Source organism: Chelon labrosus, assembly GCF_963514085.1.
Source record: "Chelon labrosus genome assembly, chromosome: 15".
Classification (NCBI taxonomy): domain Eukaryota; kingdom Metazoa; phylum Chordata; class Actinopteri; order Mugiliformes; family Mugilidae; genus Chelon; species Chelon labrosus.
Genome location: NC_140348.1, coordinates 5954068 through 6098246, shown reverse-complemented (window position 1 = coordinate 6098246; position 144179 = coordinate 5954068). Strand labels below are relative to the sequence as shown.

The window sequence follows — 144179 nt, the reverse complement described above, 5'->3', positions numbered from 1 at the left end:
AATAAAATCCACAACGGAGCGAATGGCTTCGAGTATATCCGTCTCCATTCGTGTAAACATTTCAAACTCGGCGCGCAACTGAAACGTAATCGCTCTCAGACCCGCCCTCTGTTCGCTGATTGGTTCGCCAACCAGTTGGCCGGAGTAAACGTTAGCGGATCAAGCTATTCCAGACGGAGTACTGTAGGGAATGCAAATGAGCGGAAGTACGTGGGCAGGCGGAGCCAGGCTAGTTGGGAAGTAGCGTTCGAACTCTTCTGAAAGCAAAGACAGGTGATCGTGCACCAGTTGGGAGAATGAAGGCTCGGGCTCAGTCTCTTCCAAAATCCCCGCCAATGTTTGAAACATGTCAAATCCACCTCTGTTCACGCGCCGTCCCCACAAATCCAGTTTGGCTTTAAATGCAGCTACTTTATCTGCCAACTTGAAGACAGTTGTCATTTTCCCCTGAAGTGACAAGTTCAGTTCATTGAGCAGGTTGAATATGTCGCACATGTAAGCCAGTTTTGCGATCCATTGCTCGTCACTGAAGTGTGCTGCCAGCGGTGATTTTTTTCCCGAGAGAAATCTCTGCAGCGGCTCTCGTAATTCAAACACTCTGGCCAGCGATCTCCCTCGGGATAACCATCTTATCTCCGTGTATAAGAGAAGGTGTTTGTGGTCCGCATCCATCTCCTCACAAAGCTGCTCGAACAGGCGCGAGTTAAGGGCATGTGCTTTGATGTGGTTGATAACTTTAACCACATCATTCAGTACGCCGCTCAGTTCCTATGGCATTTTTCGGCTAGCCAGCATTTCCCTGTGAATGACACAATGCGTAGACTCACATTCAGGTGCAACCTCCTTGATCCAAGCAGTTAAACCAGACAGCCGTCCGGTCATGGCAGCAGCTCCGTCTGTGCATATGCCGACACAAAAGGACCATTTCAGTTTCCCTGACATATAATCATCCAGCGACTTGAATAGTTCTACGGCTGTGGTTTTGGTTGGCAACGATAGTACACATAACAAATCCTCGTGCATATCCTCCTGATAAAGATATCGCACATAAACAAGTAATAGTGCCTTGTTGTCAATGTCTGTCGACTCGTCAACCTGGAGTGCGTACCATGGTGAATTATTAAATCTCTCCAACAGCTGTGTCTCAATGTCCTCTGCTATTTCCTCAATGCGCCGAGTGACAGTGCTCGCCGATAGAGGCACCTGTGCAATCTTTTTAACAGCAGCCTCTCCTAGAAGTTCACGGCAAATGTCTTTGGTGGCGGGCAGGATAAGTTCACCAATAGTGAATGGCTTCTTAGCCTTAGCAATACGGTAAGCCACCAAATATGATGCTCTCACTGCACTCGCATTTGTTGATGTGGTGGCCCTCAGTAACTGCTTCTGTCCTTCATGTTCACGCTTTTTCCTTTCAAAATACTCCAAAGGCTTGTCTCTTAATGCGGGGTGCTTGGTCTCCAAGTGGCGAACCAGTTTTGAAGGCTTCATCGCCTCATTAGAGAGCAGGTCTCCACATATTATGCACAGCGGGCTTGGTGCGTGGGAATCGCCCGTTGCGATAAATCCATATTTTACGTAGGATTCCTGATATTGTCTGTTAAATGCAGCTTTCTTTCTTTTGGCAGTCGCAGGCTCCTCTTCTGTCCCTTCACTGGACCGTTTCCCCTTCACAAAGAAACTTTCTAAAGACGTTTGTTTTTTATTCATTTTGCTAGCTTGGGGATTTAAATTTAGCGGGACGTATCACGTGATCTATGGTCTCGCGGCCTTGACATGCGTCAAGAGCGAGTCATAGACGGATGTAATGGAAAGATTCCGGTCATTTTTCAAAATAAAACATCATTCAAACTCAGATAATAAATCAAACGGAAATAAAGGAAGTTATTTATTCTTTCTCTGCGGCCCGGTACCAAATGACCCACGGACCGGTACCGGTCCGTGGCCCGGGGGTTGGGGATCACTGAGTTAATGTACAGGCAAGTTTAACCAAAACTACAAACAAACATAACCTTAGATAAAACTCCCATTCGATTTCAATAAAATATTTTCTGTAGAATCACCTGTAGGCAGGAATCAGTTCCACAGAAATGTGATCTGACCAAAGTGAGGAGCTGCTGCAGCCTTTAATGCTCCTGGGATGTTACAGTTAACCTGGTCCAGTATATTGTAGTCTCTGGTTCGACATGGTTGAAGTCCCCAGCCACGATCACAGCCGCTTCTGGATTAGTGTTCATTTGGCTGCTAATCGGGCAGTACAGCTCTTCCAGCGCTAACTTAGCATTAGCTTGCGGTGGTATGTAGCCCGCTATGATCATGACAGAGCGTTCTCTAACCAGCTTAAACAATGTGCACTTCACTGACAGATATTCCAAATCGGGGGAGTTACGATTATGTTCGTAGGTGTACACCACGAGTTGTGCATGTACAGTGCCAGACCTCGGCCTTTGGTCTTGCCTGAAGCTGCAGTCCTGTCGGCCCAGAACAGAGAGCACCCCGCTAGCTCCACCGCTGCCTTGGGGATGTTGTTATCCAGCCAGGTCTCGGTGAAGATCGCCACACGGTGAAGATGTCCGTCTTACGTGAGACGACCCTCAGTCGAATCTCGTCCAGTTTATTGGCCAGTGACCTGCCGTTAGCGAGGAGGAGACTGGGCAGAGCCGGCCTGTGTGCTTTAGCATGTAGCCTAGCATGCAGCCTGCTCCACTAGCCCCGCTATTATCAACACCACTGTTAAGACACAGAGTATCTAATGAAAAGCACTCGACTTATAAAGTAATATCAGATTGCAGTATTGCAAGTACCATCTACCTTTACTTTGATAAAGTAGAGCATATTGATTTTTCTATCTTTTTGCTTTTGAAATACTTTTTACACCAGAAATGTTTTATTTTAGACGGGATGTAACTAAGACTTCTAAAATGCCTTTGCTTGGAAAACTAGACCAGCTGTACAAAATGAGAGACAAATTAAGCTCATATGTTCACAACATGAAAACACAGTTGAATCAACATATTATTTTAAACAAATGTGAATACCAGGACCTTCATCAAGACAAGATTTAGAGCAGGACTGTGGCATTAGAATGCATTCATTTTCAATAGAGTACCCAATGAACTTGACAGGTGAGTGTAACTATTTTTTGATATGTCAAATACCTGGTTCAGGGTCATCGCTGTCCGTCTCAACCATTCCCTTTCTTCTTTGAGGTGGTAAGTATACTGTTGGAATATAGAATAATAATTAGTCTGTATTTCAGTGGTTGTGAAATCGGATATTTAGTGATATTTAGTCAAGTGTGGGATACCAATGGATGTATATTCATCACCAGACTCATCAGGGATTGACTGTCTGCTTTTCGATCTTGAAGGATCCTTGGAGAAAACAAAGACAATAAAGTTAATAACTTGGCATACGCTCGGAAGGTGAAAACTGAAAATGGTATTACCCACCAGGTGAGGGGGAGCACAATGATGAATCCATCTCAGCCTCTGTCTCTGAAAGATCACTGACCAAAAATTCAGGTACTTCCTCTGAACACCAAGAAGATTAACAAAACTCTGCTTCACACAGAAATTACATTTATTCATAAAATAAAACTAAATGCGTAGTGTGTGTCCTTTACCTTTGGGATCTCGTTGGATTTGGTCCATGTTCATGCCTTTAAAATCTGACAGCCGGCCTTGTTCAGGGGCAGTCAGCAGTGTTCCTTCGGGTAATCTGTAGTATTGCCGATGGACCCGGATGTCGTGATCGAGAAAATTTGCCAGTGTGTCCATCTCATTATCCTTGTGAACAGTGTGGATACCTGCTTTCTCAACTTGGTTGAGGACAAAGTTTCAGAATGGTTTATACCACATTACTTTCCAATCTGTCTGATGGCATCTGATCCCCTTAAGTGAGTATCTGCTTCAGATCAGGGATTGTCATCTGGCACACCACAGGCCTGCCGATGTGCAACCAGTAATTCCATGGAAGAGAGCTTGTCTGGCGTTAAGAGAACAGGAACTTTCCTGTTTCTTTTTCCTCTTATTTCAGTCCGCTGGAAGTGCTGGCATAGCTTTTGCTCAAGTTGTGAAAGTCCTTCTGCCAAGTCAGAATGTACTCCAGTACTGTCTCTCAGGGTGAATGCACTTAGAGGCATCTTTGACACCTCACCCTCTCTTCTGCAATTAAACAGGATCACTTCACAGAGAGTCGCATTAGCTAGCTTGGACCAGTTCTTGCCTATAACTCGATGTATTGGACTTTATAAACCCAGCAGCATGATGGCTCCTCCCAACAGGGATTTTTCTTACTTGTAGCCCATATATGTGTTTATTGTTCACTATACATGAATAGTACTGAGAAATTAACTTGTGTGATATGCTTCCACATAAATCTTGCTATAAACTCCGGTTTGTCCTTCAAAGACAGAATGTATGATGATGTGTCATCAGCAGGTTGTATCCTTGTCTGCCTTTCGAGCACTATGGTTCTATGAGAATAATTCATTAAGTCATTACACAGGGATATAACATATGACAACAACCTCCCCAATAATCTCCCCTATTACTGATTAATTTAATTCAATGGATAATTTTTATATTTGCAGGTTTTGATTTCATTGAGTAGCCATCAGAGCAACAGACATGACCACGACAGTGTCGGTAATCTTTTTACTTTGATACTGGAACCTGTATCGAACACAATACCCATGAATGAAGAACCCATTTTAAACTTTAAGTTTCACCAAATCAACAAAAGTTAAAATTTATTGAGTGTAATTAATTAAGATGTTTTACTATATTCTGGCGTTAATTAGCAAACATATAGTATAGTTTAACTTAAGTGTTTTGTGCTGATTGTAATTGGAATGCATCTGTATTAACATGTAGTAGAGGGTCACCATTCAAAGACATTAACCTGCAATTAACGATTATTAATTGAACTTTTAACTCTTTCTTTTATGATCATAAGTTTGAACTGAAAAACAAGAAAAATACAAATAAGAGAAAAATAAATTGAATTAAATAATATGTAAAAATTTCAGTTCTGCTGAAATGGTGACGTGATGGTAACACATACCGCTTGTCCAATGTGTTGATCAGTTTATTGAACCCCCGGTTGCTAACGGTGTTGATAGGGCTGTGGCAATCATGTATGTGACGACATCCGTTGTTTCTTTATGACTGCGGGAGCTGGGTGACTATGTGGCACTGTAAAGTGTGTCCTTAATTGAGGACTGTGTGGCGGTGGCAGGAGTCGAGGAGCTTTTCATTTTTGAGTTTTTTTTTTTTTGTTCCTTCACTGCCTGGTCATGTATTACTCCGTGTGTGGACTTTAAATGGTTAAATAAATTGGTAGTGTTCCCTTGAGGTTCAGACACGGTCGTGTGACATATCTTGCGCAATATCTTAGTTTGCTCCTCAAAGCCGAAATATTTCCATTGTTTTACCTTTTTCCCGACCAAAGGCTGCCGTTCTGCCATTTTCTATTGTCTTCTTCTACACGTTTCCCCCCCCCCAAACACCCACTGGCAATACGCACCGGCGTGGCCGAAAGTGAATTTTTTCAGGCGGGGGCGGGGCGGGGCGGAGCGAAGCGGAGTCCACAGGTGGAGATGGAAGGGTTCGCTGCATTTACCACACAAGACACGGCGTGCGACTGTATCCACATGCAAAACCGCACCTCCTCTGCTAATAGACAGGCGCTCACAATTTGTAGCTAAGATTCGCCGCTAGCAATAAAATGAAGAGCTTATCCCCACGGGAAAACTGTCACACTACAATCGTAATAAAAACAGACTACAGATAAAATTAAATTAAGAAAGTAAAACTAAAGGATAAATAACTTATATTATTATTTAGATAAGTGAAGTAAACTTACCTTTTGCTCACAGCAAGAAGTTGTCAGGTTTGCACATGACACCGAGTTGAATTTGACCGTGAGAAACGGTGCTCACGCGAAATTTCGAGGCGATCGCTGATTGGCTAAAATCTTACACACTTCTTCTAGCCTGTAGCAGTTGCAGTACCACACTTTCAACACTAGTAGCTGATAGAGAGCAATCATTTCTTATACAGTTTTCCATATTTTGTCACTCTGTGGACCAAGTGAGATAAAAGCATTAGGCATATCAGGGGAGCCTTCCCACCTAGTTTAAATGAAAACTGGTGTGCGGCTCACGATTTTGGGCCCCACACAGTAGTTGGGCTCCACCGTGGCTGTGCTCCCGGTCACAGAACCCCACTAAATAGTGAATACACATACACACACACACAAAAGCCATTCCTGCACACATGAACACACAAACCTAAGCCCTCAGCTGTGCCCGTGTATAAACACAAGCATACACTCACAATGTGCACAACCTCTCCTCCTGGTAATCTCTCCTTTTAGAGTTTCCTCTGTCCTATTGTGTGAGGATTTTCCCTCTGATGGGAATTCTAGCAGCAGCCGCAATGAGAGGCCATCTAATTAGCCACAGATGGATGACTTCCAATACAAGAAAACGAGAAAAGACCTGCCAGTGGACAAATCATTTTAACCCTGACACAAGAAAGAAGCCATCTAGCAGCATTAATGACGATCACAGGGAGACACACCCTGGAATGAAGGAAACACATCTGCTGTAAAGCTGCGTTTCAGGGAGAAAAACTTGTTTTTGTTCCACTCGTTTTGTGTTTTTTGTGATTTTCATGGCCGTCAGACAGGTTTTGAAGACATGGGGAAATAATTTTTTTCACTTGCCACCACAGTCCATCATGATCAACTCAATTCAAAAACGAGCAGATGACGTGAGAAGTAATGTAGAAAATCAGTTTCTTATAGTATTGTACGATAGTCCCGCTAAATAAACAATAATTTCGAAAAACTGATTGTGGTTTTGAGATGAACGTAACCAAACTTAACGAAACAACTGATTTTCTCATGACACCAGCACAGCTACATATATACAGCTACATAAGTGCAAGACATGGCTTCAGTTTGAGTGAGTGGAAGCACCCCAGACAGGCTGTCATTAGGAGTGGTCCAACTGTTCCACAGCCCTACAGGGTATTACACTGTATGGATTCTGTTTGAATTAATTGGAATCTTCAGCATGAATTTGTTAAAATCTCTAGTTGTTGTAGTGGTTATTAATACATTCAACATCATATTTTTTGTGCTTGTTTATTTTTGTGATGGTTAATTTAAATTATAGTATATAATATATAGTATAGTAGGCCATATTGGCTCACAGGTTTTTAAAAAGAGAGTACCAGTGACACTCGTGTGAGACTTCATGGAACAGATGCTAAAAACTAGTATGGCAATGTTACTTTCTGGCATATTTGCAAGTTGTAACCAGTTTGCGAGCCCCTAGAAAACTCTACTTATACTGTATATTGTTGATGCTATAAAACATGACATAATGCCTCGGTGATCACTTTACATGTTACAGAATAAAAGCAGAAGATTCTGGGTTCTGTTCTCAGCATTGCAGTATGGTTACCCATGCTTTCTGGGGTGATGAAAATCCTTCTAGAAATTTTGAATTAAAGCAGAATTAGCAGGCTGTGAGCCATCAGAGTGATCCTCTAAGCGAACCCAAAGCTGTTAGTGGGCCTTTGGCCCCTATCCACTTCTCTAAAGCACTATTTAATGCCACCTCTCTCTACCTATATCCATCCATCTTTCACTTTATTCACTTTCTCTCCGCCTGCCTTTACACTCGTCTGTCTTTATGACTCCCTTTTCACTTTCCTCATCTATTACTTTATCCTCCATTCATTTGTCCTTTGACCTCTGTCCATCCTCCTGCCCATGCATCCATGATAGACTGTACAAAGCCTTGCCTTAGGGATTATCTCTACAGATTCCCTCTCTCGTCTTTTTCGCTGTTTTCCTCCCTTCATGCCTCCTTTATACTCTATAGCTTTTTTATTTTCCCTTTACCATTTGCACTCGATTTCTCCTACTACCAACATCGCATTTTCTCCTGCCCCACTGACTGTCGCTCGGTCACTAATCCCCCGGTTCTAGGTAGCATTGCTGGGCTGATAGAGATGACACAGAGCTTTTTGTTGACTCTTAGTGAGCTAATCTATGTTATGATGTGAAAAGTTTGTCTGTGGCTAAAACGATTGGACAGAAAACTTAGTGACTAAAATTAATTCAGATGGCATGGGAGGCCAAAAGAAGCAAAAGACAGGTTTTATTTATTTAGTATTCAATACACTTTAAAAGAAGACAATAATAAGAAGTAATACTATTTTTTTTTTTTCAGCTGTAAATTTTTAGTCTAAGGGACTGTCCCTTTAAAAAAACGCTCTAATATAATTTCTTGTAGACTTGGATATTTGAATGAATTATGGTAGCCCTCCCCAAATGAGTTTAAATTTTGTGAGCAAAAGACTTCCTCAAGCCAGAACAAAAACGCCAAAGAGCCCAAAAATGCATCAAATGTTGCACTTCTCTAGTGTTAAATATCAAAATAAGTAGAATGGCAGACTGAAATGCCTCTTTGGGTATTGTCTCCGTTATACCAATAAACAAAGATGCAAATTAGCAAAAGTCAGTGAACTGTATTAATAAGATTAAGCTTTCGATCTGCTCTGTGCTAAAATCTGGGGTTAAATTGATTAAAAATCCCTCTCAGTTCAAAATATGAACAAAGAAAAACAGATCCACATGACACAGTCGGATATTGCTAGCAATATTATAGAAAGTATTATAAGAACAGAAAGGAGTCTGAATCTGTTTGTATCATTAATTAGGTTTTTGAAAGAAAACAAATATGACTGGAAGGAGATTTTTTGTTTCTGCTTGCCTTCAGCTTGCTAGCGCATTGAGAATTACAGTCTAGGTTGTCTAGGCTGGGTGTTTGTTCATTTACACCTTAAAGCCAAAGTAGACAGACTCATACCCCATGCCTTGTCAGCCCTAGGCTTTGGACATTAAAAAAGTCTGTTTCAGAGATCTGCTCATTTGAAATTTTCCCTTAACTTTCACAGCTTAGCTGATAACGTGCGGGACTGCTTTGCAGCTGCACATCTTATTTCTCATCTCAAATTTATTCAGAAACAGATTTTGATGGATAGTTGATTGTTGAAAATGAATATTTTAATAGTGAATACAGAGTAATTCTTAAGATCAAAGGCAGACCACAGTATTATTTTCACCAATCTGATGGTGCTGAAGTAAAGAACTACAAAGGCTACAGGCAAGGGCTATCTGGCACATACGATACGATTTGCGTCAATGCGAAATGAAATAGCTCTTCATACCAACAGGGACAGTAGTTTGTATTCAGCACTTAAAAGGGGAAACAGGAGGGGCTGCTTTTAGCAGTGAGGCTAAGAAACTAGGAAGAGCTACAAATCGTTATACATGCTGATCAGTTGATTTACACTCATGACCATGTTGCTATCATGTCCTTTGTCAAAATATTCATTTATTTGAATGTTGAGAAAACAAAAGCAAAACAAGAAGAGCCACCTGTGTGTGCCATTTGAATTCTTGTGTAACCCTCTGCCGCCAACTAAGGGATCTTAAAATTTAGCAGGTTACTATTTATTCGTATTACTGAACAGTATCCTGAGTTTAGCTGTTGATGGTGAACTAGCTAAATTCCCACATCACATAGTTTATCAGGTTTAAAAAAATATATCAGTAAACCATAATCTCAAATCAGCAAGTAAACTTCAAGTGAATATTATAATTAAAACAAAAATAATTTATTCACAGGTGGTTTCTATTTGGAATTTCTTCAACTCAAAATATTCCGTTATGGCAAACAACAAATAAGTAACCCCAGGGAAAAATGTCCAAAACTATATAAGGTAAGGACATAAAAAAATGTTCAAAAAATAAATAAAACAAGCAGAATGATGATGATGCTGATAATTGTCCATGTAATCTCACTGGTCCAGCGCGCTGAGTCGAGTTCGTCCTAATCCAGATTCGCATCGAACAACAGTGGCTCCTCTTATCCTCCTTCGTCCTTAGTGACGGCAAATGCTTGGCGTTTTAGCTGTTTCTTACAAATGCCCTAGCCGAGAGTTAGCGTCTGAAAGTCCATTGAACACTTTTCTACTTTTTGAATAAAAAAAAACAAACATGCGTCACCTGACTGCAGGATAAGAGAGGACGACACGGTAACTTGTACAGAAATAAAAAAGAAATCAGCAAAATAGCACTTGCGCCAATATGTTAGCAAAATGCTTCCACACCATTCATCCCACACACGGGTGAGTTCACAGGTGAGTCTCCTCGAGGCGACTCTGCTCTCACTCACTTTAACTTGAGAGCCACCCACATAGTCACTTCTGATTGGCTCAGAGTCCACACTTAAAATACATTGGCTCCTTTAATGGGTAACGGAAACACATCAATAACACAAAGGGGACGTGTAGTCTTGATTTACTCAAACAAAAACTCAAACAAGTCCCTACACTTGTTTTTTTTTGTTTTTTTGTCATTTCCATTTCTCTTCTAGTGCGCTGGTTCACCAAGCTGAACAGACAATCAGAATGATCTCTCTTACTGACTTGTCCCACCATCAATTCAACACAGCCATAAAGCTGCCGACAGACTAGTGCACGGCCACAGACGGACACAGACACTTACCAAACCTTTGTCTTGCCGTGCGCAGCCTTTAAGCAAATGCTTCTGCAGCCTTGTCATTTTCACACTGAGTGAACAAACTAACCATGTTTCACTGAGCTGCCTGTGATAAGCCTCAGAAGGACACTATTATATCTAACACAAAATCTGACCAGCAGTGCAAGCAATCTTCAAACAAACCACTGGATTAGAAAACGTGTGTGGATGTCGTTGGATAAATGCTGCTTCTCTGTTCTTTCTATGAACTGTAATTAAAGATGCCAGACTTGTGCACATTCGTGCAGTTAATTTTTTTTTGTGGGGCTGTGATCGATGAATGTGCGGGCTAATGGTTATAAATGCATTAGCACCAAGACCTAATCAGCCAGACACACATGCCCAGACACATACATTTGTGCACAGAGCTGAGAACATGTGCATACACCACTCTCTCCCGGCCCCCTCCAATCGTAATCTAGTTCAGAGCGGGGTGAGCGTCGCTTTCCTTCCGATTCAATTTCCTGTCGAGTTTTATTTCATTACTAAGTCATGAACCGCCATGTTTACGGAGCCACGTGCCAGAACACTATCACATATGAAAAAGGAGTGGAGTAATTTGTCAAAGAAACATTAACAGATCCTGCAGTCATTAAAATTAGGTTTAAGTTGTAATTAATCAACAACAACACAAATGAATACCCAAGTATTCAAGTATAAGCAAGCAAATATAAAATCCATCCACAGTCAACTCAGATTGCTACAGAGTTTAAAAGGTCATTTTAGTAGTAGGTAAAAATAGGTGATGGTACATAGCGAAGGAAATGTTCCTCGATGTTAACTGTATCCTTACATTGATGTATGAGCAACTTAAATTCTGATATTTTTGCTGTCAGGTCTTCATGGTCGGCTTTTGTGCCTGAAAGTCATGATAGACAGAAGCATGATGTGTCAATGCTTAGTGCTTACTAAGTACAATAGACACAAGTTATTTCTTTTAAAAGTTAAGTGCTGTGCTTGCCTTCAGAGCGCTGTATTGTGATTACGTAGCTCAGAAATTTCATCGCATTTATTGATCAGGAATCAGGATTATAGCTAACCTTATCCCATGCTGTGCAAGTATTCCATTTTCCGTGTCTACATTCAGTACATTTATCTGCCAGTCATTATCTAACAACAAAAACATGTCTTTTTGAGCCTTTATATTCAATTCAGTGTTCTTAAAAAATATAATTCTCTGGAATTTAGTTTTTAAGCTGCTATCTGAATCTGCTATTTCTGTAACATAAACCATCAAGTGCTGCTATTGTGGAGACCAAACAAACCAAAAAAATGCACGAAAGCTGAATGGATGATTACCGGCACCAAGGCATCTGCTTGTAGATCGTAAGCCATAAAACATAACATATTTCATTTTCTCCAAATCCTGTCATTTCAAATATGAATCTACAGAGCATTGCTTAAAATAAAAACAATGTTTTCTTGCCTAGCCCTTCAGCGGCAAAGCTGGATTTTTAATATCAGACTTTTGTTTGCATATGTAATGCCATCTAAGCTCATTGTGGGAACTTCAGATTAATTTCTGAGGCTAAGATGAGGCTTGAATTATAACAGAGAGCAGAGGGGAGCAGAGAGGGGTAGAGATAAAGAGGGAGAGAAACAAAGCTGACACAAACGAATAAAAAGACAGACAGGCCAGAGGACAGACGGGCATTATCAGAAGAGTATTACTGTACCTCATGGGCTTACAGGCATGCAGCTCTGACAGCTCTGGTTATTGATGAAGCAACAAACTCAGATATGTGCCTAAAGGAAAAGGTCACATTATACAACTTATGGTTTAGGAGGTGAAATATGTCACCTCCAAAAGTACACTGGAAATGTCAGGATATCATTCCCACTTCAGACTCTGTGTTTTTATAGAGCCACTGTATCCACAGCAGTGTCGCGCAGGAGCATTGAGGGAACTCAGAAAAACTTTTTTTTTTTTTTTCATTGTAAATTTGAAAATAATAATAGATAAATAATGATTATGACTTATTTGTTTAAAAGTGAACAAGTCAGCTTGCTCATGTATATATGTATGTCACTCGAGTTCTCCTTTCTAAAGATTAGCTTAATTAACCACGTGTCTGCTGATGTACTGCAGCAACAGAACTGCACAGACAGCAGTCTTCCTGCCCGAAAGTAAAAAGAGAAGGGTGGAGAAAAAGAGGGAAAGGGAAGAATGATGGATGAAGGGGGAAAATGAAAGGGGTTATTTTAACTCTTGACACTTTGAACATTAAAGCACAAAAAGTCCAGTTCTTGGCATAACATGAAAAGTATTAACTGATGCAGAAGTAAATTGATGTGAATGCAAAAACTCTTACGCAAAGATTGATTGTATGCAGTATGCATATAAATGAATGCTTTTTTTGTGTGTGTGTGTGTGTACGTGTAGACAGAGATGTGTCTGTGCAAAACATGTTTTTTTGTGTGTTTGTATTGTGTATCTGTAATAATATGTTACTGGTAAAGAGATTGAATCCTTAGCCTGAGGCATTAATCATGTTTATTATGAAGCATTAAACATTAATCATGTTAAAAATTACTCAAACATGGAATCAGGTTCCCAGGATGCTATTAGTAAAGTTAATTACAATCCCTGGAGTCATAAACAAACAAATAGAAAGTCACAATGCAAGGTTGCACTGTAGGGCATGAAGGTGAAACTGTGATCTTTGTTTAGACTGCTCAGATTTACTTTTTCCTTTAGTCGCCTCAGATAAATATCAGCTAAATTCAAAAATGTAAAAGTTCTCTTGTAGATGAAGTACATTGATACACAGGCTGTCATCAAGGAGAAACGGCAATGCACAGAAATGCAAATGCAAAGAAAATCTCCGTGCCATAGCCTCTGCTGTTAGCTGACAAGTAGCTCTCCGAATAAAGTTTACTTTAGTCCTTTCCCTCTCCATGAACCGAAATAAGAAGGACGAAGGAAGATGGATTGCCCACTCAAAGCACGCACATATGGTTGTGTCGCTGAATGCTTCAGTTATATCAAGTAAAACATACAAAGACTTTGAGGTTAGTTAAATTGAGTCATTTGAGAAGTTCCAGTCTGGCTGCAGAGCTCTTCATCGCGCTGAGACAGCTCTCCTTAAAGTGATGAATGACCCTGCTGTTTTAGCTATAGATCTTAATACAGCTGTTGACAGTGTTGATCGTTCTGTCCCGCTCATCTCAAGCAAGCATCAAATGTCTCCAAATCTGACTAAGCATTTCTGATAATTCCCCTTGGACTGTATTTAAACCTCAATGTCTGACATTTACTCGTTATCTTTATCACCTGGTTGATTAAATAACATCCAGTAAAGGAAAATGATGTAGTATTCATTGGCCAAATGAACGAACAGTTTATTTGTGGTTAAAGCTTGTGAATATATATTAAAGCAAACACAGCAGGGTCATCACAGAGGAAGAGAATAGCAGCAATGCAATGACAAGACCATGGAAAGTTAATGAAAGGGTGGTAGCAATAATAGGTGAAGTGGGCAGATACCAAGTTGAAGTACTTTGAGCTTTGAGGTGACATGAGGTGACATTTAATGCGTGGCCGTTCCCCAAACATTAAGAACAAGGGAACACATATTAATTCAACAAGCCCTCCAACTTATACGACCACATAGGTCGTGTGTACGTGCTCTCGAATACAACCCATGGGAGCGTTTCTTGTAATAGCACTCCTACCAGTAACAGGAGAGTATTGCGGATTGCGGGGATTAATCCGCGACATCGATAAATCATATTTGGACGAATTAAGGTAAGTACAGGAAATGTGTTTAATTAACATTTGAGAACAATATAACATGTTGTCAGTGCGTTTTAATGTTGTTTCGCTCTCTAGTATACTACAGTATGTCATGTACTTGTTAATTCTATAACAAGAATTTATTCTTGATTTCAGACCTCTTCTATAGCCCTCTTCCTCTATGAGACTATCATGACTATAGTTTTCATGTATTGAGTTGATAAAACTAATTTGATCTCGATTAGTATAGCAAAAAAAAAACTCAAACTCAAAAATCAAAAATCAAAAAAAAACTGTAGCATCAACAAAGTGCATGATGCAACAAATTTATTGGTAAGATTTTTTTTCTTTTAGATTGTTGTCATAGAATACTAAGTAAGGAATCTCTGATCTTGACATACACATTGCTATAGTGCTGTTACTTCACTGACCTTTTCAGCATTTTAACATTTATTCTTGTTTGTCCTTCATTGTGCATGAAATCCACAATGAAGAGCACAAAATGAACATAACAAAAAAAGATTTGCACACCCTGTATTAATAAAACATTAATTTTCAACCAAATTAGGATATTTTCAGTTATGCATTCCTCGGTGTGCACACATAACGCTATGTTTTTGTATTTCAACTGAATCAACATAAAAAGTACCAAGCACAAGGCCCTTTTTCACAGCTTGTTCAAAGCGGGACTATTGCACCGTTATTCTGTATAAACGGTACAATTGATAAATGGGCCAAAAAAGTTTCCCATATGTTTCAGAACTTTTAAGGATGCTTTCACACCTACATGATGGCTCAACAAGGGACAAAATGATGCACTGTTTCATCACCTGTTTTGATTGCACTACCATCAAAAATCACTTACTGAAGTGGCATTCTGCCAATCTTACCTAGTTCAGTGTAAATAAATAAAGGTGGCGTAAAGAGTTGGCTTAGTTGCAGTGTTTTTACGTGATCTCTGAGTAAAAAGGACTCCCCCCCCCAAAAAAAAATATGTACTGAAAACAGTGCGAGAGAGCAGAGAGGGGACAGATTAAACTAGTGTCTTAATAACACTACACTACACTTAATGATATGAGATGAATCTTTATCAGATCATTTTCAGACAAAGAATATCACAAATAGTCTTTGTATGTGTAAAGTAACACACTGCACAGATTTGACCACAGTTGACTTTGCAAGCATAAAGAAAAAATCAAAACAGTAAATAGTTGGGAAAGAATAAAAAATACTATTGTATCCACAATAACAGGAAAGCAATGTAGTTGACCAAAAATACAGACCATAAAAAGAACATTTTCATTTTAGAAATGTAACTGTGAGGTTGTTCCATGTCCACATCCGACAGTTTCTGATTCTGATATAGTTTGTATTAGTAGCAGTGCTTCCACATGTATGGATACACAGAAGCATCTTTCTTTTGTCCCTCACTGAATTTAAATAGCATTTAAGTGTGTGTTTTGTTTTTTGCTTAAGACATTATTGACACTGCTACTCAGAAATTGTTACTTCACTCTGACTCTTAATGTACAGCTTTCTACCAAAGCATAAAACATACATTTTCAGTATTAGTCTGACTTCACATGTTTCTAGTTTTCAGTCTTATGATTTTGTGTCAACTTTGTTCCAGCTTCACAAATGGGAGCTTTTAGAGCGACACCCAGTCCTCCTCCTTGCCAAGAGAACCACAGGCGGCTTTGTGGCGGAGTGCCTAACTATAACGAATTAATACAATGTAAAATACCAGTAAAAACTTCAGGTATGACTTGGCAAGAGTTAAGATTACCTGCAAGTGAGGTCCATACAAAAGAACTTTATGTTTGCAGCTTCAGCCAGCTCCTTCTGCAGGAACAATGGGTAAGCATATATTTCACCACGGTAGTGATTTAAGCCTTGTAGCAAGAGTCCGTGTCTGCAAACAGCAGTTATCAGGCCCTCCTCGTCCACCTTGGCCCTGGACTTCTGTGAGGTTTCTCGCCCTGCTGTAAATGTTGCTGACCCACAGACATCATGACCAGTCCTCTGAAAGGAGACACAATCTGTTACGTGTAACCCGGGGACAAGTAAAAAAAATAAATAAATAAAAAATGAAGAAGGGGTAGATGTTGGGATAAAACCTTACAATCGTCATTTGGCTTCTTATCTGATCAACAAAGGCAGACACTTTGGCATCTTGTGCAATGAACAGGCCATCAAAGAGAGATTGTTCATCTATCCTGTTAAATTAGAAAAATGTCCTTCTTTTATTACAGCCTTTATGTCACCTGTGGAATTTAATGCTGGTAGTTCACATTAAATGAGTTAAGTATTGCTTTACTGTAGAGGTAAAAAATAAATCACATTACTGAAGTTGTTGGGCATGGATTAGGGCTATGGAACTGAGACAAAAGGTTTTAATTTAATTTCATTTAATGGATTGTTGTCATGGAACTGTGATATCACAAGCTGGTTTTGAACAGAGCTATAACACATCTAACCAAGTGTAAAAAAACACTATTTCAAATGTGGGCTTACAGCATTAACTAATGTTTGGTAATGTTGAACATTTAAGGCTTTTATACACTGTTACTTCGAATGTGTTATAAATTAGGATTATAATTATGAATTACAATAATGCAATTATGTAATTACAAACCACATTGTTTTCTGATTGTCCAGAAACATTTTGAAATTAGAATTTTTTTTTTAGATGCCATGAATGGAATGTGGAATATGAATTGTATATACATGGAAAGATACGTTTCTTAGCAATGAGGTTCATTATAGTTACTATATCAATTAATATAATTAGAAAATGAGTCCGCTGACCCTTTGGATTTCTTTGAAGCGGTAGTGCTTTCTGTTACCATCTGCAGATACAGCAAGCATGTCTGGTGTGCATGCAGGGCACTTGAAGGGCTCAACCAGGCACAGATGCTCTTTTTTCCAATTGCAGAAGGCAAATTCACGATACACCCTGTGGAATGTATCACCACATATACTGCCATTCTGAAAACAAGGATGGTATTATTTTGGTTAATTAAAAACTTTGCAGTTTGGAATTAAAAATTTCGAATGACAACAGTTCTTAACCGTCCTGTGCGGTGGGCCCGATGTTCAAGCATTCGGATAAATGCTTTTTGGGACGTAGCTGGGCTGGCCAACTTCATCTCTTGAAATGATGTAAAGACATCAAATTTGAACAGCATTTGGCAGCTTGCTGTTGCTGGCCAGTATCGGCTACTAATCAGGTCACTGATCCCTGGGGTCCACTTGCAGGAGCAACGTGGGCAACACACCGCAGGCAGACAAAGGTTGTATGGACCTGAAAACAAAATACATATACCGTTTCACAAGTATCCGTACAAAACAGGACAAAGTGATAATAGTGAGCCATTATCGCCTTGTGATGGGATACAAACAGTAGAATGAAGTGACAATATACCATTGATAGTCACCAAGACAGTCTGCTTTCCTGGCATGACGGTATAATCTTGGTCTTGGCCACAGGAGCAGATTTGTGTTGGTGGAGGTATCGGCAGAAGACATACTGTAGTAATGAAAAGTTCAGAAATGAATACCTGCAGTCAGATAATAAAACACTTTAACAGTTAAAGAAAACTTCAGACATAGCTCATATTATACCACTGTATATGTAGTGCATTTTATGGACACATAATGAAAACAGAAAGCTACATTTTTGGAACACACCTTGTTCAACCAGTTCATAATGACCTCTTTCATCCATCTTCACTGAGGATGTGGGAGGAATGTGTTTATAAAAATGATCAATCATGACTTCTCTGTCATGAAATATAAGTTTGTTGTGGACCACTGAGTCACATCCTGCGCAGAGAAACTGAACTCCTGAGGGAACACAGTCCAAGCACCTGACCACAGCATTGACCATTTTGCACTGTTGACAGCAATGCTGGGGAACGCTTTCTGCAGCCAGCATACAACTCAGGAGCTCTGGGACTGCAGCCTTCAATCTTCTCTCTGTGGTCAGCTGCCTCCTGGTCCACACAGACATGCTGGTTGTCTCCTCCACTTCCTCTGATGCAGGGACGGTGACGGAACACAGCAGGTCTCTCAGTGTTTGTCAATTTAGATCAACATCTTCAGAGTATACAAAAATGTCAAAGACAGTCGTAATAGTGTTTTTTAACAAAACAAAAAGGTCTGCATGACTTTGTCCCCTCAAATGCATCATATACATGGCTGCTACAGTACATACAATATTCAGATGCCTAAACGTACTTGACATTTTCCAAATTCAAAGATTAACGCTGACTTTATTTGAGCTGTCAGATTTCAATATGTATACCAAGATTTGGGACCTCTTGAGGAATTTCATCCATCTGTGAGGCCTCACCTTCTGGCACCTCCAGAGTGTGAGTGGGTTTAACTGCAAACAATGACGTAAGAAACATTACTGCTGACCAACAGCATCAACTTAGAATAATAACTATAATATTTTGCTGACCAGATCGATTCTTTGGGATGCATTTTGGTACAATGTACCCATTATGGTCCCTCGTCCTCCAGGAGACATTGGAGCCTCCAGTCCCCTTCTGTTTCCTTTTCTTTGATGGCTGAAAGTAAAAAAAAGAAAAAAAAAAGAAACAAAGATATATTTGCCTTTACTGGGGCACATACATCCTTTTCAGGTGTGTACAAAAGTGTTTTCAGAGAAATTTAGGTAAGTGCAATAACAGAGAAAAATATTTTAAAAATATAACTTTTTTTGCTTCCAACTCATCTGCCAACTGTTTTCCCGCATCCAGCCACTGTCTGAAGTTCTCAGATGCCATTTTGGAGAGACGAAAGGAAGAAGAAAGGAAAGAAGGATGGAAAGAGTCAAAGTAGAAAGATGACGAGGGAAAGACAGAAACACAATAAGACAAAGCAAAAGCTGCGAGGGAAAAAGAAACCAGTAAAAGAAGGAATAAGAAACTGGTTCTTATAAGAACCGTTGGATTATATTGTAACTGACGTTTGATGTTCACAACACCTGAAAAACAGTAACAACACCAACAAAGCGGATGAACTAGGATTTGTTGCCACTGAAATGAACATTTAGCTAAATGCAAAGTGAATGATCACAAAAAGGTCTAAGGGGAATAAGTTGTGTGTACAAAAGCTAAAAGAAAAGAACATTCATCAAACAAACTAGACAGGTTAGGAACTGTCAAAGACTGGTCCTTGACCACTGATAGGCATGGTGGCTATTAAATCAGCAATAACAACATGAACCTGAGTCTGTAAATCCAGCCAGTGCTGCACCTGCAATGTGCTTTCATATTCACCTTCACCTACAAGTTTGCGTGTTATTTGAGATTCAGGGTCATTCAGGGATTATTTAAGCTAGCTAGAACATTAGCATGTGAGCTAACGTTATCGTTTTATTGGTAAAATCATGTCTTTAATATCATTCACAACTGATCTGTAACTAAAACATCAAACTAAATAAACTCGGCTACATATGAATTGCAAGTAATCGATTACTTTGATATAAAACATCAGCAAATAAAATTAAATATACAAACTTGTCGGACTTACCGATGCTACGTTCAGTCGCGAAATGATAAAACTCCTCCCCCGTTTAGTACGTCGTTTTTGATTGGTGACGAAGGTTAAACTTCATGTGCTGACCGGAGTTGCGATATTTACTCGACCGCTAGAGGTCGCTCAATTTTGAAACGTAAAATGCGGTCGTAATACGCCGCTTGTACACACAACTTATGTGGTCGTTTTTTCGAGGAGGACAGTCTCTATTAATTTCATATCACCCAGTTTACCATATTGAGACTCAGTAGTGGCATCAGTGGTATTTTCGCTTAAAAAAAGGGAGGGGTTAAAGCAAGTAAAGCCAGCTCTGCCCATATACTAGCAATGTTGTACTTGTATGACTCAGAAACAGTTTTGGATGGGAAATATACTAGAAGGTTACCAAGGCAACCAGAGCCTTCCACAGAAGTGACAGTCTGCTGCAAAGCGATCAGTTTGAAATGTGGACGTGGCTTTGCTCTTTATATCAAAAAACGGGTGACCAGTCTCAAGCGTATTACTGTATGTTTATTCACAATATCCAATAATCTTGTCATCTGTAACAGCAACACTCTCCACCAAGTTGATTTCACACATAGCTGCCCCGTATACTGTTTCTTTTACATAATGTCTTTATCTTAGAAAATGTACCTGCAGCATTGGTCTATAGCATACATACAGCAGCCCAGCCACGACTGACTGTGTGGATGTGTGGAACTTCAAGAGTTCTGGCTGGATTGCATTTTCATTTTGAGATTTACGGTTCATTTCATGCTTTGTGAGAATATTTCATAAAGGCAAGTTATAGCCACATGCTTCTATGTAACACCTTTTTGATGTAGTTATGCAGTTTTCCAGGCTCTGCAATCTGTTTCTACAAAAACCTGGCCAGTAGCAGGCCAACAAAGTTTAGAGATTGGGTGGTTCTTTCATTGTAAGGCTGTGTGAGGAACCATCATTTTGGTTTGTCTATATAGTAGATTAAAGTGGACTGGCAGAAATGACATGGCATCTTCAAATGCCTGGCTCTGACCAGCTGTCCACAACTTTTGCCTTTTTATCTACATTGGTACATCAACAGCCAATCTCGTTTTCACTTTGCTTCTCAGTAGTTTATTACACAAGATCTTTTTGCAGCATATAAATGACACTGCAATTTTAGTTCTTCCTTAGTGAGACCTCATTGCAGCATTTAACACCACTGATCATGCAGCGTTAATTGACTGCCTTGAGCAGCAGGTTGGAATCTCCAGTTTAGAGTTGGCTCAGGTCCTATCTGTCAAACAGAATCTTTTCAGTGAAAGCTACAGCAGATGTGGGTTGGTGGTCCCTCAGGGCTTGTTTCTACACTGTAAATAAAAATGCTGTTGTTTTTGCAGAAAGAAAACTGGCAGCTGTGGTTTCCAGAAGAATTCTGTAAAAAAATACAGTAAAATTTTAAATAATTTTACAGGACAACCAGTAATTATCAAATTTTAAAAACTGTTATAACCTACATATATATAATGTTGAAATTCTTCATAATCAAGTACAATTTGCAAAAAAAAAGAAAACTTTTGAAATTCAGTATTTTTAAGTGAAATTGAATGAGGTTCAGTGTACAAAAAGCACCAATTGAATATACATCTTACTGAAATAATTGTTTTTATAGCAGCATGGTCATGTTAATTCAGCAGAAAACAGCCGTTGAATTTACAGGTTTAAGCTGTGTTTTTTAAATAATGACAATTTTAAACTGTAAAATTTACACACAGCAAAAATCACAGTGTATATTGTACTCTATAGGTGTACATTTAACACCCATTTCGGGGTACATGTAGGTCCAAGAGTTCGGCGTTCACTGTCAAAAGAACAAAATATATACTCCAAATTAAGAGTTACGTTTGAACACTTTGAGAGTGCAAATATACTCTATTACTGGTACTTTTAGACACTCTTTCAGTGCTTTCCAACACCTACAGCATAAACCTTGAACCCCCAGAGAGTAACAAGATGTACTCTAAATCAGTGCTTTGTAGCACTCCGGAGAGCTGATTATTTAACACTTGGAGAGTAAGAATGTACTCTATGACTGGTGTACACCCAACACTTTTAAGGTGAATTATAATCACTTAGAGTACCACATTAGATACTTGAAAACATTTTTATTTTTGTAGCTGCTGTTGTTACATATCTATTAATAGTTTTACACATTTAGACGATGTAACTAGTTGCAACTTGAACCAACCCAAAAATAGGTTCAGTGTAAAACAGTGCAAAATGAAATACAGCAATACAGCATTATGAAAAATAAAAGGTGTGCATGGCAACCAGTTAAGTAACAAGTTTCTTATACGAACACATGCACAGACACCACATACTGGTCATCTCTGTCAAAACCAAAAGTTGTCTGCAGATCAAATGGCTGACATTGTCACTGACACCGGAACAATAACTTACCCTCATTGAGAAATTCTGAATGTGAGGCTCCATTTAGTTTAATATACTTCTTCTTTTCTTGGTATTGCACTTTGAACAGCATTGTTGTGGTCCTTCCACTATTGCAACACAAACATTTTATTCGTTTAGTGTTTCTGCACACAGCTCAAATGCGGCCGGGAAAGTGTCAGTCAACAGTTGGACTCTCAGGGAGTACATCATCCCAAAATAAACACTTAAATAACTCTACACCAGCTTTATACTTAGAGACAACACCAAAGAGAGATTCTGGTGCACCCCTACAAGTGTAGTGAGTGCCCATTTAACACCAAACTGTATAAAATTTTTCTCTGGTCTTCAAAACTCTGGGATTTTAACATTTTGGCATTTGCTGTGCAGGATGTCCTGCAACATTGTGTACTGTACTGTGCAATTGACAAAGTGTAGTGTAGTGGCTCCACACTAATAATAACCATGTAGCAAGTGTCAGAAGCAAATAAAGTATTACTCTCTCGGTCAAAAAAGTAAATTGTAGTTACTGGAGATCTGAAAGTGTAACCCATAACCTCCTACCACAAACAAAGACAAGACAAATTGGATTCAGTGCTTCTTTGTAAACCAAAGTGCTGACACTATTTTTGAATTCAAAGCAACAGATACAAAATATTTTATTAAAGCAGTCAACAAAAGTTTCATTTTTAACAAAGGTATCCTATCAATACATGGTCTGTACACAACAGAAAGACTGGTAAATAAAAAAGTACGTACATAAGCTCTAAAACTGAAGCCTTACCAGGGGAAAGAAAAAAAGAAATTGGGCAGGCATATAGGGAAGTATAGGGATGTGATAGTACAGGGAAGGTAAGGACAGCTACATAAGTATGATATCAAGAGGAGAGTGGAAAGGAAAAAGTAAGCACTGATTTATGTTCTTACCACATATTCTTGCATAAGGTTTTGAGAACGTTCACCCATGTAACTACAGACTCCTTTGATGATGCCTCTCATCCAGCAGTTACATCACCACACTGAAAGGAACACTTTGAGATTAGTATCTTAATGCAGTGTTAGTCCGTGTGCGTTTGTGGTCTTTAAAGTCAAGTAGTGGTTTCAATTTTCACAACACCAAGATTCAACAGTATAAGCTATTGTTACAAGCTCCAAATCACATACCATATAGGAAGGAGATGATGGGCAAAGAGGTGGTAGGCACATAAACACAAGTAAACAAAGGAGGAAAACAAAAAATAGATGCATATTACAATTTTCCTCAATATTAAGAATAAGCAGCAGTAGTAGTAGTAGTAGTAGTGACCAAACTCAATTTCATTACATTTACATTTATAATTGAATCAATTCCCGTCAGTGCAAGATAAACTAGAACATTCCACATACTGCATAAACAACTAATGTCTAAATGATTAAATTATGTTCACATGACAAATATACTTAATGAATTGATCACTCCTTCACAAATTCACCTTTAATGCCTCTTAAAATAGTCCAACCATTTTATTTTGGTACTTCTGGTATTTTTAAATGATAGGTGAGATGTGACACCTATGTTGGTTCCTCCTTCCTGCCTTGCTTGAAAATTGCTTTCATACCTCCAACTGTGGTGCTCTCACTTTGTTATTCCTTTTGGGGAATTCATAAGTTCTTCTTTCCTCAAAGCAAACCATAAACTTTAGATGTGAGGTACACAATGTTCATACATATAGTTAATTTGTAAGGACAATCAGTACTTGACATATGACATATTATATTGCTTTTCCTTTTTATTTTGATTTGTATTACTGTGCAGTTAATCATAAGTACAGAGCTGACAGTGTACTTTTGTATTGTCCTGATAGTAGTTTAACCATAAATACTCGGCACAAGCAGCATCAGTTTATGCGATTATAGTGCCATGGTGGGGTAAACATGTAGGGGACCTATATCAGAAAATACATCCCACATCATTGTCATTATTGAAATCAGTGCAAATCACTGACTTCAGTGTGAAGGATTACTAAAACATGGATCCACACACTTCTGTTGTCAGCAGACTGACAAACTAAAAACTCTCCTTCCTGAGGAAACTGAGGAAACTCCAGCTGTGTCTCAGCATAGAGTTCACCCTCTGCTCTGAGCAACATGAATTCACTCAGCCCCAACATGTATGACACTTGTAACACACTTATCCTCTCCCAGCAAGCCTCCAGCAGATGACAGTTAGCAGGAGGCAGCAAAGTTCAAAATGAACTCCGTCAACAAGCAGAGGATTTTCATGCCGATATTATGACCAATATACCGTAAATTCCGGACTATAAGCCGCTACTTTTGTCACTTGCTTTGGACCCTGCGGCTTATACAATGGCGGATGGATTTTTACAGCTAACGGTCACCAGGGGCGCACTATCATGTGATAGATGATGACACGAGGATTAAGAACTGACTTTTCTGGTATAGTAGGCTGGTTATTTTGATACAGTAAACGGCCGTGTTACTGCACCTTTACTGCTGTGTTGGCTGTTTTCGAAAAAGATGCTGGTTATTTAGTTGAGCAGCCGGGTTACTGCACTTTTGCTGCCGTGTTACAGGCAAGCACTTTTACAAAAAAATTAAATTTAGCCATTTAACGTTATTGCCTCGTCAAGCGTTGTAAGCTTTGTTTTTTGTTATACTGCACTACTACGGTACTATGACTGCAGGAAGTGCGCTAGGAGCGCACCGTTGTATTATTTGTGCACTGCACGAATGCTGTTTGTAATGTCAAAGATGTGAAAGTTTGATCATTGATTGATTGATTGATTGATTGATTGAAAGATTTGTGTTTGTCAAATGTAAATAAATGGGACTTTGCGTTTCCAAACAGTCATTTCTGTCCCGACAATCCCCTCCGTGGTAGAAGAAACCATTACGGTAATTAAACATAAAACACCAGCGGTTTATAGTCGGGTGCGGCTTATATTCAGGTGCGCCTTATAGTCCGGAAAATACGGTAATAACATAAATTCACTCTTGTCAATCAGTCATCTCGAATCTGATGTTCAGTGAATTCACTCTGCTATCCTTAGTGAAGTCACGTTAATTTGTCTTCAACTATCTCCATTTTACCCTAACCTCCGTATTTTCATGTTAGGTCATATTTTTCAGACTTTCAGTAATGGCCTCCAATGGATGCCTAGTAGATTAATTCAGCTATTATATCAGGAGTTCCCAAACTTTTCCTGTCAAGCCTCCCTTTGATGATATAGGAACACTGTAAGAAATTAATTGCATTACATTCTTGAGTATAATTTCAAGAAAATTCACTCAAATGTTAAAATTGAAGTAAGGAACAGTTCAGCAATTCACATTTCTCCATCTAACAGTAGTTTTTTTTTTTTTAATTAATTAATGTGCAAGACATTATACATATAGAATAATGACTGATCAAAGACAAGATGTGCAAGTTACTCTGCTTTGTGCTTTGGGGAGAGGGAACGGTGAATAATAATAAAGTAGATGTATTTGATCTGCGTGGTTCTTACTGCACACTGGGCTCTCTCTTCTTGGCTGACCATAGTGCTTGTAAAGCCCAGGGACAGATATGCCTCGTTATATTTTCTTGCTTTTACCTTTATTTTTTGCCCACCCACCAGTTTGGGGGAACCACTGCATTATATAATGGGGGTTATATAAATAGCATAACATACTGAATTGTAAATGTATTTTAACAAACTCTTATTGGGAGAACACACATTGTTTGTTGCTCCACTGCTGAAATTCTAAGCCAAAAATTGTGTTTCCTGTCCACATATTCAAATATTTAATTTGTCAATTCTTGTTTAAACAGCTTCAGGGACAAAATATTTCAAAGGCTCTCCCCCTGCCAATAAATAGTGGCAGCCATTCAAAAAAGCAATTGTGTGTTTTTTTTCTGAATGAATAAGGTGAAAGTCTTACACATCGGACGTCATTTTTTGTGGCATTTGGTTGTTTACAACTCATCTCTGATCACCTGATGTTTTCCATGCATTGCAGCACATCTACTACTATGGATACTGGCCGTGCTGCCATTCCACATGTCCAGTATCCATAATACCTTTACTACATTTGTGTTACAATTGTAGCAAAAACTGTAGGACCCAAATGCAACTCAAAGTCAATTTAGTAATGACTTACAAAAAATAAAGAACAAAAACACTGCAGAGGTGAGCAGGTGTAGTCCAAAACACAAATCCAACAACGAGGTACACAGGATCTGGGCAAACAGGCAGGACCAACCGGACAACAAGCATGTAACTCCGCAGATGACTTTACAGGGATTAAGACACACAAGGCTGATGGGTTACTAAGACTGAGGTGAAACCAATGAGAGTGGAGCACACAGTCACAGTTGAGAAAATACAAAGGAAGTGAAACTAACGGACAGACAAAGTCCAAAATTCAGTACCATGACACTTTTAGTACTATAGGAAAAACTTTTGAATGTTGTTTTCCCCCATCAAATAGAACGGGTGAGAGATCTGGTGTTGTTTTAACTTCGCTTAATGTACTTTAGTTCTCAGCAAATATTAAACACGCTTTCTTTTTCTCCGTCATTCCAATACACACTACTACAGTGTGTGTATAATAACAATCCAATACTAACAGTGAGCATTAAAATAAGTCAACAAGAATGCAAAAACCAAGTCATCTTTACTTGGCTGCTTCACGAGTTCACCTTCATAAATGTTATTTTGTGTGAGGAATGCAGCAATAACAGGGCTGTTTGTTTTTTTTTACTGCTGGCAATAACTTTGAAAAGCCACAACAGGGAGCCTGACATGCTGGCTGAGGGAGAGAGCTTCAATTCACTGGATCCAGTGACAGAGAGATTCTATTTGCATGTATTTGTACTTAAGCTAAGAAAAGAAAGGTGAGGGAGCATGCAGTATAAAAGGCTGAGGAGGACGAGGGAGTAGAACGGAGTGTGCTCTTCTTTATTTTAGCAAACCCACCTTGTGTGTGAGACAAGAAGATTGAAATTGGATTGTTTCTAATTAAAGCAGCACTGTTACAAACTATTTGTACTGGACGAGAGAGACGAGGAAAGAGAACAAATAGAAAGTTTTCACAAGCTGACACACTTGTCATCTGGAATAGGCCTGTGTGGATTGTAAACTGCTTGTTTAATAAAATGTCTCTTTTCCTGTGCCAGTTTTGCTGCCTTAGTATCCATTCTTGGTAATTCAGTTAACGCAGACTGAAAAAGCTGAATAATTTGCATTTTTTATCTGAAGTCACTTTTATGTTGTCTTGATTATAGTGATACAGGCAGTTTGTCTGATTGCATACATTTCTTGTTCAAGCTCAAACACACAAACACAGAGATTGAATAGATTTGACGTCCTGATTACAACGGTCGCTGATTCAGTGATGTTTCCTTTGAATTTTTTCCCTGAAAACTAATAAGTGTTCAAACTTTTAAACCTACACTTTTGCCATTTTAGAGAAAACTGAACATGTTCTTAACATTTTTTTTAAAAATAAGTACAAAAACTGCCTTTAAAACCACAGAATCCATCTTGTTTGGGAACTTGCTATTCGTGTTTTCTTGCTAGATTTTGTTGGTGCACGTTTTGATTTATTTATTTATTTTTTTATTCTTTTTCAGTTCCCTATTAACATGTTCACATCATGTGTTTTGTGTGTGCCTGTGCCAAATGTGCGCCTTGACAGTGTGATAGATTCAATTCATGCAGCAATAAATCATTACTGTATCATCACTGACAGAACACACACACACTCGCATGCACACACTACAGATGTCAACATGACAAGGCCAGATGTATCTTTCTGTTTGATGTTTCATGGTTTGTCCAGATGGGACAACGCTGGAAATGATTAAGTAAATGATGAAGGGATGATACAAGATGACAAAGAGAGGAAGTCTGGAGGGGAGAAATTGTCAGCGTGTTTGTTTGTAGTTGTGAAAGGGAGCAATAAAGTGAGAAGGGGGAGAAAATAAAAAGCTGTCTAATGATCAGTCCATGATTTGTTGCACATCTGTGTGTGTACAAAGATGAGGCAGAAAGACGGGAGACGTATCTGACATGGGAGCATACAAAACATGGAAGACGAATGGTTGTGAAAAATCAACATGGCGGGAAGAGTGAAGGCACTGGATTTTCTTTGACTTTGTAGAGATTTTCTGTTCCTTAAACGACAAAGAGATTGGCACTAATGGCATACGTCTGGGGTTCTGTACTAATCTCCATTATACAAGGGCTTTTTACTTCAGCTCTTCTACAAAGCACATTCCAGGCTGCCATCAGAAGCCAGTTTGGGGTTCATTGTCTTGCTCAGTACAATGAGGGACCAACGATCAAGCGGTCAATCCTGCGTTTACTGGAAACCTTCTGCCACATGGCCCACAGCCGCCCCAAATGAACTGGAGTATGAAGAAACTCAACTTGAGCTGAACTTCTTTTCAAACAGAGTTCATTTCACCAGACTTTACTATTCCACATCGACAAGCCTACTTATCTTGCCCTTTGTTTCTTGCAAATCAACTTGGATATAAAATCAGTGCTATCTTCGTCCCATTTCAGTTCGACATGCTTCTGCAGAAAACGTTTTCCACATTGAAGATTCTAATTTTAAATTCTGGTTTTATGCTGATGTTTTGAACATCATTTAAATTTAATGTAGTGTGGACACAATTCAGGTTTAATTTATAAATATTTCAACTCATACTGAATTTTTAACTCTAAAAGTGATTTATAATTATTGTAGAGTTTTAACAATTAAACCACGTCTTGATAATCAACGTGTGAAACAGGCTTAGTACTTTTAAGGCTACTAACTGAATTATGTTGGTACTGAGTACAGTTTCTCTTTACATCAGTCTGTACCACCTTTTGGTGCCTGAAAGAGAGCATTTGGAGTATAAATTAGAGAAAAAAAGAAAGTCAGTTGCTCATTGACTTTTTTAAAGCTTGGCACAAACAGCGGCTGCTGCAGTATCGGCGATGTCAAATGCAAATCTGGTCAGGGCAACAAGTCTAACATGAGGAAACACTTGGCCAAACACACATATTTCTGAAAGATTATACTGTACATTTTAGTGATTAGTGTTGTACACTGTCTTCTCTGTTAATTAATGCTTATTTCAGTTTGTCGTATTATTTTCACTCAGTGGAAGTGGCTTAATAAGTAGCGGCGTTACATTGCACCATTTCCTTCATTTAATAATCATGGCATGTTGTGGTAGGATCAGATCATCTCGTGAAAAAGCCCAAGCTTGTAGCATTGTGATTCTTCTCAGGTTATTTCTTCTATCCCTACTCACCCATACAATATATACTGTAGGTGTATGCACTCTTTTGTTTTGACTGTGTGCACTATGTTGCTGTGAAGGATAAACAAGCTTCTGGTTCAGTGTGTTGCTGGCTTTGAAAACACAGGGGTGCTGTGTTTGTTGCAGTCTCCTCAGATACAACCATGTATGGAATGAGTCTGTTGTTGCATCTGTTCTTCTTTTTGTTTCCATCTGTCGTTGTGATGTTCTATATTTTTGCTGATGAAACTGGACCCCAGGTGGACTGTATATTATTGTAATGTTAATAATCTCAAATAACATTCCATGACATTTGCTGTTCCTCAAGCTTTAGTAAATTCTGATTGGACCTCAGACTTTTTACTAAATCATTTAGTTGTCCTTGACCTGCTGCTGTCTGTGACAATATGTCCAGGATTTTAATTAAACCTTTTACTAATGGTAGCTGTTAAACAGGACTTAAGATGTGCTTTTGAAGACACACCAGCTTATGTTAATTATCCTCATTAGCAAGGGTGACCTTTATAGAAGTATATTGTTGCCTCAAATGAAAACCACATTACTGCAGTTTTGACCTTTTTTGATTACCTTTATAATTGAATCCAAAGTTTAAGTGACTATTAATGTGCTGTGTCAGTTTCTAAGAAAATGTCCATGTCATCAATATTAAAATTAAGTCATTTTCAAAGAAATTGTTTGACATTTCTGTGAAGGCATACATTCCTTCGTACATAATGTGACTCTGGTGTGTTTAATTTAACCTAATTAAAGTCAATGTTTTTAAGACACAAAGCTCATTAAGAGTTCAGCTGCTACTGGGACCGTTCACTACACAGAGAGAGATTGTCTCCTTTAGAGGTGAATTCATCTGGCTTATTAAGAATAATGCAATAAGGCACAGGCCTCTAGTTCTGTTTTAATGAATATGGTTCCCTCAAGTATCTGTGGAGATATCTTGCGCTATGCATCATACATCTGGAATACTAAATTAGTCATCGGCTGCGTTTACATGGTCTTTAGTATCCCGATTTTGAGGCTTATCCCGGCTTTGAGCATATCCGGGATATGGTGTTTACATGGAACACAGAGAAACCCGGTTATTCATATCCCTGTATACATGATAAATACCAGTAACCCGTTTTCCGATCACTGCATCCTATCTGCGCATGCGTGTGTTACGTCTTTTTCAATGTTTTCCAACGCGACCTAACTTGTTCAACGGAGCGAGGTGGAAAACCAGCGTCACGTAGCTTTTCCGCAACAGATTTGAATACATCAGCATTTCTGTGTTTTCTGACATCTAAACACGTCGTTATGTTTAGTTCTTTCATTACTTTAAGGGAAAATTCTGTCTCTTCGTCGCTCCCAAAGTGAGAAGTTCTCGTTGCCGCCATGTTGTTTGTATATCTAGTGCGTCACTTGGCGTCACTCGCGCCTGTGCAGACAGTGGGCAGCCGTCAGAAATCGGGATAAAGTGTATACATGCTCCAGTATCCCGGCTTCTATCGGGGTACTCCAGGTGGCAAAACCGGGTTTCTTGAAAATTTCTGAATTCGGGATATGGTGTTTACATGGACAAACACAAAAACGGGATACTTCAAAAACCCGATCAAAACCGGGATACTAAAGACCATGTAAACATGGTCATTGATTTAACGAATTAGCCTTAGCTTACAATTTTTGGCCATGAGTTTACTGTGTTCATGCTGAAATCAATTGATTTAGTAATTTTTGTGTAATCTTCAGTGACCATGAGGATCAGATAGGCTATTTGGAAATGGCACAAGACTGCAATGAATACAACGCAATCATTGCTGGGTTTTGTAAGCAACCTCTTCAGTCCTGAAAGAAGAAAACTGAAAGATAGAGGTAGTGGTAGAATCAGACAGGGAAAAAGTGTGGCGGTGTATGACGATAAAACAGATTGGAGGGAAGGTTAATGAACACTATTCTTAGACAATGCCAGCTGGACTCCCACTGGGAAAATATAATATGTGATTTTAACCCTGCATTGTTAATATGAATAACTGAATTATACAGGGTTCAACATACTCCATTCAGGAGTATTCTAAAAATAGGCTTGACATATTCATTTGTGTTAACATAATAAATGTGAACTGAGATTCAGTTTGTTCCAAAGTATTTAAAATATTTATTTTAAAATGTTTTTGGAAAATGTACAAGTAAAGAAAAACTGCGAATGTTTAGACATTTTCTTCCCTGCAAGCTGAAGTAATTCTGTTATTATCCATTTCTCAGGAGTATGTAGTCAATGCAGTTAAGACTCCGGAGTAGCAGCACCACTTAAAGAAGCTTAAGAAAGTGGATTTATGTGCTTACTTTTTATTCATTTTTAGAGAGAGATAATAGAAATAATTGTGACTGGGAAAAAGCAAACTGCACTGGGGCCTTTCTGTGTGGAGTTTGCATGTTCTCCCTGTGTCTGCGTGGGTTCTCTCCAGGTACTCCAGCTTCCTCCCACTGTCCAAAGAAATGCTGGTTAGGTTAACTGGTGATTCTAAATTGGCCATAGGTGTGCATGTGAGTGTGAATGGTTGTCTGTCTTTGTGTTAGCCCTGTGATAGACTGGAGATTTGTCCAGGGTGGACCCCACCTCTCAAACATAAGAATTAAATGAAAAAGTGGTCTTAGCATATTTGCTACCTTGGGATGCAAAGTATAGACTTTTCTTTTGAGGAGTTTGCGATCTTGAGTTCTGCCATTCATGCACTCTCTCTCTCTCTGCCACTGTCTGCTCATGAGGTTGGATGTGTGTTTTATTTTTTATTTTTTTCTGCAAAAGGCATGTCTACTATCTTGGTGACTGTTATGTCCAACTCTGCTTAAATTTGCAAAAGTGGTTTCTAAACATAACCATGTCTCCCTATCTGACCCTCTGGTACTGATGTGATGAGCTGCCCCTCAGCTCCATCATTTTTTTTATCTACCATCTTTGTTATGTTTTACTGTCTGACTCTGATATTGAGATCAGGCACAATGAAGATTTCTTCTTGTCACTAAATAGACAGTATTTCTTTGTGTGTGTTTGGGCAGGTTTGCATTAATTTAGGACAAATCAGATGCGATGTGTAGTAAGAATCTAATATCTCAAATGTCTGGGATACTCTAAGTGCTAAAAATGATTAAATCTGGTGTTTTGTTCTTGTGCAAACCCTGGAATAATTTGAAAAATGCACCTTGGAAAACACATGACTTCCAAGGGCATTGGTGCCACTGGAGAAACGCAGTTTCTCTGCTTTTCATAGTGTTGATATTAGAATGAATGGCTGTGATTTACAGCCTGTGATTAGCTGATGAACAAGGAGCACAGTCGCAGAACTAAAAGCCCTCCAGCCAACTGGAAGAGTCAAGATAATCACATACGCTAAGCCATTTAATATCAATACAGTGGGTATGAATTTCCTCATCCCCCTGAAAAACAAACAGAAATAATGAATCAAGGACCGCATTACCATTAGAGGCATTAAATGCAAAAATAATTCACTGCGATTGTTCTTGGAGGAAACCACAGTATCTCTGTGATTGAAGCAGTCATACACAATTAGTCACATTTCCAGGGTGTTAGTGCGCACACATAGACTATGCTTCATTACATTTATACAATCAGAAAACTGTTTACTACATGTGTCACTGTAAACATGACTCTGTACGTTTCCATGACGTCAATCTTTTTGACAGCATCCTTATAATTAGCTGTTTTTCTCACTAAGAGTTAGCGGACGTTCTTTTTTGAGTCTGACAATGCATCTGTAAACATATTTGAATCATAAATAGTGTGGAGTGAGTTTACTTATCAACTGCATATATGTAAGGTTAAAGTGTTTAAAAGTTTGATTAAATTATGTCAGTGTTTACTTGTACAAAGTTACAAGTAACAATTGACACTGAAGGACACTGTTGTTAGAACAAACCAGCGTCTGACAGTTTCTAAGATTTTGTATAAACTTGTATGACGTACAAGATGTACAAGGCTACATTCAGCCTAATGATTTTTGAATGATTGAGCTAAATCTTTATTCAGTTTGTCAGCAGAATCCTGTCTCTTTAACAAAAGAGACTAAATTCATCTTTCTGAACACAAGTCTAGTTGCCCTTGTTTCAATTTGTGACCAAAAACCTTCACAGATGTGTTTTTCTGAACACATCAAAAGCTGTAGGCCTGTCCATAATAGGCCTTTTAACCCACCCACTGATAATTGCATAAATCATACGTATTTAGAATCTGTGTAGTAGTTTAAATTATTTTACCAAAGTTAAAGTTCAAGCCTGTTTGCGTAAAAAACTGTAGAGGCCAAGTTATGTGAGACTTTTAAGGTAAACTTTTAGACGAAACATACACTCGCTGAGCTTAAACGTGTGTTACGTGCACCACTAATGGCAGGCAGGAATGAAAGATTACAGTGTTGTTTAAACTGACAACACAGTCCGCAGCTTAGCATCAGTTCACTTGGGGATCCAAGCTCAATTTTGCACTTGGCAGCTATAACACTGTGTTTGTTACCCAAATTCAACAACAAAGCATTTTAAATTCTCTCTCTTCTTTGACATTTGACTTCTACTTCCTGCCAATGACAACCACTTAATCAAGTTTTAAATGGAGTGAAATCCCAAGCAGAGCTCCATACATATCTTAAAACATTTACCTCAACACGAAGTTACTGACTGCAGATTTTGCAATTTTCTTTCCTCCTGCACTTCATATGACATTCTGATCAGTTTGCAAATGAATTCTTTCCCCATATATACAGTATATGCATTGATCAGGCATAACATTATGACAGGAAATGTAAATAACATTGACCATCTTGTGACAAATCAATGTTCTGCTGGGAAATCTGTGGGTGTTACTTAGACATGTGGCACCCACCTAGACCAGACCAGGCACCCCCACCCCAAAGCAATGACACTCCTTGACACACAGCACAAGGTGTTGACCTGGCCTCCAAATTCCCTAGATCCTAAACTGATCAAGTATCTATGGGATGATCCACAGAGGCCCACACATTTTATTTTATTTATTTATAGATTTTTTTTTGTGACAAAGCAAAAAGAATCAGAACCTCTGGGTTACAAGAGCATCAGTATTCCACAAGAACACCCAAATATTAAGAAGAGAGCTATATGTTTTAATTAGCCAACAATGATGACTGAAGGTAACATGAACTAATTAGGCAGCAACCAATACAGAAAGTATTGTATGATTAAATTAGCTATTTCTGACTATTGAAGGTGCTATATGTTTTAATTAGCCAGCAATGAAAGGCTGAGGATATATGTTTTAATTAGCACCGTCTCCAGTGGCTTTAAGGCCTCGGGGCTTAAACATTAGGTATAATGTTAATCAAACCTGCAGAAATGAGACTAATTGTTTTCACACAGCAGTTCTCCTGTGGTAGGACAGAAATAATCCTTTCATATTTCACTTTTTTTTTTTTTTTCTTTGTTTCCGTTGTCAGTTAGGCACAACTAGTGTTGGTTGCCCCACTTTCATCTGCTCCCAAGTGAACACGCAGGTTTCAGCAGGTATACAGACACCTCCATTTCATACAACTGCAAAACTGTTGCATCCTGTTTTCATTTTCACAGGAACTGAAAATTAGCACTTTAATTCAGAGATCTCAAAATATCAAGATGGTTCCTGCAGCTCTCAACATGTTCTAATGCTCCTTGATCCCTGAATAAATGAAATTATTCACCTATGTGTTTAGTCTCTAACACAAAAAGTTGAATGACACAGTGTTACATTAAAGTACAATTCGACTCAGACCAGCCGCAAGCCTCAGCCAGACACTCAAATAGTGAGAAAATAGTTTCCGGATCTCTTTCATTAAATTTAGGAACCAGCTTCAAATCACCCAAATCAGACTTCACCGGGAGGGACACCTGGACCGGAGGGACCGTCAACAAGCAGATTATCTGCCGCAGCTTTCCCTTCTCTAATTAAGGCCATTTTCTGCCTTCCCAGATCCAACTTCACCTGCACCCTTTCCTGCCTCACCTTCTCAAGTGACAGCACTTCTGTCCGCAACAATAGCAACTCTTTATGTTGCTCAAAAGACAGCGCGGCACCAAGACTAACGGCGGAGGCGCACCCTCACTGCCAGCGGAGATGGACATAGCCTCTCCCGCACCAAACACGTTCATTTTTAACAATTTGAACTTCAAATTCGCCCTCACTGTCTCTTTCACACGTTTATCGCCAACATCAACTATTTTAACTAACTGATCCTTTGTGCATTCATCCAATAACGCTTCAGCTGGCGCCTGCACAAATGCCCCAACAACTTCATCCATCACAACTTAACACACACACAAGAATGTAACGTGCCGAGACTCACCCAGTGTGCAAACAGGCCGACACGGCCTTCAAGGGAGCTTCACCGCTAACTACCTAAACTGAAATCTAGTTAACTCTCCCTAGTTTTCACACACAAACATTCTATTTTTAAACATATAAGAACAGGCACAATTTTGTGCATGCGACTTTGTAAATGACAGAAAATCTAACTGGAGTAGGACTGCAACGTCTCGTTGATATCATCCATGGCATTGACTACATAAATATAGTGATTTGCATGGAAGACGCTGAAGACAATGTTTAATAAAACAACAACAACAACAAAACAACTAACCTAAACGTCAAAAGTTAAGAAATTAATTAAAAAACAACGCCTTGTCGGCCGGAGAAATAAAAATACTTAAAAGATTGGACTTGACCTTTAGTTTAGTTGACCCTGAAAAAAATATCCAAAAATACTATGCTATACTAATGCTATATCCCATGGTATATCCCATCACCTGGCATACGTTCCAGTATTTATCCTCACATGTGAACAATTGCATGCAGAAGTCCACACAAATAAACAACTCACTATCTCTGTCTGTTTCATTAAATTATATACGTCAGTCTCTGTGTGTGTATTTGAAACAACATAGAAGTTGGTATGACTTGTGTATGAATTGGCTTGGCTGTGTGTGTCAAGTCGTACTTGCTTATGCATGGCTCCTCCTTGTCAGAAGGTGTACTGAGCTCGATGGCTTTTAGATACCTGCTCATTTTCTCGTTCTCCTACATACACACTGTCGCCATCTCACTTTCCTTCCTGTCGAGCCACTTAAATTGATATCGCCTCCTCTCAGCCATATGGTGCAATGCGTAGTGTGCTGTGGCTGTGAGAGAGACGATGGAAAAAGAACAGCTCCTGAGCAAAGAACTGACGAGAAGAGAGGGAGAAAAAGGGTGGAGAGGAGATAAGGATGTAAAGAGAATTATTGTTGAAAAGAGAAAGTGACGAGTGAGAAGAATGGAGGTGGACTCTGCTCTGCCTCATTACGCAATGCAAAAATATATTTTCTAATTGGACTTTCTTCAGCACCATCGATATGGTGTGTTTTTTTTTCTTGGACATAATCTGAGAGGAGGTCCATGTTCATAACGAGAAGTCATATGCTGCCTCTGTCACGTCAAAGTTTTAAGAAGTTTTTGATTCAGCTGATTTTCCATGTCAGTTCATGTGTGTTTGTCCCACTTATCAAGTTGTTGGAAGGCTTTTTTGATACCTCTCATTGTAATTTCACAGACTTATCTTCTTGTTGTTTTTTCTCTTCTAGCCAACACCCACTCTCATATCCCTCTACCGTCATATTGCCTAAACCAAATTGTGGATGTTCCTCCTATCAAACCTACAGCATTTGAATTTGTATCTCATATATACACACCAAAAAATTCTGTTTTTTCTCTCCAAATGCCTGAAGCTAAAGATGCTCTACGTTTTACACTTTTTCTCCCTGAGCTATGATCTGGTGCCTGTTCCAAGTTTTATCACGTCCATTTGTTCCCTCTGCATAAAGCATGTTGTTTGCGTGGACTTCGTGCTCTTTTCACAAAGGTTAATGAGCACAAGCGAATGTGCTGTCACTGTATAATCCATATGGCCGATCCCTTGCTTCAGTCTTTCTTTTTATAGTTTAATTTGTTTGCAGCGTTATCAAAGCCTGTCGACAGCAGAAGCATCTACATGTGTTTGTGTGGGCAGAGATAATTAACATCAATTGTCCCTAAAGAAATGCCAACAGCAGTCGGACAAGAACTGCATTACCACATCTCTGGAGTATTCATGCTGATGAAAAAGGTTGTGACAAATAATTTATTGTCTCGTCCTTGATGAACGTTCCGCCGTAGAGTTTTGATTGTTTTGAGTTCAATTAAAAGTCAATGTGGGAACAAGAACTAAAATTTAATTTGGAAATCATCGCAGGTGGGCATCTTCTGTTTTGTTGCAGTGATGAAGAGAAAAACAACACTATTAGCGACAGGAATACCAGTGCTGCTAATAATAATAATTTGGATAAAAGTAAGAAAGCAGATGTCCTCTTATTCATTAGTGGCGGACACAAATGATGACAGATTACAGTGGTTGTGGTATTATCCGTGTCAGCCAACCCTGTTGCTCTGTTCAGAGTGTAATAGCAGGGGATAATAGCTTCTCAATTATTCATATTGCCCCTGCGCTCTATGGAGAATACTGTCACACAGCCACTATATGTCTTGATCTAATTAGCCAGAGGAGAGACTGAGCGAGAGGAAACAAAAGAGGGGATGGAGGGATGAAAAAATGGAAATTCAAGCAGTGGGACAGAGAGAGAGGTGAATAAAAGGAAGTTGGAAGAGGGAAGGGAAGAAGGAAGCTATTAAGAAAGGGAAGAAACAAGTGTTTTGCCTGGAAGCTTTGTAAACATTCTTCAAACAGTGTTTGCTGTAAAGTACTTCCTGAGTTCATGGAACTTTCTCTGCAAGACTTCCTTATTATGCATGTGTGTGTGTGTGTGTGTGTGTGTGTGTGTAGGTCTAATTCTCTTCTTGTGTCAAGAACTCAGTCAGTCTAATAATTACGCACATTTAAATAACATGACCTGAATAAAAACAACAATAGCGGAAAATATCATGCTGGTAACTTGTGTTGGGACCTGATCTCTCGTGCGTATCATATAATCTGATTCCCTTGGCATGACTGAAGAAAAACAGCAGCATTAGTAGAAACACAAATCATACAGAACAAATGCAGAATACGTAAGGAAACAAGGGCAAATTGTTCGCTAAGAAAGCAGCGCATACATTGTTGTCCTGTGTGGCCTGATTGGCAGTCACTGCTGGTAAAATAAAGAAAGGGATTAAATAAAATATAAGAAAATGCATCCATGAATCATTGGAGGAGCAGCAGCTTGACAGGAATCCACACTTCAGAAATGAAACTTCTGGTAAAAGGAAGTAAAGGAGCTACAAACGTCATGCACAGCACAGCCTCGCTCTTCAGTGCCGAGATGAAATGGAATCCAGAGATCTTAATTGTCAGTTGTATTGCAGTCCCCTTTGAACCGTATTCCTCTGCAGTTTTCTGTTTGTGGCGTAAATCCAGCTAAATGAATTGAAAATGTACACTTGACGTGCTATATTCTATTCTATTCTACTCTATTCTGTTCTATTTTATTCTATTCTATTCTATCCCAGGCCCTCAGTCCCTGCTGATAAATGAAGTGGCCAGTCAGGTTATGCTAATTGATGTCTCCTCCTTTGCTTCCTTCCTCTTTTCTCCAAAGTTCAATTACATTCATCCACTGCCATCCATCACCGGAATGAAGCTGGCTGTGGGGCAAAATTAAATGTGCCAATTTCAATTAGCCGGTGCGAGGCAGCGCAGGGGACAGAGGTGACTGTGGTGGAAATTGGTTGGTGGAGGGGGATTCAAAAATAGGGGTGGCGGTGATGGTGGGAGGGCGGCTGGCAGCATCTTGGCGTGTTTGGGAAGCAGAACTGGTCTGAAAAGTGTGCTGTTCACTTTTTTTTAATACTTTAATTATGCTGAAATTGCCTTTAATTGAGTCCCTCTAAAAAGTGTAATTTGTTTTTGCAAGCTGGTATTAGTGTTGCTTTGCATTGTGGGATGAAATATAAAAACAGTTCATTAAACAACTTATAATTTGATTCAGAATATTGGATGGTTAATGAGATATACCGACACTATAAGCATAATCTCGTGAGAGCAGCTTGAACAAGTGTGACACAAGAGTTTCCGAGGGAGACATCCTGTGCTGGAATCTCCAACACCACAAACTATGAAACGCTCACAAAGGCTTCATGTGAAGGAATGCGGTGTAGCTCTACAAGAAACATGCGGGGGGCAACACAAATTTTGGATGGCGAGAGGAAGCGTGAGAAACCCCAGACAACAAAAAGAGAACAAAACTGATGACAGACAGAAATGGTGGAATTTATTGCAGCGGTTGATCAGCTTCTTTCCATGAGGTTTCCTTGGAGCATTTGAGCATCTCAAGTCTCGCTTCCGACGCCAAACCGACATGAGCCCACATCTATGCGCGCTTGTGAATTCTTCCCAGAATGCAGTGGAAATGTTGCTGTGGTGTTTCTATAAGCTGGTACATGAAGTTCAATGATGTGTTGTGTCATCAAGTTCCACACAACTTAATAGAACCTAATTTTGTATTGACAAAAGAAGTTCTCGTCTCGCACACAGGAATGATTTGTGGCTGAAATTGGAGGAGGAGATAATTTAAAGAATGAAGTACATGCCAGATGACAATACTTGGAAAATGAAGTAGCATATCACCCACTCAAAAACATGGAATTTATCCTTGTAATGATTTTGTTCTTGTTGTATGCTTTAGATTGCCATTTGCCAAATGTTCTTTTAATATTTTTATAGATCATAGATCAAGACAAATCTAATTGTTAATGAATGTTTACATTAATCCCTAAAATCATATCTGGTAAAAAGCCCAGCACTGCCAAAAGCTCGCTGCTTCGAAGCCTGATAATATATTCCGATCACACGTTGAAAGGTGTGCCACATCACCACAGATGCTATCCCAAAATAAAATAAAACTGCCTTCACCTTGACTTCATGTGCGTTGTCAAAGCAGCTTGTTTAATAAGCAGTAAGGCAAAGACGTTCCTTTGTTACCAGCTTGTTATTAAAGCCGGAGCGGCATGACGACAGCAATCAGAGGAGTTTCTTTGTGCTGCTGTTCAAGCACCTCTCACATGATAACTAGAACTCTCTGGGCACCAGACAGGAACGGCTGATAAATAATCTCCTCTTTACTGAGGACTGGCAGACAGAAGGGCGGAGGAGAAATAATAATTTTCCCCCCCTTTCTCTCAGTATCCTCAGCAACGGACCTGGTTTAGCCAAAACCCCTACCCTCCCCCCCTCGGGCTGATACTTTACAGAGAAGTGATTTCAAACTTTTAAACGGTTTCTCTGTGACTTGTATATCCTCTAATTGTTATTCATAGCTCTGTCAGGAGTGGAGGAGGTGAGGGGGAGGAGAGAATGAGGAGAGGAGAGGGGAAAATGTCGAGGACGGGCGATGGAGAAGAGGGAAGGAGATGGGAAAGAGGGGAGAGGAAAGGAGGGCAGATGGATGGATAGAAGAGACGAAATGGGCGACAATAAGAAGAGGAGAAATGAATGACAATCTCAAAAAATGAGGAAGGAAAATATAGAAAAAAGATATGAAAACAATACGATTAGGTGACCAGATACCCTTTGCCCCTTCTGTTTCTTCATGTTTTATTATTATTAGTCTCTAAGCCATGAGACGCCACACACAGGAAAATCAGACACTTGCATTTGTGCTGATTCAAATGTACTACTATATTCAGATCCTGAATTCATTACCATCTCCAAGAACATCTCATAAAAGACACAACAGTGTGTTATGGAACCCAAACTTGATGTAACACATCCCTCTGCGTTTGTGTACAACTTGTCGTTTCAACCCTGCCCACGTTGTATCAGCTTCACAGCGTGGGTCTCAACATGGCACCAACTCTTGGGCTGCTTTCATTTGGTGAACTAATTGCAGAAACACATTTACCTCCTTTTTCTCCATGAGGAGCAGCCAAATCACGGCTTGCGTGTGTGCACCACTCTACACAATAGTCAGTATGCCATCGTCCTTGTGAAATCCAGTCATGCACACTATGCATGCACCAAAAAAAGCAAACTGTTTGTTTTGTGTACTCTGTGTAGCTGTGTCATGATGTACTGTACGCCACATCCTTGGCCCTGCTTTTGTTTAGTGTTCAGTCGTTTTCTTTCGGTGCTTTTTTCATATTATTCAGGAAAACGTAATAAATAAAGCAGCTCTTCTTTTTGCTGTGAGGAGGTACTGTGGATTATACAACGTAGAAACACATCCACTCTATAACATCCACTTAATCCTCACACTGCAGTGATTCCCCACTAATATTTTCACCGTGTGGGGAACCTTACTCAATATGCTGTTAATAACGTTGAGAGAGTGGATGTAATTTGATGCCGTTTCCTGCTTAAACAGATTTACGCCACATACCATGTTGTGAATGAATCAGAGAGCCCTCAGTGTGTAATGGAAAATCTATTATCAAACAGTGTAAGCTAAACAGTGCCTAATCTGGATCCCGAAGGCATTAGTAAACTGTTTTTCTGTATCTTAAGAGCCTTGGCTGAAATTATAACTGACCTCTAAACAGCAAAAGTAATTTTCATACATTTCAAAGTCACCATGAACGCTAGAGAGTCAAAGACACTGTCAAGTTACTCGTTACAGTCAAGGTAGCTGGGAATTTAAATAGGACTCCCTAACTTTTCTTTTTTTATTCATGACAGTGTAGTCTCAGTTAGCCATTTAAATAAACAGCTTCTCATCATTCTCGATCAACCTGCCCTTCATTCACATCTGCAGCTTCAAAGATCCAGTCCATTACTTGTTCTGCCCCCCAGTAACCAAACATATGCACTGGCAGAAGAGTCAGGCAAGGTAAGAAAGTGTAATTAGAGATAAAATAATAAATTATTTTGTGCAAGTGAGAATGGCGGCTGTCCCTAAAATGTCCGGTTTATTTTGAAATCAAACCTAATTAAGGGATTTAAACTGACTCACCTTATTGAACTTGTTTAATGTTGGGGTTCATCTCCTAAAGACTCTGCCACTATGCACATTTTTTATGTTTAGATAAGAATAAATCATTTGTGCAAAATTCTTTAATTTTTATAAATACCTACATCTCTTCCTCTGTCTCACTTAATTTTACCTGAAGGAGAAATTTAATATCTGGGACATATAACTTTGTTTGCATGAACTTAAACTTCTGCAAATCAAAAGTGAGAGTCACTTAAAGAAAATCAAAACTTATATATTAAGGCAGTCATGTCATGTTTCCCCATTCTGACTATAATTTATATTCACTGTGGAGTTTCTCTGACAAATCAATTAGCAATGTTTTAACTGCAGTTACTATGTGCCTGAAGGTTCAATTATACAGTCAGTATAACCTGTCACACTACGTCCTCTGGAGACATCACATATTTTCAATTAATCTCTCCCAGTGAAGCAGCATTTTTCTTTACGTTTATTGGGCATAAATGTGAAGAAAGAATGTTGAAGTTAAGGGCATTTTATACAGTATGTTTTCTTCTGGCTCCGCTTAGTGGAATTTGAGCCTTTGTTCATTTCCGCAGAGAGTGATCATATCCCTGTAACTGAACTCAAGTCCATTAAACAGGAGAACGAGGAGTTCTAACAGTAATACAACTCAAGTGTTTTGGAACTATAAAAAAACATTTGCATTTGAAGTAGTCAAAATTGCCTCAAAACACAGACCAGAGACCTCCAGAGCAAACATTAAAAGAATATTCCCTTAAAAACATTGTGCATTACCCAGTTTGCATGGGGGACCCATGTACTTGAAGTTGGCTGTGTATCTCATGCACTGAAAGCATTGGTGGAATCATTACTGCTTGAGACTTTGTAAATTAAAACAACTGTGAAAATCAAGTGTAATTTTAAAGAAACTGTCCTCCAGGCAAGTACGCCATTTGAAAGTAATGTTCTCTGACAGTGATGTCCAAACATAAAAGCACACACTTACTTTATGTGCAATATGGTACATCTCCTCGTAAGTAAATACATTTACTTGTTCACTTATTGATCTAAACAGCTGGCCATATCAAATTTTTATGTATCTTGAACTTTGTTTAAGTCTAGTAGAGTTTAAATGAGTCTGACATGCCCCTCCTGACAGTACTAGCAGTACTACTGAGGAGAGCATGGATGAAAGTACAGGGTTGTTCAGACACTTTCTATTTAATAAATCACTGCAACAACATAGATGAACGTATCTAACATAACCTCTCTACATGTTGTTTACTTGAAGTAACAATCATACAATTTACCCATTTAAGAGTTTTAGATAACTATAATTAGTTCAACAGCATGCACCAATCAGGCATAACATTATGACCACCTTCCTGATATTGTGTAAGTCTCCCTTGTGTCTCCAAAACAGTTGTGTCTCATCAGAGAATGGACATGGGCCTTCTGAGGGTGTCCTGTGGTGTCTGGCAACAGGATGTTGTTAGTGGGGGCCTTTGGGTCCTATGGGTTGAGGGGAGGGGCCTCTGTAGATCATCCCACAGATACTTGATCAGTTTAGGATCTAGTGAATTTGGAGGAAAGGTCAACACCTTGTGCTGTTTTTTGAGTTGTTCCTAAAGCGTTTTTGTGTGTGTGTCTGTGTCAGGCTGCATCCTGCTGGGGATGGCTGCTGTCATCAAGGAGTGTCATTGCTATGGGGTGGGGGTGCCTGGTCTGGCCTAGGTGGGTGCTACATGTCTAAGTAACATCCACATGAATACCAGGTCCAAAAGTTTCCCAGCAGATCATTGAATTGTCACCAAATGGTCAGTGTTATTTACTTCTCCTGTCAGTGGTCATAATGTTATGTCTGATTGGTGTATGAAGCTATTTTCATATATGTTTTGTATCCTTCATACAGTTAAGTTTTCCTAATGTTAATATTATATAAAAAATTAAAAACAAGTTATTACAAACAAATTATTGTATTCTTGATACAAGAGATAGAACAGAAATACCCTTTTCCCCCTAACGTGCTTGCCTCGAGTAGTTGGACTCAATTCTTATCTACTCGAGTCTGATAACACGTCATTCGGATTTTATTATGAGGAATGTTTCATCTGATAAAGAAAAAAGAAATACCTCTGCACCTCAGTCACTACGACCAATGGAAAGGCAAATATGCTGTCAAATTACTCATTACAGTCAAGGTAGCTGGAAATTTAAATGGGACTCCTTGACTTTTCCTTCTTTTATTCATGACAGCATACCAAGCAGAGCCATCTTGTTCAACTCCACAGTGCTCAGATGACATAGATGCCTATGTTGCTGTTACTCTTCCCTCCATTACCACATAAAGTCTGTCCAAACGATTTGATTGGCCTGGCAGATTTTTTGCCAGAGCACATTCGGTTCCTTACTTTGTGGGTGGAAATAGTGGGTCTGGTTTCCAGGCTGTAAGGTGAATTCTGTTAGTCATGTCTCCTTTATAAGATCAAAAAGTAATACCAGTAAACAGTGTAGAGCGGCAATAGTCATTCATTTGAGTTTTTTATTGTACTGTTGGTGTCGTGGCGTGCAGTGTCCCTGGTTTGCTGTAAACTTGCGGTAAATTATTTTACCATCTGGGTGACTGAAATTACCAGTGTGCGTGGGCAAAACCAAATTACTAGCCTCCCCTGATAATACTAATATCAGGATAGGGTTTCAGTCTGCATTTATGTGGAACCATTAGTAGTAAACTCCAAGCCTTAGAGGTGAAGTCAGGGTTATGAAGGAGGATCCAATGAAAATGACTTCAAGTATCATGATGAGAAAAAAAAAAAATGCTCATCACGGTGCTGGATTCTGATTGAAGGAGCAACACAAGACATGAACTAAAATGCTGAGAACATAACGATACCCTTTCTTTCTCTGTTTCTATGTGACTGCCCGGCTGGCTGGTTGTCACCCTATTCTTTAATCTGTTTAGGGTCTAATTGTGAGTAATGACGCTATTGGCTGATATGGCGTGTAGCTCTGCCAGCCCCTCTGTGCCCACTCTGCATATCCAACCCATCTGTGAGCCACACACAGACAGAGCAGAACCAATAGCAATACACACACAAAAACAACTGGCCTGTACACACATCACTGCAGCAATCCCCTTTTAACACACACACACACACACCCCACAACAACTGTCAGCTTTAGCATGCTGGCTAACAAGCAGTTTCATAGCAGACCATATCAGCTTTATCTTCTCAATGAAAGATCAGTTAATTAAAATTAATTTAATATGAGCGCGTGGTGTATGGATGTGTGTATACATGTGAAGGGGCTTTAATCTAGACCGTCTCTTTTTATTCTCTCCTCCTTAATTTGTATTCTCCTACTTCTTTGCCCTTTCTGGTGCCAGCAGGATCACAAATCCTGCAATTTCTTCTTTCATGTCAGAATCAGTGTTGCATGTAACCATAATCATGCAGACGTATCCTTTCACTCTGTCTATCCACTAGTGACATTCATTTAGCCAGCTGTGATCAAAAGGCTTTGGGTGCGAAACAGTCACGCATAAGCGTTGATCCAATCAGAGATTTTTAAATTTGGAGAACTGAGGTCCTACTATTCCGTTCGGAGGAAAAATGGCCTTGATATTTCTGAGGGATGAAAAACAGCCTGGCTCCATCCCCGCTGAATGTCCATTGTATTTTATGTGCTAGTTTAACAGGTGACGCTGGCTACAGACAGACTCTAAATTTCAGATGTCATTGCTGTATGCCCTCATTTGGCCAAAAATATTTTTGGCAAATGTGTTTCTCTGCTCTTTCTCCCATTATTGTGTTTGCTTTCAGTCAACATTAACAAGAGTTTCGTATCTCAGTACAAATCAGGCTCCTTGGATATATTGTTTTGGAAATCCAACACCAGTATGTGGGGGTAAAAACTATTTTTGTGGCTCCAGACTTGTCACCCAAGTCATGCTGGTATGATGGGATGATAGAAGTCACAGTGAAAAGAGAAGAGTAACTGCAGACTAGAAAACTGGCAGTTGTTTCCTGAGGAGACAGGAAGGCAATTTGTGTGCCGGGTTATGTGAGACAGAGGAGGGAGGAATGTGAGACAAGTTCTTTGCACACCTATTCTTATCTTTGTTCTGGTGCCAGTGGGAGACAACGAGGTCATAGCATTGCATAAAGGTTCAAGTAAACTCCTGCATGCTGAGCTACATTGGATTTGTGTACTATTGAACCTGCATGAGTCATTTAGTTGCAGGCTCTTTTGTAAATGCTTTCTTACAGAGTGTATTTAGGAACACTGTTATTTAGACATTTCATCAGCAATGTCTTATCTCACTTTGTCTGCTTTCCTACAGCTACAGCAGGTACCCAGGCAGCGCTGCAGAGATGCACTTATCGGCGCCCATGTTCTTATTAAAAATTGTTGATGAGACTAGCATTTCACATGTGTCAAGACACTTTGTCCAAACGCTGTCCGAAGGAATAAAACAGGAGCATGTGCAGGCTTTTCTTTTATAAACACAGCTTGAAGAAATCCATTGGATGACGTCTTACTTAAACCGGTCAGACAGCAAAAAGTGATACGCTGCATATAGAAACTCAATGTAAGCCTGCTTTCTATCAAAATAATCTGAAGGCATAAGGCTCGTGATTTAACTCGTTCACCACCAGAACCTTTTAATACTGGCAACTGGTGTCAGGAGACACAGTTGCAGGAGAACTGAATTTTCAGAGAAACACATCTTTTTATTTTATTTTAATTTTTTTAATTTTTTATTTTTTTTACCAAGAAGGACACTTTGCTTAATAGTTGACAGGTTACACTCAAACTGCACAAAGCAAATTATAAAACATTGCAGGGGTGGCTTTCTTCATGGTTGTGTAGTTTATGAATTAAATCATGAGCTCCGAAGTATACCGAGAAATTTTGGATACGAAGAACATGTGGAAAAGTGGATCTTCCAACACTGTTGTGATATAAAGCGTACCAGTCTGTTGAATTCATATTTTGCTCAGGAAAAGTGACCCTCCTGGAGCCCTGACCTAAATATTATGCAGCATCTATGGGATGCCATGGAGAAGAAAATCTCAGCTTTGAGTTGAACTGGGATCTCTTGTGAAGGAATACTTTTAAATTGTTGGTCTGTTGTTGTTATGTCAGCAGGCTGTGGCCTTTCTATGCGGAGTTTGCATGCTGTTGCTGTGCCTGTATGGGTTAGGGTTAGGGTTAGGCTCTCCGGGTTCTCCGACTTCCTGACACAGTCCAACTCACACTCTTAACAACATACTTTTTAGGTTAGCTGGTGATTATAAATTGACCCATAGGTGTGCATGTGAGTGGAGATAGTTGTTTTTCCTTTCTGTGTTAGCTGGGATCCACTCCATCCTTCCTGCCACCCTATAGAGGATAAGTGATAGATAATGCATGAATGGGATGGACGGATTTGCTTGGTGTGTGCTTGTGCCATCTTTCGATCATCTTGAACTTCTTTTAAGTTTTCCTTTATTCATTTGATTTGCCAGTGGTTTGGCCAACACAACAAATACCTTGCAGTGTAGAATGTCTGAGATTATCTCTACGAGCAGACTTTTCACGCCACCTCTGAGCGTGGCTGGCCAGTGAGACCAGAGAAGGATTACGAGGACAACTCGGGGGAAGAGGACCAGAGAAGAGGACACGGCGGTCTCCCTCAATCCCACACAGACTTTGTTTCACTGTCTAGGAGTGGTGGCTCTTTGGAAAAGAAGTGTGGGGGATCAGGGAAAGAGAGATGATGATTATGGAAATGAGCGAGCTCTCTTTCTGAAAGATTAAACAGGCCACTGATTGCTTTTACATAACCTTCATTCACAGACACACAGGCTTGCTGTGTCCTGCACCCATACACACACATTTTTCCTCTGGTCTCATTGTTTTGTCTGTTGTCTCTCCTGTGTAAAAGTGCCCTCTTCAGCATCTCTCCTTTGTTGTATTCAGCTTCAGACACACAGCAAAACGCCCGTGCACCATACACACAACACTAGAGAGCTGCTGTTTGATTCATCAGACCCCAGAGGTCAATACTACTTCATAAGAGAGAGCCTGCTGTCGATTCCTTTGTGTATGTGTATGATTTTGTTCTTCAGTTGTTTGTTATATACCGGTGTGTATATGCATGTGGCTGACAAAGTGACATATTGAACATCCCGGTGTGTGAAAACAGTGACCTTCAGACATGGCTCTATATTGGAGTCTGTAGCAAGAGACAGGCCCTTATAATTGCTTTCATTTTTCACAGATTGCAACTCTATGTATAAAAGTAAAGTAATACAATGCTTGGCAGCAAACATTCCAACACATTCCTGAATGCGGTGCCATTTAGAGAAACATTTTCAAAACAATTCACCAATTCGCTTTGAATACCAATTTGTCCTCAAATTGTTTGGGGACCTGTTTAATCTTCCCATGACACAGCTTTGAGTACCAACCCAGATTTTGACTCATAATAGTCCAGCTGGTGGCTTCAAACGGTGATAAGCGTTTAATTCAACTAATTGCCAACAAAACCTTCAATGTTTTGTTTTTTTAATTTCATGAAAAGAAATCTTTTTTTCCTCATGCTTCCCCTGTGCATGAAGCAGGTGCGTCTGACAGCAGAGATTTAGCTGCTGCTACTATGTTTATCAGTGTGAACAGAAAAAGTTTCCCACCTGAGGGCATGCCTGACAGTGTCAGCATCATTATCAACAAACATTGTTCTCTTTCAACATCAACAAACCTCTAAACCATTAGGAATAAACTACAGCTATCTGTTTTTCTTTTTATAATTATAAATAAAATCACGATGAGCATTTTTGGCCGAGACATTTGGAAGCTTCTTGTGATGAAGACAAAGGTTTCCTTGCTTTAACCCACTAAAAACTCACACACAAAGAATGTCCATGTCACTCTGCTCTGCAGTAATACAGCAGACTGGCTCAATAAATCCAGTTCTCATTATAAAGTCTGGTTGTTTAAATAGAACCTCTCACTTTGTCTGCTTTCCTACAGCTACCAGGTACCTGAGCAGAATCGTTAGAGATTCACTTATTGGCCCCCATGTTTTCCAAACTTGTCCTTGTGGTTTTGGTGCTGATTATAATACTGACATGCATCTAAGCATGATGCATGTTTGTGTGTTTTAGTATTCGGGGGATTCACTGCGTAATTCGCCAGATGCATGTTGGTTGTTTAAAAAGACGTTACAGACACCCAAACCAATATCAAATACCCACTGACAATGGAGGCTGGATGTGATGTCGCGTGTATCTGAAGCAAAAAGTTGCACTTGAACACACCACAAAAACTACAGCCAACAGCCAGCTGGTACATGCATTCTGCATGAGAGGATATGCTGTCATAACAAGGGCCAGATGCTCCCGGACAGACCATCACCGGCTAACGGTCGACCATCAGCTTGACGTGTCATGGCCTGGAGGCAGTATTTAGTTCATTCATCTGACACATGCTTAGTTTCTATTTGAAATATAGTTTTGGATTTGTATGTTTATTTTTTAATTTGGTTTTTGCCGGTTTGTTGTGAGAAATAAATCTTGAATAATTTTTTTTTTCCAAGTGAATACTATCTAACATTTTGCAAAAAGCAAACTTTTTTTATTTATTTATTTTTATTATATAATAGGTTTAGTGCCAGTAGTGTTTTTTTTTTTTTTTTCAGATTGCTTCTCCAAATTATTCAGCTACCAAATACTTGCAGTCTAACTGTCAAACTGACATGAATGGCTGTCGTGTGTAGAAGCTAGCTTACTTAACGATGAAATGTGGGACACCTTAAATAACTGACAGACTTTCCTTTTCACTAATTAACTTGCTGGCTGTCTGATGGGTTCATTTTCCATGTGAACGGTTGCTTACTGGGTTCGTGTTTGCAGTGCATTCAAGGACATCCAGTTGATAGAAAAACACATTCCCCATGCATCTAACTAACTTACAGACTCACTGGCAAACTGAAGGAATAACTACATTACTGACTGGCTGCCTGACTGGTTAATTAACTTAGTGTCTGTCTGTTTGTAGTGCACCCAAGGACATCCTTCCAGCTTGTACACAAACTCTTTCACACACACACACACATATCTCCCCTCTCTGGAGTGAGAGGAAGAATATTTCCCTGTTTACTCGAGTGCCACTTCATGATTAAAAACTAATCAGGCTTCAGCCAGACTGGGATCCCCCTACACACTGACACAGAATGAACTATAATTATCTTAACAGGGGAGTGAAGTGAGAGGCAGAGACACGTGGATGGGGATAGAGCAGGCTGATGGTAAAAAGACCACAGTGAGGGGAAGGTGAGTGGTCAGAGAGAAAATGGAAAAGAAACGGAGATAAAGCAGGAGTAATGTTTGATCCTAAAAGTGAGAAAAAGGGAGGTAAATAAAGGTGGAAATAAATGCAGCTGGTAAAAGCTGTTAATGAAGTTAGTGTGATATTGAATTTCTTCTCTACCTCAAGTTGGTGTCACATGAGATGGGGACTTTCTACTTGGTTAAGTTGCAAATTGTAACCCAACTAATATATTTTCACATCTGCTCATCTAGTTAAAGCTTAGCTAGAAGGTTGAAGACAAATGGAGAAAGAAAAAAAAATTATTTGTGAGGCTAAAAAGCGCCACTTCTAATGACTTGTGATTATTCCAGTCTCTCAGTCTGCTGAGTCATGCCTTTGTTTGTTTCTTCCCACAGTGCTCAAGTGCAAACAAGGTATTGTAGCACAAGAGCTGCTGTGTGGAAACAAACTGAGCACCACGGTGTTGCACTTCAACTCAAAATTGCAATTATTACTCCCAGGGGAAGTGATTTGTCACCTCGTCGTCATACTTTCTCATTACACTTGGAAGATAAAGTTCTTGTGGTTTATTTATCGGTAAAACTTTTTTTTTGTGTGTGAAAAATAATCAAATGTAATGACATTAGCGTTCTCAAAGTATTGTCTTGTCAAGATTATCTATACAGGGACCAGAGAATGAAAGAAAGAGCACCTCAGTCAGGGAGCCATTGGTGAATTTATTGTTGTTATCGACAATTTTTTTTTTTTTTTAAATACTAGCCAAGTAACGACTGTCAATATGTAGTCTGGCAGCAAAAGTCTTTAATCGGACTAATTAAATCACAAAAATCTAGAGATTTTCATACACCACCTTAGAAAAGGTGGGTCTCCAAGCGCTTATATGTTACATTTGAGAGAAAGAGCTTGTTTTGTTCTCCTCATTTTGTAATTTGCCTTTATGACTAAGCAAAATGTAATTTCCCCCATGATGGCCTCCCTTCCATGGCTCCCAGTACATTTTAGGATTGATTTGCTTCTATTTGCCCCAAGAACGAAGTGGAATCACAGGGGATATTGAGCTTTTGCTGCTGTATCTCCTAAATGCTTTTCGTCTGCATATTAGGCAGAGTAAAACACTGGCTGTTTTTAAACCTGACTTAAAACTCATTTTTATCCCTTGCCATTTAGTTTGGTTCGAGAGCTGCTTTTTCGTATTTTGTTTCAAAGTAATATTTTAGATTCCTTCCTCCTCCATGTCTCTGCATTTATATTTTTGCTTGCTTTTGTAACTTTGTTTGCACAGCGCTTCGGTTAACCTTGTTAGTCTGTGATGTAATGTCTTTGAATATGCTTTACAAATACAGTTGACAGTGACAAAGCAAAATTGCTAAGGATTGTAGGAGTGCTGTACTCATTGTGTCCACTGGAAATAATACTAGTTACTGCATCTCCCATAATAATCAGTGTTAAATATTAAAATTCATTAATATCTGTTTGACCTGCAGATTATCTGTAAGTTACCCCTGTAATATAATCATCAATCCTTAAACCAAGTCTGAGCTCTCAAAAACAAATTTGAAGAAAATATTGCAAAATATTCACGTCTTATGATTGTGGAGTGATAGTGACAACAATAGGAGCAAAAGAGGACACAAAAACACCCATGGCTTAAACACAAACCCACACTGGGGTTTCATGTAATGACAAAGCAGCTGCTGCGTGTTCTCCACGTTACACACCAGGAGCAGAGCATGGGCTGCAGATTACTCCACACTGCCACGTAGCACGTTTTAGACATGGATACTAATGATGTAATTTTAACACATATGTGTGATAAAAAAAAAAAAAAAAAAAAAGAAAAAACTGTGAGGCAAAAACATATGTGAGTCGTGACACAGACAGATGCACACAAAGTGACTCTGTTCCCTCACTCACACCCTCCGTCAGTGTCCATTGAGGAGATTTTATGGAGCAGAATGCAGCCTGGCTCCGAGGGGAATCACGGAGTTTAGGTATTTAAGGATTTAAATAATGAGGATAGGACACAGTCAGTTGCATACACAAACAGTAGGAGCAAAGAAGAAAGAGAGAAGAAGAGTAGAGTCATAACACTTAACATGAATCTTCTACCATGCTACGCTTTCAGTAATCATAACTAGTTTGTTTTACGCCAGCAACTACTCATGGCCTCTACACATAAGAATAATACAGTCTCAACAATAAGACTGCAACATAGCCTACGGTACTATTTTGCGCTAGTCATCTCATGCCTTGGCCCGATCTCACTCCCTGCCCACTCTGATCTACAGTATTTGAGCTTTTCTCCCTTGTCTGAGCACTGTCTCGCCCCTTCCACAGTAAATCACTTCTTTTTTCATCTAGAGCGCAGTCTGACCTTTCCCAGAGTTGCTCCCTTCTGAGTTAGTGAATGGAACCTGTGCATGTGCCTGTTTTGTGTATTTTGTGCGCATATGTTTGCACACGGCATTTCTTTTCAGTGGATGCACTGCCTTTCCAAAGCTGTTTGGTGAGTCTGCCAATGCCTAAATGGTCGCCGTTACAGAAAAAAAAATAAATTCCTGAATAATTTGTCCCAGTGTCTCTTGCACCCACACATATGCAGAAAATTAGCTTTGGAAATACTAAAACAAGCTGTGTTTATCTGTAAAGACAGACAGTTTGGAAAACACCATTCTTCAGCTTCAGCTGCACATTGTGGTGGAGGGAAATGTCAGCATGACAATACGCTAACATCAGAGTCAGAATCATAATACAGTATGATTTATTGTTCCATATGCTCACACATATAAGAAAAGGCATTTGTCTTGCTGTTTGGTATAAACACAGTAAGATAAAATAAAGTAAAAATGAAGCACTGCATGTTAGAGCAGGTGAGCATGTTGGGCTCAAATGCTTAACATGATGAACAGTTTATCTGGCAAACATAAAAATGTTGCGCTCCAGGCTCCTACATGCCTTCGTATGCTCTCACAGATGTGACGGGTAGGTACAGGTAGCCTTTGTCTAAACTCAAACTACTCCTCTGTGTTTTGATAGACAAAGAAAAACTCTCGGTCAGGAAAACTGGTTCAAGACAAGAACCAGGTACCACTTATGTCACGGGCTGGGAGTGGGAATTGTCTTGACCCGCAAGGCCAACAAAAACAAGCTATTGTATTGTCTAGTCTATATAATCCAAGGAAGAAAAAAACAGAGCTTCAGTAATGATGCAGAATTGAAGTAGCAGTTGTTTGTGGATGTTGCAGTCTGCTTTATTGATGCTTTTATTGCATCCACATTCTCATGTGCTTTTGGCTCATGCCGCCTGCCTGTGTTTGGGCAGCGGGGTGAAGGATGCCAGTAGACTCAATAAGCTCATCATGAGAGTGGTCTGAATCCCTGAGCAGGCTGTGTTCCTTTACACAGGACTTAAGTCTGTACAAACAGGTCTTTTTTTTTTTAAACTTATAAAGGAAACTGTTGTTTGCTTCTGTTTCAGAGTAAAACCTGTGAGTATTATGTGTTTGAACCACACGTCACATGGTTGCTTATTTACATTTTATGTATTATATGCATGGATCCCAGGAAAGATCACGTCACCGCCACTGTATCAGCTAATGGTTATTCTTTATGTAAACATGAAAGCAGTACAGTGCCCAACGCTAACACAAAGTTAACTCCCACACACTTTTCAGTATCATTTTATAAAAAGAGCATTTATTTCAAAGTTTTTTTTTCGCTTCGGAGATTGAAGCACATAATAAAGCAACAGTACAATGTTCCGAAAATATAAGTGTGATGCTGTAACATTTTTTTTTTATTCTTATCTTCTTAACATGTTTTTTGTTGTAATACTGGAATATTCTGCATGTATACTAAAATAAGAACTTTTAAAATTGTACAAATCGGTACCATAAAACTTGACAGAGAATAAAAACGAGGCGTTCTCTCACTGCAACAAACACGGATTGCTAGTTTTCCTCTTGAACAGGGAGAAAGAACGAAGAAACGCCAAATAATGGGAAAAAAACAAACAAAAAAAAAACAACAGAAGAAATGAGAGAGAATGTAATCACAGGCAAAAAAATAAAATGAAAAAACAAAAACAAATCCAAAGTGGATATTTAACTTTTAGCAGTATATTTCTTACAGCTGCCCAAAAATGAAAATCAAAAACTTTGTAGTCCCTCCATGTTTAGACAACCATAAGAGCATTGAATCTGTGCTGCAAAGAGTTAAACATTTATTTGTTCCTGTGTAGCTGTAGCCAATGAAAGAACAATTGTCAGAATAATGATAACAATAATATAGAAAACAACAATAATAATCATAATAATATAATAACATTAAAAAAGAGATTGAACAAGAACTTACACGCTTAAAAAGGATGTTCTGCTTTCAGCCTCTACGTATATGTGGCTCAAAAAACAAGCCTTGTGTTCTTTTCCAATGTGCACATTTTATGTTTCATTAGCAACATGTGTTGATACAACAGATGTCGCTGCCAACGTTCGTGATGTTAGGAAAAAACACAATGCATATTTCACCAGTCAACATTTACCTTTCCGGCAGGAGCAGAACACATCCTGTTTTAAGAGTGTATGAGGCGCAGGTTGGATCCTCAAAGTGATATATCGCATGTCTGCACATTGCTCTGTACACACCTAACAGGGAGAATAGTTTGCTTTCTGAATATACTTTTCAAGTTACAAAAAGAAACAAAAGAAGGAGAAAATAAAAAGAGAATGCACTGCGTTGCAAGAGTGTCCATTAAGTTTAAGGCGTTTTTTAGAGCTCACAGGTTTTTACTCATTTTGATTGATCATCGTTGGTGGACTCCGAATGAGGAAGTGATCATTCATTGGTGGATTTGGTATGGGAAGTGATTGTTGATCGGAGGAATGGGAACACATAGGACGGGGAGGTGGGGGTTGAGAAGGTCGGCTTTTCTTTTCACGTCTTCTCTGCAGTGAAGAATGAAAGCAAAGAATCATCTACAGTTTTAAAATTGAATCCATGTTGAGTCTGTCTCTTTTTGGGGATTACAAAAAAAATGGTATTTGTGTAGCATTTTCACAGATACTCAGTCCTTGTGTGTTTGTTTGTCTGTGTATAGCTACTGAAGCTAGTGGTCTCTATCTTTACTCGTGTTGTGTTTACCCCTGGAGTTGTTGTTTATTTATTATAAGGCCACCATACTGTGAAGATGCTGTGAGCGTCTTCAGAGTATCAACAACCCAGAGTCGGTCACGCCATCTAAACAACAGTACCTGCTGAATTCGGCACACACAACAACACATTTTAAAAATCGTTTTGTTTGAACTGACACATCTTTATATTCCTTTCTCTTTCATAACATCAGGCAGTCGCTGGATCCCATACAGACTTTTTCTTTTCATATACATCTTTTCCTCTCTTTCATTGAGACAGCGACTAAAGGAATTGTACCCCACTCAGAAACATGTTGAGAGAGCACGATCTCTCTCAGGAAACATCGAGGAAGTATGTGAATCCAGTCCACAAAAGTATGTAGAACCTCTAAGAAACTAAACAGTTTGCTATAAGCAAGTCATTTTGATCATACAGCAACAAAGTTTCCATCAAATTAATTTTCAAACAGACAATCTGGCGACATTACACCTCCCAGCCCTGCGATGCTGAAGTCTGTAGAAACAGAAGGAGAGGGAGAGAAAAAGGAAGAAGAAGACTTGGGAAAGCTGGGAGCGATTCAAGTCCAAGCGTTCATCACATGTCCACTAACAAATCGTCTTGGAGGACCAGAGAGGTGCCACGGGGGGGAGAGCTGTTATCGTCGGTTGACAAAATGGCATGAACTGATCGGTTGGTAGTTGGTAACAAACGGGAACTGGGGAATGTTAACCCTCAGTTAACAAATCCTCATGGGATCAATAAATCAGAAATCGGGCAGGCGTCCACGCTGTAAGACCACTGTTAAGAGTCTTCACCATCATCCCCATCATTGATGGAGCAGTCTTTGGTTCCGTACAAGTCTGCCAGCTTCCTAAACCTCGGCCCCCAGCTCTGCAGATAGTCATAATCCAAGTCAGACTCTGTTGTGACAGACTCGAGGGAACTCAGTGACCCAGCCAATGATCCTCTGCCTTCATAGCCATAGATCTGAATGGAGTCGTAAGGAGGTGCAGTCGGGTCGCTGTCTGCCTCTGCAATTCGAGTCTTGATGAAGTCATCGACATCAACACTGTTGGCTGCAGGGCGGCCAATGCCAATCCTGGGATATTGAAGCTCTGGTTTGATGTCTTTCCGTGGAAGAAAACCATTGGCACCGTCTGGGTTCTGAGCAGTTAGAAAAAGGAAAAACTTCACTTTAAAACAGTCAGCTAAAGACCTGGAAGAAGAATCATATTTATTTGCCTGCAGGTAGGTGACAGAAATGCTGGATACTGGCAAAATGTAAGGACTTCTATAGTCAAACACACCTCATTCCCTCAGAATCTCTATTGCCCTTTTTCCTTACCTGCAGTGTAGCAATGTCGAAAGCCTCTGTGTCCTCCTCACCGCCTCCCTCGTCATCGTAAGTAATAATGTTCTCCCTGATGTCCTCCTCCTCAAACACTATCAATGGCTCCTTCTTCTGACGCCTCAGTGCTACAAACAACACCACTATTGCTGCCAAAGAGAAGCACACACACACACGATTTAAAAATAGCATTGCATTTAGTGAATATGTAAAAATCCCAACACAATCTCTGTGAGAAAGTAGAAGGGTGAGCATTAGATAATTAGTATGCATTAGTATGGAGAAAGTGTAATTACATTTTGGACAGTTTAATTTCCATCATTATTGTATTGTTGTATAGACACTTCAGGTGTTTATTAACATGTTAGGCTTTTCAACAGCTCTAGATGGGTTGTACTATTCAGCTCATACGCTAAATAATTTTGCAAGTCCGGGATATGAGGGTGACACTTTAAATGCTCCGGGACATCTATTCCCAAGAAGTTCAAACAATGTAGTTCAACTCCAGTGACGACTTCTTTGCGTTCGCGTTTCACCTCTGTGTAAAGTAAATATCAGGCATGTCTGGTGTTCACTGGTAGATCAGTTTAATCAGGCAACCGACTGAAATTCCAATGTCGCAGTGAGGAAGTCTTATGTAAATCAGCGATCCCTTATGACAAACAAATCTGCAGTTGTAAGCAAAATTTTGGCTCCTTACCGAGCAGAATGACGATACAGGCCAGTATGGCGACCAGCGCCCCGGTGCTGAGACCAGCGGGTAGGACGTAGGGCTCCACGTTGCAGGAGAGGATGGTATCTTTGCTGTCACACGAACAGACTCTGATGGTTAGGGTGTTGGTGCTGCTCATGGCAGGGATTCCGTTGTCGTTTATCTCAATGGGAAGGTTGTAAACATCCTGGGTGAGACGACTGAATCCTTTACGGAGCACATAAATATTGGCTGTACTGTCTGTGGAGAGAGAGAGTGAGAGAAATGTTGATGAGTAGATAGAAAGATGAGTTGGTAAAATGATCAGAGCATAAAAAATGGAGTAATTGCATACTACAGAGACCGTAGGCTTTAATCATTGCTCCATTATACAGATACAGAAACACCCATAATGTACTTTTCTTCGTTCTTTTTTCTTCTTTATCATCATCCACACACAGAACCACACACATAACAGCCAATGAGGTGTGACTTCGGTGGTATTTAATTTTTGTTTAATAGTGACTCCATTCATCAGTTGAATAGGAAATGTAATCAAAAGCCATTGCTATTGCTGTTACTACACCGGCTTGCTAGTTCTGCCTCGTATCCTTGTCTGCCTCTCCTTCATGTCAGAACAGTTCCTTTCAAATGTAACAACACCTTTTTCCAACCAAAAATTATTATATATTCCATTTGATAACATCATCACCAAGAAAACGGTCATTACAAATACATTATAGAGCCATACAGTGAATCACATTGGTCTTTGTTTTGCATCAGTATCAAAGGTACTCTTGAATGGACTTTGCAGCATTGATTTTTAATATTAGCATTAATTCAACCCTGGAGCCTGTAATTGTTCAGACTTTTAGCTTGATAATTTCCAGCTTCCTCAATTTTGTCAACCCGTAATCCTCTCAGCCTTCTCTTCTTGTTTCTATTTTCCAAAAGAGGTGGACTTTCTGCTAATTCCACTAAACTCCTCATTTGTCTTCTCCCTTCAACCTCCCCAGTTCTTTCTGCATGAGCCAGATGTGAGAGTCTTTGTAGGCTGAACCCAACACATGATTACACTTTCCTTAAATCACTTGACTTTAATACACTTTGCAGAGAGTTCGACGTCACCAGCTTAGAAGTTTACTGTGGAATAGATCCATGAAAAGCAGCATAACACAAGTCACTTTAACTTTTAAGTTTTAGCTCATGTGAAAGGAATGAAAGGAAACTCATCACTGATACTCTTTGTTACTATGCACTGGTGCTGTTTAGTTTCTTTGCTTTGCATTTTGTGCCATGTTTCACTCAGCCTCCTTTACACCCTCTTCTTCTCCATCTATAGTCATCTTTTCTGGACTCCGTCTCATTTTCTTTCTTTTAGTGTCTCTCCCAGTACTCACAAAACTTAATTCAATCATTTGGCCCCCTAAGATAGATGTACATACGGACGGAGACCTCACTGCAATTAATACAGCCCGCAGGACATGCGTGCATTCGCGTGTGTGTGTGAGAGAGATTGGGAGCACCTGCTGATTTCTACAAGGTACTGTAAGCCTCCATCTGGTTATGCTTTGATCTAATTTGAGCGAAAGGAGGGGGGAGGGAGAGAGAGAAAGAGACCACAGAGGAAGATACGGTAAGACAGGCTGCAGAAAGAGGTCGAAATGGAAAGAAGGGAAAAAAACAAAACAAAAGAAGCGAGAGGGATCAAGAAGAGAACATTTTAAAGGTCGTCTACCTCTGTTGTCTTTGAGGGAGAAGTTGTGGTTGTGGGCGACTTCTGGAGCAAGGCGGAATGTGAAGTATTGTCTGTGAGCCATTTCATCTTTATCCACCGCACTTACTGTTTCAATAACCTAAACGTGCACAAATCAGAAGGCAACACATCAATATGAAATACTGTTACTGGCTAAATGTCCTTTTTACCATAATCTCAGCAAACACATGCATGTACAGGCATTTTTCATAAGCAGGCATGTGTTCACACACTCACGCCGACAGCCGTACCTTTCCTGGTGCGACGGTTTCACACATAAAGACTTCGTTGTTGGTCGCAAACTCTGGGGGATTGTCATTGACATCTTTCACTTTGATGTTAACACGCACTTTGGTGTCCTGGTGGTGACCTCCTGCAGGCACACAGTGTAGGGAGAAACCATCAATATTCTGCTGCGTAGAATAAATTCAACGCAGTGTCAAAGTCATTAAAGACAGAATGTCATTTGTGCTTGAATGTATTTGTGATTGTCTGCGTGCCCGTATTCTAATCCATGTTTGGCACTAACTGAACACAAAGCTAACTCTGAATATTTTCCAGCAAGATTGCCTGTCAATCAGTCAGCCACTCAACCAGCTATTTGTTATTTTGATTTGCAAAAATTATAGACATGAGTTTCCGAGACATCCAAAAAAAAAAAGAAAAAGAAAAATGCAGTCAGTCTGCCACGCAGTCAGTGGCAGCTCCCACACGTACCAAAACCATTTTGATATGCAAACGGAACAAATGTCAAGTTATCCCCGCTGGAGATTCAAATGAAGAAGAAATGTGCTGCAGACAGAATGATGTCTTAACAACTAAAATAGACATAGGAAACACAACATTCACATTCATCCAGAATACTAATTCAAATTCAGATCTTTTCATCTTTAATAAAGAAAGAATCCATTTCTGCGCCGTACTGACTTACATATTTGCAATTCTAGTCGGTGTGATTTTTCTGCTACCCTGTCATTACAAGGCATTTATTTAGCTTCCCAGGGTCTGTAAGTGGTTAGCGTAGCCTGCAATGGTCCTAGCTTTGTGGGCGGCAAGCCCGTTTCCATCTGTCCGTCTGGCGTCTAGCACGCCACAGGGAAACCACGCGGCTCTCTGCTAGTTTGAGCCCCAACCACCGAATGCTAGGGTGGGGCCACTGTGGCTTGCGGGATGGCGTGTGGGGCTGAAGCCAGGGAGAGAAGGCTCTGGAGGGCCTGTGTGTTGACTGGCATTCCCCCCCTTTTCTCCCTCAACCCTCTGTATAGTTAGTAAGAGTGTTTGGGGTGGAGGTGGGAGTTAAAAGTTTTAGTGTTGCTTCCGCTATTTTCACTTTTCTCTCACTCAAGCAGCGTTTAGGTGTGTGTTGTCTGTGTCACTGAGCATCTACCAACTTTGTGTTGTAAACAATTCACACATTCAGTAAATTAACAGTTAATTCATTTCCACAGTTTGCTTTAATTTAACAGTTACCATCTTGGTAGTGCCTCCGCAGCTGTTTGACTCCACGTTGTATTATAGTGAATCTGTTTTTTGTCTGCTTCTTCCTTGCCACACATTTTGTGAATACACTTAACAGAACTAACATCCATCGTATTAACAGCAAAGTCTACACAGCAGATGTGTTTGTTTCTATTTTTGTCAAAGAGTCACATGAAAACAACATAAGATGCCACATGAACAAACTGCACACGAATGCAACACCAGTTGCACTTAGCAAAAGCAATACCACAAAGTCAATCTCTTCTGGCTGAAAATGTATTAGTTTACCAAGATCTAAGCAGCTAGTCACGGCAAAAGTGTTAAATTCACCCTCACCCAGCGGGAGAAAAAATAAAAGACAGCAGCTTGAATCCTCTTAAAGTCTATACATAAGATGTCACTGACTGTGTCCTGGACTGCAGATTGACAGTTTGGGCTTGGGATTCCAGTAAATGTACAACCTAGTGGTTATCTGGTATTTTTCCATCTTTACGTCAACGTCTGACTTTTCCTGACCATCCAACATCAGTACATACTGTATATTATCTTAGTGGCACGCATTACACAACAACAAAAAAAGGCAGAATGTAGCTCCTTAGGTAATTGCACTCCTGGAACGGGTGAAAATAAGTAACTTGGCACTGGCAGCCTCACAGTCTTTGTGTCACTTCACATTCAAACGTGATAGGATTGAATGTACTGATGATAATTAGAAGTGTTTGTTAAAACAAAAAAATAAAACAGACAAAAAAAAAATCCTCATATTCAGCTCCAGTTCTCTTACGATCACTCTAGATTCACAAGTGTGTGTGAACTTGTGTACGTACCTATCTCTGTGGCTGATACAGATATATTATGCCAGGCCTGTGCTTCTCTGTCCAGTGGTCTTGTTGTGGTAATCATGCCGTCTTCTGCGTTTATGCTGAAGAACTGCTCTACGTCTGTGTACCGAGGAATCATGTACCTGGAAAGGAAATGGAGACGGTTACAATGGTTTTACACATTAGGATTAAGAGATTTATAGAGATTATCCTTCAGTCTCCATTAAAACACAACACCTAGACTTTGACATAAACTATGTTGAATCTTAAATCTGTTTGCTCATTCTGAGAGGAAAGCCAAGTTTCTGAGTCATACTGTTTGTTCAGTGTATCTGAAGAAACCAAAAAGTTATTGTGTGAAAAATAAAAGTCTTCCACCGCTACTGAATCTAACTGAATCTATTTGTGTTGGAGTACATATCATGGGTGCCTGTGTTACCTGACAGGGTTGTTGGCAACATCAGTGTCCTTGGCATGAACTCGTCCCACCGTGGTGCCTTGAGGCGCGTTCTCCTCTACCTCAAAAGTGTAACTGGGAGCTACAAAAACAGGAGGCTCATCTGCATCCTCCACTGATATCTACACACACACAAATACACAAAACCAAACTGCTCAAGGGTTTCTGTGATATTTGTCTTATGAAACACAGTGCAAGCTCTGCTCCTCGTGTCTTCATAAACACCCTGTGGACACAATCAAATGGTATGCCCGTTCTCCTCACATCACAGTAAACACTTAAATACACACATAATCTTCATACCTTTATTGTGGCTTCATCCTTGTAGGGCCCCCAAGCGAGGAACTGAGGGTCAATATGTGGGTTGGATCCCTCCACCTTTAAAGTGTACGACCTTTTCGTCTCAAAGTCCACCGGCTGAGATGGAGACAGAGATGAGACAGAGAAATCATTTAATTACTTTTTATGTAGAATATCAACAGCAAATAAACACATTCAAATGGTAATTTGACTATTCTCTGTGAAATGACATTTGCATTCTGAGGAAAATCCTCCATATGTCTCCTGCCGAGGCTCGTGTTGGCTCTGTGGACTACATTAAGGTGCTGTATAATTGATTTCTGGTAGGGGGAGCTGTTGCTACATGAATGAGAAGAAGCATATCACGAGTTATACGTCCACCACTACTATTAAAGCCCAGCAAAACAAAGACGAACCCAAATAGTGACTTTAGCTTAAAGGTAGTTTGTATTGCATAATATAACACAATAGGATTATTTTGGGGGACAGGAGGAATCATGTGGCTGTGCATTTTCTGGCTGTTTTCATCATCAGATGAGTCTCTAATGAGCCACGATGAGGTTTGGGAGTTTGGGACATCTCATGATAAGACGGAATAAAAAGTGATTTCAGTAACAAGGTGGGAGATGAAGCTCAGGTCTGAGACCAGAAGAAGAGAAGTCTGCAAAGAGACATGCAAATTAAGAATACATTATCATTTAAAATCCCTGGCATGGAATTTCAATATCACTAGTAGGTCAGTGTAAAACCCTGAGATTCAGTTCACTCATGTTGCACGGAGCTTCAGTCACTTACTTTATATTGGGAGAAACTCACTGACTTGTGATAGCCTTGATATTGAATTTATTTGAGCGTGTGCTTTGAGGTATCCCATTCGTTGCCAAACACATTTTCCACAGGCATCACATTTCCATTCAGTCACAGAAAGAAAAAAAAAAAACACAGCAGTTGTAAAGAGATGACCCCCAGCCAACAGTCTGCTTGATGGTATGCGTCTAATGAATCTTTCTACGGATTTTCCTTATGTACTGAGTATTATACAACTGTGGGGAAACTTTAAGTCAACAAATGTGTTGGCAGTCATAGTGTACAGTAAGTGCTGCCCTCTGCTCTGAGCTGCTTGCTGCTTGTGCATTGCCAACTTAAACTTGGCTGCAAATTCATCTGTAACCCCGTTGTAGCCATAATCATAGTAAGTAACTCTCTTGGGTATCGGTGCCGTTTTATAAACCAAGATAATAACCACTTTCTCCTGCCACCAGTTTTCTCCAGCTGGTATGGAGATGATGCACTGGCACAGTCCCAGGAGCAAGCTTGATCTTTTTATTTCAAGGCTGCCATCACTTAATGAAATCCCCGTGGGAGAAGAGAGCGCTCGTGAGCCCAGTGTGAAGTGTTAAAAGCAGAGTAAAGCTACTAGAGATTTGTGAGTTTGACAAACTGGATGCCGACCAAGCCTAGCGATACCAAATATTATGGTTGGAAGCTGCTGATTGACATGATTATCCTTAATTATGTATTGGAGGCGTGCGCTTCTGCGTATGATTGAGATGGAAGCACTGAATGGATGAAGCCTGCTGTGCTGCCTATGATCCAACATGGAGGCCAGCAGGTGAAACCTCCATGTTGGATCACAGACAGCGCAGCGGGCTTCGTCCATTCGGTGCTTCCAATGGATTGTTCCACATGCATGCATGCAGCCGCAGTAGCGCCCGACTGTGTGGCGGTGGCGTCAGTGAAGGTGTTTAACGCAGTGAGGACAGGTACTGTAGTAGTAGAATAGATGTGACCCAGTTCTTTCATTTCACCCTTTTCATCATACCCTTATTCTCTCTCTCTCTCTCTCTCTCTCTCTCTCTCTCTCTCTCTCTCTCTGTAATCACTGTGAGATAATAATAATATTCACAATAACGCCCCTCCTTCTCCTCATTGCTTTCGCTAACACACACAAACATACACGCAGCTCCTTAATATTCTGTGGACGGCTTTCGTCAGGACACAGTTGAAAGAGAATAGATGATTAAAGCTCATCCCTGTGTGTGTGTGTGCGTGTTTGTGAGGATGAGAGTGAGAGAATGGAGATTAGTGAAGGCTACTCCTCATGCTGATTTGAAATTGTGTTTAGGTGCGACACTGTCCGTGTGCTCTTGTGCGTGCGTGTTTGGCCTTTAATTGTGTGTGCCGCTGCCTTCAGGAGGCAAAAGGTTTTGATTTCCCCCGAGAGGCATCAAGACCCAATAATCTCACACACATAAACACAAAACTGGTGTGCACACTCACAAGTAGTGATGCCATCATCAGATTGAGAGTAGCAAAGAATCTCTCATTCTGTGCTCGCACACGTTAAAGTAGAGTCACGCTATTATTCCAAGAGACACGGGGATCACAGGCAAAAAGGTGGTGTGTGACAGGTCTTGTATGCTTTTATCTGTATTGAATTGGGCATAAAATGTCCACATATCCATTTAGCATTTCTGAAGCGGTATTCTGCCTTCAGCTGGTTTGAAGCCAAACGCATGCATACATTCATACATATTGCCCCATTTTAATGTAGTCAGTTGCTCTCATTAATTTGATTTGATGCCCTGTTTTGTTAATTAGCTCATTTACATTGTGCCGTCTGTCAACCTCTTTGTGAGATTCCGCATAAAAGGCTGTATATTCTATATGTTACACACAAGAAGAGACGGGAGGGAAAAAATATTGACAATCTGCATTTCAGTACCCCTTTAAATCTACCGAAAGTTGGCTTATTCCGGTTATTGGTTAGCCGCCTGGCTCTAGGGTGCACAAAATGTAGTTGTTGAGAGAGGCGAAGGGAGCATCACTCATTTTCACTCTCTCATTTCCCTGCTTAAATCTGGTGACATAAGTGGGAACTGAGTCTTTAACACCAGCACTCTTAATGCCATGCTGTAATACTGAGTTGCAAAGGAACTGCTCATGCAGGCAATTTGGAGGAAGAAAAAAAAAAAACAGAACATGAAACAGACTTGTATCGATTAATTCAGACTGAGATTTTCCCACAGCATCAGTAAAAACCAACCGTGGGTTAAGGCTGGCTGCTCTTTTGAGCTACGTCACTGCTGTCTGGGCAGGAAATTCAACTTACCACCACTGCCATCATACATCATTTAAGCACATAATTACATGCTTGAATGTCAAGTCTTTGACTGAATACGGCGTGGGTTTGGAAACTTTAAGAAGTTGTGGGCCCTTCTGTGCCATTATATGGGCTGAACATCTGACAGACCTAAAATACTTCTACAAAAGCTCTTCATTTCACTTCTTAAACAGCCATTCAAAAAAGAGACTTCGTTGCATATTTCATTCTTATTTTACCTCACACATTGGTAGCGCGACTATAAATGTTATTATTTTTTAACTGAGGGACTCGGAGGTTGGACGGCCCTGGAGGGTAAAGCTGGCTACCACAGCTCACTGAAAGATTCAGCTCATAATCCTGACCTGCAGCAACACACACAACAGAGCGCCTGTGTGTGTTTGTGTGCATGCGTGTCTGAGAAAAGAAGAAGAAGTGAATGAGTGTCTGAGCACTGTGTGTGTGTTTGAGATGGAGGGCCTGACCGTGTGTGTTTGGGAGAATGACGTGGTGGTTGTGTGCCCGCTTTAGAGGCACACAGATAGAGGAGAGAGGAGAAAGGGGGAGAAAAAGTAATTGTGTGTGCCGAGCTGGATCACTGCGAGCTACAGTCGTGGTGCGCGTGCTCACGTGTGGGTTACAGTCACTGTGGAGAAGATGAGCTCTGTGGCCCGGGGAAGCGTGAAAGTTAATGCACTCTCACACGCACGCACGCACAACAGCGGAACTTGGTGTTCATATCAAACGCAATGAGAGAGATGAGGGTCGTCAGGGAAGGAACAGAGCAAAATCTTCCTGCTGCTTCAAGTCGCCCTCCTTACTGCTTGATGTTTTTCTCTTGCTTGTCCCTTTTTTCTTTTCTTTTTTTGATGCATTACATCAACACAGAAATAAGGACACCACCTTAAATCAGGGCCAGCTGAGGCTAACTGTAAACTGCTTTGTCTATAGAAAAAAATGCTGTCTTGACTACATTTCTGTGCTGGCAAATTGAAAAAGCGGGCGATGACGCACGCATAGTTTCCATAAGAGATTGCCATATTTTGCCAGAAACCCCCTCATTTCATTGAACTTTTTGTATACTCAATAATTATGACCACAGGAGCAACAGCACCGCAAGCATCTTTACAGCTGCTTTCTCCATCTGTGAAGCTCGTTGTTATTGTGAAATGTCAGCTACATTGTAATGACTATTTCATGATCAATGCTCCTCTAATAACAGTCTATCAAGTCACAATACAGAAACAGTTTCCAGGCTCCTTTGCAGTGATGTGCTAAAAGAGAACCAACACCCACAGCTGCCGTTCCTCTCCACTAAACAGAGCTTTATTGTGAGTTTCATTTTGTTTAGCTGCCCAACCCACAACTTTACTATTTTTGGTTCACTTTCCCAGTATTGTTCTTGCATTATTTTTAGAAGAACTGCTCCAAAAAGAGTACACACTCCGCTCAGCACCAACATATGCGGTTAGTGAATAGCTGGGGGAACACAGAGCCACACTGACTAGCGTAGAAAAGAAATCAAGTAGTAGTAGATGGTAGAGATCAAAAGCTCTGCCACATGCCAGTGATGGTGGTCCAACTTCCCCCAAGTCTCTTTCCGTCATCCCTTACCTTCTTCAGTTTAATAACAGCCTCTCTGGTCCGGGAGTCAGTGGTCAGTTCAAACATGCTCATTCCATCTCCATCTATTAAGCGGTAGTTCACCAGTCCATTATCCTCGAGGTCGGGGTCCTTCGCCTTAAGACGGCCCACCTCCTCTCCTGGTACTTTATCCTCTAACACAGACATGGAGTACACACCTGGGACAGGAAAAATAAAGGCAGAAAATGTACTTAGATGGTGATGCTAGTGTCAACTTCTGGTCACAGGTTGCTTTAGTATTCAGCACTCTTCAGAGTCTTCAGAGAATTCCTGGCCGGCTGCCACTGTGTTTACTATCTGAGGCAGGGTCAGTTTTGGAGGGCAGCGAGAGATTAACATGAACCATACCATCTGTCTCATATGGCCCAAAGGATATTAATATCCCCTATAGTGTCAGGTGTGTGTGAGGGAGCAGACACCTGGTTTTTCAGAATGAGAGCAGTAGGACCATATGTCTGCACTCTCCCTTCTTTTATCCTTCTTCATGTGTTCTTTCAGACTCCTCCCCTCAGTCCTCCCCAAACCATTCCTCCCCATTTCATCTAATTCTATCATAAAATAATTCTCTCTCCTTTGAATTCTGCACATTTTCCTAAATATTTCTTCACTCTTGCTAGTCCTTTACCAGTCCCGCCTTCCGTCTTCCTTCCCTCTGATTTGGCTGCTGCTCATCGAGTGAACTCATCATTTTACGGCTTGTACGCCATTAGCATGTTTATCCTGCTCGTCCAGGTGTGACAGTCTTGCGAATCGTGAAATTCATGCGGTCGTGCGGTTCCAGAGCGAATGCAAGTGGAAGAGCAGGACGCTTCGCCGGACTCGATCCGTCCAGGCCCAATCCCTCCCGCCGCCCTCTTTACTTTCTCTAATCTATCGATCCTCACCAAATTCCTCCCCTCCAGCTTTCGTTTTCATTCCTTTCTCTGCCTTTTAAACGCCTCTTCATGCTGTTTGGCTTTCTTTTTCTAAAACCTTTCCCTCCCTTTTCTGAATCTCTTCATTCATCCTCACCTCTCCTCCCCCCTATCGCCCTATTTCTCTCAGGCCCGTCTCTCCTTTTTCTCCTCCTATTTTTCTTTCCCTTTCTGGCTAAAAGCCCATTTCATCCCTTTGCCCCTTTCCTCCGTCTCCTCTCTTGTCATTCTATTCTTGCTTTTCCTAAGTAGCTTAACTTCAATGGCTTCTGGCAGTTGATTTAAACATTGTATGACAGAACACACAGACAGCGTGGCGTACCTGACTGCAGGCGAAAATCAAGCACAGCACGTACAGGAAATGTACATTTCGATTCAAAGTCCACAGTGAAAGTAAATGTGAGTTTCACTGATGTTGTCATTGCAAAATGCCCGTTAATTCACCATACCAAAACAAGATTTATATTTGTGCAGTTGCTTTATATGAAGAAGTGAATATGTGACGGTGAGAGAATCATGAGTTGCTGTATTCCTCACACATAAATAATCGTTGTATTCACTCACTGGAAGTCTAATCCTGGAATGAGAAGCTCACATAAACAGCAACACAACAATAAAGAGTCCTGTCCTTAGATCCCGAAATTTAGAACAAAAAAAACTTATATTACTTTTTAATTCCCTTCTCTTACTTTGATGTGACTTCGATGCTTTATCATATAGACAAAGAGTGAATATGATTCTTCATGGCTTTGGTTAGAAGCAATAAACTAATTCTCAAAATCCTCTGAAGACACCTGGAGCTCATAAAGGCGAGTCTGCTGTTGTTATTCAAACGTCTCTTGCTAAACTTGAAATTAAAATTCTAAGAGAGATTTCATTTTCAAGATCCCCTCAGAGTATGCAGTTGATTGTTTCTGGTTTGCTATATGATAACAGACAGTAAAGGTAAACGCCATGTGCAAACTAAAGGCTGTAGACATCAAGCGAAAGACGTTGCGTAGCTTCATATGCCTTTCGTTATCTGCTTTGTTCTTCATGTTTGAACAAGAATGACAGAGCGGGCTGTGACACACTGCGCCTGATGTATTAGCAGTATTTAACAGAAACGTCTGTGTCATCTCAGCCCAATAAAGACTGAAGTCAAAGAGAGTTAAAGAACAATCACTTGTTATTTGACTTTTTTTTTCTGCTCCTGCTGCCGTCTGTGCTGCGATGGATTTTTGGGGTGGCAAACGAACGATGCTCGATAATGAGGTGAAAAGGGGGAGAATTACAGGGACAGAAAGTCTGTGAGGAAAACAGAGAAGTGGAGAGATCAAGCCTGGGAGTGAAAGAAAAAATACGGTGAACTGAAAGGGAGTCGAGCAGTGCCTGATACAGTATATGTATTATCATTTGGTCTGTTTCCACCTTTGTTTTTTTACATATGATCTACTTTGTTTTGTCTTTTCTCTGACTTACTTTCCTGACTCGCTAATCTAATTTCCCATTTCTTTTTTTTTTCTGCCCTCCCTCACTCTGTCGACTACTAAATAAGTAATCACTGTCCTCATTCACACCATCTGGGAGACATTTCTTGCAGGTGGTTGTGCTGCTTCTACTTTACTTTTTTCTTTTTTTTTAACAAAGATGCCCAATACCACAACATATTGCTGTTTGGTGTCTTATCTTGCATCACAGATGTAAACAGCCTGTGTTGCACGCGTTATTTAGAAGTAGAGCAAGAAGGTGCTTTGTAAACACGACTGATCATGTTTGGACCTACTTTCTGGCTTTTTCAAAATGTTTTATGTCCATTTTGGATATCGGAACCGAAATGGCGGCCTGTGGTTAGAGAGCACATCCTTATTGACTTCTTACAATGTCAGAGAAACAAACACCATTTTTATGGATGTGGTTATGTCTGTGATTGGAGTCTTCTTGTTTAACATTTTTCATGGCCTTATTATTTCCAGGAGGAGAAGGAGAATTCGGGTTTGATGAGGAAAATGTTCCAGTGATTTATGAAGCGCCTTGATGCGGCTGGTGAAGTCATTGGTTTGAAAAGTGAGAAGTTTATCAAAGGTTAGGATGTGCTGCTGAAGGACTGCAGTCAGTTACTAAGAAACCTGCGTTTATCCGTCAACCACTTAATGATCTGGGCTCTAATTGACCTGACTTTAACATGTGTTTCAACTTTATGCTGTCTGACATTGTTTGAGACTACATGGAACTATAAACAAATGTGGATGTGTGAGCACGGAAACTTCCTGAGGACAACCTACTTTAGAAAAACAAGTCTTGCCTTTTGAACAAAATGGCTAAATTCCCACAAAATGTCCATTTGAGTTTAGCTTTTCATTGGAAGTTAGTGAAACACTGTTGACTGGCGGACCAAACACAAACTTGAGTGGTGCTTTTGACATTCTCTCTCTAGCTCTTTCTGCATCTCCCTGTCTTTTACATCCTCTCCATCACTGCCTCTGCTCGTGTTTCTCTGTCCCTCTTCCTGCCTATTCAGCTTCTCCACAGGCTAAATCCTGATCCCTCTTCTCTTCCTTTCTCCCCCCCCTTTTCTCTCCATCCATTCGTGCAGCTACTCTGCTGAATCTCTGGCAGCGGTCCCCGCCGCTCAGAGCTGCAGGAGGGGAGGGAACAGTGCAGAAGAAACAAAAAACGGAGACAGGAAGATGTTCAGCCACACACCGATCAGACATAACACCACAGAAGATAAAAGTCTGCCTCATCGTCACTCAAATGTAACCTGCTGCTAACATCCTCTCTGTATAAAGAGAGACAATGCACCGATCAGGCATAACATTATGACTACCTTCCTAATATTGTGACAACAGATGTGACTCATCAGAGAATGGACATGGGCCTTCTGAGGGTGTCCTGTGGTCAATGTTATTTACTTCTCCTGTCAGTTAATGTCAGTGTCTGAGCACTGTATATACTGTGTAGCATTCTCACACAACTGCATGAAATATTAGCAACGTCCACACAACTGATGAAGGCCTGTGAATACCAACACTGCCAGTAGATTACTCATATTTTGGGAAGTAAAAATGGGAAGGAAAATAAGTTTTTCATTCCGAAAATAAGTATTCGCTTTGAATGTCCCTCTGTCTTACTTCCTCTTTAACATCAACTCCATGCGACTACTTTTTATTGCTCAGCATATCAGTAATTCAACAAATGTCCCAAGGAAAAAATTTTGTCCACCTCCAAAATACACACCTAGGTACACAGTTGCCTGAGGACACAGCAGGAGCTCAGTAAGGAACCTTTAATAATTGATTTTTTTCAGACATCTTTTGTGCCTCCTACAGCGACTTCATAAGGTTCTATATTGCAGACAAGTGACATGTTTTCAGGGTTATGCCACACACACACACACACACACAGCACAGAAAAAGTGCAGAGAATATAAGCAGGTGCTCCCCGGGAGACCAGACTGACTGCAGTGTGGCTGATGGTAAAAGGTCTGAGTGTTTCCCACCTCTCATGGAAATGCCACCCCTTAAGAAAATGACATAAGATATAATAGATAGACAGATAAAGACAGTGCAGGCGTTTACTTACTCTGCGGGAATTTTGGAGGGTTGTCGTTGACGTCTGTGAGAGTGATTTTAACCGCGGTGGTGCCTGACAGCCCACCCATGTGGCCGCCCATGTCTTTGGCCTGGATGACGACGTCATACTCCTCGCGTGCCTCGCGGTCCATGTTTGGCAAGGCAGTCCGAATTATACCTGAGCAGAAAGACATGGTATCAAATTTATGTTCAAATTACATTTTACTTCTTGTTTTAAGCCGGCTGACCTTTCTTCTGTGTGAACAGCTAAATTACTTGAGTAATGTGTTTTATTCTGACATAATGTATTCTTGATAGTTTATACAAGTAGAATGTACACATACATGTTCTCTGTCTGTCTACACATTTATATGGTTATGCGCACAAGCAGTGTGTTACATTAACCATTATAAATCTAAAGTATGTCCTCACAAAAAGTTATTTTAAGAATTTTGTGCTCATTGAATTTCACACGTTAATATTTCAAAAACCTCATTTTGTTTTTCAAGGTTCTCTTGCTGAGCAAAAACTATTGATTCGCTTTGCTAAGAGTAGGCGTAGACACTTATCTCAGAAAAACTCCTTTCTGGATGAAAACACATCATCATTCACCATTCATATAACTACAAATTCTAGTAGAGCATTTGTGAAGTCTTATTTTTATCTATTTCAAGCCCCAGTAATCTTTTCTCTCTGTTTAATTCATCACCCGCCACTCTCTTTCCATCTCTCGCTTTCTTTCTCCACATGCCTCGCTGCAGTGTCAGGGAGGCTTTCTGCTGTCATATTATGCCAAGTGTGTGCGCATATGTGTCGGTGTGTGTGTGCGCGCGTGCGTGCGTGTGACAGCATGAAAAGCTGATAATCTCCAAACCAATTAGAAATGTGAGCTATGGATTTGAGCCAGTCAAATACCCAACACTGGTTTGATTAGCCAGATTTACTCTTCCCAAATCTCTCTCCCTCTCTGTGCCCCGACTACTCTCTTTCCACGAACTCACTCAACTAACCAATTTTTCTCCCCCTCTCTACCCAGACCTCTCGCTCTCAGTTCCTCTTCGCTCTCTCTGACCTTACATAGCTCTGTGTCTGCCCTAACCTCTCTCCTTACATCCAATTTCTTCTTTTAATGCAAACTCAAATATTAGGCCTGGGTTCTGCAGGGACCAGGCTCAATGTCCTCTGGGGACCTCTTTTTACAGCAGCGCCTTCTTTTCCTCACCAATTTCAGCGGAAAGGATGTGCTGTTACATGATCCCCGCAGCAGGGCGTTCTTATCTTTTTACACGGAGAGTGGTAGAAGATGTTGGCAGAAAGAAATGTTGGTGAAAGCAGTAGGTTTTTAGGTTGGTCTGAGCAACAAGATGTTTTCACAAGAGGCCTGGTAGACACATCAGTTAAGGCTATGAAATTAAGTCATATTATTGAGTTTTGTTTTTTACATATTTAATTTCTGTAAAACAAGAAGATTTGACTTTTTGAGCCTGTTGCAGAGAAACAAGTTCAGATTTATTTTGAAGTGGTGATTAGTTTTCATTAATCTTGTACACTTGTCAATGTGTGTAGTCTTCTGTATGTATGATACTGCCTCAGTCTAGGAGCAAGGCCTATGAGTCTGTTGTAGATGATTATAGACCCAGGGCAGGTTTTTTTTCTCAGCCTCACCTGTCTGAGACTCCACAGAAAAATACGGTTGTCCTTGGAGAATGCTGTACACCAGTCTGGCACTGTTGCCGTAGGTAGGGTCATCAGCATCTGTAGCTGTCACCTGCATCACTGACGTACCTACAGACACACAGACATGACAGACAAGTCAGGAGGAGGCTCTACCTCAGTGATTCGGTTCCGGAATGGTTTGACAAACAAGCTTGTCACACAGTGTGTGCCGATTCACCTGCCTGCACCAACTGGATGGGAAAGGAAATGAAAAACACTCGCCTTTCTCTCAGACACTGAAACTGAGTGGCCCCTGTGAGGCTGGTCTCCTCTGTTATTTCTCTACATTTCATCATTGTCTGCTGGAAACATCCGGTCTCCAATTTCACTGATTTTCATATTTTAAATAAAACATTAAATGTCTTTTATGCGCTGACAGAGTTCATCAACCCCTGGATTTATGAAAATCTTTTAAAACTCATTGGATAATCTGAAAAATGCATGCTTGCTGAGCTGAAAACATGGCAGTTAATCTTAGTTCACCTAAAAAAAAAAAAAAAAAAAAAAAAAAGAAAATTTTAATATACGATGTTTTCAGCCAACAGCATCTTCTTCCAGTAAATCTCTGTTAACTGTACTTGACACTGTTAAGCTGAGCAAAGAGGCCAAGTCAATTAAATTTGCAGAAGTGCGAAATATATTCTATTAACTTTGCATAATTGTTGAAATTTCCTTTTTCGGATGTGACACAGCTCATAAAATGAACTTACTCAAAAATTCACAAAATTACTCTCTGTGCTCTGTGCTTCTTTCCCCGATCTCGATTCTTATGACCATCCGTGCACTGCCTACTAAAGAGGAAACATTAGCAATGCTTTACAGATGTGTCATCACCACCATAGGCGAAGCAAGTAATGGCTTCATTTAAACCACGGCAGGCAGTGAATGTTCGAGCTGCAATTCAGTTTCCAGAAGTTTCTATGCGTATTCTGTGAGGTTTTACATTTTTATTCTCTGTCACCAAACAACTGATTCACTGCATTATTTGCTAAAATCAAAATGCAGACTGTGACTGTAAAATCCAGACAACAAAAGACAGAACTTAGTCTGTCTAACTTGCGGCTTCGTTATTGTTTGAAACCTTATTCGCCTTCTGCATCTCTCTTCTCCTTTGCACAGATAAATCTGGTTTGAACCTCCTCCTTTGTATAAATCAGGACTGAGGAGCCACAGTGAGATTGACATTTGTGCATAAACTTTGTACTACTCTTAGTGTTTGCCACGCTGACACTGTTACATCTCTTTCCAGTGAGTGGTACAGGATTAACTGGAACTAGCCTGTGGGTCTAAAACTGTGTGGCTGCATCTTTGCAATGGGATGCTACTTTACAATCTACTCAGTTCCACATATGCTATTTGGATATTTCTGTTTCCAGTTGCAGCAACGTGAACACCGCTGTCCTACTCCACACCAAATCCACTGGGTATTGCCGAAAACTGTAATCAAGTCTCTTTCAGCCCTGGTCTCAATGTGGCCTTGAGTGTACCTGATAAATTCTAATTTGAAACAGGAAGGCCTTTTCTAGCCATTTTAACTGTGGTATCCATGAGGGAACATGGATGCTATTTAGTAAAATTACAGCTCTCTGTTTCATTTCTGTGGTTACATTTGATGGCAGCTGGAGGCCCATTTTTGCCAGACTTCGGTATTCAGGGTTCAGCTTATAAAGTGGAGGGGTGGAAAAAGGCCTAAACAGAACTCCCTCAGTCTTTTCAGAGCGTCTTTCTTTGGAAGTCCAGTCCTTTCAAACAAGGGGTTTCTCTGGCTTTCACAGATTCAAGCAGCACTGCTGCAAGTGTGGTTCATATCAGGTCAGCCCAGAGGGGCTGAAACTGCATGACTACATACTATTTTGGAAAGAAAATCTAAGGAGATAGCAGGGGCTCTTGCCCATGCCAACCTTGTGCTAATTATTTCCCTACTTCTGCTTATGTTGGATCAAAGTTTTTCCGTATAAGACAAAAGGGGAACAGCTTTGCAGGAGCAGAATGTGTCAGTGTTTTCTGATCAGCCACTTCTCTGTCACACTTCCTGTGTTCACATTTCAGGAATTATTAATAATGTATGAAGAAGGCTGTTTAGCAGACAAACAACACCCACAATGAACTCCATCAGTGGCTTCATTTACAAATGTCACTCAATGTAAAATGGAGACTGCTCAAAATCTGCTAAATATTGATTTTGATGGACTCTTTTGAACCATTGTCATCATATTTTATGCAGAAACAAAACACCCTGCTGATCATTATATGGATATATTCAGTTTGCTCAAAGCTTATCTATATCATTATGAACTACTATTAATACTGAAACCAAACTTCTTACAAATTTTAGCACAAGCACACAATGTACATTTCAGTCACAGTGTAAGTTGTTTTTAACCCTTTCTTTCACTACTTACCAACATTGGACATCTCAGGCACCCTGGCATAGTACGGCCCATGTAGAAACTCAGGAGGATTATCATTGATGTCCTGAACTTTCACTATAAACTCTGACGGCGGCTCCAGAGGCTTATTAGTGTCCCTGTCCACAGCCTGGGCTGTTAAAGTGTACTGGGCCTGCTCCTCTCGGTCCAGGGTTTTTGTGGCGTGGATGTTGCCCGTCTTGTCATCAATCACAAAGATTGTTCCTGCGCCTTCGCCGGACAGGATGTACTTGATGTTACCATCGCCTGAGTCTACATCTGAGTGGAGCTGAAGGACAAAGTGAGACAAAACACAAGCACAGTAAAGAGTTAAATGGACATGTTGGACCAACATCTGGATTTCAGATTGTGTGTAACTTAAAAAGAAAGAGAGCTGAAAGTTCCACGGTGAGGGAGGTAGTCTGGTCGAAAAGCAAAACTGGAAGACATACAGTAGACTGGCTGCCAGGAAGATGTCACCTGGGGTTTCTATTGCTCTAGTCTACAAACTAAAGGGACTGGAAGTCTGAGACAGGCAGGCTAGAAATATTCTGTATTTGACAGGCAAACACTAATAAGTAAGAGATTTAAAATATTGTCATAAAACGGTGAAAAATGTTCAACATTCAATTAAACTCGTGTTCTTCCTTTACAGCCCCTAGACTGTGAAATATGACGCATTGTAAACATCATTTGTTGTATGTTGTGAAAGCCGCTGTTCAGTTTGAGTGATGGTGTTGTTGTGGAGGAGGACCACTAATCATCTTCACCCTTGAACGTGAACATGACCTCTCCCTTTTTCTGCCTCTCTCTCCTTGATAAATCGAAAAGCACATTTAAATCCTGGTGGAGTTTACTGTCACCTTGTATTACCCCGCAATGACAGTCACAGGACTGCAGTGTGGCTATTAGTTAAGCAGTTATCCCCCTACCAATTCAGTTTGACTGGAAAGAACATAGAGGTCCTTAATATATCACACAACTTTATACTCACCCTGCCCACCAGAACCGGGTCAGGTCCAGTGTACTCCTCAATGACGAAGAACTGATTCCAGACCCATCCTCGTTTGGACCTGTGGAGTACCTGCCCTTCCTTCCCCGCCCTCTGTTTGTGTTTATGTAGTGACAAGTGACCTACAAGCACAAATACATTTTACATGGTTAGAAGCAAAATCCTCATTTAGTTCACTCTGTCTTGGATGAATGAATTATCACCTCAACTGTAGGTCATTTTCTAAGTAATTATTTTCAGGAGACTGAAGTCAAAAGTGGCTGGAAATCAGTAACCTCGTGGTCAGAGAGGCCTGTTTTTGAATTGTGGGTCACTGGTTTAAATCCCAACCGACTTAACCTCAGTTTGATGCTGTGCAGCTGCTCAATGGCTAACGGCAGCAGTCATGTTTGAACCCCTCTAACTGAAGGGTGTTCGATGGAAGGAACTCAGTAAATAATAAAAATGACAGTACAACCATGCACAACCCTCTGTAGATGTCCATGCACGGTCAGCCCAAAACTTGTGACTACACACACTGCGTGCACTGCATGCCCGCACAGACGGGGCATGCAGCAGTAAAACAGCTTGTTAAAAAAAAATTAGAGGCTGCGTACAGAGATCTGCTGTTATCCACATCTTTATAATTCATAATTTAAAAAGTACACGGACACACAGATGGTGTCCAACTCTTGGTGAGAAATAATTCCTAACTCCCAATGTCTGGGAAAGCAACAAACTCATGCCATTCAATACTGCTTCGCACACCATCGCAGCTCAATCTGTTACAACTGAGCTTTTTAGCTAGGCTACAGAGTGTCTGCAGCCACTCATTGGGGCCCTGTGTTTTGCTTCGGTAGGACTTTGCCTTAAGGGATCTCATTGACAAGTCAGTTTAAATGGAACATAACAAAGAAAAGAAAATAAGTTTGCTGATGTTAATTGTTGCTTAACATCTTGTATGATGGTGCAACTCTGTATTGACTGCCAATAATGGACTGCCGATCTCTGAAATACAGAGAGACTCACAAAGTTACAAAGAGTAAAAATGAATGCAAGGGATAATGATCAGTTTATAAACATAAAAATACAATAAAAAGGACAAATTATGTTGGACAGTTTTAACTGTTTAGAGTGAAACTGCTTTTAGCATGTCACTTACAGATTTTGGCTGTATAATTTGTCCAGAATTAGAAGAAAAAAAATAATATCTACATTACATGACACATGTTCAAATGATAAAGACACCTTTTTTCCATACCTGGATGTCTGTTTCTGTGAGCCTTTTGATCCAAAGAAGCATTTCCTTTTCTGGTTCCTAATGCAACGCTACAGAGTACAGAAATTCCCAACAACACCAAGCAGACTCTCAGCAGACCAGGGCCCTGCCGCTTCATCGTCTGCATCGCCATCTTGCCCAAACTGAGCAACCGTGCACTTCTGTCTGCCCGCTACTCTCTGGTTCCTCTCAGTGGAGCTCCGCTCCCACTGAGGTGGTATAATGTTTTTTCTGACAAAATGTTGTTGATGAACTTCCTAGTTCATTAGCTGAGATGGAGCCTGTTGCTGCCGATATTCATCACCGACTTGACACCTTATTGTCTTTCTTCCTTTCCTTTTCCCTTTCACGATTTGTTCTTGAAATGCACTTTCTGTCTCCCAGTCAAAGAGCCTTAAAAAAGAACAGAATAGAAAGCAGTTCAGTCAGTGATAAAAAGAACAACCAAAACAGTTACAGTTTAATAAAACATATACCATGCACAAATTCACCTTAATAAAAGTGATAAATTTAACAAATGCATCTGACTCCTTAAACGGTTAAACCGATTAGCTTTAATACAGTTAGACAGACATATACATTGTGGGATGGACAGCTCATTTTTTTTTGTTAAATCAGTTCGATGTGTTAAACAGCACTCTGACAACTGTGCAGATGATGAGTCAGGCTTCTCTGCAGTGAATGATTCAGCAGTAGTGAGACTGAATTTGATCCGTACAACTCGAGGTGTCCATCAACAGTCCTGAGCTGCAAAGCAAAAAAACAAAAAAACAAAAAAACCAAAAAAAAACTGCTGGCTCATTACAAGAAACTCCAGATGAATCTCAAAGAAATGCCTCAAGAGAAAATTAATGAAAAGTCTTGGCATATGAGCATGTTGTAAAATAAATTTAATGAGAACAATGAAGGAATTAAATGATGCCAAGATCTAGGGGATAGAAGACTGAAGGAGACTGAATCTCCAGTGGGAGCTCGTAAGTTTTGCCGGCTGGATTTCTAAACATCTGATTTAACACTTTTACCAGAACAGGAATGTTTGGTCCCTGTCAAGTTTTAGTACTGAGTCCCACGTTGTTTTTAAGTTCCTTTCAATCTTAGCCATTAGACTATAAAAAAGTAGAACAATTTCACTCTACTTTGCACTTGTGTAACTGCACTTGACCAGATATAAATATGTAAAGGCAACCTTTAATAAGATGTCCAATTTACTCAAAAGCGTGCACAAGTAAAACTAAAATTAGAGACACATTTGAGCATAGAGCTGATATTGTCTGTCTTTTGCTTTTTTGCAATTTTCTGCCAAATTCAGAGTTGCCCAACAATGTATAATCAGACAATAAAAAGCAACAAATCAGGAATACATTTGGAAGTTGTCACTTTCGGGTGAAACCATTTTTGAAACCAAACAGAGAGTGAGGCAAAACTTCAAAGTAGTCTTAGAAACAACACCAGCAAGAGACAATTATAGACTCTGGTGAGAACTTGTTGTACAATGAGCTGACATCTGCAATGCAGAATCTATGAACAGCCTTGCATTCTGTCATTTATGTGTCAAATTAAGTGCCTGCTGTATTTAACTAGTAAAATAAGTCAAAAGGAAATTTTCCTCAGTATCCTGATTTTCCTCTACATATCTGAGCCATAGTTTCTGTGACAATAAAACAATCTTTGTTAAAAGCAAAGTTCTCCTACCACTGAATGTTAAACAAGTATTAGTTGGGGTCCAAGTCCATCAAACTCTGTTTGTGAATGAAAATGTTAACTAGAAATACATTATCAGTGTCATGGTAAATGCTAATATTAACATTGTTATAGATTTTGGGTGAAATCTTCCAGTCCTGCTTTCTTTGTCTAAAATCTCTCCTATGTCTTGAAGGGCTGACGGAGCTACACATAGCGAGGCAGTAATACACAAAAACCCAGAATCAGACGGAGATAATGACTCCCCAGGGCGAGCATGCCTTTTGGTCAGACCACTTCCTCCGTCTGAATACGTGACTCTAGAGTCACATTAGACGAGTGAATGCCGTGTGTGGATGCATATGCACTATTCCCTTGGGTTCCGAGCGAGTTTGTGTTTTAGTAGGCAGCTGTGATTCATTGGCCAGCATTAGAAGGTAGCGGTAGACTCACGGTGAGTGTGTGTGTCACACAGAGGTCAGGTTAAAGTCGGAGTGACCTCCCCCTCTGTCTGACATATTCTTATTAGTCTGTGAGTGATTCATCCATCCTGTATTTTTCCCTGAAAACACAAATTTACGTATTTCCTTTACTCCAAAGTCCATTAGAATTTGGATAATGGATGATTAGCAGTCACTCACTGAAGTAGATCAGATCTGGGACTGGAGTGAAAGTTTCTTGAATAGGCAAACCATGCATTCTTTCTTTTTCTTTCTCTGGACTAGCTGTAATGGCTGCCCAATAGTGAGGATCTCCGGAACTGGAACCAGTCGCACAGAAAAATTCCACCAACTGTGGGAGATTGTAGACAGTTTCTCTTCAGCCAAGCTCATGATTTAACTTCTGCAGTTAAAGCTGAAGTCTGAAACGTGTTGTGTGAGTAAGAACAAGTTGACAAGTTTGTTGCTTAACTGAATCTGCCTCTTCAAAACTTAATTTGCAACAAGGTGTGATACTACTATCTGTAGATTTTGATGACTAAAAATTCAGACATGCCCCAGGATTATTGGACAGGTCAGCACAGGGCTAGAGTTTTTGATCATTCTTTGTCTCTGTCTTAGACTTATTACGTCACCCTTAAACAATGTTCCACTCTCCCTCTTTCTACCACGGCCTCTATCTAGCCCTCACTCTTCTATTTTCCTTGCGCTGGCGTCTTTCTCTGAACTGCATTTCTTTCTCCCCTGCATGAGCCAAACCTCCAACAGCCGCCATTAAAATAACATTGGAAAATGCCTGGGAACCATTCAGAAAGTTGACCCCGCTTTTTTCTCTCTCTCTGCTCAAACTTTCCCTCTCCCCTTCCCTCTCTAGGGGTCAGTCGTAATAAAGGTGATTCATTCATGTGTGAATGTGATATATATGCCTGTCTGCCTCGGCACACGGTGGTGTGTGATTGTGTATGTAGTTGACTGTGTGTGTCTCCATGCTTTGTTCCCCTCAGTCTCCACATATTGCCTGCGTCAGGCAGGTGAAGGCAAACAATGGTCTCACTGTACTTTGTGTGAGCAACGTATACAAATGCATCCCTTTTTTTCCACATTGGAGAAGGCCGTTTAAACATTGATTTGATTTTGAATCTCCTTTCAGCTTCATCTACCGACAGACAGTTTTTATTATTTAGTCTATTGCCATGTGTTGTTTGGGGGAATTGTAAGCTATCCACAAAAAGATGCTTAGCACGACAAACTCATGAATTTTTGACATTATAATTATAGTTTTAACACATCACAGCTGCCATCTTTACACATTTCAGATTCTGACACGCATTAGGCAAGTTTGTGTTTGTGTTTCGCACGGTTGACGATGAACATGAAGCGTCCCCGAGCCACGACGCTAAAGGATTATGTCTGAATTAGCTAAGTGGCCGACCAAAAACAGAAGTGGATGTAGGACGTGTTGTTTGCTCCCACAGCACAGCCTGAAGGTGACGCTTGTCCCTTCTGTGTTCTCATTTGCACTGTATCATTGTTGGTTCTCACCACACTTGCGTCATTTTGCGTGGTAGTGTGTCTGGCATGCAGCAGACACTGGTGTGCTGCAAACACAGACCAGACATGATTTTAAACTAGGATTTATTTGAAGCTGAACTATTTTAGGTTTTATTTGGTTTAGATTCATATTGTTTCCTTCTTTTGTTTTTAATCGGATGGTAAACAGTGACCTTTTTTATGATAGATGACTAATATTGTGGCATTACACTGCTTCAAGATCATTGCTTCAAGATGTTACGAGGCCCCACTTTTCTGATCCCAGAACTGCTCTTAGCCATAGCGATTTACAGTAAATTAACCAGTATGGGTTTAAGTTCTCCTCTGAGGAGACGCACTTAAAAACACCACAAACACACAACAGTTGGCTAATGCCAGGACCAAACTGTAACCACTGGACCTCTGTAACCCTACACGCTATCCGAACCAGATGTGATATATTTTTTTACCACGCTCATGCTGGGATGAGAAAAGGGGGTCATGGGAGGTTTAAAATGAGATTTTCAGTTACTGTAAAAATCCACTCCGACTCTCCAAAACAAATCCCCAAGCTGCTCTGCGGTAGATGCGAAAGCTATGGACTGTGATTTTTATTTTTTTTTTTTATTTTTTTTTTGTGTAATGTCTGGCTCCTTGAAGTGACATGTTCCACAAGGACAGATTTGATAAGATGCGATATGAATGAGATGAAACAACTCGAGAGTACGAGGAAAGAGGGAGAGCGAGAGAAAAACAACCACCAGAAATAAACAGTGTGTTCATGCTTTCAGTCCAACTGTCAAATGAATTTTACACAAGCTTTGGAGATGTTGCAAACATTTAACCATAAATCATTTTTTTCTAAATACGCAAATGCGTGGGGTTGGAAACTGTCCACCAGAAAACGTTGATGAGAAGGTTATTGTCATCGCTCAGTATAGTTAGCGCGATAATCATATGGAGGCAACAGAAGACTACAGAGAGGGACACAGAAAACTGAAAAGCATAAAGACTGTCAGAGAGTGAGTGTATTAAAGTTCACTTTGGGTGTCTTGTTTCGGTGGCCGGCTCTTTGTGGTCTGTTAAAAGCTTAAAAACAGAGCAGTGCTGAAAACAGACACCGGGCGTTTAGCTCACACCACGAAACCTGAGGCTTAATTGCCTTTCAATTAGAGGAACTAATAGGAGTGTGTTCATGTGTGTGCGAGCGCGTGTGTGCGGTGAAGCAATTACAAAGAGAAAGCTGCAGAGCTTTCTCAGCATTCACCAAAATAGGTATTAATGAGGGGCTAGCAACTCGCACAAACACCGACTCGGAGTCACTGCGAGGCTGCTCTTTGCTGTGTGAGTGTGTGCTTGCATGGCTGTGCGTAAAGGTTGCTGATTTCTATTAAGTCATTAGTGAGATTCAAGTGCTAATTATCACCCACAAGGCCACGAGTCTGCTGTTTCCACACACACACACACACCCACACACACACACCCCACACACACAGTTTCTTTATGTTCCATTATCACTAATCAACCTCACTTTAACATCATTAGGATCCGTTTACATTAAAAGAATGGAAGAAGTGAGTGTTCCAGGGCAGTTTAATGTCCAGAACATGGTCGTTTAAATAATATGCAGTTGGAAATGTCATTAATATGTAACCCATCATGCCATTTGCTATGGTTTCTCAGCATCTTTGTCAGATACTTGACATAAGTGATGGGGAATGGAGTGAAAGACATGAATCACACACTACATATACATGTGATATGCCTTCACAGGCTTTAATCACTGTCTGATCCAGAGATAGGGGTGCTAGGCACGGTGAAAAACAAGTCGGCATGTACCGCCGGTAGATTTGGTAAGGATAAGCATTAGTCACAGCCAAATCCTGTCACCTGTTATCCATCTCCGCAAAGGTAATGTGCTTCATGTCATGGAGCTTTGATACGTTTTTGATGGAGAGAACAGTGTGAATGGGATCAGTTTCCGTAGTTAAGCTTCCCCTCTTTCGGCAACACACAAGCGTCTCCCAGGAGGAAATTGATGCCTTTGTGTGCAATGGGGCAGAATCATTGTGAATGAATTTGGACTCATTCAGGTGGGAAGGAGTTAAGCACAGCTGCTTTAACAAACTGTGTCTTGGGGCTCTTGGAGAACAGACAGCACAGTTGAGTGCATGCCGTCCAGAGAAATAATAGTCCGTTAGCCAGTCTTGGACATCTGTAGACAACACGGCACCCAAAGTGTCTTGGTTTCAAGGCTCTCATAGATCTATAAAGGCACAGCTGAGCGATATCGTAGTTTGAGTCTCTCATTGAGGATATAAAGATTTCTCCACACTGGCAGGGGCAGCAGGTTGTTGTTTCATCCTAGCTGTGCTTTGTTTTGTGGACAGGTGCTGATATAGAAAGATACAGAAACACTTCACTTTATAGGAGGCTGCCTTTTTTTTTTTTTTTTAAACCACTGAATACTTTTCTTTACTGTCTAATTTGATGCATATCCACCTTTGACATTCAAAAGCACCCAGTAGCACAATTACTTTGATCAAAATAATTAAAAAACAACATAGTAACTCTTAACATCTCCGACATTGCTGATAACGAAGAGGACAAACAGTGTGCTGAAATCGCACACATTTGGTGCATTCATCTAACTAGAACCTAAATAACTCTGCCATTGTTGTTTGAAAAGTCTAATTCACATGCAGAGTTTAATCATTCTGTTGAAAGTGCTTTATTTCATAAAAAATAAACTCAGTTTACATCTGTATTTTGAGAACATTTTTGTTTTTTTCTCATTTTGATTAGCAACATCAATTACAGAGAATCACACTAATTTGTATGGAAATAATATGCAGTTTGCGGCAAATTACAATTACGTGCAATCAGAACACTTTTATTTTTTACTAATGAGACCAAAGTTGCTTTTTAACAGCATTTGGCAAACATGTTCTGTGAATTTTAACCAAGTGCAGGATCACTTTTTTAAATTACTGTGACTGTCTCTATCCTGACAGCTGCCTCATAACTTTATGCATTTATCAAAGAACAGATTGGCAATGAGTATTGTTTTTTTTTTGTGTGGGTACTTCAGTACATTCACAAACCATCGTGTGTTAATTTTTCACATAACTTTAGTCTGCTGCTAATATCCTCTTTGTGTAAGAAAGACAATACACTGATGAGGCATAACATCACCTTCCTAATATTGTGTATGTCTCCCTTGAGCCTCCAAAACAGTTGTGACTCATCAGAGAATGGACATGGGTCTTCTGAGGGTGTCCTGTGGTGTCTGGTAACAGAATGTTGTTAGTGGGGGCCTTTGGGTCCTATGGGTTGAGGGGAGGGGGCTCTGTGGATCATCCCACAGATACTTGATCAGTTTAGGATCTAGTGAATTTGGAGGCCAGGTCAACACTTTGTGCTGTTCTTCATGTTTTTGTGTGTGTGTCTGTGTCAGGCTGCATCCTGCTGGGGATGGCTGCTGCCATCAAGGAGTCAAAAAGTTTGCATTGCCGTCACACATTACGAAAACATAACAAAGCTGATAATTGGAAGAACGTTTCAGCAGGGTGCATCACTCTGCTGTTCCCTATTAGGCCCTCAAATTCAGAAGAATATCCTCTGGGCTGAAAACTATTTAAGGACCAAACCAATCGTTTCTGTGTTCTTCCAAATGAGACAGCAGAATAGTAAAGCAATGGGCGAGCTGATGAGATTCAGCTAAGCTTGAGGCAAGACAATGCGTTTCCAATTAGCCTGCTGACCGCTGTTTATTGGGAATGCCTTCTTCATGGGCTTTAACTTTGTGACTATTAGTCCTTCTGCTCCTCGCAATTGAAAAAATGAACTCTCCGTTACAGATGGTCCCAGTTAATTAGGACGAGTAATCTCCAAAATACCCGACGTTGGAATTAAAAGTGAGAAGAGTTAAGAAATGGGCTGCGTTGTGTAAAGGCCATGTCCAAATTGACTTCTTATGGACCGGACCTTTTTAGTGGTCCAGTTTTAGTTTTTCTTTCTTTCACTCTCTCTTTTGCATCCCTATAAGCGTCCCTTATATTCTATTCTTCGTTCTGTTTTCTGTCACAGTCCAGTGGGATCCCGTTGCAGCAATTATAGCTTTGCAAAACAGCGTTAAACTGACACTGTAATTACTGCGGAAGACTTTGAGAACAAACTTGCGCATAGAAAATGAACACACATAATCAAATGTTGGAGCAGAACATCACAGGTTCGTTTCATTTTTGTTTATCCTGTTTTACTTTTTATCTCCCCCTCTTTGACAAAATGGCTCCTCAGATACAGACAGACGTTTTCCGGCGCTGCCGTCACAAAGTCGTCTTCTTGATGTGACTACACAACCGCACGTGGTTAATGAGTGAAGCACTTCAAACGCAGCTCATTGAGGACATCTGCAGAAGTCCAGAGTTCACTGTCACGCACGCTTTCCATCACAAGAGATCTATGACACTGTCCCTGTTTACTTTTTAATGCGGGCGACAGAAAGATAAAAAGCCAGATGAGAACAACGGGAGGCGTGCCAAGATAAATGCAGATCAACAGCAACAACCAAAAAATTGTAGTCAGCGGGACAACATTCTTCTTAATTTTAATAGATACGTACAAACATAATTATTGGAGAGGAGGAGGAAACTGAGGAATGTATGCAATGGAAAAAAAATTAAAAGCAAAACCTTCAACTTTGTGCCTTTGCTTTGCCTTTCTGACGCCATTACTCTGTGTGTGGTTTTGGTCCGCAGCCTATAAAGGAGGGGGGGAGAAGTAGAGGCAGCAGGAAACGGTGGCGTCTGGAATTGATTTGAGGCTAAGGAAAAATAAAATACTTCGGATTCTTAAAGGCTCGGGGTGCAGGGGCAGATGACCACAAAGAAAATGAAGAAAGGTGGTTGGGGAGGGGGGGCAAAGGGGAGCACAACAGAGGGGACAAACATAAAGAAAGATTTATGCCTCTGCACAGGAGTCTATGAGGTCGCCGTAAGTACACTGGGAGCTCTGCTGAATTTGTCATGTGGAGTCTGTTTTGTGCCCATCATGTCACCTTATGTTTGAGGAGCTGAGGTACCAGTTTTCCAGTTAATAAATCAAACCACGCGCAAGAATTCTACTAAAAGAGTATAATTTAGGTTTCATCTAAGAAAAGATTAATAGCTAAATAAAAAAATGGAAGCTATAAGGAAAAAAATAAGAATAAGGGAGAAGAGGGAATGAAACGCATAGCAGCGTAAAACTGGAGTGAAGGGAAAATGAGGAGAAGAACGAGAGCAGAGAGGTGAGAAAAAAGGAGAGTAACTTGAGACCCTGCTGCAGTGGCTTGAGATTCCCTTTAAACCCTTTTTCACACTACCGCCGCGAAACTGTTTATTTTCTATCCCATTCCAGCAGCATCCAGCTTTCCACTGACAGCTACTGTGACATGTAGGGAATGTTTCTCGACAAGAAGATCCAAACCAGCGGCTCGCAGAAGAGTGAATAAAGAAAAGTACATAACTGAGTGAAACACACATAAATCATGCCTTGCTATGTGGTCACGCTAAACGATTGCTTTTCTACATTTATGAGGACACTTAAAGCGCTCATTAGAAGCTAAAATATAACAGGTGGGGCGTTCTTCTACTGCTAAATCGTAATCATTTTTTTTTCTGAAATGCATTACAATGGTAATCGAATCAACCTTTTTTTATGTGTATACTGTGAAAACTGTAAATCAGCAGACAGGCAGACCAGTGAACATGTGCCATTAACTGCTCAGCAGGAAGCCCATTCATCTTATTAGCAAAAGCTCGTTAAACCGACCGCAGCCACGACGAGCGCTGTTGTGTGTTATTGGCCCCGTGCAACAGTTAACGCAGCTGCCAAACCGCCTCAGATGGAGAACAAAGAGAGAAGGTAAAAAAAAAGATGCTGCCTTCAAGTCCAACGCCAAACAGCCGACGTCATGAGGAAGCACATTATGGATGATGGCAATGGGGAAATGAAGAGATCAACTGAAGTTGCCAGCAGGAGGGGAAAAAGAGGAAGAAAGAGAGCAACACAGAGGGATTTGTGTCCAGCTAGGTTAGCCATGTGTGTTCATACTTTAGTGAGCTCAGCGAGTCTGTTCCGGCTTGATGAATAGAGACTAAAGATATTAGAATATGAGACAGAAAGAGAGAGAGATATCAAAGAGAGGCTGAGAGGATAGAAGGTGGAAATCCTCTTTTTTTCCATTCTTCCCCAAAGAGAAATGAGAGAGTTAATCCTCAGGGGCTTACATTAGTTTTCCCCCCTCTCTATCTCTCCATATTTCAGTATCTCTGCCTTCTGATATTCCGTCTGCTTCCTCCTGATCTTTGCTTTTCCTCATTCTCGATCTCCTCTTGTGTTTTTCTGTGCTCACTCTGCTGTTAACTATCATCCATATTTACATCTTGTCTTTCTGCCCTCCATATCCTCCTTTTGTTGAGTTCCATCCCTCTGATTCCTTGCAGGGTTTATGGGTTTATGATGCGTGGTAATCTCACGACAAACAGCAGTCATCTGCTCACTCTTTCCCCTTTCTTTTCCTCTTTTTATGAGTTCCTTTTTGCTCAGCGGGGTCCTGAGCCGTGCAACGATGCTTATAGGATATTTACATTTGATCCGTGCATGGAACAGAGGGGAATGTACTGACGGAACAAAAGAACAGAGTGGAGAAATGCAGAACAGAACAGAGCATGGGAGAGCTGAACAAGATGAAACGGAGCCGTGAATACAAATTCAGGGCACAACCGCACAGATGAAGGCCAGAGTGAAGCAGAGCAGAATTAAAATGAAATCCATCTCAGGCTTGTGTGTAAGGGAAAGGAAAACATCTATCTACGTATCTGTCTGCCTGAAATCTTAATCATGATACTATCTCTCCGTCAGCACGTCCCATTTGGTCCACATATAATGGTTTATCCGCATTTAGATTTATAAAAACTACACATTTGGGTCTCACGGCTTTTCTATGTCTTGTGGAAATCCAGTTCAGGTGGCTTTGTGGGCGTAGGCCCGGTTGATAGAGCCAAGCCTGTAATCTCATGTTGGAGGATAACTGCTCCTAAAAGCAATTCCCCCTTATTCGAAAATGCCATTTTCTCCTGATAGCAGACCCCCTAATCTTTTAAATTAAACATTGTTACCTGACTTCCTCATTTGGTGGTCTCATAACTCTGATATTACGTCATCACATGTGTAGCTATTCCATAAGCAAACACCCAGGCTGCAACCAAGAGGAACTTCCCATTTCCACTGAATTAGACTTCATGGGTTTACCCTATTTGACAAATGAAACTCTGGTGTATCTTTACTTTTCTAACCACTGCTGAGCAACAGTGTTTGCTGGCATAATATTTCAAGATCCCTGGGTATACAGACACCTTTTAGCCTAATTTTAATATCACAAGAGGTCTGGTGCATGAAAAAGCTGAACTTGTAACTGACACTTGTAAAACCGTGTCAGTGACAGAATTTCAAATTGGCAGATATTTCATTAAATGAAATGGAATGAGATGAGCAATTACACCGTTTTCTGAGTACATCAATCCACACAATAGTTTCATCATTTCTCACTTACTGTGTCATCTGGAGGGGGAAAAAAAACTTCAGTTTGAATATTCTGTGCAGCTGAAAATGATCTAAAGCTTAAAGGGTCTGTCTCCAAAACTTCAGATAGAATGTTCCTCACGCTCATTTTTAGGAATTAAAGCTGAATCTCTATTCAAAACTGATTAATCACTGCCAGCTTTCGTAGCACTCCAACCTCACAGCACCTACAAGTACATCAACACAAATATCACTGTAAGATGATACAGAAGCAGCAAGGATATGGAAAACAAGCTAAATCTGTTGAAGTCAACTTAATAAAAGAGGTGGTAAGATTGCCTTACTTTTCATTTGTTTGATTGGCCTGTCTTTGAACTCTTTTTTTGGGATTTTGGGATTTACTGACAGACTACTTTCTGGCAACTCAGACTGTCACTGTTGCAGCTGAGTGGATCCCTGGAATAATTTAACTGCTTGCTAGCTGTGCATGTGTGGAAAGGGACACTGTCTTTAAACTCTCTCCAGGTTTTCCAGGGTATTTTATTGATGTGTGCCTTTCTATATCTGGCTTTCAATCAGTCAAGCTGCTGGATAATCAATACTGGTGGAGGGCATTAAAACTCTCTCTCTGTGTGTTTGTGTAAATCCCTGGAAAAAAAAAAGAAATCTTCTCCTCTCTAATTCTTGCTCCTTATCTGTCCTCCCAGACACCCATCAGTGTCACATTTTTCAAGATATATGAGCCAGATAGTTAATGAGTTTTAACCGTATTTTTCTACTCAACTTTACACTCTCGAGGAAGGCTTATCTGCACCGTGTTGCACACTCCACTGACTTTATGTGTTAATATGGGAAACTGCTGCACGTTGCCTTTTCTGCTTTTTGTGTTAACATTCACTGTTGCACCTGAAATTGTCTGGTTTTTGCAAATGTCAGACATTTTTCTGTAGGGTAAGGACATAATTTCTAACTGCCAGTGTGGCATTAAACAAAGGTTGAACGTGTCTGGTTTCATTTACAGACAAAAACTTACATTTGAGCACATCTACTTACACCTACTTTGAGAACAAAAGCTTCACAAATGCTCAGTGTTTCCAAATTGAGTGATGCCCTGCCTTATTTCTCACAGATTCATACATCTCTTATCTCCGTTAAGTCTCTAAGTATTTTTATTTTTTTTCTCATTCCTAAGTGGCCACACAATCCACAATAATCAAGATCGTCCAGAGCTGATGATTCACATAACTTGGAACAACCACAAATGAACAAATTATATGGAGCAATTATAATTTGATGCACTTGTTGAGGCTGAACTGAATTAACTGCAGTAGATTAGATCATTACTAGGCTTTTAGTTGGCTTTTTGATGTGTTTTTCTATACAGCTTTGGCAGAAGCATACCAACATTTCAGGAGAGTTTCATCCTTAATATCTATTTTTGGAATCTTAACAGTGCAGCTACACTTCATATGCAATGATGCTGTTGTAAGCACTACATTGCACCGTAGTTAATGCATAAAAACTGCCTCTTACATGATATGAACTATTTCTAATTCTTGAAAATTTATGTCTGTCTCATTAAACCGGAAGCTGACAATTGTGCAGCTAAAGTTTGGAGTCTGCAGCCTGAGAAGATTAGCTCTACCAAGCCTCAAGCCTTTGGCTGATGCAAAGCTCTGTGGCTGAACTGACTATAAGCAGAAATAAAGTGTAATTTTGAAACTATCTCCCCCTTATCATAAAAAAGTGAAACAAGTAGGGAGAGAAAATGAATGCTCATGCTAATGTTCCCCTGCTTTCTCTCTTGCGAAACTCACAGAGAATGAAATAACCGTGAAACGTAGCCCAGGGCTGCCACATACATGCCAGTACAGCCACATAAACACACACAGGAGGACTGTAAATCTGTTGCTTCCTTTCAGCTGCAATAGACCAAACAACGAAGGCACTGAATCTGAAAGAGAGCCATACTATAACCTGAGAATCATTCTCACAGGCTCTTTTGTTTCTCTTCGTATTTCTTTTATATCCTAAGACGGGTGAACACACATTCTGAGAATCTCTCTGTGAGTTTGTCTTTCATCAGGTTGTCACAGTGACAGCAGAGGTCATCTGGATGAATGCCTCCTATTATGGAATATATTCTCAGATCCTGGTTTGGAGGTCACAAGGTTAAACATCCAATCAGCAGACAGCGTAGCTAAACCCTCTGAAACCAGGAATCATAATAAGTTAGCAACGGAATCAATAGATGTCAATGAAGGCACGTTTCATAGGCAGCCACAAAGCATAATCCAGGCAAAAGCAGATGGATGAAGAGCTTTATGTCTGACTGATGGAAGTTTTTAGACTGTGACAGGCCACACTGAAAGCCAGGATTAATTGGGTACACATAAATGGATGAATGGCTAGACATACAGATAGATAGATAGATAAGAGTAAAGACAGGAGAACGTGTTCATGTGTTAATATAAACCATAATAATCAATATAGTGGCATAGAATACTAACACTGTAACTTACTGTGAATATATTATTAATTTAACTTCATCTTGCGTTGGTCTCCAATCACATATGGATGTCAACAACTGGTCAAAGTCAAAGGTGAATAGTCGTCTAATTGGAAAACCAATGCATCGATTGGTGCCAGGGCAAATCACATTACTGTAGTCATCCCTTTTGCAATGCAGCATCGTGAGCAGTGTGTTCACAGATGCATCATTGTGAGTCACGTGTCGGTTCTTGGTATTGGGAGGGTGGGCTTTTAAATTGTTCATAATCACGACTAAATCGCAGTGATTGGATTTACATATTAATCCAATGTTCTACCGTCAGTGCTCTTTCAGACATTGTCACAAATATTAAAGGACTTGTTTTCCACTGGAGTCCATGTCTGACCCACTGTATGCGATTCTTTCTGCACATTTGTCTTCTGCGTATTTGTCTTTCTCCAGTGTGCCGCCTGCAGTTGAAGGATTAGACTATGGCATTCTGAAATCGGCTCGTCAGCCTGCCAGCCACAGATAAGCACACTCAGGATCGATTAGATCTGCCTTTAATCTATTCAACTTTTTCCAGGCAAATAGAAAAATGCTTAGTATGGAAGATGTGAGGTGCGCGATACGGTGACTTTGGGAACGTGTGCCCAAAGGGCAAATGCATTGTAAGCCACATTTTCAAGCATGAGATCATAGTAAATATGAATTTTTACAAGTCCTCTTTAACAAGCTGCTGTAGGCAAATACAAGCCAAACAATTGTGAATATTTTTCTATTAACGATGAAGGACAGAGTACATTACTGAGTGAGAGTGAGAAAAAACAGGCAAATGACTTCACGAAAGAAAGGAAAGGGAATGAATGAAAGTTAAGTGAGTGAACCCATTTAATGGAATGCTAAACAGGCTAGCGTGCCCTGATGTGTCAGTGCCACTTTACAGGGCTATAGACTCCACATACACACACACACACACATCATAAAATGAGAAAAGCCATAACACACCTTTAGCTCATCACTGGGCTGGACACAATGAAGGTTTCCTTCCCTGCACGCTGACACAGATCTGCCTGAGAGAAACAAGAGTGGGAGAGAGGAAATTGCCTTTAATCACATGTGAGAACCACCACTTAGTGAAGAGGAAAGAGTTCAGAGGCATTACATATTATGTAACTATGATGTAATTAGATATCTTTTAATTAGATGTATTTCATCATGTTGTGCATGTATTCATTCAGCGGAGAGAAAGTGGAGAGAATATGTATAAGAAAAAAGACAGACAAATACAAAGGGATTTGACTTGGAGATACAAAATAAGCTTTGTAACAAACAGCGTTAAACGTTAGCTAGTTAAATACACAGAAAGCTGATAGATTTTCTTAAGCTCTGATAATGAATGTTCAAGTCTGGAAAAAATAAATCAGTTTTCAATTCACTAAATATCAACAAAGACACTGCATGTTTCCGAGTGATGATAAGGACATCTCAAACAACAGATGAGTGTAAACAAATGGCGCCAATTCACACCTTGAGTGTGGAGAGTTTCTGGCCATTAATGGGTCATTAGACAACGACCAAACGTAAAAAAGAAGATAAACCCCAGGGTAATCTGGTCAACATCTTCTAATTGCAGGGGCGTATTGGGTCATTAACAGACCCTGACCGTGTGGCATTCATGCAGCCACCACCCACAGATGTTCCAAACAAAGATCTCAACTTTCCACCAGTCATTTAGAACTGAAGAAGCTACTTGGATGGATGGTGAAATCTCAAACCAGTCCAGCTGTATTTGTTTTAGATTTGTTTTAGACATACTGCAACCTGGATGACTCAGAATGTTCACATACGTAAGTACCAGTTCTGTCTAACTTCACCACACCACTTCATGATGGACCGTGTATTAGTTTGCAGTGTGATATATTAGCTCAGAGTGGACACCCTGCCCTATCTAAACCCCCATCCAAAAGCCCATCTTCATCTCAGAGTACTGTTCTATTCCCAAATTTTTACAGTTTATACCACAAAAGACAGGTATGTATATATTCCAAAGTGTTGTTGCTCGAGGCTGGTGGGAGTCTAGTACACTGTCACTATACTGTCGCCATAATGGTATAAAAATCATTGGGCCACATACAAAATGTCTGGGTCATGGCCAAAGGCTAGCACAATAGAATATTACATCTGATCATATAGAAACCACTACCTTTATGTATGCACTACATTCCTGAGCTGTTATCTGCACAGGGAATTCAACTGGACGTGCTCTTTCCTCCTTCAGTAACTACCACTGAGAAGCCCTTGAGCAAGCTACTTAACCTGGGCCCGTCCCAGTGGAGCGGTTCAGTGCCTGTGGTGGTGCTCCGTGGTTGCACAGAGCAGCTTCCCAGCATGTGTCTGAAGCAGGGTGTTACTGAAAATGAATATTTGTGATCTGCGCGAGCCTTCAGCGGGTGAATAAGGTTAAAAAGGCGTAGAAAGCAGTCTGGCAACTGACGAATCGTTTCTCTTCCATCTAGCAATTATGTGGGTTTGCTGGCACAGGATATTTTATAATGTCGTAATGGCTAAATATCAAGAGGCCAAAAAAACTCCCTTTATCTTCAGTTCCACATGTCTTTTATCCACATCTTCATAAGTGTGCCGCGAGAGATCACACAGCTTTGAGCACTGCGATTCTGCAATTATTAACCGCCCCTTCATTTTTTTATTCACACCAACGTAAGACACAGAAGTAGCTGGAACAAAAACAACTTTTGCAAGACATTGAATGTTTTATTTTTTTTTAGACTGACTGAGTTTTAGATGTTTCGACCAAATCTCAGGGACTTGAAAGGTGACAGTGACCTCCAGCGCACAAAAAACATTTTATAATCTTACTTTTGAACACAGTGTGAATTCATTTATTTGCTCTTGTGTTTAATTTGGTTGAGCCCTGCTTATTTTTTGGGGGAAATTATGCTTTTAAGCTTATTCTGTTCAGTAAAAAACAAGTTGTTAACATATTAGAGAACGGTGCACTAAGTGCCTCAAACACTGCTCATCTGTCAATCAAGAAGGGTTGGGGAGCTCTCTCATATTTTCCATGAAATATGTAATTAATAAGAAAAACTGATTAGCTCGTTTACGTTACATGGAAGTGACGGCAGCGGTGCAATCAAATTTACAGCATCATTAATATCAACCTGTTTTGTATACAGAGCACACTGGCTCCTGTCACCTTGTTAAAGGAAAAAAAATAAAAAATGATCTAGAACAACATGTGCTGACACGGCATTGGTAACTACACTGGAGATGTTTTTAAAATGTGGCACGCTCTCCAAAGCTCTGCTCTAATCATTACTGCGCGATGCGAGTACTGTCGCTATGGAATTACACCAGTCACAGTTGTTATTATCGTTCTGCAGCTAAATCTGCTTGCTTCATATTCAGAGACGATTGAGCTCACTCCACCCAGAAAATGATGGCTCGTTACGTGAGGGAAATGGATTTTATCACGTTGTGGTACTGCTAGGGACTCTGAGACAGTACTGTCAATAACACCACAGTTTGGATTGTGAAATGCACGAAGGACGGCCTATTGATTGGTAAGCCACTGTCGACAATTCTGTTGTTTACATGTTTCACTGCGGCATGCAGGATTCATGAAAGTGATAATACTTCCTATTGATTTATTTTGATGAATCGCGTTCATTTGTGAAGAGGGATTTTCCTGACATTAAAACGGCAACAACCTGCGAATATATGTGATATTCCAGCAATAAAAAACAATTGAAGAAAACCTCTGAAAAATGTGGTGATATACGACTACACTCAGACAAGGCCCTGGATGTACAAATAGTGTGCCTTCGCCCTAATGAATACATCTTCTGCAGTGTGCTTCCTAATAGGACTGTTGAGCACATCAGACTCTTATCATGTTAATCTATACAATGAAAGCACTACACAGCCCTGCTTTATTCCACTTGCTTGTTCTGCACAACAAGCACCCGAAGGAAAGCGCCAGCGTTTTTGCTCAAGTTTCATTTTGTAACGCAAGAAATTGGATATTTCTCTTCTATTGTGACATGTTGGATGAGCTCTGTTCAACAAACGAATAAAAGCATGTATGAAGAGGCATTGATTGCAGCTGCCTGGAACAAGGTCATTTTAGAATACAAACAGGCGTCGTTTTCTCAGCTTTGTTGCCCACTGTTGCAGAAAATAATCAGAAATTTACATTTATTTATTTATTTATTTCAACCTGTCTGTAAGTGGTGCGGTTATGCCGGCCCTGCTCAAACAGACACCGATGGTATGTGCACACACACGTTGTGTCCAGATGTAAATAGACGGCTAGAAATCAAGCCATTAGTGTTGTGTCTGTCATTAGCTAAAAAGGCCTGAAGCTGGAGTGAGACCAGAATAATTATTCTGATTACAGTCCTCTAGCTGAGCTCTATCCAAACACATTATACTCTCTGAGATTAAAATCTGCTGTTTCATCTGGGCTCTAAAGCAAAATGCTAAGATTGACTCCATTATAGTGGCCAATTGGAATCTCCATCATGACAATTGGTTATTTTCTGCAGTTGTATAAAGGCAAACAGCAATATCTAAGGTTTTCTGGTTGGGAGATACACTTTTTTTTTTTTTTAAACTGTTGAGCTCCTCACTCAGCTACTGAGCTCTCTGGCTTTATGGGGCAGTATAACACATGACCTTTACACGGAGAATGTGCTGCCCTCGGTATGTTACTCTGATACCACTTGGCAGTTAGATAAACTCCTTCCAGACATCACGACTCTGAAGACAGTTGACCATTGTCCACAGGTTTATTGACATCATCGAAAAGAGTAAAACTGAAACATACAAACAGCGTAATGAAAAAAAGATAATAAAATGTCCTTTTTTTACACAAACACAATGTAAATATACTGATTCTTCAATGAACTAAATTGACCTGTTTTTTAACTACTGCTTTCATGTATTTATTGTACTTTTAGCAACATATGTGCCTACAAGTTATTATATTTTAACACATTTTTAACGTACCATCAACTATTTATTCATATTTATTTGTATTTATTATCCCTATGAACTTAAATAGCAGTCACGACAGCTTTGATTGTAAATTGTGGTGACTCGATGAATTCTTGCATCAAACTTCACGAAACTAAACATAAACTCAAAAATAATGATCTGGGATGGCAAACAACATCCAAACAAATAATACATACCAACGATGCTATCAATGGCGTAAGATGTTTGCAGATTGAACCGGATTGAGAGAGGAAACAATTCACAGCTCCCAGACAATGCTTGGTTGTGTCTTTCTACTTCCTGATTCTGTGATCACATGTCTCATAAGTCACTCCTACTCCTACTCCTTGACTCTCAAAGTGACAGTAACACAATTCAGAAACATGAGAAATGACTTGAAAAAATGCAAGCAAATTCTTAACATGCCAAATTAACATTTGTAACAAAACACTCCCCGTCTGGCGCGATTACACGCCACAGTCCATGGCACCCCATATACCTAGACGTCTGGGAGGAGGAGAAGTACTATCTCGGTCACAGGCCTGAGAAAAAATGTAGACCCTCCTGGTTTAATGACCTTCACCTCGACCTTGCGCACCTTCCCGTCTTCGCTAGGGAAGGTCTTTGTTACCAGTCCAAGAGGCCATTCATTTCTTGGTACTTGGCTGTCCTTGAGGAGAACAACACTTCCTGGCTTAATGTCTGGATGGATAGACTGCCATTTCCGGCGTGTCTGCAGCATTGGGAGGAATTGTTTTCGCCACCTATCCCAGAACGTGTTGGACAGGTGCTGAACCTGTCGCCATTGGCACTTGTAAAGGTCTGAAGGTCCAAACTCGCCGTTAGGAGCCGAAAGGATGTTCACCTTTTGTGTGAGAAGAGCAGCCGGAGTCAGTATGAACGAATCGTCAGTATCAGTTGACACAGGAACGAGAGGCCTGCTATTGATAATTGCTGCCACTTCTGCCATAAAAGTCACCAACACCTCATGGGTAAGTTTGTCTTTCAGCTGGAGGAACATGGAGTCAAGGATTCTCCTTGCAAGTCCAATCATCCTTTCCCATGTTCCACCAAAATGGGACGCGTGTGGAGGATTAAAAGTCCAAGAGCAACCTTGACCTGACAGGTAAGTCTTCACTGTTGCTTCTTTAATGTTCGAGGGTATCTTCAAGTCCTTGCAGGCACCAACAAAGTTGGTGCCGCGGTCTGAGCGGAGGTGTTTGACGGGACCACGCACTGCAAGAAAGCGCCTTAATGCGTTGACGAAGCTGGACGTATCGAGAGATTCTATGACCTCGATATGAACCGCCCTCACGCTCATACACGTGAAGATTACGGCCCACCGTTTGCTGTGTGAGAGACCTCCTCTTGTGCGACGAGAACAGATGCTCCAAGGGCCAAAAACATCTAGCCCAACATTGGTAAAGGGAGGGTCTGTCGAGAGACGATCTGCAGGAAGACTGGCCATCTTTTGAACAACGAGTGGAGCTCTAAGCCTTTTGCAGATTACGCAATGGTGGATAGTACTGCTCACCTTTCTTTTACCACCAACTACCCAAAGGCCCGCCGTACGGATAGCCCCTTCTGTAAACAGACGACCTTGATGTTGGATTTGTTCGTGGTGATGCTTCACAAGTAAGGCTGCAATGTGATGCTTGCCAGGTACAATCAATGGAGTCTTTTCATCCTGATCAAGATTTGCATTGTGGAGGCGGCCTCCGACTCTCAGAAGGCCGTGTGCATCAATGAAAGGATCCAGACTTTTGAGAACACTACCTTTAGGTATCTGCTCACGCTTTTGGATGCACTTGATCTCTTGACTGTAGGTTTCTTCTTGTACTGTTTGAATGATTATGCGTGATGCTTGGTCAGACTCCTCAACAGTGCACTCTGTTTCACAGTAATGCCAGCCTTTACATGAACTGTTCTTCTTCAAGGTTGTGTTGAAAAGACGGCTTATGTGAATGAGGCGAGTAATGGCCCGAGTTAGTGACTTCCAGGAGGAGAATCTTAAGAATCATTGGGAACCAAGCTGCTTGGACATTGTTGCGGTACTCAAAGTGGATACTAGAGGACGAATGTCCGGGTCTGAACTTGGCTCCACAAGATCATAAAGGCTCTCAGAGACACCTGTCTTTGATATGTACAGAGATTTGGGTCCACTCAGCCAGTTGGTGTTGCTCAAATGACCTGCAGCAACAGAACGTGTACCAAGATCTGCAGGGTTTTGTTCTGTTGACACGTAGCGCCATTGGTCTGGATGAGAGGACCTTCGGATACGTAGCACTCGGTTGCTAACATACACATAGAAGCGTCTGGTTTCATTAGAAATGTAACCCAGAACTACCTTGCTGTCTGTGTGGAAGGTAGTAGCATCAAGCTGAAGGTCTAATTCTGCTGAGATTAGGTCGGCTAACTCCACCGAAAGCACTGCAGCGCAAAGCTCCAGTCTTGGAATTGTTTGCTCTGGAAGGGGGGTCAGCTTGGCTTTGCCCATTACAAATCCAACATGGTTGGTTCCTGCAGTGTCAGTGACTTTCAGATATGCCACAGCAGATATAGCTTTTGTTGATGCATCGGAAAAGACACACAATTCCCTTCTGACAGCAGCTGAGGGTGACGTAGTGGTGTAGGCTCTAGGGATAGAAAGTTGAGACAATTCGTTCAATGACATTCTCCAAGAAGTCCACGTTTCCTCCATTTCTTGGGCCAGTGGCGAGTCCCAGTCGCTGTTCTCAGTAGTAAGTTCTCTCAGAATGGCCTTGCCTTGAATGATTACTGGCGCTACAAACCCCAGAGGATCATAGAGGCTGTTGATTGTGGATAAAACACCTCGTCGAGTGAAGGGTTTGATCTCATTGCCGACGCTGAAATGGAAACAGTCGACCTGGAGATTCCAATTGAGTCCAAGACTTCTTTGCGTTGGCAGCATGTCTGCATTGAGGTCCAGGTCTTTAAGGTCTTTTGAATGATCTTCCGCTGGAAATGCCTCCATGACCTCCTTGTTATTTGCTGCTATTTTGTGCAGTCTTATGTTTGACTTGGAAAGCACATCCTGTGTTTTCTTTAGTAGGCTGATGGCAGCTTCGACTGTGGGCAAGGACTTTAAACCATCATCCACATAGAAGTCACGCATAACAAAACTCCTAACATCAGGATCGACGTCAAGCTCGCTGCCTTGAACAGACTGGTGCAGTCCATGAATAGCCACTGCGGGCGACGGACTATTCCCAAAGACATGGACCGTCATCCGATACTCCACGATGTCTTTTGAGGGATCACTATCCTGGAACCACAAAAAACGCAAGAAGTTCCTATCATCTTCTCTCACCGAAAAACAATAGAACATCTGTTCTATGTCTGCCGTAAAGGCGATAGCTTCCTTTCTGAAACGCATTAGTACACCGAGCAGTGTATTGTTCAGATCAGGTCCAGTTAACAACACGTCGTTGAGTGACACACCGTTGAACTGGGCACTCGATTAGAAAACCACTCTAATTTGTTTTGGTTTTCTTGGGTGGTACACGCCAAATATCGGCAAGTACCACCGTTCTTCATTTGCTTTCAGAGGAGGGGCTAGCTCAGCGTGACCATTCTTAAACATCATGTCCATGAATTTGACAAAGTGGTCCTTCATTTCAGGTTTCCTTTCAAAATTGCGCCTGAGAGACGTGAGACGATTCAGTGCTTGGAACCTGTTATTAGGAAGCTGTTGGCGTGGGCACTTGAAGGGTAATGGAGCAATCCAAGAGTTGTTTGAATCTTTCTTTAGTCCTTCCTCCATTATTTTCATGAAAGAAGCATCTTGGATAGACGGAGCCACTTTGTTGTCGTCTTTAGTCTGTTTAAACACATTACATCCCAGCTGATCAACATCACAGGTTGATGTCTCCTCAGAATGTGTTTGGAGGTTTGTGATCTGAGTGTCACTGTATTTTTCTTTTACATGAAAGACATTAGGGCATGGCTCAAAGAGCGTAGGGCGTTCTCGTTCCGTGATGTTCGTGTAGAAAGCGTTGACTGTCACCGGTTTGTGAACTCGGCCCAGGCACACATTGCCCACGATGACCCATCCTAGGTCCAATTTCTGAGCATAAGGTAGGTTGTGTGGACCATTCACTTGTTTACGAACCTTATGGACTCTGATGATGTCTCGGCGTAGGAGGAGCATAATAGAGGCTTGTGGGTCAATGTCTGGGATGAGATGTGCAATTGATTTCAGGTGTGGATGATGAAGTGCCGCAGTGGAGGTTGGAATTTCATCTCTGTTATCTGGAACGTCATCACATTCTATGAGACTGGGCAGTGGGATGCTGACAGTCCCATCCAGAGATTCAACGATGTAGCCACTGGCTCTTCTCCCTACTGCCGTCTTTACTCCAGCACACGTTTTCAATGAGTAAGGAGCACTTGAACTTTGATCATTAAAAATCTTGAAGAACTGCGAGCGAACTAATGATCTGTTGCTCTGTTCATCCAAAATCACATACATCTTCACGGCTTTGTCTCTATGACCAGCTGGATACACTTTTGCAAGAGATATCTTAGAGCAGGATCGGTCCATCACATCCCTACCACAGACGTCCGTGCATGTGTTGTCAACTTGGGGTTGTGGTGAGATAGCCTGCTCCCCGCCATACTCTGGAGCAGGGTGTCTGCCTTCAATCCAGGGTGCAGGTCCAGGATGCAGCGCTGTGTGATGTTTTTCACTTTTACATTCGTAACACCTTACATTGAATGTACAGTTCTTTGCTATGTGTGATGACGAAGCACAGCATTTGAAGCAGACATTATTCTCTTTTAAGAATGCCTTACGATCTTCAACGGGCTTTTCTCTGAACACACGACATTTACGTAAAGGGTGTGGTTTTTTATGGATCAGACACAGTTTGTCACAGTCATCAGATTGCTTTGAGGGCCCATCAGGATCAGAGATGTGCTTGGGAAGTATCTCTGTTTTATGAACAAAGACTTCTCGTTGTTTGTTTGGCTTCCAAGATATTCTTTCATTCCTGGGAGTGTTGTCTGAGTGTGAGGCGAAGTTGAAGCTTGGATCATTTTTAACACGAGCTTGGTGACTGACAAATTGAACAAAGTAGGCAAAGGGAGGAAACGAAACCCGGTATTCCTGCTTGTATGATGCCCCAGCTGACGCCCACTTCTCCTGGAGATTAAACGGGAGTTTTTGTACAATTGGGTTGATGCCTCTCGCTGTGTCAAGGAAGGAAAGGCCAGGTAGGTCTCCTTCAGCTTTGGCTGACTCAAGTTCCATCAGAAGATCGCTCAGCTTTATTAGTTTGGAATGATCTCGATTTGTCATTTTTGGAAAGGCGTCAATGCGTTTGAACAGAGCATCTTCTATTACTTCCGCTGAGCCGTAAGTGCGTTCAAGTCTGTCCCATAGCATATGCAATCCCACTTCTGGTTGGTTGATGTGTATTACTCTTATATGCTCAACATGATCTGCCGACTCTTTGCCGAGCCACTTTAACAGAAGATCCATCTCTTCGCTTGATGTGAGATCTAAATCTTTGGTTGCATTTTGAAAGGAACGTTTCCATGCTCTATAGTTCTGAGGTCTGTCATCAAACTGAAGCAAGCCTGTAGCCACAAGTTCACGACGAGCGAAGTATCTTACAAAGTCACTTATGTTAGAGTTGTTGTTATCGGAGGGGTGGGAAGTAGGACGACCATTGTCATTTTGACGTCTGAAATGTTGCACAGGATTAGTATGGTCGTTCTTGAACCTAACTTCGCGTGCCTCAGGAACACATTCATATTCATGGATGCGTGGCTGCCGTGCAGTAAGATATGGTGCTTGGGATGCAGTACTGAATTGGTCTGGCGAGAAGGGTTTGGCTTCAGGATTGAAATGTGAAGGTGAAAAGCTGCAGCCAGGATCTGGCTCTGATTTTGGTAAGACACCATCCTCACGTTGCTGAAGTCCTGCCTCTTGCACCTTGGCTTGTTCTGTAACATATTGTTCAGTGCGTTGTGCAACATCCAAGGGAGTGGAATCCAAGTTTAAATTGCAACTATGTTTCTCACTCTCTTCAACAGCAGCTTCAAGCGCTTCTGCTTCAGCGATGGCTGCGGCCGTTTCTTTCTTAACATTAAGCATGTCCATGGATGCTTCCAACTTAGCCTTTTCTAGCTTTAAGTTCATTTCCTCTTCGGCGTATGAAAGACGAGCCTTTGCTGCTTCTGCTCTGGCTCTTGCTTTGGCTGCCGCAGACCCAGTTGATGATGAACTCGGGGTACGGGAAACATAGGAGCGTGTTTTTAATGAAGTTTTTCTCTCTGACATGGTGTAGTCTTGTGCTTTACCTTTGTTTGACACTGTTATGTGGATCATCCACTAGCTGCGTGTGATGATGTTGTTAGTAGTGTCGATCGGCCTGCTGCTTTATCTTGCCCGTTAGACAGCCGTTGTTTTACTGTGCTGCCCTCGGTATGTTACTCTGATACCACTTGGCAGTTAGATAAACTCCTTCCAGACATCACGACTCTGAAGACAGTTGACCATTGTCCACAGGTTTATTGACATCATCGAAAAGAGTAAAACTGAAACATACAAACAGCGTAATGAACAAAAGATAATAAAATGTCCTTTTTTTACACAAACACAATGTAAATATACTGATTCTTCAATGAACTAAATTGACCTGTTTTTTAACTACTGCTTTCATGTATTTATTGTACTTTTAGCAACATATGTGCCTACAAGTTATTATATTTTAACACATTTTTAACGTACCATCAACTATTTATTCATATTTATTTGTATTTATTATCCCTATGAACTTAAATAGCAGTCACGACAGCTTTGATTGTAAATTGTGGTGACTCGATGAATTCTTGCATCAAACTTCACGAAACTAAACATAAACTCAAAAATAATGATCTGGGATGGCAAACAACATCCAAACAAATAATACATACCAACGATGCTATCAATGGCGTAAGATGTTTGCAGATTGAACCGGATTGAGAGAGGAAACAATTCACAGCTCCCAGACAATGCTTGGTTGTGTCTTTCTACTTCCTGATTCTGTGATCACATGTCTCATAAGTCACTCCTACTCCTACTCCTTGACTCTCAAAGTGACAGTAACACAATTCAGAAACATGAGAAATGACTTGAAAAAATGCAAGCAAATTCTTAACATGCCAAATTAACATTTGTAACAAAACAGAGAAACTTGTCTTGAAGTCATCACTGACCCAGAGTTTAAAGTATTTTGGCCTTTGTTAGACTTTCTTGACAAGAACTGATGGTTATTGAGATGGGGTCGTCTTTTTGGACTGGCATAAAACTTGAACCCTCTCCTCTTCTATACTGAGAGGAAATCAGTTTTTTGGGGGGTTTTTTTGGTAGCAAGCAGCTTAAAACACCTTTCTGTGATACAGACTACATCACAGTACATGTAATAGTCATGTCTTATGTCACAGAATGTGAGAGGGTGATTATATGCGTGGATGTGGAAGTGAATATGGGCTTGTAACTGTTAGCATGTGTTGATGAGTTTGATGCTGTCAGTATTACGGCGATGAAATGATGCAAACAGAATGTGATAGCAGCTTTGAGGATCAGCGCAGTGGGTGCAGCTGGTAGCCGCACACACACACACACACCCTCACGCACTCACACACACATATTGGCTGGCAGGAACTGGGGGATCCCAGCTGTGTCAGTATTATCCATGCATTCACAGGTGCATGGGCACACAGACAAACACAAGCTCATACCATTGTATGAGTGTATACAAGCTGCTGAAGTGTTACTATGTACCAGTCCACACACACCTGCACACACACGCATTGCTCACTTGCTTAAATGTCCCCACATGATTTACACTCCGACACATTGGCAAACATTGTGGAAGGCATTGACAGCTTTAGCATAGGCCAAGCACAAGGCCAGAAATGATTTAGACCTGTTTAAACTTGGCACCAGCCTGTAAAATAGACACCCACTGTATTTAGCTGTGCGCCTCTTCTTTATATACACTCCTCTAAACTTATTTTTGCTGCACAGTTCCTTTCATATATTTTATCTTCAGTCAAGCATCCTCCTCCTCTTCCTCCTCCTCCTCCTCCTCCTCCTCCTCCTCTTTCCCCTCTTCCTCTTACCTCGTCTCTGAGTCATTGCTGAGTCTAAAATAAAACAGCACAGGAGGTCCAGGTACAAATGGCAGGCAGTTATTTTACAGGGGATTGGCTGCTAACTATAGGTCGGTTTTCTATACTTGAGCTCAGACGTCCTGCTCCCACAATAGTGCCACTCCTACAGAACTTGCCCCAGACAGTCATATACTTTTCCACTTCTTCCTCTAAAACACCAGTCTGTTTCTCTGTCTCATGCTCTCAAGTATCTCTATGTCGTTAGATAAGCCTGACAGATAGAAGTCAATTATTTTTCCATCTCCTAAGACAAGCGATAGAAATTCCCTGCCTTCACCTAAAAATGGTAACTTTTTCTATTTATTTTGAGCAAAGAATTACAGTGATCCTGAAGTAGTGGCATGTGTGAATATTTGATTTTTTTTTCTTGATAAATGAAACTGATGGACAACAAACCGATCAAGTGACTGGAAGCACTAATGAAGATGTCATTCTGAAAAAGACAGCTGCATTCACTGAACATGGCACCACTGCTAGCAAGATGGAGAACCTTATGTAGTTGGAAGGGTTATTTTGTAGTTGTTGTTTTCCTTGAGGGTTTTTAATGGATTTATTTTACTTGATTTTGTTGCTACAAGAACTGTATGTGGCAAAACAATTTTGCAAATAGAAAAGTTTCATTAAGTGCCATAGATTATCTTGAGTAATAACACGTTATTCAGCATAGGTTGCCAGCAAAATCAGCAAACCGCCATGCTCTGTAGTTGGGAAAATATGCATTTTGTCTTCAGGACACTTCAAGTTCATTCTGTGGCAGGAACATCGACTAGGACAACTGTATTTATGAGTTCATTTTATTGCTTATACTCTGTAATTACACTCAAGTCCATGGGGCCCTGGGATTTTAAAGGTAACGTACTGTAGGTGCACCTTCAGTATTGTCTTCTGGTGATGTCACTTTAAACTGGAGCTCATTATATTCTACACATTGATTTTTTTCCTACTAATTTGCTCCAGGAAAAGCAATGATGCTCATTTACAAAAAAAAAAAAAAGCTTGCTCATGTGTTCCACAAGGTAATACAAAATGTTTACGACTTCACCCTCTGCATTAAGGTAAGACGCTTTTATTCCCCCCTCGAGGTGCTTTCATCTGCACAAACTGGCCGTTTACATCAGTAAGCTCTCCTTTTTTTTCACTTATCACTGAAAATAAGGAAACTAAAAACTGCATTGTCATTTTACTACACAAACAAAACTAATTTTGAGGAGGAAAATAATATGTAAGAGTTACACCAAACTGGTGGACTAGTACATTTTCCTAATATGTTTCTAATAGGCCTTCGGTTTCTGTCTTTTACAATTACTGCCTGCTCTATGTGAACTTCAGGTCAACCACACCGTCCTGTGTAACATGTATAACAATCAGCTTTAGATATTCTCTGTGCCAAAGGTGAAGGACTTAGAGATGAGGGCAAAGCAGGGATATAAAACTGCAGCATTTGAAGGTAAGAGTCTGCTGCTACTACACAGCATGCTACATAAATACACACCAATCTGTCTTGATGTAATATATCACGCAAACCATATGACCGACTTTTTCTTTAGGGTGGTTTATGACATGTATGCAAACTGCACATACGCAAATGCATGAAAGCACACATACAAATATCGATGTCCATACAAGCTTTGCATGAAAACAGTGCAACAGAACAACATGCAGAAAAAGACACAATCCAACATTACTTTACCATCAAAGACCTCAACACACAGCCGCCACATGCTTACACAAATCACGCTGTGTGTGTTGCTGATGATGTGACTGAGGGAAGAGGTATATTGCACTTGACATGTTGACTTAGAGAGACAGAGAAAAACGAGCAACAGCCGTTCAACTGACAGGGTGGAGAGGAAGGATAAAGAGTAGGCAAAGAGATAAATGATGGATAAATCAAAGGTGAGAAGGAGAGGAGGAGGAGAAGAAGGCACGAGAGAAAAATAAATATGCTATTTACATATTCAGTTCTGCATGGCTGCACCACTTATATGCATGTGCACACTCATGACTTGCCTCACTTGTCAGTGATTTTCATTTAGATGGTTTGTTACTGTATGACACACTCTCTTACACGTATTCAGCGGTTCAGCCAGCACTTCACACAAATGCACACTGGGATGAATATGTAATGAGCTCACACAACTGCATCTTGACACAGGCTTGGTAGTGTTATGAAAAGCATAAAATAACCAACCTCAAGTCTGACTTGAAAATAAAAGTACAGTAAGATCAGACTGAAGTCACTAATGACACATGCATACAGACAATGAGATAACTTCCAAAATATTTATTATTTATTTAGAAGAACAAATGTCATCTTCAAATCCAGATTATTAACTGATTTTTATTTTATTTTTAGTTGTTTAGGTAGTTAGAAAGCCCTTCAACTGGAGGACTTGGAAAATGGAAAGCAGTGTCCATCAGACATGCTGAGTCTCTCAGCCTTTTCCTAGCTCATCCTGGTCATAGCTGTCCACATACAGTATATGTGAGCACCATGTTGTGACACATGTATCATGAGTATAAATTAAATAATTACCCCTAGGCCTCTGTGCGGTTCTAACTCAAATGTAGAGTCAGGAGAAACCTTTCCCTACCAGACACTATTCACTTGCTGATCTGGTGTCTGGTGCTCTTATGTCTTTAGTGAGGCTATGTTGCCTGCAGGGATCAATAATGGCTTATATTACGGCTCCTCCATGCCGTTTATAGTGTATGATTTAGGAGGGAAAATGACATTTTGAAGTGTCAGAATGGAGAATTGCCTTGTGGTTATATGGGTATTATTATATGGGCTCTATGACAATCGCTTATTATGCTTTCCTAGCTCCCAATCACATGGGGTCATGTCAACACAGGCAATCATTGCCCTGCCCATTACTAATTATTGAGTCCAGTCAGATTGCTGGAAACCTACACTTTCAGTCTGCCACCTCAGATAAACACGCACACACACACACACACACACACTCCTGTGAATCACTGCCTTCAAACTGTGTCGTTTTAAAAGAGCAAAAATGATTGAAAACCAAAGGGAGAAATTCACGAGGCTGGATGAGCGATGATAAATGTATTAGCACCAGATGACATTTCCATCAGCACCTCATCGATCACCCTGGGGATGGTTTAAATGGTGGCCCGCCTGTGTGTGTATGTCATATGCAGAATCGGACAGATGAAAACAGCTCCCACCCCTGAACACACACACACACACACACACACACGCACAGAATAACAAATTCATGCACAAACAAAAACAAAACAAACAGCAAGATGATCAGGACATTTGAAGTGTTGCATACATGTGCATACACAAACAGACTGACCTGCATGCTGGAAAGATGTATATACAATATGGATGTGTTAAACAACTTTTTAACCACTTTACACCTTGTCCACACAATTAATCTAAGTAAATCCAGCTGAAAGCGCAATCACACTCTTCATATCCTCATGTTATTTGTGTAAGCCTCCCTTGCAATTGCAAATGTATAAAAGAGAGAGGTGGCGCAGGATAAGCTGCAGATGACAGTCAAACTGCACTGTGATCCCAGTGCACTTGTTTGATAAACAACGTGAACCTCTCTAACGGCAGGATGAGCCTGAAACAAGGTGCGACTGGCTCAGTAAATCTGGCCCTCACTCCCCGCTCCACTCTGGCCTCTCTCTCTCTCGTTCTTTTGCTCCATCTCTTGGTATTCAGCGGCCGCTCTCTCGCAGCTCAGACTCTCTTATCTAAATCTCCGTTCAGACAGAGAAAGAGGCAGAGCCGGGGAGAGCGAGTCAGAGATAGATAATACAGGTCACTCTCCAATGACAACTCTAAAAGGCATCTGGGGAGAGGAGAGAAAAGAGGAGCGACTGAGAGGAAGAGAGGAAAGCTGCCGCAAAAACGTTATACGGATTTCTTCCTCTAAGCTGTGCCCATGGAGTACATGCAGATTTAATAAGCTTGATGTGAAAGTTACTGTACATCTGGTGATTTTCTAGGCTCAGAGTGTCTTAGCCGTTTATTTTAAGAGCCACTGAAAGCCTGTGGCATTGATAAATCAGCAAGAAATATCCACCATATGCCTGAGTAATGGAAAGTTAAGCTGAGTAACCATGAGTGGTATTAACTCTTATCAATGCAAGAAGGAATTTGTACCCTTTGTACCTTTTGTGATTTTGTTGCTACAAAAATAGTGCTGCCACTTTTTAAAGCATGCTAGAAGTGTTTTGACTTGATAATCTAAGGCCACATTAAAATGCAAAATTGTGGTCGTTTTAAGATGTTTAACTTAAGACATTTCTGACTGTCAAACCAATGTTAAAGAGAATCAAACAGTCTTAGCAGTCTAGCATTTAATGAAACATGGAGTTTGTTCATGTGGTTGTGTGACTGGACACAAACTATTTTCTTTAAACCATTTAAAATCTAAATATTGATGATCATTCTTCAGTCTGTTTCCTGTCATCATTTGTTCTTTTGAGGCCAGTCACGCTGCACGTATACCCCGATTCTCTAAACATGCGTATGTTAACATGCCATCTTGTGTTATTCTTTAGCAGACTGTACAAACACACATACGTAGTTTCTAATATTCAGAGTTTATCATACTTCACTGCCCCCATACCCCGTTTCTTAATCTCCTCTCTTCTAATTTGAGAGTTTACACACGAAGACAAGCTGATGTAGATTGGAACTGATATCTAAAGCTTCACTCACACTTACTGAAATGCAAACCCAAACACACATACCAGTATATTTGAGTTATGTTCAGTCCTAATCTGGAGCAGGAGCAGAAATGAAAGAAGGTCCATTAAGTACGAGGATGTTTGTTCAGCCCCTCCCTACAGCTCAAGAGTTGTGCCGCGTTTATAGATGTTAATTTATCTCTCTCGATTACTCTCATTCTCCTCTCTACCTTTACCCTCTCTCTCTCTCTATCTCTGCTTCTCTCTCTCTCTCCTTCCATCCCTGTCATTACTCCCCTGCTGCCTCTCTCTCTTCCTCCTAACCCGAGGCAAGCAGTAAACTCCAAACTAAATTGAATTTGGCATGTTCTCAAACTGCTTTCGAATATAGCGCTGCTAGCAACTGCCAGTGTTTTCATTTCGACTCCAGATCTTTTCGTATAATGATGTCTGTGCCACATGAAGCAGCTTGGAAGTTGACGTGACTCGCCAGTTCTTCAAAGAAAGAAATAAGCATATTAATAAGCATATTAGAATCAGAATAATTTATGAAAGAAAACCAAAACAGGGCGCTGGAAGTAAAGAGCAAACACTAACCGTGTATACATGCATCCTGTAGACTCATTGTAGGCGTTGTAGAGACGCTGAGAGAGGCTGTGAGAAAAGCTAGCCATCCTGCCCACACTGCAGCCATCAAAGCCCAATGCAACAGCTTACTGTGTTACAATACAGCAGACCTGGAAACAAATCTACCTCATCGCACTCTTTGCAGTTACATTTATTGGCTGTTTGAGTGCACGTTGAATTGATCTACACCCCCAACACAACTATCCTTCTCATTCTTGTTTTATATTTAGCCGTTCTTTTTCTGTCCTCTCTCTTTTGGCTCTCTGCAAACCTCTACATCTTAACCCCTCCAAGCAGTTTCTCCCTCTCACGTTGCTATCAGGAGGTTGTAATGTAAAGTCGGCCTCGATCCATCCCCGTTGCCTCTCTTTCGTTCCATACGTGCTATCAGATCTACTGGGTATGGCTATAGTAAGCCCTGCTGTCCAGGCTAAATGAATGTTAAAAGCCTATTGAGTTTCTTTGGGCTAGCTGCAATGGCTCTGTCCTTACACAGGTAATACGATGTGCTTTGTGTCAGTGTGTGTATGCGCCCCAGGTTTGCCGCTTGTGTATGTGTGCGCGAGGGAGCTGTATGTAACGCGATGCAGTCTTTTAATTTGGGAAAGGAGACACAGTCAGCAGGTGGAGGTTATGACCTCTGCTCAGAGACACACACATACTGTAACCCAACATGAAATTGATTTCAAGGCAGAGTGGCACAACATATTCTGTGAGGCTGTGGCTAGAGGAGCCTCTGCGTGCTTTTAGGCTGTTGTTTGTATAGCAAAACCTACCTCAGAAAATCACATCTACAGTGATGATAGTCTTTGCAAATTAGCTGCTATACCGTGGCTACATAATAAAGTCACTCTTAAGAAGAGATCATTTCTTATTAGCTTTAGTTAAATGACCAAAACCTGGACTTAAAGATCAGCAACAGCTCCTTGTGTTCATATCGACCTGTTTTACTCCTTCAAAGAATTGCTGATGAGCTGACTGAGTTTCTGCATTAAAGTTTTTTTTTTTTGTTTTTTTTTTTGGGGACCACACAACAGTCCTCTTCTTGGCAGTAATGACTAGGAGAATCACTTGGAGAGAGCTGAGCAGCAGCAGCAGTAACTGGATCAATGAAGAGACCGCAGTTAGAAAATAGGGGTCGTCGTAATCAATTAGACACTTAACTGCTGCTGGAATGACAAAGCATCAACTAGTGGAGGATCTGCCTCTTCTCCAGTCACTTTTACTCCTTTTACTTTTAATTTATTTAACACTGCAGTTCAACGCGTGAACTTTTATTGCTCCTAGTTATCCATCTGGGAAAAAGCTCACTGTCCCGTGCAGCTCGAACTGGGGCTTTGTGTACGGATTGAATCTATTTGCTTTCAGTGTGTTTGTGTCCTTCAGCTTTATCCTTGTCAGCGTATAATTGTTTTCTCTGATTTTTGTTTTCCACTTAATTGGTTGCAATTATGTTGTCTCTTCGCCGAACATTATTTTTCCGTTTCCTTGGATGTTTAACTACCTTAAACACTCGTGGAAACCTGAAGCTGTGTCCGTGTGGTGACACAGCAGGTGCACCTTTGTGCAAAGCATGTTTTAAATTAAAAACATGTACAATCTCTTCACACAACAAAATGTGAATAATGCAGTGTTTCTTGCCCTTCATATCGTTAGTTGGTTGGACATTTTGCTCCATCTGATAGCTTCCGTCAGTTGAGCTGAAAAGCGATTTGCAAAGATGCAAATAATGCACACTGGGCATTTCTTTTACCTCCCAGTCAAAGCAAAATAAATGAGTTCCCGTCCTAAACCTCTCTTCTCATCTCATCGCAGTTTCTGTCTCCTCCTCTTCACTTTATGTTAATGTTCCCTGCACTGAACTAACCTAAACAGAGGATTTAATGTCACCAGCAATCACACATACAAGCCTACACTCAAACACCAGGGCAGCACTATAAATGGTTTATGTCACAATCTTTGTCAAACACCCCCTCCTCACCCATCACAGTATCACACAATCTTACACACACACTAACACACACACACACTGCCTCAAGCGTCCGCCATGGAATTGAAAAGCCACTTCAGAAAAATAATAGAGCTGTGACAGCCCTGCAGCATGTAGGTGCGTGCTGCAATGTATGTGGGTGTGTGATTCCAAAATGTTTTTCTGTCTCCTGTGGATGTGCACGTGTTTGTCTGTGTGTGAAAGTGTGCATTGCCATAGCGGGTATGCGTAAACGGATCTCTGAATGGATGTGGTCAAGGGGATTTGACCTATTTGTAAATACTGCTGCGTTTGTGAATGCACATGTATCACTGTGTGTGTGTTAGAGAAAATGAGAGAGAGAGGTGTGTGAGCTGTGATTTAGATGTGAGCACATGCTGGATGTTAACTCCCAAATGAAGCCATAATTGGTTTTAATGACATCCCATATGGATTTCACATATAGACTAATTAATTTACAGTTTTACAACCAAGTGAAAGTCTTATAATGAGAGAAAGGATGAAAATCTTGAAACAATTCATTATTAAAATAAGCAACAAAAAAAGAAAAAGATGTAATAGAGCCACGGTGTACTGGCAATGCTGCCGTGACTGCGGCGAAAAAAGGCAAAAAAGAGTATAAAGAGCTTCGGAGCAAAGTAAAGAGGATATTCTATTATCCATCATTATTCAGACGCGTCATTTAGATAGATAGATAAATAGATGGCAAGGGAGAGAGAGGGATAGTTGCTTTGCTGGCAGAGACTTGGCTGGTGATGAATAACCCCCATCTGCCTGTCATTACTACTAGAGCTACTAGTGCTACGCGCACACACAGCAAAATCTGTCACAGATCCCCTCTAAACAGCCTCAGGGGATCCAGAGAGAGAGAGAGCGGGAGCGAGAGATAAAGAGGAGAAGAAGAGCGAGAGCAATGATGCTGGGTGTGTCCCGGGCTGTGGATAAGTACAGAGAGGCCGCGCTAAGGAAATGAAAAGCAGGACAAAACGCACTGGGAGGGTAAACACCTGTTCCCCCACTCACAGAGTTTAAGGCAAGCCATCTATTTTAAGTAGGTCACTAAGCCAAAATTCACATGTACTTTTGTGCTTTTGCTAGGCTGTTGTAACATTAGCTGCCTACTGTCTGCATAATATTCAAAGCAGCTGGCTTCAAGAGACACCGGCGATGTTGTATTAGCGAGTTAGCAGGAGGCTCTGGGATGCCTGATAGCTTCTGTGGATCTATAACCTTTTGAAATGAAGCCCTTCCAGGAATCGATTGAGGTAAAGTGTTGGAGGTTGATTAGAGACATGACCAGGGGTCAAAGCAATCTAACCGAGGTTCAAAGTACCGTCACTCTACTACATGTTCAGGCATTTTCAAGGGACGGAGAGAAATTAAGGCTTTGATTTATTTGTGTCCGTCTTAGCAAATTAGATCAGTTCGGGCGGGACGTTGAACCCAAGTGAGGAGACAATCAGATGCTCTGCACGTTCTGTCAAGCTTAGAATACATCAGTGTTGAAGAATCTCATACTTAAAACATGATCCGGTGATTCAGTCTGTAGAAACGTTGCCTTAATGGTTCTATAACAACAAAAGATTTTGACAGGCCCAGAAGTTTCATTACATTTCAAACAAAACCCTTCAGTTAACGTGAGATTATGGCTCCTGTTGAGAAGTCCATATTTGTATAATGCCAGGATAACACATGGGTATGATTTCAAGAAGTCAAACCTGGAGCAGGGACTGCCTGACAATTGATAAAACACAACATCAACGCCTTGAAAGAAATGCAAGTGGAGAAATGCTTTCAGTGTTGCTACATTGGATTTTACGGTTTATTCCAGGAATGAGAGGGAGATTTGATTCACTGGGATTTATTTGTTGAGGGGTTTTCAGCCTGTACCCATTGAGCACCTTCAGAAATTCTCTCTATCTTCTACCGATCCCACACAATTTCCCGGGAAACCTGCTGATTGTTTTTTGAACTCTGGCCGTGTTTGTCGCAAGTCGCAGTAATTTAAATCATTCAAGCTTCCCCTGCTTTTACACGGCGGTGTGAAAACCAGAGCTGAGGGCAGTTTTCTCTTCCACTTTAATCAATCCAGCAAGTGGACAGCTTGTAAGGCTCTGTAATAGCCAACAACTGGAGGTCATGCCCAGTCTTCGGACTGAAGTGTCAGCTGTGTGTACTGTATGTGTTAGAGACAGGCAGTCGGGGATCTTTCTGAGAAAAATAAAAAGGCAATTTACCCATTTTTAATGTTATTGACCTACAGAATGCATCACTCTACCCAAGAAAGAGTCTTACAGTGCATCACATCACGGTAATGGTGGACTATTATGTGGTTAGTTGCCATTTTCTGCCCTTGCAATGATGAATAACGATCTTTACAACCCGTTGGTGTATGTTTATGCAACACCAAGAGTGACACAAATATAGAATCAGAGGAGCATTTAAAAGAAAGAATGGCGTCTCCAAGGACACAATAATAATTTTTTTTGTTTGTTTCATGCATGACACAAATGGCCAGCTCTCTATGTGTGCCACCCATACACCCACAAACTCACACACATGCACACCCCTCCCTGCCTTCTCCTCCCCCTCCTCCTCCTCCTCCTCTGTTGTGTGTGTACAGAGGCTTTTTGAGATGTTTTCATATGTGTACAACGAGGTTACTTTGCCTGTCTGTGTCGTGCTTTCCTGACACACACACACACCCAGACACTTCTGAGCACACAGAGATAAAGGGAGAGGCATCATTACCTGTGAGCGCAGGAGATTATGATGACACTCAAATGCAATACCATTCAAAGTCCTATGTGTTTGCCTCTCTGCAGAGCTCCATTACTACATACATTGCTATATACCTATTTATATATTAATGTAAATAAGCTATAAGATTAGTATCTGATCATATAAAGAAGTGATAAACCTCAGTGGTGCTATAAATGAGGATAAACTATTCAATTCTTGGAAGCCTCCTTTCTAGACGTAACAAATCTGTAGCTTGTCAAATATGTATTGGAGGAAGCACAGTTGAATTCAGCATCTAATGCTAAGAGCAAAGCAGCAGGCGTTGTCCTTTTCTCTATTTGTTTGGCAAAACAGAGTCTAAATAGAGCAAACAGTCCACCTCCATTCAAATCAGCATCTGCGTGCCGTAATACACCAGGAAGTGCCGTTCGCTGCGTGTCACGGCGCTCCAGGTAAACAAACAACGAATTGAAATAGGCAGAGGAGACCATTCTTATTCAGACACGCGTTCCCGTGCGGCTGTAATGCTCCTTCTCCGTCGCAGAGGAGGTAAAAGCTCGGGGTGAAAAGGTTGAATGGCAGAGGGAACCGTGTGAGCTGCCACTGACTGTTCAACAGGAACAAACAACGCGCATAAAGAGACCATGAAAAGAATAAGCATTTACATCACAGCCAGCTCGTTTGTTAGCCGTTTACTGCTTGTCTGTGTGTGCGCGTGTGTGTGTGTGTGTGGTGTATTCTCCCACCTCCTACTGTGTCTCCCTGCGGGTCCGGCACACACACCATTAAAAAAAAAAAGTGTCCTTTTAACTGCAGTTGTCTGTAGTGTTATGCAAATCAGTGACGATGCAAGGCCTCTCTCCCTCCTTCTGTCTCCCTCCCTTTCTCTCTCACAAAACCCTTTACTACTTTACTGCATTGTCTCTAACTTCCACCATCCGCTAATCGTAAGAAGTTGTACCTACCACTGTTACCACAACGATAGCTCCACCTCCTCCTGGACCACCCACACTCTACTGTCTTTAATTAAACTCATTTTGTCTGGTCCTTTTTGGTTGCTCTTGACCTTAGACATAAACAAGATAGGGCTGGGTATCTCTGCTGATTTGCCAAACCCATTTGATTCCGATTCACACAGATCTTGATTTGATTAAATTCAGTATCAACTCAATTTAATTAACTAATTCCACAGTATTGTACCTCCAGTTGGCACATCTTGCATATGTCCGGCTCTTTTTAAATCTAAATCTACAATGACAGCCCACACCAGCTTTCAGGCCAGACGGTGCTCTCAGAGTTTCAGCTTCTGACATTTTTTATTTTTTTTTGGATCTCCTTCACTCATGGATATCTTTTGACACTAGTCTGGGGAGACCATGCGATGAGATTTCTAATGAGAGGATATATTTTTAAAAAACGGTCCAAGGATTGTATGGATCGATATTTGTTCTTCCAAATTGACATTTATATGAATTAATGTATTTGTTTTAACCCCAGCCCTGACAGACATCTCATCAATCTGTCCCTGCCATGCAAACACGTTTTAGTTTGTTTGACTGGACCACCTTTGTGAATGATGTGCTGGCTGCACACTGATGATGATGATGTTGCTTTAATCATATAACAAAGACCTCTACCGGTCAGTCAGTCAATTTCTACCCTACGAAGACTACAAGAGGTTCAGATGAGAGGGAAGATGCGAAGAAACCAATAGAAAATGGCAAAAGGGGAGCGAGTCAAATGGTTAGAGAGGGACTGAAAGAAGGAGGAACAAAAACAAAAGAATATATGAAATATGAGAAACACTGGCGGGGAATAAACCCAGACTTTGCTTAGCGTGTCCAACTAGTCAAGAATGCCAAAAATAGCTTGGCCGTTTGCCAAAACCACACACAAGCTCATGCATTCGGAGGAACTAGGGGCCCCAGCCATGGAAAACTCATCAAATTAGGGGTCTGAGAAGACCAAAAAACACATCTGCAGAGAAAGAAAGAAAGAAAGAAAGAAAGAACTGGGAATGGTATCCCCTTAAAGCAGGTAGTTTGGGTGTGTGATTGCTGTCAGACTAGGTTAGACTCACCACAGCTATTCGCAGCTTGGAAACTGGCATCACACACACACACACACACACACACACACACACACACACACACGTTTCCTCACGAACAAGGCCCGCACGCCTGAGCTTCAGTTTTTGTTCTCCTTTTCTGTTCTCTCCATTTCCATGGTTTCCTTCCCCATTTTCACTCCATTTTTATTTCTCTCTCCTCCTCTTCCCGTTACATCTTTTATTTTTTTCCATAATCAGTTCCCAAAATGTCTGGAAAATGCTGACTCCTCTCAGACGTTAAAGACGACACATTTACTGTAGCAGAAATATTTCTGTACATTATTTTAAGGAGATATAATTTTAGTCAAGTCTGTCTCCGAGCTTCCCGGTGGTGGAAATAACCTTTCCACGTCATTCATTTTAGTCTTCATTCATTCTTGCTGGCTCAAACGCTGCCTAATCAAGAACTAATAAAGCGTTCAGCCCCCCCGTCTTTTCCCACCTGTATTTGCCCTAATATTCTCTTATCTTGCAGCAAAAAGCTTTTCTACTTCACTGCTTTGCTCTCATTTTCTCTCCTGTGCCTCTGAGTCTTGCGGTTCTCACCATTTCATTCTGCTGAAGTTTGTAATCGAGGAAATTTACCATATTCTTCTATTGCTATGACACTATCAGGTGCATGTAAAAAAAAAAATAAATAAATAAAAGGCAAGAACACATTTTTCACAAGACAGAGCGTAAAGGAGGAGGTCTAGTTCACCACATGTTAATGAGAAGATTCTAATGACAAGATAAAGAAGCGGTATAGGGGTTTTCCTGAATTGAAAAAATTGTGATTAAAGGTAGTGTTTGTTTAAGCCGTAGCATTGACCTGAATTATACACCTCTGTTCAACCAAGTTATCTTTCTGTCTGTCTGTCTGTCCATTTATCTTCCTGCTGTCTGTCTCTGCGCCTGTCGTCCGTCCGTTAGTGTCTGCGCCTTCAGGCTTCCATCTTTTATTGTTCTGGACAGATAAAGAGATTGGGTCCCACAGAAAAGAGGCCTTCAAAATCACTCACACACACACATGTGCACCAATGCACACACACACACACAATCAGATGGTTCTTTGGATGAAAGGGTCATTGTGGCAGCACAGCTACAAATCTTGGCAGCACTCAGCACTCGACAGCTAAAAAACACACACACGCACGCGCACGCACGCACGCACACACACAAATTCGTGTTGGACAAAACGCTCCTTGTCTTCAAACCCGAGAGCCCGACCCGTCTAAACACACAAAAACGTGCGCACACACAAACGGTGCCTTGAACACATGCGCGGGGACTCATAAAGGTGGATTACCCTCATTTACAAATGTATGGCTTTGTGACTGACCTATTAGCAAAACTAGTGGGAGCCAACCAGATGAATTATTCAGCGCCTCCTTAAGGGTTAAAACAGGCGGAAAATATGCTTGTTAAGATCTCAAAGACCAGACAGAATACACTTTTGAAGAGGAAAAGATCAAGGCGGCAAAATAAGAAAACGTTTTCAAGACAATGAGAAAGAGGAAGACTGCTTAGTGAGTTATTATTTTAGTTTCTTGAATCATAGTAAAAGTATTACTACAGCAGATAGACACGTTTCAAAGCGAAAGCAACAAAAGAAGAAGATTTTCTCTTCCAAATGTTAGAACAATATGTCACTGATGAAGCACCATGAATTATTCAGAGCCTCCTTAAGAGAGAGACCAGGCGGAAAACGTACTTGTTGAGAGTTTTTGAATTAATAATAAGGAAAAAAAAAAAACACTAAAGGGACAAAATGCACGTATTTGAGTAAAAAAACAACAACGCACAACTGCTCTTCTTTAAAGTTATGAAAAAAACATGTACATGCCAGAGGTGAACTTTTCTGTCTTGCCTCCATGAACTCAAAAAAATGAGACTTCATCCGCATAAAGAGTTAAGATCAAAAATCCTCTGGGTGATTACATGGCTCGGTGGCCTTGGAGCGCAAGGTAAATCAATCAAAAACAAATCTCTCTTCTCCGTGTCCCCCCCGTCCCTGTCTCGCTCTCAGTCTCTCCCCACCCTTGCCTCCCCATCTGTTCTTCTCCTCCCTCTTTATGTCCCTTCTTTTCATCCACCTCTCCCCGTCCAGCATCATTTTTTTATTTTTTTCTGTCTCCCAGCCCTCTCCTTTCTCAAACCTTCGATCTCTCTTTCTGTATCCATCCAGGCGTGCATAAGTGAGTGTGGCAGGCCTGGTTGGTGCGTCTCTGTCTGCATCACTGCTTTAGACTAACAAACCCCCACCCAGTATCCTTCACAGCCACACACATACACACACACACAGACACACACACAAATTCAAAAGGCCGAAGAAGTTTTTGAGAGTCATGCCAGATGTTCCAAGCTTCGTATTCATACAACAACATCCTCTTCTTCTCGGTTTTCTCGTGCTTTTCTGTCCCGTTTCCTTCTTTTTCTCACTCATCTGGCCTTTTATTCATTTGTGTCGACTTTTATAAAGTCTCACCATCCTCTCTTCATCATGCAATTTCCCTCTCCTATCATTATTGCTTTAAAGGCATCCCCCCTTCTCAATGTTTGTTCCATTTCTCTGTTTTTGTTCTCTTTGTGCCTCTTGCATCCTCCACTCTTATCCCCATTTGCTCCCCCATTCTCAATTTGTTTTCATTTTCGTACGCCATCTTCTCTTCCTTTCCTTTCCTTTCTTTCCCCCCTTCCTTATCCATTTTCTTTTCAGTTCCTCCCCTGTTTTGTTCCTTCCGCCACATCCCTTTTCTGTCAGAGTCGTTCTATGATCTAACACTGCAGTCCATTTAGCTTTAAAACTTTAAAAAGGAACAGTGGTTTCGTGCTTGTGAAAGCAGCAGAAAACCAATTCACAATTATTTCCTCATACTGTGGATATGACAGATGTGCAAGAACAGAAAGGTTTTTAATATCTTCATCCTTCCGTTTCCACTCTGCTTCATATCTCTCTCTTCATATAATTCTATCATTCATTTTTATTCTTTAGTCTTTCTTGATTTTCTAAATTCATACTTGACTGTATGGTTGCTTCCTCCCCGTATTCTCCAGCCCGTTCTTTCTTGTTTACTTGAATATGATGGCATGTTTCTTTATTAACCATCTGCTACCCCATTCCCCCCTTCCTCTTTTTCTCATTTCCTCTAATTTTTTGCATCATTTCTCGCTATCCTTCCTTCCAAACTCGCCTCACATCCTTCTCCTCCTCCTCCTCCTCCTCCTCCCCCTCCTCCCACCCTGCCATTCTCTTATCTGAGGCCTATTGATTCTCTGCTGGGGCCCTTTTTTTCCTCCCTCTTTCAGCTGTCTGGAGGCGATGAGATCTCCTGATGTCCCCAACCATGATAAACAAATTCTCCTGCAACCCTCTTTGGAATACAGAGCACACACCCACAAATATCAAACCAGATGGGACTCAGAGAAACAATCAGGGAAGGCGATGGAAGGAGTTAGGTCGCGCCGTTTTTTTCACCTATTCATTTCTGCCGTCTCTTGGGGTTCATTATATCGTTATTTATCTTTCTGGATATTTTTTGTTCTCAGTCTTTCACCCCAGATGTGTCTTCTTTCCCTCCCTCACTCCCCTCCAAACATGCATTTTCGCATTTCCTCTTCCCTTTCTTCCACATCTACATTTATCTGCATTATTTTCATCTGTTTGCCGCATGAGAACTGAGACCTTGCACGCTCTCTGAGCATATCTCATTTAGTTTTGCATTAGTTTTCCAGTGCCCTCCATAGTTGGGTGGTTCTTCTTTTAAAGTCCAACCATCATTCCACTCACTTTCCATTGTTCCGTTTTTGCATCTCCTAGACTTCCTTTCGTTTTTCTCCACCCGTTTATCCCTTCATCCTACCACCCCTGCCGCTCCGCTTGTCCATCCACCCCGTTCCCCTCACTGCCAGCCTCTATCCATGCGCCTGTCCCACCTTCTGCCCCCGTCCTCCCCCCTTCCATCCAAGTATTGATCTAGCTGTCCATGATATGCCATGGTGATTGACAGCTACTAATTGGCTTAATCCCACCCCCAGGGGCTTGTAGCTCTTTGGCTGATCTGGATACAGCTGTCCTATTGTCCAACAGCTGACACCACGACCCCGGGGAGCCAGTGAGGGGGAGAGGAAGAAGAGATAGTGAGATGGAGAGAGAATGATGCATACATTTACGAGACACGGGTTCTGTAATGAACAAATTCAACCAGAAAAGTGTTTTTACAGCTCTGTGCTACGACCCCAAGCGCACGATGCATCATCACATTCAACAATGGCATTTTGAAACAGTTTGCTGAATGCTTGATTGAGACGCTGTACCTGTCTTGCACACAGAAGCAGCCATATTACAGAGCGAGTAGGATGGAGACCTCTGTGCACTAACAGCCGGCTTTTGCCGAGTGGTTTGACAGACGAGTCTCTGGCTCAAAGGTCGGCCCTCCTTTGACTGTAACACATGTGCATCAAAAACCATGCATCCAGTCGGAATGTCCTTGAGCGACACACTGAGTCGCTTACGTTGAGGTGGAAAAGAGAGGAAGAAGGAGGGAGGGAGTCACCCAAGAGACGAAAAAGAAGCAGCCCCAGATTAGCTTTGCTCTATTGAGGAGGCAAGGGGCAGAACAGAAGGTCTTAGTGGATGCCACTAAGCTTTTAAAGACCACCCTTCAGCCTGGGATGTGCTCCCCTATCCCATTTATCCAGTAACAGACGCACACTGTTTACATTCAAATTAGCCCGTGGAGACCTTACAGGCCCAACATTGTGGCTCACAGGCGGGTCATGATCTGCTCACCTAGAATTTGTGGTTTTATAGCTCTGAAGCAGTTTTTATTCATAATGATAAAGTGCAAAGATGGCATCGATTCTCAAGCTGGGTGTGCATCGGTAAACTTGTAAAAGCCTCAGGATAGCTTGCAGTCTTCATTAATATTTAATTGCAAGTTATTTTCTCATGTCAGCTGTTCAGTGTTCTGCTCTCATAACATGGAACAGAACATAAAATAAGGAATTAACTAGGATTTAAAGGATAGGTGAACATCAGGTTTGTGAGGTTGTGCTTTACAACCCTCAATATGTTTTGCATTGTAATTGGATTCCTGACTGATTTGACCTTTGACCTGTCACTAATTACCCAAATACAATAATTCACAAGCGCTTCATTTCAACTTGGTATTGATCTGTATGATGACATTTACTCGCAGAGTTTATTTGTCTCATTTTTATTAAATCAAATATCTCCGGTCAAAGGTTGACTTAATATATTTTAGGGAGTTGTTCCATAATTACTTCTTTCCCAAAGGTTTTTCTTTCCCGGGGTTGGAGGTAAGAGGGAGAAATTGATCAGCATTGCCGCAGACCATTACACCCACCATGCATGTGTAATGACCCAAATTACCCGGCCAAATCACATATCCCACCCATTACCCACAAACCACGACAAACACTCAGCTCAGTCACACAATGGAGGACACAAGGGTCATTGTGTCGAAACATCCTCCCCTGCAAAGCGATCCCCTCCGCTCTCTCTCTCGCTCCCCAGTTTCTCTATTCCAAACCTATGCATGGACGCACTGGATTCTTGATAACAACCCCCCTCTTCCATCCGCACATGGTGAAGCCGAGTCCCCTCCCTTCTTTTTCCAGGTTGACACAGAGAGCCTTTTGTTGTTCTGAGCGGCAGTCTCATACCTCGGCAAGCCTGCACGGTTAGTTCCCAAAATTCTCTGAAGCCAAACACCCTCATATGAATCACACATCCCGACAAAGCTGCACAAGTTGTCCCTTTTCCCGAAGCTCCCCCAAACTGATGCATGTTACTTCTGGATAGAGTCTGATTTCATGTGTCACTGATGTTGCCAAATTTCTTGCGTTAGTGCCCATGCAGAGTTTAAAGTAAAATGTTTATTTCGATAAAGGATCAAGTATGAATTCTGGCAATAACGCTCAAAAGTAATTTATTTCTCTTTATATTTGGAGCTCGACTGTATCCATGAGGATGACAAACCCTCGTTGTGATAACTCTTACACACTTCTTCAGTAAAAACTACAGCTCGCAGCTAAGGGTTATTATTTCTGGGCGCACTGCTCAACATCAGCAGTACTGCAGTAAAGCATCCGTAAGCAACTCAACCTGCTTTGTCACGCTCTAAGTAAGTTGTTTTGAATAACTCCCGCGTCTAAAGCATAAACATAAATTGGAAATCCTCATTTATGGGATTTTATTTCCACCTCAAACTGTCACAGCGGGATATTTTCTTTGATGCATTTTGTTTCATCTTGAGAATGAAATCAGGTGACATTCACCTCGTATTGCTCTAAACGGCTCTTAAAGACTAGTGCATTGCCTCGTTGAATAATATATTAGCATGCTACGTGAATAAAACATCGGGACTATTTTCCTTATATAAATAAGGTCAAAACAGCTGTCTAGACAAGCAGTAATCTATTTTCCTGTATGCCTACACTCTGCAAACACAACTCTCTTTAAAAAATAACTTTTTTATTTTGCAGACTACATCCAGTCACAAACTGTATCCGTCGCCAGGAAACTCACGGTCAACCTGATTCTTCACCCAACTTTAAAACATCTCAGAGGGCTTATGTTCAAAACTAGAAGCGTGTCTGGATTTTCCAGGTCTTTCTATGCTTATAGAGGCATCTGGTTCTCATGAAGATAAGAGCACAAGGCAAGATGGAAGCTTAAACCTAGACGCACAGTCAGACTCACACATACAGAGAGCTCAGGGTCACCTTGCACATCTCACCTTTGGGTGACAAGGACCCACGCAGACAAGATTGCCTGAAACAACTTTTATTTGTTGTTCTGGTGATGCTCGTGCTCAGGTGCACGAGCGAGGCGCACGCCAACACACTACGGACTACACGCTGTCCTTGCTTGGTCATCTTTAGCACTAATATGTGAAGACACGCACATGCATGGACACAACGGAGTGACACACACACACACACACACACAGTGACCTTGTTTGTTCAACCTTGCCACTGGAATATAAACAACGTTGATGGCGTTCGCTTTCAGAACATCACAATAAAAATAAACACGGCTGTGACAAATTTGATGTCAGTCCACATAAACACTGGAAACACATACAGTGTATGAAAATGGCTCAAAGGAACTGTTTTAAAAATAAACCTATGCATTTCAAATGGATTACAAAGACAACCACTGTCATTTTATACTCTATTAAAACAAGATCCACATACAGAATAGTTAACATCCAATGTTCTAATGGTAAGCACTGAAAATTAGATGCAGATTTTTTAGTATCACTCGAAATGCCAAAGTCTGCAGCCTGTCGGATCAGATCATTAAAATGTTACTTACCAGAGTGAAACATTCACCCTCATTAACAGTCCTTACGTACGTACTTGATTGACAGAAACAAGGATGCTCTTGTTATGCTTTAAAGGGCAGAATAAACTGTTTTAAAAATATGGGACTTGAATTTCAGGTGTAAATTATATTTCACCCATGTATTAGAGACATTGTCAGTGACTGTAAGGTGAAGGACCTGCTTTGTGTTAGTTCTTGCATCTCTCTCTATATATAGCTATGGTGTTCTGTAGTGCAATAACAATTAGCCAGTCCTAGAGGAGGATATGTCTTTTCGTTGCCCTGCTTCTCCTTTCAGTGAAAAGGTCAGTGCAGTCGCAGCTGCAGCTGAAACCTAAGGAGGCGGTGGAAGGCAGAGATAACGACAGTGAGGGGATGAGAAATGGAAACTATTTGGAAAAAGAGCGGCAGATAAAAGAGAGAAATGAGTAGATGCGCCGACAAAGATGTTGAGAGATGTTGCTTTGTATAAATGCTGCCCTATAAATCTCTGACTCACAGTTAGGGGTTAAGGCACGGAGCGGGCAAAGACGCATGCTGGAGTCGGGCCGTTCACATGGGGAAAAAAAGTGAAATGAATACCGTCCAGTGAAGATGTGGCAGTCATATTCAATCATATTACACCATTATATGTGTCGCGGTCAATGAAGTATGGCTAGAGAGAGAAAGAGAGAGAGGGAATGAAAGGGAGAGAAAGTATGGGAATGGGAGGAAGAGAGGAAAAAAGTGGGAGAGAAACATGGAGGAAAGGCTGCAGAATAAAGTCAGAGAGGGAAACAGAGAGAAACACACAGAAAGAAGCAAATGCAGAGGGGTTATTATGGTAAAGAGGTCAAGCTTGCAGTAATGCTCTGTCTCGTGGAAAAGAAAACAGGCTTTTTGTGTGTGAATTGTGTACAACAATGTGTGTCAGTGTCACATCTGCACCGTCGGCTGTCTCGCCCTGCGTATGTGCATGTGAGGGAGCCATCATCCGCCAGTGCACCACCACATCATCGGGACTTGTGCAGCGTCTGTCTGTGTATTTTCCTAGGTCCTTGGCAGTAGTTACACAATCTCAAGGCTTCTTCTTTGGCATCCCGGGGCTCGATCAATAAGGACTCACAAGAAGTTTAGGAGAGTGTGTCTCTGGTAAATTTACTTATAATGCGATGGGGAAAGGGACATAATTTCACCTCCTTCTGGTGTTTAATTTAGCAAACATCATGTTGAATGATAATACAGGAAGCAGCTTTTTAGTACTTGCATCAAGCTCTATATTTATGAGTGAAACTGTTCTTAATAAATCTGCCCCACGGCCAAGTTTATTTTTGGAACCATTTCAGGTTGCGTTCATCTACGGCGCAGGAGTGGCGATAAATACAGACGCGCGGGCCGGGGCATACTAAAAGGAATAATAAAAAAAAAAATAAAAAAGGCCAGAGCAGAAGGGGACAGATAAGAGGAGAGGTGGAGGGAGGGGGGAACGACGAGGAATGAGAGGACGAGACAGGAGTGGATGAGAACTAGTAGATAAGTCCCAGTGTGATCAAAGCCTTTCTCTGACATCAAGAGCAGGCTTTGCCAGCAAGCTGACTGGTTATTGCAAGAAACGCACATACTTTGAAATATTTTGTGTGGCTGAGAAAATTCTTCTTAGATTTAGCCAAATCATTCTGATATACACAGTGAGATAGCACGCATATGTAAGCATTTACAACTGTTTGTGATTTGGATCTGACAAAAACATGAATTCTGAATGTCTAATGATTTTCATTTGCTTTAAACAGAGGTAGATCTTCATCCAACAACCACTCATATTACATCACAATGCAAGCAAGTAGACAAACTACCATTGCCTTTCTATTACACACGAGACAGTGATTCTACTTGTAAATCAGCCACAATCGAAGGCACTGTAGAAAACACTTCTTTCGGAAACACTAATATTATAGAGTGCTTGCTTTCATTCTAATGTGAAGCTAAAGATGTCATGGATAATGGCATAAATAATGTAGTTTGAAAAATAAATTGGGAGCCTATAACATGGTGATCAGGCTGCTTGTTTTGAGAGAGATTATTAACACAAAAAGGCGCCAGAGCCCGTCCTCTCACCATGACACGAGACACCACACATCATAACAATTTGTTGTGCACTGTGCCTTCGAGCTATATGTTCAGAATGTTCATTATGCAGCTATTTCTGTCCCGTCTGCACTGTGTCATCCAATTTCATTTCTCACTTTCTTGTTAGTCTAAACACGGGGGGAAAAAACAAAGCAAGTGTTATTCAGGGAGGGATGAAAGACGAATGTTGTTGGAGGTCACAGTCAGATGGGTTTGAGACCGCTGAGGCACCACGATGCCACTTTTTTAGTTAAACTATCTATCAGTCTGTTGATCTGTATGTCTTTTCATCCAGCCCGGCGACGCGGAGTCCTCTATCTAACCCTGCTCATAATCAGATAAGCTCCACGCAGCATTTGCTTTTTTGGCCCGTCGCTCAGGCCATGCACGTGTGTTTGTGTGTGTGCGCGTATTCAGCTTCTGGTTTCAGCATCACTCGGCGTGTCAGCACGCACCCGCAAAATAAATTCTGTTTACAGGCGATACGCACCTGTTTGGAACCAATCTGCCGACCGCTAACGCACACAGAACGGCGCGCGCGCTCTCGCCCCGGCATGAGGGCACGCACGTATGCATAATATGCGAGAAGAAACGTGCACACAGATACACAACGCACTTTGAAGCCAACGCTGTCTGTCCATAGAGTTCACCTTTACAAATGTGTTCCATCAGCAAAATGAACTCGCTACAATTAACATAACCATGTTAATTATTGTAATCAACACCGCACTGTCTGCACACACACACACACACACACACACTCAAAGGTGTTTGTGTGTGCACGCGTACTATAGTGGCAAGTTTAGTGGAGATATGTGATCAAGTGATGGAGGTGAAAGAGGAAAAGAAAGATGAAAAGAAGAAAGAGATTGATGGCTTGAGTTTGACAGCTGATTGAAAATATTTCAAAAGCACTGATGGTCAATTAATCTTTTTTTTTTTTCCTCAAACAAAAATACCAGAGAGTAATTTAAACTAATCGCCGTGGGCTGTGGGATTTTTTTTCCTTTGCTACTCCAATGAAAGATGATTGAAATATACATATAAGAGATTAATCAATAATATTTTGTGGCCTAAAAAATGGATTACAGGATGAGAGGTTGAAGATGGCAAGGACAGGGGCATGAATGACCACTTCGCTGGCGGCTGTGAAGTGAAAATGAACGCGTGCGCACACACGCACACACATAGTTAATTATTATCCTGAATAATGAGAAGCTAACGACTCATTAAATCTCTCCTTGACCCGCACGCGAAGCTACCCTCTCTTCCTTTCCCTCTCACTGACTCCACCGTACTTCATACAAAACTTGTCAAACCAGAAACCTTTTCAGCTGTGAATTATTAATTGGCATTAAAGAACCCCCCCCCAAAAACCATCACTGACCCCAATCTTGAGTACTTTTGTGCCAAACAGAATGGCATGATACCAAAAAAATAAAAAAAACTCCTGAAATTCATAATTTAAATGATCTTTGTTCTCGACCTTCATCCCATTTCTCTTCTCTTTATCTCTCCTTCACTGTTTTTAAGTGACTAACTCTGCTGAACACTGTCTACCAAAGCAGAAATGCAGTTAAAATTGGCCATAAAAAACAACCTTGCTTTTCTTTCTCTCATGTGCCTGGTGTCATGAGACCACAAACCACCTGACTGCACCTAACGACTGTCACGGAAAACAAATTACACGGCGTTACGCAGATCTGAACTCCCTCACCCGTGCGCATACAAAAATCTACCCAGTATATACGCTTAACACCTGCAAAATCACGTTGGCCATACATTTTCTTTCCCATAAAGGCTCGCATTTTCTGGATGAGAAAGCTGAGGTGCTCAAACACACACACACTCGTACACACACCATGCTCTGATCAATATCACACTGTATCTGGAGTAATCAATTTTCATTGTAATCCTATCGATACCCCTGTCAACACTGTATTCTGATCGTCAATAGTGAAATCGATGAAATCACTCATTAATCCTGAATTAACATTGATCCTGACTCCAGCGTTATTGCGAATACACCACAGTCTCATCACCTGGCAGTAAATCCACCCAGCCGGCTCTGCCCAGGTTTTCTCCCATGTAGAAAGAAAAGGTCACCCAAACTAAGGAGCCATATTCAGCTGCTCCTGGAGAACAACTGCCAAAGCTTTAATATTAAGAACCAACACATTTCAGCTGCAGAGTGCAGCTTTATGTTCCCTGGATGAGAGGCCATAAAATCAAATCAGTTGTAAAAGTCAGTGCTGAACTGATGCTGGAGTGTTTCTGCGCCACCGCGAGTTTTTGTTTAATTGTTGTTAAACGACGTCCTTGTTGTTTTCTGCCGTTATTTGTGGCGCAGTTTCCTGTCTCCGAGTCCTCGTGCGCATCCGTCCAGCTTATGCCTGCGCTACATAAATGGCTTCAGTGTGACTTTGCTTATCAAATAATGAGAGCGTTGGTGCTCACGCTGAATCACGCTGCTGCTGGTTGGTTTCCGAAATTTAAAACACTTTCCAGTTGACTATATTTAAGTGTTTAATTTCCCTGTCTTTTTTTAGGGATACAGGGAATCAGTCCCAGCACGCATTAGGTTGAAGGCAGGCAAACGGCTCACAAGAACGAAAGATAGACAACAGTGCATGAACTGGAACTAGTGCTCCGTAATTTCAAGTGGCATGAAGACTGAAGGAATAATTGAAGCCACATGAGCACAAGAAAAAAAACATACAAACTCCATGCTTGAGGCCAAGGAAACCGAACCCAATGTGCTATGCTGCACGGGAACTATGTCAACAACACTGAACCACCTGTGTTGTCTCAGTCTTCCTCACATGCACTGATACGCAGGAAACCATTTCCCCCACCCGCCTTCCCCTCCCTTATTAAATGCAGACAAATCAGCCACTGTCTTTTTTTTTCTCTAGAGGGCAAGTAAAGAGATTAGAGGTCAAAAACACTAATTACAGACTCCGTCATTTAATCTGGTCGAGACTAAAGATTAGACTTATTATCCTATCACACTGCCATTGGAAATTATAAATCACTGTAACATACACCTGGCTTCCTATTGCTTTTCCATGTCTGAAAAAAAAAATCCAAGCGAAACAGAGGGAGAAAGAAAAAGGCTGACATTTAAGGAGTGGAGTTATACTGACTCTGCTTTCTGTCGAACCTGTGGACCCAGAGACTGGAGGAAAACAAAATAAAGTAGTGCAGTGGCAGCAGGGAGAACTCAATTCTCCTTCAATGCCCCCCCTTCTCTCTGGGAGGTAATGTGAAGGTAACAGAAACCAGTCACAGTGGACATGCTTATCCAGATAGACTAGATTTTTTTTTTTGTGTGTGTGTGCGTCTGTGTGTGTGTGTTTGGGGCGTGCCGATTGAATCCTGTGTCCCTGGGGAGCCTAACTACCACTCCATCTCTCTGACTGGCCCTCAGAGAGACAGAGGGAGAGAGAGAGAGAGGGAGGGATAGAGACAGAGAGAGAGAGAGGGATTGGGCAAGAATTAGAAAGAAAGAAGGAAAAAGACCAGAGCAGTCGTTGCTGCAGCAAAGCCCAATAGCTCCCTCTGTCGTCACCGAGAAACGCTCTAGTACATCTCACAGTCATTCCACTCTATACTCCTTGATTTTAGAACCCCTTCTGATTGTTTTTTCTCTTTTTAACTGCTCTTTTCCCTCTTTCATTGCTTCAAAAAACTAGTTTACAATCTTGAGACATGAGAATAAGCAGCTGGTGCCTAATTAAATATAAATGTAGTGATTATAGAGTAATAAATTAATCTCTATGTCTTGTTGCCTCCCCAGTGAGCTATGTCAGCACTGTGTGGAGCCTTTAAACTGCTTCCAGTCGGCAAGATTCCTTCCTTTTTCAAAATCCAATCAATCAGATCGTCATAACTTTGGCCATGACATCTTTAAAAGTGGCTCACGGAGAGTTAAAATCAGATTTACTGGCGAAAATCACATAATTCTATCGCACGTTGTTTGATTTGTCTCTGTTGATTGAAAGGCAATTTCATATATGTTTGTTTGAGAAAAAAGTTGAAACATTGAGATCTGCCTTTAAAAAAAAAAAAAGCCTTAATCATATATTCACTAACTGTAAAAAAACAGAGCCATTTCCACTGCCTGGTCCTCGAACCGCTCTGAAGAAAACCAACAAATCTGACGACATTTCTGTGTCAGATTCTGTGCAATTTCTTGGCTGAACATCAGTGAAAAATCGGATACCTCACCCACCCCGCTTTCATCTGCCATCCAAGCCAGGTTTCTGTATGAGGCTCAACTCTAAATAGCACAAAGATGTACCACTACAAGGGAATTCTGTGCATCTGTCCTGCTTTTAAACTATACAATCACTCTCCCAGACATAAAGCCACACTTTTTTTTTTTTTGCGGGAACTGTTCACTCCTGCGATAGCTCAGTGGAGACGGGCAGTTTCTAGTCGCAGGTCTCGTTTCAGCTCAGACAGCAGTGGCTCTCATAAAAGAGACGAAATACACCGCTGATGGAAGTCACGCTGCCCCCTCTCCTCCTCCGCCTCCTCCTCATATCCTGATAGGAGTCATGCTCTTTTCCTCTCAGCTCTGCTTCTCTGATCATCTGCCCTGTTGTTTCTCCTCTCCTCTCTGCTCCTCGTCTCCTCATATACCATCCTGCTCCTCCCTCTCCTTCACTCTACCCACACGGGATTATTATGTGACTGAAATATTGCACCTAGAAGAATGGATTAGTGAATAAAGCTAACATCCAAGGGCACAAATGTTGATACTGTGGTGCTATTTACCAAAAGAAAAAGCTGCTATGAGGAGGCTCTGATGTTGAGCTCTGTCATAAAGTGAAGCAATAACACAAACCTTGAAAAATTAGGGACATTCTTTTCTTATATAGTCTCTTTTAAGTGGCCGCTGAACCACAATGTCAACACAGAGAACCATAAAAACTAAAAGGAAGGGGAATTTTGCTTTTCTTTTTTCTACTGTTGACTGGTCTGTAGGGTAATTGGCAAAGTGCAAGAGGGCACAAATAAACAGTGCAGCTTTGTCTGAAAAAGAAGCCACATAATAGGGACATGTGGGGGAAAACCACAACAGCACTCTTACGACGCTGATAACTAACACAGGGTCGGGAAAAAAATGCTTTTTCCCGTAAGGAGGCAAAACAAGAAGACTCTTTTGTGTTTCTTTTTAACAAACCAGAAGCTCTGAAGGATCTGTTTCTGTGCATTGTTTTATCCATTGTTGGCTTCAGACTTTTTTCTTTTTTTTTTTTTTAAAGGCACCACAAGAAACAGCCCTGCAAACCAGCCAAGCCTGGCTGGTAAGAACCCCCTGTCGGATAAAATACAACAGCAGCAAATGATTTTCTCAATGGCTCCCACAAGAGTACAGAGGGAGCCGGGGAGAGAAGGAGAGAAGAGAGTGGTAGAAAGAAGGGTAAGATTAAATGCGAAGGGGTGAGCAGGGAGAAAGAGGGGAGACACTTCATAGAGCAACGGTGTGGGAGAAAGAAGGGAAGAGAGGTGGAAAGAGAGGGGGGAGAGATTATTGCCTGCTTGAGAGCAGCAATCTTGAGCTGTGCTATGAATACCAAAGACCATACAGCCCTACAGTCAACGCCTCTCTGTCTCTGCTGCCCCATTGAAAACGCAGCGGAATTGCAGATGCCCAAATTATACACAGATATCTCACTTACTCCCCGTTGAAAAACGGCTCCACAGCCGCTCGGTGCTCCATCCATTTGTAATTATTCGTCTCAGACCAGCACACACACACACACAGAGATCCAACCGGTAAGGACATACTTTTGCAGTAGATGCCCGTGCAACAATTTAAAAATGATCTCACGTGGCCCTACAGGGACGATAAGCCAAACGCACGGACCTAATTGAGTGCAGAATGAGCCTGAATGAGCCTACGGGCAGGGGATCTGTATGCAATTTTTATGCAGTTCCACCAGCTCTGGCGCACACCGAAAGGGCAAGGACGCAGCACTGGTTAAAGTATTCAGACGTACTGAATGTTAAACCGTATGGAGTCTTTAGGGATTCACATTATGAAATCTTAATCCCACGGAGCACCAGTGAACCCCGCAAAACTGCAAAGAAGTTCTGATTGATCATTTAAACGTTGCATCTTAATTGGACGCGGATAAGAAGTTGATGAGAACGTTCTCTGGGAGAAATAGGCATTCATGCCAAATAGATCCACGCATTTAAACGTAAGAACTGTTGTTTTGAAGTAACAGCTGTAATTGTGGTCATTTTCTGTACCGAATGACGGGATGTGGCCGTGATACGTGCGCTCTCAGCAAGCCTCTATGTTGCCCGTGATCCAGAGAAAAAGTTGTGCGTCGCCGTTACGCGGAGCCACCGGGAGACAGCGAGAGAGGAGATACACCGAAATAATCCACGATACATGGCCAGACACGCGCACACACTGGTGCGTTCGCAGACGCGCACTCACGCCAAATAAGTGCAAATGCGCAAACACGCACTGCGCAAGAAACTTGAGAAAATTCAGCCTGTGTTGCTTGAAAACCGCAAAGATCCAACGGTCATCCAGTGGTCCAGAGGACCGAAGAGAGCCTGCACTGTTAGAGCCAGCAGCACGGCGCATACTCCCGTTAATGCGCAACGGGTCTGTGTTTTCTTATTTTCTTTTTTTTTGTAACGCATTCCTAATGAAACACAACGAATTCTCCTCTCACAGTGACATGTTTGGAATACAGAGTGCCTATATGACAACCTCACGTTTGAATTAATCCAGAGTCTAACCAGAATCTCCTCGGCATCCCGGGAACCGAAACATTTTACTTGATTGTTCCTCAACTGTTTTACGCTGAGAGAGACGCACGGACAAGACGCAGAGAGAAACACAGGGAAAGAGGGGAGAGAATAGATGAATGGGACCGTGTTGACGCAACAACGGCAACATCCCAATCCTTAAACTCAAGCGGGTTCTTACCGTGGAAGTGAGAGACTCCGTGCGCAGCCCGTCTCTCCAAGGAAATCCCCCCCCAATATGTACAAGCCAGTAGAAAACGTCCACTTCTCCCCAGCAGAAGGCTGTTGCTTCTTGTGCCAGATGTCCAACACATCCACTGATTTAAAGCCCAGTTTTTATTTCTGTTTGCGTGCGCTTGGAGAAGATGGGGTAAAAAAAAAATAAAAAATCACAGCCAAGTCGGTTTCCTCTTGGAGCGCAGAGGTAAAAAAAAAATAAAAATAAAAAAACACAAAATCAACCAAGATGAATTAAAATGATACACAGAGTAGTGGTGCGTCTTGATAAGGTTCCGAGATTGAAGTGATTAGGAGTGGAACTGGTGGCGAGGAGGTGGGTGTCAGAAGAGGATAGAGGGGAAATCACCGTAGCATCCCTCCCTCCTTTCGGGTATCAAATCCGGTACTGTCTGCGCCGTTTATCCGTCCTCCCTCCAAGAGCCTCGGAAGCGGTGTGAGGGAAACTGAACGGGGCGCGCAGCAGCAGCAACGAGAGAGAGAGAGAGAGAGAGAGGTAGAGCGAGGAGGGTGAGAGGGAGGGAGAGAGAGAGAGAGATGTCGCTGCCGATGGAGGGCGTTGGAAACTAGACTAACCTCTCTCCTCTCACTTTCTCTTGGTGTTCAGGCTTCCTTCAGTAATCATATAGTCATTTTTTAGAAGATGACAGTGACATGCCCCACACGATGCAAAGAAAATCAAGGGGGAATGAGAACTTCTATCACCCCCATTTCATTCAGTAAAATGATATCACATAGTTTATTTGCTTCTGATAGCACTTGCAAAAAGCCTCTGCAATAAGACGTCTGTATTGTATATTATAGTCCCTGTATTTCGTTCCTTTATATCGTGACACTGGTGCGCCCTTCTCGGATCAGAATCCAGACTGAGAGGCTGCAGCAGCAGAAGCCCTGCAGGGGGGTAAATGAATGCAACAGTTGCTCTCCACTCATTGGCTGAGAGCAGCTTCCAGCCGCCACCAGAGCAGATTTAGAGTCTCACAGGCAGCCAGTGAGAGGAGAGGAGGAGGGTGAGGGAGCCGGGCTGTGGACAGGCCCTTTTTATTTTTTTTTCTTGCAATGTTATTGGTTTCATGAAAGTCCAGTTTAAAATATCTCCTGGCCAATGATAGAAGAGCTGGAAAATACACTTGGAAAGATACTGTATCATCATTTCAGCTGGGGGGAAACAGATGGCCGATGAGTCTTTATATGTTTTAGAGAAGTATTTGGTCAAACAGCACTTTTGAGATGACTAATTTGCTGCTACAATTTATCTTGCTCCACTGCTGTTACATACAGCCATTCAAAGCTGTCTTTGAAACAAGCTAAGCTGTATTCTTTGGTCTCGATAAGGCTGATTGATACTATTCTCCCTCTATAGACTCCTGCCTACATATTGAAGTCTCTGGCTTTCGTCTGGCTTTTTTGTAGCTGTGAACAAAACCAACTCTTAAAAGTTCCAAATGACAATACACAAAATGGAAATCAAAAAAACAAACTGCAGCATACTTGAGTGGCACACTGAGATATTTCTGGAAACTTATTTTCCAAAGCAGCCATGTCTGAAATCTATTGTGCATGGCTCAAAGCGCTCCCTTTTGTAAACGTCTGTATGTTTTTAGTGTGTTAATGGCAGAGGCTTGAAAAGCACTCATTTACAGGAGCTTTCATTCAGCAGACGACAATAGACCGTAGATGATAATACATATTTTCATGCTGGCATTCAGCCGGAGCTTTATTACACTGGATGCAAAATGACATAATTAGATTAAGATAAAGGGCAGGTTGTCAAATGTAATTAGAGGTTGGTTTTGGTCATAATGAATGAACATGTAAACAGTTGCAGCCTTTTCAAACACAGTCTCTTCATTGCAAGGATTCTGGGACACAGACGGATTAATTAATGGTTTCAATAAGTAAGTCAGTCTTTGCAGGTATTTAAAATTATTAATAGACACTTTACTTCTCGTCTCCTGTAATCCAGGAGCCTGCAAGTCAAAGGAACTAAAAAAAAGAAAAAGAAAAAAAAGGAAAGAATTTTTTTTCTCCTCTTCAAAGACAGAAGAGTTTCATGTTGTTTTTTTGTTTTTTTTTTAAAGCTTGTATGCACGATCACCTTTCTCACCGGTGCTGAGTGAGGATAAAACTGTTCCACCAATTTTCACCCCAGAAGACATCTAGACTAAGCTTTTATTTTTATAGTGCAAGGTTTGTTGGACTATTTTTGTTTGGGGAAGAAAGTATACATCAAAACTACATGTACAAGCTTATTTTACCTTTAAAATTCAAAGCTGAGCTGTGAATGTAAAGGCGCCCACAGCATTTCAGAGCTCTTTCCTATGATCTATGAGTGACGCTCAGCAGCTCATTTTGAAGTTGCTTGAAGTCACTGAAGGAAAAGAAGTGGAAACCAGCTGTTACTGAGGGGCTATCTGCTTGACTGGACCACACTACTCAGACTGTTGTCCTGTCTGGGTCATAATGACTCCGTGGTGCCCCACTTCTATGAAAAGCTCCTGAACTCATCTGGGACGTCTTTTCTCTGATAAACAAACATGGAGGTTTGTTTGACACAGTAAGATATTTTGGTCTGTGGTCTTGGAGTGTGAGCAGTCAAATGGGTGTTGTCAAGACAGAAATATACAACTTTAAATGTATTGCAGTAGTAGTACTATGAGTAATATAGTTTCCCATTTCCCATTACCATTTAGTAGAGTAGATTTTCTCACGTATCTCACCTTCAAAGTATTACACTACGTTGTATATTACAATATGCGTAATCCCAGATGATATCCTCTTTCACGAGGCCGTTTAATTACTCTTCCCCTTCTCTCTCATGACTTACACGCTCATACACAACCATTTTCTCTCTGGATCCTGGCTCAGTTAGCTGCATGCACCGGTTATGCTGCCTCTGGTCTCTGGACAACACTTTTCTAGCTTTTTTTTTTCTGGCCTTTTATGCCTTTCATTCATAGGTGTTAGTGGAGAGAGACAGGGAGTAATGGGGTGAGAGAGGGAGGGGATGACACACATAGGGCGCAGGAATCTAACATGCCCGTGGCCACTCAACCAGGTGGGTACACAGATTTATGTAGATATTAAGATTAAATGTGTGTCAAAAGAGAAAACGCCTCCTTTTTCATGGTGAAAATCGAATGGACTCCAGCCCAGATACATCGGGCCAAAAGACGCTGATGCAGTGAATAATTTTTCTGGTGTATTGTATAACATAATGTGTTAAAAAGTTCTTTCATTCTTTGCCCTATTCAAGTCAAAAAGATGTAGAGACGTACTTTCTCATATAGTTTTAAAGCTGCGATCACTGTGACTTTGACATGTACTTTCGCATGCGCTCTTTTCTACATGGCTTGCGGTCAGCATGCACCCCTGAGTAAAATAAGAAAAAAATATATAGCGAGGGCTCTCAGGTCATGGGTAAAGTGGAAATTAAATACTTTTCTGTCATTCGGTGGAAAAAAGTCTTTGGATGCCTTTGGGTCTGATTGTCTCGAGCGTCCCGTTGCCTTACAGATTTTCTTAATGGGGGTCAGAGACCACGGCAAGCATGTTTGTTATGGAATTCCATGGATATAAATGATGATGAGGCTTTAATCAGCTGCTTTTCAATCCAAACTGAGAAAACAGTTTAAAGGAAGAGATAGCATTTCCCCTATGATTTGCCCCCCCCCTGAAATTCAAAACCACCGATTGACCACAAGCTCACTCTTTAAATCTTTAAGCTCTAAGCGGGCACGTCATGAAGCATGTGAAACTAAAACACAGCGCATTGGGGATAAGTACAGTAATGCTGTGCGTAGCAGTCTCATAGTGTAAACATTCAGCTGAGGCTGCAGTTCTAGTCGAAAGACCAGTCTGTTGATGTGCACGCTGACCCACAAACCCCAAACAGTAAGAGAATATTCACTGGGAGCCGGGCCACCCACAGGATGCACAGACACACACGCCCATATAAATGTACGGACACAAGGACTTATTGAAAATAACAGAAACACAAGCTAAAAATCAATTTGGACTTAAAGAAATATTGCGAGGGCATGCAAAATAAAAGATGTGGAGAGGAAGTGAGACTGTGACACGCTGAGAAGGCCATTTACCTCTTCACCTTGGTGATGTCACCGCTCACTTATAAACTATTAACACCTTTAACTGCAGCACACAGGCAAACCTGCACTATTTTAGACAGCTGTGTGTGTAGGATACAGAGAAGACGATCAGTAGAGCTGATGTATGTCTATTTGTTTGCAGGAGTGTTATTATTTTGCTGTGTATATTTCATTTTTTGTAATTGTGTATGTGTGCATGAGGCTGATTCAGTCATGTCTAAGGGTATTTTGGCCTCAGTTTGACTGGTACCATCTTACTTAAAGAAACACCCTCAGCTGACATTTGAATCTTTGAAATGTACTTGTTTGCATTTTTGAAATTGTGGTAGAGTAGCTATCCTCGTGTGAGTGAACAACTTCCATGCTGTTAATCTGTTGATCTTGGTGACCTATCGAACGGAAAAAAATGTTGGACACTGATTGGAATTCAATTGATGTATTGACTACGTGTTCAATATTATAAACAAGCTGGCATTTGAATTTGCATTTGTCAGTTTGCGTGCAGGTTCCAAAGCTTATTTCCCTCATGAGTAGAGTTGTTCAACCTGAGGAGTGGAAATTAAAAGCTTATTCCGTAAATAGATAGATACATAGATTGACAAATAAATAATGGGTTGAAATTCAATTTGGACATACTTGTGAAACATGAGTTTATTAGCATAAAAGCCCAGAACAAAAGTTCAAGGTGCAAGTCTGTATGGTGATGAGTGGTGTCTAAATAATACTTTGAGTTTCTCTTAATCACCATATTTGTTAGAAACAAAATGCTCGATTGCATTAAAATAATTCAACAGCTTGATAATTGGCATAAAAGGTACTTGAAGATGTTTGAAAGCACAGAGGATTTGCCTTGGAAAATTCCATAATACCCGACAGATTAAACCATTTAACTAAAGTTAAAAAAATTCTACAAATAGTTATACGGAAATAGTAGCTAATATCTAATATTGCCCTCGTCTCTTCCATAGACTGTATATAAATATGGACAATACGTCCTCACAACCTTGCATCGGCCAAACTGACACTAGTTTCCCGGAGGTACGTGCAGCAGCATCTTTGTTTGGATTAATACTGCACTCTGCTCTACCTCAACCAGTTACAAAGAAATGGTGGATTATACTCTGTACTGATGTCACATCCTATAGAAAAATGGACACTTGAGTATGGGTCAGTATTATATTAACCAAAATGACTGAAATCATTCTTGAAAAAAATGTATTTGATGTGTACTTTAGCGTTTTAGTTTGTCCCAAGTGGAGGGGGTGGAGCTTATGACCTATGCTGGAGCTAGTCACCAGGGAGAGCTCTACTTGCTTTTGGATTTTGAGGAGCTGGTCCATTGTCCATCTCTATACAGTCTTTGGTCACTTCCAATTCTGCATCTGAAATCAGATTGTGGCACACCTGGAAAGTAAAAAAAATGTGTCTTCTTTTACCAATTTATTCCAAGATTTATTAAGTGGCAGTGGTTAGATTGTTCTTTACCAAAAACAAAATACAGCAGACTTCCAAGACAAAATAGTAGTCAGGTAGCACACTTTTAAATGCAATGTATTAAAAAGTCTGGGAAAACAAACAATAAAAGTGAAATTTGATTTTCCGGCTCAACCACATTAGGCTCATCCCCCTCATCCTCCTAGATAACAGGGCAGCGCAAATATATTGATGCAACTAGGAAATCCTCCACAGACCAGCTGGTCTCATTTATCCATGCTTGGTTTTGAACGTGGTCTACATAGACTGCACCCTTGTACATTGCAGCATCTGATTTGAGACACAGATACAGTATCGATTTGTTTCTTTTCAGCCATACAAATAGATTTCTCAACATCTTTGCATTATGTTGCCATCGCGCTCTTCAGCCATGCCCACCACCTCCCAGCTTACATGTATTCTATATATAAAGCCCAAAGGGTGAGAAAACATCCTATTCTCCAGGTGTCATTTTCACAGTTTGTGTTGCTGATAAAAACCTCTGTTTTCTCTTGTGCTGACCAACTCTTGGGGGATGCTAATGACACGTCCCCGGTTTAGAAAGTAAGCTCTAATAATCTCTTTCTCCAGATCAAGTCTTTTCATATAAAATGGAATCTTGTATACATTTTTCCTACCTCATCATAGTTTAAACAGTCTTGATTTCTTTGTAAACACTGCAGATAGAAACCACTTTCAAAGGACATTTCCATGTAATGTTCAGGATAATATACAGTCCCAGCGTTCCGGCTCTTTCATGTGGAACGCAGCCAATTCATTTTATACAAAAACATGCACATATATCTCCGTCTTTATTCTCATGTTTTGGTTATGTGTAGTGAGACCGCCTGAGTGATTACACAGGGATTATGGACTGGGCTTTTAAGGGCAAGGTTGTTTGTTTTAGCTTGAGCCTGAAGGATAGCAGGGGCTTTAAGGGGATAAAAAAAAAGTTGGAAGCGTACGTTTCGTTTTATTCCTTTAACCTATGTCTTAAGTTTCCCCTTTTGTCTTTTGTTCTTCCCTTGCATCCTTCTTTGTCATATTTCACATTTTACCAGTCACTATTTCTGTATATTAACCCCCTCTCCTGTCCTGTCCTCCCATGCTGTGTTCACTTAATGGAGGCCTGCAGTGACCAATCATTGGCCTGGGATTATCACACAGTCTGCAATAATTGAATTTGGGCTGTCGGCACGGTAACTGAGCTGGGGAAATTGAGTGAGCTGGGACCTTCTTAAAGGGACAGAGAATGGGAAAGGAATGTATTTTCATTTGGAAATGGACAAGGAAACAAAGGAACAAATAAAATATGCTGAGACATGAGGCAGAGAAGGGAAAAGATCAAGGGAAAAATAGGTCCATCTGTCCATATACATTATATTTTTAACACTGCTTTTTTATCAGCCAGTCTGGTCCCATCCTGAAAAAAAAAGTAAAAAAATGGTTGGAGCAAACATACAACAACAAACATGGAGGGAAGGAAATGAAGCTTCCTACTAAGGGTTGGCAAATCAGAGTGACAGAACGAGTGAGTCAAAGGGGCAAAGACAGAATTAAAGAGAGAGATCTGGAGATGGAGGGATGGGGAGAGAGAGAACAGAGAGCAGCCTTGTGTATGAGTTAGCAGTGAGGAGCAGAGCTGCATAACAAGCACTTGTTTGCTATGCTTTAATCAGCCAGACAACGCTAAACATTAGCTCGCCTCCTACTCTCTAGATTCATTTAATCAGAGCTCTAAGTCTATGCATTAGCCTCCTCTTTATATATCAGTGTCGGCAGCAGTGGAAGGGCACGAGAAAAGTTGGCTTTCAAAGGATACATTTAAGAAAGAATGAGAAGGACGGAGGCAGACAGACTGTTGACTTTCGCCCTTCTTTAATAAAACATGTCTCGCAAAAGAAAAAGTCGCAGGTAAAAGTTTATATAGATAGACAAGTTGTTTCAGGGGAGTGGAGATGCAGTGATGTTAACAATAATGCTATTAAAGATCTGGTTATGACATGATGTGCATGTGTATAGTTCCAATGCAAATCAACACCGTTAAAAGTTCCATAGAGCACTTAAATAACAGAAAGGGAAATTCATTCATTCATCTTCTATAACCGCTTGTTCCTGTTAAGGGTCGCGGGGCGCTGGAACCTATCCCAGCTGTCATCGGGCGAGAGGCGGGGTACACCCTGGACAGGTCAGAAAGGGAAATATTATTTTTAATCATTTCAGCCATCCAATAAACCTTGAAATAGGCTGAGTGAAGACAGAATAACCTTTGCTTTCTTATGGTTGTTCTGTCCATGATAGATTGTGTTTTACCGTTACAAATCCCCAGTAACTTGTAATGTTGGCTTCTACATCATCATTATACATTTACTCTAAGTTAGCATTAATAGTTCTATAAATTAATCATGCAGTAATTGTTTCTGGCCACTGGATTAATGTATCCAACATCCATTCTTTTTCAGCTCTGTCTTTGGCCTCTATTAGCTGCAGGAAGAGATGTCTGGTTTCTTCCCCGTTTAATTTTTCACTATGTTCATAATTTTGTCTGGTGAGAGCAATGAGAGTGAATCATTCCTAAAGTTGCAGACCGTTCAGCAAATCAACGCAATCTCTTCTACACTGTTTTCCCACTGTCACAAAAGACATTGTATTTAAATTACTGTTACAGTAGCCACAGTTACAGTCTTAATAGACATAAGCATAACAGTGCAGTGAGAGAGGGCTCTCTCATACGGTAGTGATATGAAGACATGTGTGAAGATATGAAAGCTGAGCTGGCTTGAAATATTTAGGTTTTCTCTCTGACATGGTGACGCATCAGTCTACGGACAGCTTTTTTACTTGTAGTCTGAACAGTCAATAACTTTTTGGAAAGATCAAGAATAATTACTAAAAACCATTCGTAGTCCTGTGGAGGCTAATGCATTTCTTTATAGAACTAAACACAAACCAACTGTACAGTAGAGGGAAGAATAACGACTTACTCTGAGTCAGAATTTGCTCCACCCTTTCCATTTCAATCTCTTTCCTATCTGGATCACTCTCCTCTTTGCCTCTTATCTCCAGTGGCACGTTATGGCTGGTTAGACTGTGATGGGAACTAGGCCAGTGCTCTCTGATTCAAGCAGCAGGAGGCCACCCTATGACTTACATATGTATTTTAACACATACCTGAAGATCAAAGTATCCTACAATGGCAACTCCTAATACGTGTATCACATGTAGCACTTTGGAAACCTAATTATTTAACATGACTCTGTGTTTAAAGAAACAGCCCTTACAGGAATGTAAAACGGTTTCTGACCAGAACTGGCTTCCTTACGTCATAAGCTGACATCTGAGAGGGAGACGAGAAGCATGCACATAAAAAAAACAGCCTCCCTATGCACACAATAAAACGCACACCGTAAGCAAAGCACACCACATCATACAAAACGGTATTCTCACACATTCACCAGACATGGGAGATTAGGCTTCTGACAAAATATTGACTACTGGATTTCACAGTTTAAGAATCATCCTCTGCATAGCAACTCTCCTCTGCCTAATCTCCTCTTTCTCCTTGTCTTTATCCATCCTTCTCTCTGTCTATCTCTCTTTGACTTTTTCTCCCACTCGCCTGCTCTCACACACACAGACGCAGCATGCCCTTTACCACTTTCTACCTCAATTCATTCCAATTAGAAAATATTGACAAGGGCTTGCTGCTGCCTCTCACTGCAGTTAAGCAATGGGTCGGGGGGGCATTTTTAGAAGTCCCTGCATCGAATCACTAACCACGATGATTTTCCCTGCTTACTAATGCCACAAAATCCAAAATGTTTTCATGCTGTTGTGCTGGAGAAATTGTCAGCTGTGGCCTATTTGAATTTGGTAGTAACAGTCAATGGGGAACCAAAGAATTTCAGTCTTGAAAACCACATGCAAGCTGTTTAATTTATGCTCTTCTGTTTCTCTTGAGTTGTCCCATTTCTTCAACAAAGGTTAACTTATTTAAAGGATACACGCTTTCAGCGGGAGACTGGTCCTTTTTCTCCTGGAAGTCAATGGGTATCCAAAAACAAACTAGATGTAAATGTTTTCCACATTGATTGAGTCACAGTTGCCAACTGCTAATCCCTGTGGAAGTGCTCATTCCTGCTGACACTTCTCGTGTTCTTGGAAAACAAACTTTGGCCAGTAGTCTGAAGTCAACACAAATACCAACCAAAGACATACTTTTACCCTTAAAAATGTAACTGAAGATGCCCAGGCTTAATCTAATTTATATGCGCAATTGCACAATGCTGTTGTGTGTGGTGATGTTGCTGTACAAACGGCTACGTTACTTTAGTGTTCCTATTGGCAGTGTGAATGCAAACAGAAAAACAACCTGCATCCAGGTGTCTAGTTCTCAGGTTTTACACAATTCTCAGCTTTTTAATTTCTGCTTTTCTATTTCATCGCCCCTGAAGTTAGAACAACTTTTCTCCCATCAGTTCTGCAGACTGTTCAGGCCAAATAAATGCTATGCTTGCTAAGAATGAGCTCCATTGCCAGACGTTTTCAGACCACAGGAACCTTTTCGTAGTTCCTCTAACAGTTGGAGAATGCTCCAGCTGGGTCTTTGGCTGTCCTACTTCAGTGTAGGTGC

The 144179-nt window shown here is 40.9% G+C and overlaps 1 protein-coding gene across 2 annotated transcripts; it reads right to left on the bottom strand.

The window, feature by feature from the left end:
- Nucleotides 1-53497: 53497 nt before the first annotated feature.
- On the bottom strand, nucleotides 53498-134478 carry cdh11 (cadherin 11, type 2, OB-cadherin (osteoblast)). Of its 2 annotated transcripts, none has more exons than XM_084561265.1 (16): nucleotides 133909-134478; nucleotides 93168-93232; nucleotides 78435-78845; nucleotides 77177-77316; nucleotides 76177-76471; nucleotides 73724-73843; nucleotides 72069-72236; nucleotides 67561-67748; nucleotides 62847-62960; nucleotides 62526-62665; nucleotides 62093-62229; nucleotides 60038-60159; nucleotides 59769-59886; nucleotides 58040-58291; nucleotides 57337-57488; nucleotides 53498-57155 (listed from the first exon to the last, which is right to left on the bottom strand). In XM_084561265.1, exons 3-16 carry the CDS (start codon nucleotides 78583-78585, stop codon nucleotides 56793-56795), a joined length of 2460 nt encoding a protein of 819 aa, XP_084417391.1. In that variant the 5' UTR covers nucleotides 78586-78845; nucleotides 93168-93232; nucleotides 133909-134478; the 3' UTR covers nucleotides 53498-56792. The 2 variants fall into 2 exon arrangements, with proteins under 2 accessions (XP_084417391.1, XP_084417392.1); XM_084561266.1 differs by having other exon boundaries at nucleotides 93168-93228.
- Nucleotides 134479-144179: the final 9701 nt, after the last annotated feature.

What these genes read in the sequence shown, in the direction of transcription:
- cdh11 (XM_084561265.1), bottom strand. Translation starts at nt 78,585, where the DNA reads ATGGCGATGCAGACGATGAAGCGGCAGGGCCCTGGTCTGCTGAGAGTC. An exon ending in GTTGCCAACAACCCTGTCAG is followed by an intron (nt 62,230 to 62,525) that starts GTAACACAGGCA and finishes TTTCCTTTCCAG; the next exon opens with GTACATGATTCCTCGGTACA. An exon ending in AAACCGTCGCACCAGGAAAG is followed by an intron (nt 59,887 to 60,037) that starts GTACGGCTGTCG and finishes GTGCACGTTTAG; the next exon opens with GTTATTGAAACAGTAAGTGC.